General features: G+C 37.9%; 4 protein-coding genes across 4 annotated transcripts; 1 reads left to right on the plus strand and 3 right to left on the minus strand.

The window, feature by feature from the left end:
- Positions 1 to 20,077: 20,077 nt before the first annotated feature.
- On the minus strand, positions 20,078 to 21,391 carry LOC127129636 (uncharacterized). The gene has a single exon (XM_051058787.1). It carries the CDS (start codon positions 21,389 to 21,391, stop codon positions 20,078 to 20,080), a length of 1,314 nt encoding a protein of 437 aa, XP_050914744.1.
- A 2,784-nt stretch (positions 21,392 to 24,175) lies between these two features.
- LOC127129637 (endoplasmic reticulum chaperone BiP-like) lies at positions 24,176 to 47,293 on the minus strand. Its single transcript, XM_051058789.1, has 7 exons — positions 47,234 to 47,293; positions 47,067 to 47,156; positions 42,661 to 42,698; positions 42,310 to 42,529; positions 42,067 to 42,194; positions 24,703 to 24,844; positions 24,176 to 24,373 (listed from the first exon to the last, which is right to left on the minus strand). Exons 1-7 carry the CDS (start codon positions 47,291 to 47,293, stop codon positions 24,176 to 24,178), a joined length of 876 nt encoding a protein of 291 aa, XP_050914746.1.
- A 10,417-nt stretch (positions 47,294 to 57,710) lies between these two features.
- LOC127132501 (transcription factor PIF3) lies at positions 57,711 to 60,368 on the minus strand. Its single transcript, XM_051061456.1, has 8 exons — positions 60,120 to 60,368; positions 59,439 to 60,009; positions 59,239 to 59,343; positions 59,082 to 59,147; positions 58,936 to 59,001; positions 58,498 to 58,839; positions 58,308 to 58,402; positions 57,711 to 58,145 (listed from the first exon to the last, which is right to left on the minus strand). The coding sequence occupies exons 1-8, from the start codon at positions 60,197 to 60,199 to the stop codon at positions 58,136 to 58,138; spliced, it is 1,335 nt and encodes a 444-aa protein (XP_050917413.1). The 5' UTR covers positions 60,200 to 60,368; the 3' UTR covers positions 57,711 to 58,135.
- Positions 60,369 to 61,342: 974 nt separating this feature from the next.
- On the plus strand, positions 61,343 to 61,711 carry LOC127129638 (uncharacterized). The gene has a single exon (XM_051058790.1). It carries the CDS (start codon positions 61,343 to 61,345, stop codon positions 61,709 to 61,711), a length of 369 nt encoding a protein of 122 aa, XP_050914747.1.
- Positions 61,712 to 144,179: the final 82,468 nt, after the last annotated feature.

Raw genomic sequence — 144,179 nt, forward strand, 5'->3', positions numbered from 1 at the left:
CACGCTCACACAAGACTAAAACCCTTATTCTCTCTCACTATTTCGTTCGTTATTTCTTGTGTGTTAAAACCAGGTTTTCCATGCCCTTTATATAGAAGCTTTTGACTGGACTTGGACATCATAAAACCCTAAAACTATTTTCCATTCATATCTTCTTAACAGCTGATCATATCTTATTGGAAAATAAATCAATCTGGTTTTAATTACTGCTTGAATGGCGCGTTCAATCTCCACATCAATCACACATAAATTAGCATGAAAAGCGCAATCACAAAATGCATAACATTCAGATTGAATGTTCTGTATACACATGTCTTGACATCGGGCCTGACATCTCAGCTAAATCCTGCACAACCATATTTTAAACACTCTGTAGGAAACTGATATCTCATGTCAAGACAACACTTGTAGCAACTTGTGAAAACTCTAGGTTTTACCAAAATTGATGCCAACATATAGAACCAACAAATTTCTTCTATTGCTGTCATACCCCAAAATTCACCCTACTTTGATACAACTTTCACTTAATCCATGACCCTACTATACATGCATACATTCATTTTTTCAAAAAAAAAAAAATTTGGGGTAACCGGTTACCCTAATCATGGTAACCGGTTACACAGACCAAAAAATGAATTTTTGGCCATTTTGGGACTGTGTAACCGATTACCCTAATTAGGGTAATCGGTTACACCTGCGCAGAAAGCAGAAATGGCTCTGTTTTTTACACAGAGGACCCTTTGGTCCACCCACTTCAACCCCTTTGCTTCCCTATAAATAGAGGTATTATTTCCCCTCATTTTTCATGCTTCCTAGCCCCCAAAAGTTCTGTCCAAGTACCATTTACTCTCCTCTCCAAACCTAAGCCAAAACAAAAAATCTTTCTCACTTAGAAAAGTCACCCCACCAACTTTTCTTTATCCTCTTTCTTTTTTTTTTCAAAGATTCTCACTCTCTAACACTCATAACTCAGCTCATTTACTATACTTCCACCATAAACACTTTCATCCCAAACCCCTTGCTCTATATCCAAGCTCAACATCACTTCAACCTACCCTTTTTCAACATTTTTGGGTAATGATTTTAGCTTAAACTTTGTTAACTTTTTGGTTCTGTTTTTGTGTTGAAAATGGTTGTTTTTTCTTGTTTGATTTTTTGAGAGGTTTTAGACTCAAGCTTGTAAAAAATGATTAACTTTGGTTTACATCTTTTTTTTAGGGATTTCTTGCTCTTGCTACTCTTATCCACTATCTTTAATCAAACTTAGTATTTTGTTTCATTTGCTATTTATTGTAGACTTGTTTTCACATCTATTTGGTTGATGAGATCTATTATATCATGGATATGGTTGTTTAGAGTTGATAAAACCTTCAATGTTTCAAACCTATTAATGATTGATCAATAGATCCTTCATGATACTTCGAGGCATTGATAGGTTGCCTCTATTTCAACCATGTTTGGGTCATTTGATACATAGATGAAACCATTCTCTTTACATTAACTTGTTATTCTATTTGCTTATTGTTATTCTACTAACCACTAACTACTAACTCCTAACATTTACATTATTGCACTTTACTTCCTTGCAATTTATTTTATTGTTCATTTTATTTCAAGTACTTTATGTTTATATTCATTGTTATCTAACCATATCATTTATGTTATACTAATTTATTTACTCACTTACTATCTTGCTAAATAAAAGAGGAGTAAAAACAAACAAAGATAAAGAGAACAAATCATAATATTGATAGATGGACTTAGGGTTGCATAACTTTCTTTGTTACAAATCTATTGTTAGTTGATTTTTCAATCATCTTCAATACTTTGCATCAATGATAAGCTATCCCTTAATGTGTCATATTTTGAGTCTTTTTTACCTATGAAAAATAGTCCTCAAGATGTTCATTGTGTACATATTACTAACCACTAATTATACTTCACTAACTTTTTTTTTATCATTAACCTTTGTTATTGTGTTATTTTGTTACCATTAAGTTGTGATTTATTTTGTGTCATTTAAATTCACTAACCATTATTATTGTGATATTGTCTTTCTTTATCTTGTGATTTACTTTTATGTTGTTACCTTGTAATTTACATTCAAGTACTCATTATCATCATCATTGTACAAACTCATCATGCATGTTTATTTATTTGTTATTTATTTTATTATAATCATACACTAAAAACAACAAAAACATGATAAAATGATAAGACCAAAAATATTCACTCCACTCTTAATCAACTTGGACTTAGAGGATTTCATCTTAGGACCTTTGCTTGGAAGCCTTCCTTTACTCGGTGAGATACTTTGTAAACACTTGGATTTTCATCCGTAACTTACATGCATGTTGTAAGAATGGCATCATGGCACCACCTTAGGGGGACATGTTTGTAAGACCATTATCCTTTTTTTAGCTTAGGTCACTTTTGCACACAAAAGGCTTTCTCTTGGGCTACCTTACAATGAGACTCTTTAATTTATTGTTGGTTACTTTGCATTCATGTTGCATAAGTCAAATTTCATAATCAAAACAAAATAAACCCTTGATTCAACGTCAAGTGGCATTTTCATAATCAAATTCAAAACACTCAATAATTACGATTGTTATTGTGCGCCACGAGCCTTAAGTGGTGGAGAATGAGTGAGAATGGAGCATTCCTACCCTTACTCTGATTATTTTGGACGCAAGACGCTTGGCTTGTTGTCTAGAATAATCACCTCCGCCCATAGACTTTAGTACAATATAATCAGAAACATTCTTTCATAAAACCCTTATTCAAGGTAAAAGCAATACAACTCATCAAACTCATTTTTGTGCCTTAGGGCATCATCTTGAAAACCCTTTTCTCAACGATAAAATCAACTAACACACAAATATTTTCTACTCCGAACTACGGAGCTCTGATTCCTCATCCCCGAATGAGTGATACGTAGGCACAAGGGCCCCAATCCTTGGCGAACACTATAATAACAAAAACACCCCCTTCTTTTCACACATTCTTTTGAAAATAAAATAATAATAGATAAATCCCATGTATGTAAAACAACCTAAATGGTTCCCATGGAGTACCATGGATGTAAGGGGTGCTAATACCTTCCCCTTACGTAACCGACTTCCGAACCCAAATCTCGGTTGCGAGACTGATTCCTTATTCTCTTTTGGCGCTTCCCGTGCGCGTCTCTCTTTCGAGGGTTTTATCGACTATTTCCCCTCTCCTCTCTGATAGAGGTAAACTAAATAAAATTCGGTGGCGACTCTTCTGACTTTGCCTCTCTTTGGCATTCTCATTAGTCCCGGTTTCGTTATCGTGAAATCCCGGTAGCGACAATTGCTTAATGCTTTTTATGTGAGATACTATTTTAATTTGATCTTAGGCACATAAGGAATATTGTCCATTAGTCCATGTGTTAGAACTAGGGAAATTGTTGTACTTACGCTGATTGAATAGGGATAGGAGACCTCGAGTAGTGGCATTTGAATTAACATTCTATTGCATCACCTAATTTCACTTATGCTGGTTGAATAGGGATATGAGACCCCGAGTAGGAATTAGTGAGTTATACACCAAGGGATTGGGTATAGTGGTTGGGTTAATTCGCCGTGGAAATGTAATGATTTTCTCATTCTTGTAATGCATCAGGAATCAACAGGGGATAAATAAGAGATTATATACAAAACCTGTATGCTTTTGTATTAATCCAAAGCAACTTTTATTTTTCGCATCCAACGTCGCCCCCCCCCCCCCCCCCAATTTTATTACTTTCTACAACTTGTATAAATATTGTTTTGTTAAATAGAAATCTATGTGGATTTGATATTTTTTTTATTATTGCGATACTATCGATATACTTGCCGAGAAGTCATCATTGACATTACCAACCTTGGTGATAGGTATTTTAATTTTAATATGTATAACATATTGTAAGGACAACACTCATTGTAACAAAAAAGTAAAAAATTGTTGGAGATGGGATTCGAACCCTGTCACTCTATGGATGTATAATCATGGTTAATTGTTTTGACCGTAATGCAATGTCTTTTCGTAAATATAAAAAAACAAACGCATCAAAAAATGAGGTATAACCACGGTTAACTGCAAACCGTTGTAAGTTAGTGTTACCAAAGGTATATTTTATAGTAGTGAGGTAAATGTTCTAAGCAACATTCAAAGGCCAGGAATGTACCAAAACAACAAGTTTCAAAGGGGAGATAACTACAATCAAGGATGGAGACAAAAGGCAGGGCCATCCAACAAATTACAATTGTACTAGAATTATAATGATACTCCTCCTCAACAAGGCAAAACTTCAAAGTTGGAGGATACACTTAATTAGTTCATGCAAATATCCATGGCAAATCAAAAGAACATTGATGCTTCAATAAATAAAAATGTCAAGATGCATGTTGTTAAGATAACCATACAACTACCTAATCAACAGAGTGAAGCATTCAATTCTAACACTCAACCCAACCCGAAAGAGCATTCAAACACCTTTACAACAAGAAGCAGTAAGGTGAATGGTAATAAGGAACCGTAAATAATTTCTATTGAAACAAGAGAAAGCCAAGAGGAAAAATAAAGAGAAAAAAAGTAGAAGGCAAAATACAAGTGATGAAAAATAAAACGAGCTGGAGACAAATGTAAGTAAATATGCCAAGACAAAAGGTCAAAGAGCAATGGAGGAAAAACTGAATAATCCACATGTTCAAAAGTTTCAGCCTTATCCACAAGCTCCAACCTAGAACGATAAGAAAAAGCAATATTCAAGGTTTTTAGAAATTTCCAAAAGACTACAAATATGCATGATATTCTATGAAGCCAAATAAGAAAAGATACATTAATGAGAAAACTATTTAGTGAGAAGCAAACTATGGCACCATCATTCCTAAAGGCATAACTTCGCCCAAAAAAATCATTATAGTAGAAAATTTGATTAAATTCACATATTTTTAGCTCAATGAAAATGCCATTACTGCATTGGTAATTGGTAAAAATGTTCAAACTTAAAATTCACTCTTTAAAAGCACATTTCACACATTCTTTGCCTTCACCCACTTGCAAACTTTCTGCCATAAGGATTCGAAACACAAATCAACAACACTTTAAAAAAAATCCTAAAACTCTCTCCACTCATCTTACATTAACACAAGTACTTCCAAGTTTCTTCTATAATTTATAATATTGATCAGTATGCTTCAAAAATTCCATGTTTCTTTCTATTTTTGTCGTCATATGTATTGCTTGTTACTCAATTTTGAAATACCAGTCTTTTCAACCATCGATCTGACTGGTTGTTCTACAAAATTTTGAGGATTGTTCTGTGAATTAGGATAATCCATAGAAGGACGCGTTATTTTTCGTAAATAGTTTCCACTTGTTAAATGCATATAAAATATTCAGAACAACTCATGTACATCGAACACTTTTATAAAAGGAAACTATAATATCTATAAATGATAAAAAGTTTTAACTCATGTACATCGAACAATTTGTTTACTGAGAAATTTGGTAAACAAGCGTTAGTCTCTTATTGAAGGTTACTTATAGGATCAACCAGATAATCCTAGGACATAGTGCTAGAAATTTTCTTATAGTTTTATGTAGAAAGTTGAAGGATTTCTACTTATTCGAAATCTTTGAGAAAAAGTAATCTAAAAAGTCGATTGTTTGGAAGTGTAAGTGATTTCGGTAATGCTAAAAGGCAAATTTTGTAAAAGTGAATGTAAAATGACAATGAAATTAATAATGGAAAATGAAAGAAAAATTGGAAAGAAGATAAAATTAAGTAAAAGAAATGGTGTTTTAGAATTCATACATTTTTCATAGTGAAACTCGTTTCTCTCTACGATGGGTACTTTGAGTTTTTTGAGTTTTGTAGTGAAATCAAGAGAACACCTTGAACCCTGGCACTAGAACTCCTATTTATACAAGTGCAAAATAATTGTTTCGTAATGTTCTTCTCCTTAGTATTCACCACATAGATTTCTGCATGTTTTTCGCTTATAAAGTGTCCTCCACGTGTCCCTTTGGATAAAAATGAGAAGTCGTTACTGGGGCTTTGAATTAACACTTCTTCGCACCAAAATGTTGTTGGTCGACATGTCATGCTGACGTCGAAAACCTGAGCAATGTATCCATAAAAAATGTTGGACGAAGTATCTCTTATCAGAATAATACTAAGTCCTCAATCTTTATCTCTCATCTTGAGACCTCAACTTTTTCCAAGCCTTCTCAATATGCTGATATTTTTTATCTTGTCCAAAATCCCAACTAACAAATTTCCCCCAAAAAAGGTCTCTTTCGACTAAAAGGAGATAGGGGAGTTTTTAACCTTTTGACATTATTTCACCTAGTGGACTGACGTCATGGACATCATGAATTTTCCATCAATTGTCACCTTGAAAGCGTGCATTTTCCCATTATCCCATAACTCTCTATTATGGCTCCGTATTCATAGGACACCATGGCTAGGTTTACAAAATCGTTTTGATTTCATCTTTAACAATGTGGCACGTGTCATCAAAACTGGCCCATTTGCCAAGTAAAGTACTGAAGAGTTTTCTTTTCCCTCATTATAAATACCTCTTCTTTCTCTCTTCTTCTCTTTTTTGATATTTTCCATTCATAAACTTTTTCCCCAAAAATTCTTTTCTTCAAGCAATCAGTCCATCATCCTAAATAATGGCTTCCAAAAAAAAAGAATCCAAGGACGCTCTTCCTTTAGCTACCAAGCTTCAATATTATATTCTTGTTGGGAATCAAGAGTATGTCTAGAACCTTCAAACTAAGAGGAAAATCTCTGAATCTTCAAATCTCATGTACTCATTCCTTATTCCATTTCTAGAAAAACCCATGCACTTATAGGTATAATGCATGATCCCTCGGTAGATATTGATAAGCTTATGGACTTTTTCCCTTCTTACCACCAAATGAAACCCATAGTGAGCATTAAGAAACCCCTCAATTTAGAGTACATGACTGCTACTTTACGTTTTTTTGTTCAACCCCCCCCCCCCCTCCCTAAAAAAAAGAACTAGGATTACATCCTTTGGCTGAACAAAATCGAAGCGAAAATGAATGACACTTGGAAGTCCAGATGAATTTATGATATAATTCAGCCGTCGAGGATTGGTCCTCCTTATTGCCAAAATATATTGGTAGCCTCTTTGTCCTTCAGGGAAAGTACCACAAACATTTTTCGACTTCCCTATGGGATGGTGACACCCACCCTTTTTGACATATCAGCCATCACTGGCCTTCGCCCAACTGGTGAAAACTTCAATCCCAATGAGAGTGATAAGGATACTATAAACTTCAGCACAAACTGTGCCAGCTTTGGAAAATACACCAAAGACTATCATGTCACTGATACTAACAAAGTGTCTGATGAATAACACATTTCTTTCTTAGCTTTGTGGTTGTCGAGATGTATCTTTTGCTGCAAATACTCGAAGGTATAAAAATGAAACTTAACCTTAGCTAACCAACTACACGAAGGCCATGATATTTTACTTAGCCAATTGATATTAGGATCCCTCTACGAATCCTTAGGGTTAGCCAATGAAGCCCTAAAAAACCTCGAACCCAACGACAATCTATTCTTGGTTGGACCATATTGGTTGCTCCGCCTTTGGTTGAATAAGATGTTTGAACTTTCCCTAGATGTCGAAAAACCCAACGATACCGATGAACCCATTAATAATAAGCGTGTTGAAGGTACTCGACTTGCTCAAATAACCATGGATGACAAAAATAGATCAGATCAAGATGCTTTTTTGAATTATTTCCTTATGTTCATCAAACACCACAACGTCACTCCCACAAGGGCTCCTTTCATCAACAGAACTCATGGGCCTGAGTGGTTCTCCAAAAAATTTCATGCCACTGGAGAGAAGGAGGCTTAATCAAAGAAAGTACGGGAAGCTTTCCTCACACCAAATCTTCTTTCGACCAGACTTGGGACCTCCAAAGAAAAAGTGAAGATATTATGTTATCAACGTAATCTAGTGTCACACCAATTATGAGTTAGTCAATCTGTGCCCAAGCCCTTTTCCAATCAAAAAAGTGAACTCTGCCTTTACACTATCGACTACTCAGAGGACGAATACCTTCGACATCTTGCTCGACATGCTGCTGACTGTGATTTCCTCACACCATTTTCTTTTCAACCACCATTGTATTGCACCAAAGATTTCGACACTTGGTGGAGAGCCTACCATGGAAAACAATTTCTTGGGGTTGCAACATTGTCTCAATATTTAACAAATGTTTTCTCTTCTCTGCAGCAAAAATTCAAAAGAGGTAGAGACAAACACATCAAAGAGATCCAGGCTTTCCAAAAATATTTTGAAATTGTGTATGACCCTAATGAGCTTAGTCGGATGAATTGTGAAGTAGTTGTTACTCCTAGAGAGAAAATGATGGTGAAACTCCCTAACCTTAATGTCCATGATTATGTGAAGGATACGTGCACATTTGCACTGAACTACTATCCTCCCAAGTTTCCCCATTTGCCTACCAGTGATATGGCTCTGGCTTTTGCCCTTCCATTTTCGTGGTGGTTCATCTGTGGGGAAGAGTTGAAGGTACTAAAAAATGAGAGTTTAAAGCCTGATAAATGAGTGACTCCAATTAAGCATGACATATATAGTTTCAAAGGACACCTTCATGTCGATATAAAACATGTCATGGTTGAAACCTCTATACATGAAGGTGAGAAAAATGAAGGATATCCCAAATTAACTTAACCTTTTTTTTCTTTCCTTTTTTCCTTATTTACAACTGTATTTGTATAATTTCAGTGGTCGAACACAAGAAGAGAACAAGAGATGCTGACAGTGCCTCTGTAACCTTAAAGGAACCCAAGGTAGAAGCAACTCCAATCAAAACCACATAGGTCAGTTCTAAAATATGAAACTTGATTTTAAACTGTTCTCCATATTAATCTTACTTGACTTTTCACTATACATATTTTTCATTGTCCAGGATAATTGAGAGACTCAAGCCATACCTGTCGAGGATTTTTCTCCCGAACCTCGAGCTAAGAAGAAAAATCCAAATACTTTTGGGGTTGGATCTAGAAAGGTTGCGCTATCCCAAATGCCGTTCTTACTCCTAAAGCAAAGAAGGAGAAGAAATTAACCTCAGGGAATAGCGAAAAAGAAATCAGTACAACCATAAAATTTGTCTCCACTGATCTTGAAAGTCCCAAAACAAGGCCAGATGCAGATGCTCCCAAAGTAAGTTTACTTTTCCATATCCCTTTCCCCTGTTTAATATTTCTCCAAATACCAATACTTGAGTTTTGTAGGATAATCCTTCGACTAATCTTGTGTAGACTTTAAAACGTCCAACACCTCAAACCACTAGCTCTTCCTCAATCCAACCTACTCCACTCAAAGAAACCATTGGAGAGATCGACAAACCTATAGAAGAAGACTAGCATTCTAACACATCATCTTTTACAACTAATGAAGAAGACAGAAATGAAGTGGACATGGACCAAGCTTCTAAAGATGAAACTCTTGAAGAAGAAGGTCCAAAAAACACTTATCCTTTTGGAATCCCCAAACAAAACAAATATGCTCACAAGGATCTAGAAATCACTAACCCTCTTACAAATACTAAACAACCAACTACAAAGAGGGCACCAGAGGTCGAATAGGAAACTGCAAAGATTTTGACTGCTAAACTAGCTCCTTCACCCAATACATCTTTCTCTCTCTCTCTCTCTCTCTCTCTCTCTCTCTCTCAAGAAGTTAGCAGAAATGAAGAAAACCAATCAACAAGCCTATGTGAAATTAATGATGTGCGCATAGGGCAATTCGACTGATAAATGCTCAAGTTCTTCGATTGTTTCTGGAGGAAACGCTGCACCTAAGACTGTTGATGGGGTTCTTCAACAATTGAAAGAAAAACTTGCAGAAGTTGTCCTATTTGAAGCGCTTGAAAAGAACATCTTTCATAGTTATGGCATCAAATCAGTGCTGAAAAAACTCGACGCTCCCAATTCCCCCAGCGGTGTTGTCAACTTTATGGTAGTGTTTGGACCTCTCTTTGACCATATTTTTGCTGGCTTCCAAAGGAAACATGAAGCGTAAACAAAAATGACGCCTAAGATAGACGCCAAGTCAAAGGAATGGAACTTGGCTAATGAGCTCGACAATCAAACCGAACAACTAGAAGATGTTTTTCGCCAAGAAGATGAAGTTGTCATTGTCTTAGATGCACAAATTCTCAAATGGAAGAAAGAATTTGAGGCGTTGCAGTTAAAAGTGCAAGAGGCTGAAGATGAAAATAAGGGAATTCGGAAGGTTAGTCAACAATAAATAGACACAGAGTCCCTGGTTGGAATCTAACATCTGGAAAATGTCAATACTCTGGATGTTGAGATTGAAGGTTTTGCCCCCATAATTTCACAATTTGATCATCGTCTGTCTACAACGAAGATCCAATATGACAGGCTCAAAGCCTTTTTCCCTTTCTAGGACTTGCATTTTTATCATTTATGTTCAGATTTTTATGTCGTTTGAACGACATTTTGGTTTTTGTAAACTTTTAAATATGCCATTTGTGACATTTCGATATTTAAGCCAATATTTTTAGCTTTTTTAGTTTTGAAGTAATATTTCTATTCTGCATTAATATGGATTTCCTGCAATATAGGCATATACTACTCTAAATATTTTCCATTTATTTTCAATATTCGACCTTCAGGGGTCAATTCTTCGACCTCATATGCATTATTTGTGAATGCTTGTAGGATTCTAAATGGTCATTCCCAATTAGGGGACCACTTTCCCAAAGGTATATCCTTTTTATCCATGGGCAAGATGACTTTCCAAACTAAGTCTCCTAACATGAATTTTTTTTACTTAACCTTATTATACACCTTAGCTACTCTTTTTTTTGTCCCATTAAGACATCTAGAGCAACTAATCTTTCTTCATCGAAGTCACTTAATTCATCCAGCATCATACCCCAGTAATATTCAGTTGGAATTTCATATTACCTTTGAACTCTAACTGACTGCAAATGTATCTCTAGAGGGAGAACTGCATCATGGCCATATGTAAGTAAAAATGGTGTGGAATTATTCGTCTCCTTGGGAGAATTTTGACATGCCCAAAGTACTTGGTTTAAAGTTCTATGCCAATTTCTTGGCTTTTAGCCTACGTGTTTCTTAATTAACCTAATAACAGTTTTGTTGCCCACTTCGACTTGACCATTAGCTTGGGTATAATAGGTTATCGAAGTTAGTAACTTAAACCCTATCTCTGAGGCAAACTCTACCATCTTTCGACCTGTGAACATTGAGCCTTGGTCAATGGTAATAGTCTCAGGTATTCCAAATCTATATATAATATGATTTTTGATGAAACTAATGACTTCTTCCTGGTTGACATTAGACAAGGGGATGGCTTCTATCCACTTAGTGAAATAATTTATCCCCACCAAGATGTATGTATGCCCTTTCACCAACGAGGGCTTAATTTTGCCTATTATGTCTAAGGCTCATCCTCTAAAAGGCTATGCATTAATTATTGAGTGTAACTCACTTGCAGGTACATGCTGGATACCTGAATGCCTTTGGCATTCCTGACACCCTTTGGCAAAGTCTATGCAATCTTTCAGCATAGTTTGCCGATAAACCCCTAGTCGAAACAATAACCATTTCATCTTATGGCTTGCTTGATGAGAGGCACATGATCCTTTATGCACCTCATAGATTTCAAAATATGTTTCACTTTCGCCAAGACACTTAAGAAGAATTCCCTAAGGGGTTTCTTAAATAACTTATTCCCCATAATCACATAGTTCAGGGTCGTGTACTTGATCTTTCGGTCTGTTGTTCCTGTTGGATTTCCCAAGTATTTGATAATGGGTTTTCGCCAATCATTATTTGACATTAGGTCAATGGCCAAAACTTCAAAAACTTCAAAATTTTCAAAAAACTCAGAATTTCCTAAGTTTGATGGTATCTCAGTTTCGTCCCCTCCCCCCCCCCCCCCCCCCAGTTTTGACATTGACAATGTCTCTAAAGAGTTGTCTACTGAGATTAGCTTATCTTTAATTTTGACCAAATACTCTAATCTCTCCTTAGAGATTTTATAACCTGAAGCAATCTAGGCTAAATCATTTGCCTCTTGATTCTCCAGTCGAGGTATATGGTTTATAGAGACATGGTCGAAATGTTTCAGTAAATAATTGGCAATGACAAAGTACATCATCAAAATTTCTTTGATGCACTTATATTCTTTTCTCAATTGTCTAACCACCAACTATGAGTCATCTTTTATTTTGACATCTCTTGCCCCCAAGTCCAATAATATCTGAAGTCTTGTTATTAAGGCTTCATATTCAACCTCATTGTTTGAACAAATGCCTTCAATCCTAAACTTGAACTTGGTCGGTATGTCATCTAGAAAATATAAACACTCCAAACTCCAGTTCCATCTTTATGCTTAGAACCGTTGAAGTATAATTTCCAAGACCTAGTTTTGACATAACTTTCTATCACTTCGACCACTAAGTGGTCAACAATGAAGTATGCGATAATTTGGCCTTTTATTTCTTTCAAAGGAAAATAAGTTAGTGAGTGTAAAGTCCATTTTCCTATTCAACTATGAAGTATAGGTTTCAATGACATGTGTTTGATCACATCAAAATGAGAATACACATAAACGTCAACAGGCTTCATATAATGCTTAAGTTTTGTACATGAAAAGTATTGGCATAAACATAACTTTTCTATTACATTATACCTAGTTTTTGCATCAATTAGTATTCGAATAAGGTAATAAATGCCTCTTTCGTTGCCAATTTCATCCTCTTGGGCTAACATACTTCCTATTGTTGAATTCGTTGTAGCTATATACAATTTCATATTCTTATTTCTACTTGGAGGTAACAAGATATGGGGCTTCATTAGATAATCCTTGATTTTGTCGAAAGCCTCTTGTTGCTCGCTCCCCCATCTGAACTCACTTTCTTTCTTGAGTCGAAGTAATGGCGAGAAATCCTGAGTCTTGCCACTTAAATTGGAGATGAATCTTCTTAGGAAGTTTGTTTTTTGCAACAAAGATTGTAGTTGCTTCTTTGTCGAAGGAGGCTTGAGATCTAAGATCGCTTATTTATTTATTTATCTTTATACCTTTTTTGTGCACCACGAATCCCAAGAAATCTCCTGCATGGACACAAAGCACACTTTAATAAATTCATTTTAATCCATATTTCCTCATCCTCTCAAAGGACAGTCGAAGATGGCTTAAGTGGTCATTTTCTGAAGAGGACTTTATGACTATGTCATTGATGTAGACTTGCATGAATGTTTCAATGAAGTAATGGAACATTGAATTCATAGACCTCTGATAGGCTGCCCTAACATTTTTAAACCAAAGGGCATTACTACCCATTCTTAAGTTCATAAAACACCTGGGCATCGAAACACCATTTTAGGTACGTCTTTTTCAGGTATAAAATTATGTTTGTACCCAGAATGTCCATCTAACATACTTAGACATTCAAAACTTGCGACTGAATCTACTAACATTTTTGCACATGCATTGGGTACTCATATTTAAGTGTAGCATTATTCAAATATCTAAAATCTATACATACTCTAAGAGTTCCATTTTCTTTATAACAGGCACAATATTTGCTAACCATTCGACATACCTGGTTGTTCTAATGAACTTACTCCAGAGCATCCTTTCAATCTCTTCTTTGATCTTTGACATAATCTCTAGTGCAAACCTTCTTGGAATTTGTTTCATCGACTTCTTACCCGGTCGAATTCATATCTTCAACTCCACCATGTTTCGACTCAACCCTGGAATTTCATTTTAATCCCATGCAAAACAATGTTTGAATTCTTTAAGAAATTCAACCATATTTTTCGTCATGCTTGGTTCGACTTTATACTGATGTAGATTGGTATCTTGACTTCTCCATCACCCCATATCTATTTCTTCCAAGGGATCTTGGGTCTGCATCTTTTTTGTAGAATCAAGCGGGTCTCTTTTAAACCCCAAAGGCTCATTGTCATAAATATAATCAAGCCTCCGACTTTCTGAAGTTGTTGTTTGTCTGAATTGGTCATCTTGGATTTTATCAGATTTTTAGCAATGGCTTCAAGACCCATATTCAACAATGCTTCAACCTCAAGGGCCGAGTTTAGTCTACTATTGGCCATATAAGCTGAAATTCAAGCCAAAGGGTTTGACTCGGTAATCATTTTCATCGACCATGGTCCACCCAATAGGTGTGACACTTCCTTCTTCGATAACATGATCCCCTACATCTTTCTTATCCCATATGAAACCATGATTGGGATGGAGGTTCAAGAAACATGTAACATCTTTCTGAGGAGTATAAACCCCTTATTATACATGACATGGCAGGATCTTCGCCAAGTTTCTACCGAAGTGTTTCTTTCCAAAAATAATGTTGGCCTAGTTGTAGAGCCGACTGAGAGTTTGACCTGGATAACCCCCAAGATGTGACTGGTCTTGCCTTCATAATTTCACAGGACCATGTTGTGAGGTCTAAGATCAGCATTTTCCTTCCCCATTTTCTTAAATAATGAATACAACACCAAGTTGGCAGTCGCTCCTCTGTCAACAAAGACCTTGTTGACAACCATATTATCTACTTTCACCCTTATGAACAAAGGTTTGAGATGATACATTATCCCATAATCTGGCTTCCCAAAATGGCTTGTTGTTCCTCGACAACAACATTATTCATGAGGTAATAACATAAAGGCTTCTAATTTTCCGCCTCATATTGTATGTAATCTTCCTTCATCTCTAACACTTCCGAAACACAATATTATTCTGCAGAAGAACTGGGACTACTCCACAGTTTATCAAAAGATCATCTTCAAATTCTGTGTCAAAATTATCCTCTACCATCTCATCATTTGGATTAGGAGTATATTCAGGAGTTTTTTCCTCTAGGTAAGGGGTGTACACATAAGTTTTCTCCCTTTTAGCATCACCATTTCCCAAAGGTGCAATCCTCAAGGATAGTCAGTGGTTGTCTATTTTCTTGTCTTCATCACTCAATTTCCTTATAAAAGGTTTCTTCAGAGTGTTCGACCCAACCATATCACGTTTTACCACAGGGGTTTCACACTTTGTTGCAAAGGCTTCATGCTCAACCTTCTTCTTTCTTTGGTGATGCCTCCATTGCATCTGTGTCATATGGTCATTTCCCTTATAATTTTGAGGGATATGTGACTGACCCTTCGATACATTAGGATTATTATGGTTTGGCAGCCCTACTTTTTGGTCAACCACTTTCCATATCGGTTGATTTTCCCCCATCTGGTTCAGAGGTTTTACCCACTTTCTTTGGGTACATTTGCAGGAGGGTGATAGTTTCTTTGGTGAGGCTGTCGAAACTACCTCAAGTATTCTTCATTTCTACAAGGAATACCTCGTTTGTCAAAAGTGAACCTAATAGTCGAATTTCCTCCCTTGCTCTTTCTGATTGTTGTTCAATTAAACAAAAACTAATTGTTGTTAAATTAAACAAAAACTAATATTTGGAATTGTTTTGCTAAATTATAAAAATAATTGCAAAAGGAGTAAATGGTGCAGGGAACAGTTTTGATAGATATGAGTAATATGCTAGGGAAGGTGTATGATTTATTCCTATAACAACTCTGAATCAATATTGAAACAACAGATATCAATTAATTAATACCAGTTCTTAAGGTTGTTTTCTCATAATGTCTTAATGAGAAAACCTTTAATCATTCATCCCTAATCTCTATGTCCATAGAAATTTACCGATGAAAGTAAGCCTTATAATATCAAGAACAATCTGGTTTCTAGAGGGTATCCATAGCCCTAGTGATATCTACTATAGAATATTCTCATGAAATCATTACCAGCGACGGTCCAACCTAATTGATAATCATATATCGATCTCAATTATTCTGAAAGACAAAGCATTAAGAACATCAATAAAATAGATTAATTATAGAAAATAAAATTGTTATTGCAAATATAAAATCAGAGTTATTCCATATTTAAAATAAGGGACATCCCCTAGCATTTTGGGGTTTAGCTACTCATAATATTCAATGAAAACAAAATACAAAGTTTAGATATTACAGGTACTAAGATGAAATTGAATCTTCAATCGCTTTCGCTCATGAAAATACTCCTTTCACCAAAGCTTTTGTGTTCTTCAATATTTCTCTCTCCATTTTTATCGTCCAAGAAGAAGTGCCTTCAATTGTGATAGCAATCTCGCTTAAACAGAGAAATACCCCTTTTCCAGATTCCCCTAGTCAGTCATATTTTTTTGGACAATAAGATCAGGTCTGGAAATAGCCCAATCCACAATAACTTTCAATTATGGCCTAAAAAAAGGAAAGTTTCCGAAAATCACACGCCTGTCTGCTACGGCCGTAGTATGTGCTACAGGTGGTCGTAGCAGGCCACTGTACCTGGATTGCCAACCGAAGTTGTAGGGTTTTGTCTGCTACAACCATTAGCATGTGCTACGGTTGGCTGTAGCAGTCCACTAGTTATAGGGGTTATGTTTGCTACGGTCAGTAGCAGGTGCTACGGGTGGCCGCAGCAAACCACTATTTTTGTCCTTTTCCTTTGAAATAGGGGTTTCAACTACTCCTCTACTATGGCCCGTAACATGCACTACGAGTGGCCGTAGCAGTCCAATGTTCCTTGGGCCATACTTTCCGATTCTTCGTGATTCTTCACAGTTTTTATGCGAAATCCTTCTTGCATATTTATTTGATCCTGAAAACTGAAATTCTGGCGTAGTCAGTATTCAGATGTTCTACTTCTAGTCACGACATCTGATCTAACATTGTACCTATTACAGCAAGACAGTTATTACACTGTGCACCTTTTCACAGTGTCACGACCTCTCCTTCTATGTCATCCTAGAAAGGAGGAACCCTTAGTTATGTGCACCATAACCTTCACTTCTGTTGTTTTCCTACACAGATAACAGCACGATGTCTCAATCCTGTATTGAACATCATCTGTTATATTGTTCCAGTTTGTTGGTCATGTACTTGTATTTCCTAAATTAAAGGTTGTAACAAGTTAAACTAATCTTCACTTATTAAGGAGCTAGCAAATAGAATATTTGCCAGGTTCATTAATTGTAGCTTAGTTGTTAGTTTCCTAGATTTTAGATCAGCTGGTGGATTCCTGAAGAATAGCCTGAGAAAAATCCTGAAACAGAAAACTAACCATCCAACAATTTAGCATATGCAGTGAGGAGTGAATGTCACAACATTCCGTTTGACATCCAAGTCCAGAACCATATGCTAAGTCTGTTTGGTTCATGAAAACAGACTGAGCTAAATTTGCTGTACTGTAAAAGACCAACCAGTCTCTACATCAGTATTAGCTTTCTGGAATAACTGTCAAGACACCCAGTTTGACAGGTTCACAATGATCTTTTGGCCAGGTCTGTGATGATTTTGAAATCCAGACTTCACTACATACTGAACTGAGATCATCAGCTTATTATACAGTATGTGCTGTTGTTGATGAATGTCAAAACATTCTGCTTGACATTCCAACAGAAGGCTATGTATCAGGTCTGCTATTATCTTGCTGAACAGACTGAATTACATGCTCAGTTTGGCAGACATGATTATATCATACAGAAGGAAAACAAACACAGGAAATTGTTAACCCAGTTCAGTCCAACATGACCTACATCTGGGGGCTACCAAGCCAGGAAGAAGATCCACTATTAGTAGTATCAATTCAGAGTTAAACTCCCCCGTTTACAACTCATCACTTAATCCCTACCCAATGCAATCTATACCTAGGAACTCCTAGATAGAAACCTCCAGTTTCCATTCCTATCACTACAAATACAATGTAATGTGCAAACACCTTGAACTTGCTTCACAGCTTCATTCAAGAACATAATTACTCTTGCCTACAGGCTTTGAGTAACAAACACTCTCAGGTTTACCACTGAGAAACACATGGTACCCTTCCCACAGATTGGGAGGTTTACCTTACACACACCCCTAAAAATTCATTCTAAGAGGCTTACAAAGACTAGATTACAATCAGCTATTTATAACCTAATCACCCAACTGGATTTGGGCCTTCAGAAAATTGCAGCAGACTTGTTCTTTGCTGTTGCAACTTCAGCAGAAAAATTCTGCTACAAACAAGGTCTTCAAGTTCCTAAACTCTCTCCATATATATCTCCATATTTAGAGCCTATATATATTCTGATTTAGTCTTCAAGACCTCCACAAGGGAGTTAGGATATTCACCAGATATCCTTGCTGATCCCATGAAATATACTGAATTAATTAATTCAGTTTCCTACACATGTGCGATGTCACAGACCTGATGTCGTGACATCGTACATGACATGTTGGTCCAGATGTTGAATTTCTTCAACCCAACATATTAAAACAACAGAGATGATTACATTATTTGTTTTCTAAAATTACTGCCAATCCTAAGGAATCAACAAAAACAGTAAAAACGCACAACCCAAGCATAAAATGCGGAAAATGGAAACAAATTGATGAAAAACAGTGAAAAGATTAAATGACATTAACGGTAAAAGAAACTGTAAAAACCACTTACGATATATGAAAAATGCAAATAACTCGCTTACTTTCACTTGTTACAATGATAATAACTATAGCACAAATGGTGAGTAATCACAACTCGAAACTTAGCTTGCTTCTTGTCCTCAAGCAACTTTAAGTACAAAGACTCATGTCACTCCCAAATAAAAACTTTTCACGTACCATCATACCTCTAAGATATTCCATGACCCTCATTTGTTGATACCTTTGGTTTTTTTGGAGTACCGAGATCGATTGATTGACCACACCTTCACTTGAAAGTATTGTTTCACCTGTCAGCTCAATTCACACTCTTACCAAATCTCTCGGGTGTTAATGTATTTTACACTCAAAATTCATAATACGCAATACCATACCATAGACTTGAATAAATTCTCATTTGATGTCAAGGTGTATGACACAAACACTTTTTTTTAGGTCTTTATGGTTGTAATGGGGCTAGGGTTAAGGTGGGATAATTTTGGAAAAGTAGGCTAAGGTTCAGAGTCAATATGATCGTTATCTTCACTATGCTTATTCTGATGGATTAACTATTATTGAGGATTCAACTTTTGGATTTGTCTTTATTTTCAATATCTGCTGACTTCTCCTTCTTTCAAGTGCCATGATGATTATTTTTCTATTATTCATTTCAATTTGATTTTTCAAATTTTCATCTTTTCTTTTTATTCTCTTATATTTTTTTCAATCATCATGTGCCCTCATTTGTACTAACACTGCACAGCTACCCCAAACTTAAAGGTTGTTATCCCAACAACAACCCCAAACTTAGAATGAACATGGATCTGATAACTCACATAAATACTCTAAACATGGTGGAGGAATGTTTGGGCCATGGGTTAATATTATGTGGTTTTTAAAACAAATAAATGGGCAACAACTCAAATGGGGTTAACAATGGATAATGTAAAAGGGATGGCTAGAAAGGCTCAGGGGTAGAAAAAAACGTGCCTTAATGTGTGTAATCATGCAACCGAAATCAGAAAAGATCGTACACAAGTTCTGAATGATAAAGAGATACTTGAATGCTCTCTTATGATGTATATTGTGTTTGGCTTTTTCTTCCCTCACCATGTTGGGTAGAACTGACAACCTCCATAATACCTCTTGGTCGATGTGGGTTCTCAATTAGTTGTGGTAAACCTACTCAACTTTCAGCCCAACTCAATTAAACCAATCATATCATTTAGAAGTATAAAAAAAATTGTGAGTTGACATGCATAGAGGACACACATGCCTTCAGTTTGGGTAATTTTCACACAACCACTAAAGCTACAATTATCATATTACTAGATGAAAGTAGACAACCAGAAAATAAACCACTTAAAGCAAACAAAACTAAGAAATTAATATAAAATTGAAACTAAGAATAAAAATTACGAATTCTTTCCTTGGGTTGCCACCCAAGCAACGCTCATTTATTGTCATTAGCTTGACGCTTCATTCCCCCTGTTATGGGGGGTACTTCAGCTTCCACACCTTGTTGCACTTCTTTTTCAAAACTAAGAAACTTTCTTTTTCAGAGATTTGGACTCCTTTGTGCCATAAGTCCTTTCCAACTTCCATATCCTTACCTCGATGTCGCTTTCCCTTATTTCTCATGGCTTTTAGAATGGAAATAGAAGTTTTTCCACTCGGGGTTGCTAATGGAGGTGATACTAGTTGAGATGGCCTTCTTGAGACTTTTTCTGATGTTGGCATGTTACTTTGGCCTTTCACATTTGTCCTGATCATGCCTACTTGATAGTGATATTCTTTTTCTACCTCTAGCTTCATATTTTCAAGAACATTCAAGGTTATTTCATCATCATAAACTTTTAAAGTTAGTGTACCGTGCTCTATGTCGAAATTGCATCGACTTGTCTGCATGAATGGTCGACCAAGAATGATATGTGTCTCTTCATCCTCGGGTATGTCTATGATCATAAAATCAATAGGAAAACTAAATTCCTCTATTGTCACCAATACGTCTTCCACTATCCCATATGCATTCTTTATGGAGTGATCTGCAAATTTCAGATTTGTCCTTGTTTCACTGACAGTTCCAATACCAAGCCTTTGGTAGATTGACAATGGCATTAGACTCACACTGGCTCCAGAATCAATTAGTACCTTCTTGAAAGTTTTGTCTTTTATAGAGCATGGGACTGTGACAAATCCAGGATCCTTGTGCTTTATTGGGATTCTCCTACCTGGTGATATTGCACTACATTTTTCATTAAAGGTTACTGACCCATCTTCTATTGGTCTCTTCTTAGCGATTACCTCTTTCATAAATTTTTGGTACATGGGCATTTTCTCGAGTGCTTCAAAGAAAGGCATATTGGTCTCTAACTTTTTGAACATTGTGATGAATTTCTCAAAGTATTTTGGATCCTTCTTTGTCACTCTCTGAGGGTAAGGTAACTTAATCACTGGTTTAGCCTCTTTTTTATTTTTCTCTTCAACTAGCTTTACTGGTGGTATAGCTTCTTCTTCTTTCTTATTTTCCCTCACTTCCAGAACTACCTCTATGACATGGGCATCCTTTGTTGCCTTCTCTTCTTCATCTTTAGCAACTTTCTGACTTTTTGTCGTGACAACATTAACATTCTCATGATTTCTCGGATTTTGTACTGTTGCACTTGCTAGGGAAACTTGTGCTCGAGAACCTATTATTTGTTGTGTTATCTGACCCATATGAACTTCAAGATTTTTGATAGAAGAAATAATGTTCCTCTGATTATTTCTTGTTTCTTCTTGACACTGGGAATTTTGAGTTGCCATCTTTTCAATGGCAAGTTCCCAATCGGCCTTTTTGGGTGCTTGTTGTTGATATTGCAGTTGTTGTGGTGGATACTGCTGCTGCTGTTGGTATTGTTGTGGTTGGTTCTGATATTGAATGGAACCCTGCTTTTGAACATTCCCTTGCTGATCCTTCCAGAAGAAATTTGGATGATTCTTCCAGTCTGGATTATAAGTGTTAGAATATGGGTTGTTCTACTTCAGAAATTTTATCTCTTCAATTTGTTGTGCGGTTGCAACACCGTATACAATCAAATGAGGTCCACCATAAATTTCACAACTGACATTCTAGGCCGGCTGAATTTGAGCAACCTGTTGTGTACCAATATTCATTGCATTGAGTTTCTTTTCAACTTCTGCAGCAACTGTGTCTTATATCCTTATCTTATTTGTTTCAGGCTTCAGATTAATAACCCCTTCAGATTTTCTTGAACACTTATCACCCTCTTTTTGTTTGTAGTTCATAATGTCGTATCTTTTCCTGAGGAAAACTAAAGCTGGAAAATACTCATGTAGAAAAGTTGTTTCCATTTGTTCCCAAGTGGTGATACTCCCAACAGTTAATGAGTAAAACCATTCTTTTACATCTTCAGATAAGGTAAAAAGAAACATTCTCAACTTTTTTGCTTCTTCAGTGTGCCCATCTATATTTAGAGTGGTGCTCATAGTCAGAAACCTTTGTAGATGTTTATTTGCATCTTTGTTGATTTTCCCCAAAAAAAAATTCCTCTCAAGTTGACTAATGGTGCTAGGATGCAGCTGAAAGTTAGGCACATTTACAGGTTGGTTCACAATTGTTAGTTTTCCTCCCGGTGCATTTTCCATCCCATTGTCACCTAATAGTCTCTCAGGTTGCGGTGGATTATCACCCATTATTTCGAACTATCTCTCTGACTTTGAATCTGAGTGAATGGAGGGATGCTCTTCGTCTAACTCCCTTCTTGCTAATTTAGCTTGTCTGAGTCTAGCATGCTAAGTTGTTTCGATTTTTGCATCAAAAATAAAATTAGCTGAGGCCTTACCTCTCATAAAAATATCAGAAATATATTAATTGATAATGATCGAAATAAAAATAACAAAATTTCAACTGAACTAAATTGAAACTCTATATTTTGGCAGTCCCCGACAACGGTGCCAAAAACTTGATCGGAAAAAGAGCAAGTGTACTATTTTTCTTTTGTAGTAATAATGAGGAAAGTTCCTCGAATGTCGATCTCAAGGACTGCTTGTAAATATTGAGTTATAATTGTTGTTCAATTAAACAAAAACTAATGTTTGAAATTATTTTGCTAAATTATAAAAATAATTGTGAAAAGAGTAAATGGTGCAGGGAACGGTTTTGACAGATATGAATAATATGCTAGGAAAGGTGTGTGATTTATTCCTATAACAACTATGAATCAATATTGCAACAATAAATATCAATAATTAATACCAGTTCTTAAGGTTGTTTTCTCCTAATGTCTTAGTGAGAAAACCTTTAATTATTCATCCCTAATCTCTATGTTCATAGAAATTTACCGATGAAATTAAGCATTATAATATCAAGAACAATCTGGTATTTATAGGATATCCTTATCCCTAAGTGATATCTACTATAGAATATTCTCATGAAAGCATTACCAATGGCGGTCTAACCTAATTGATAATCATATATCAATCTCAATTATTCTGAAAGAGAAAACATTAAGAACATCAAGAGAATAGATTAATTATGAAAAATAACATTATTGCAAATATAAAATCACAGTTATTCCATATTGAAATCAGGGACACCCCCTAGCATTGGAGGATTTAGCTACTCATGACATTCAATGAAAACAAAATACAAAGTTTAGACATTACAAGTACTAAGATGAAATTGAATCTTCAATCACTTTTGTTCATGAAAATTCGCCTCTCACCAAAGCTTTTGTGTTCTTCAATATTTCTCTATGTATTTTTGTCGTCCAAGAAGAAGTGCCTTCAACTATGATAGTAATCTCTCTTAAATAGAGAAATACCCCTTTTCTATATTCCCCTAGTCAATCATATTTTTCAAGACAATAAGATCAAGTCTAAAAATAGCCCAATCCACAATAATTTCCAAATTTAGCCTAAAAAAGGAAAGTTTCCAAAAATCACACGCCTGCCTGCTACGGCTATAGCAGGCCACTGGACCTGGATTGTCAATCGAAGTTTGAGGGTTTTGTCTGCTACGGCTAGTAGCAGGTGCTACGGGTGGTCGTAGCAGGCCACTGGTTATGGGGGTTATGTCTGCTACGGCCAGTAGCAAGTGCTAGGGGTGGTCGTAGCAGACCACTATTTCTGTCCTTTTTCTTTAAAACAGGGGTTGCAACTACTCCTCTGCTACAACCCGTAGCATGCACTATGGGTGGCCGTAGTAGCCCACTGTTCCTTAGGCCATACTTTCCGATTCTTCAGGATTCTTCACAATTTTTATACGAAATCCTTCTTGAATGTTTATTTGATCCTGAAACCAGTAAAAACACACAACCTAAGCATAAAATGCGGAAATTAGAAACAAATTGATGAAAAATAGTGAAAAGATTAAATGACTTTAACGGTAAAAGAAGGTGTAAAAACCACTTAAATTATATGAAAAAAGCAAATAACTTACCTAGTTTCACATGTTACAATGATAATAAACTATAACATAAATGGTGACTGATCATTACACTTGGGGCATAACATCATTTTGGAGTCACTTAACTTACAGTTCTCCAAGAAGTCAATTAGTCCCTCTTCAACTAGAGGATACACCAGTTATATTTCTACATCAGCAATTGAAGGAATCTGCTCCACTTTCTCGACATCCATGTCGAAGCCATCAGTAGCTTCCATCATGAGGATCTCGACAGGTTCAGTATAGTGATTCTCTTTAGTTTGAAATGAATCAACATCCACTTGCATTGACGCTTTTGGCTTCTCGCCAAATTGCAATCTTCCTTCCTTCAATGTCTTCTACATCAAATACCTGAAAAGAACACATTGAAAAGTTTTATAATTCAAAAAATTATGGTACTTGCAAAAAACTCTCTTTTTTCTTTTTTCTAGTGGAGGATTTTTAAGGCCCTAAGGCACTATAATCCCCCCATCAGTAACAAATAAATCAAATATACATACATAGGCAGATCGTGGCTTAAGTTCAGAAACATTGACCTTACTCTCTTCAACATACTCATCGCCTAAATCTGAGAGATATTCATCTGTCTCTACATATGTGACCTTTTCTTTTTATGGTACTTATTCATTCTGACTTTTTTAGCTTTCAAGCATTCGACCTGGTGAACCCTATCTGCCAATTGTGCCATGTCCCTAAGGTATTGAATGTCTAGTTTCTTCCTAATGGAATAATCTAGGCCATCTGCAGCCATTTCAACTAACTCGTGTTCAGGGACTTGTGTAAAACACCATGCTTTAATAAGTCTGAACCTGTTCAAATAATCATCAATTAACTCAGGAACTTTTTTCCTAACACTAGCCAAATCCTTAAGGCTTATCTTCGAATGGGCCGTGTAAATTTTTCCATGGAACAATCTCTCCAATTAACTTCAAGTTTGTACAGAGTGTGAAGGAAGTGTGGTGAACCAAATAAAGGCATTTTTTGTTAGAGAATTTGGAAAATACTTCATTTTCAAATTCTCATTGTTTACTATATCGCCAGCCTCATTTTGATACCTAGCGACATGTTCGACCGTAGATTCACTAGTGTCACCAATGAACTTGATAAACTTAGAGACTTTCTAACCCCTGGGAAATTATGTCTGTCAACGTATTCAGACAAAAGGGATACAAAATTTGGTATATGGAGTCTCACATTAAGGCCATTCTGGGCCAAAATTTGTTCAACCACATTAGATATGTTGTTATTTCCCCCAAAGTTGTTTTGTTGGACATGTCAAAGAATTTGGTCAGCATCATGATTTCTCTAGACCATTACAGGCCTAGCATTATGCTGACCTATATACTCTTTGTCCTCCCTATATGGGGTAGGTTCTGGTGATCGAAAACCTTGATGTTGGCCTAACTTTACTTGGGTCATCCCATTTTCAGGCGTCTTGACTTGCCTAATGTTTGATACCCGAGGGTTGGTCAAGCTTGAACTTGAGGCGTGCCAAAAAAGTCGGCCATTCAACCAATTTGATTAACCAACAACTCATAGGTTTGGTTTGTATTCGTAATTAAAGGACTAAATATAGTTCCTATTTTCTAGGTCAAAGTTAACCATTTCTAAGTTGTTTTCATCCATATGTCGCCTCATAGCCATCATAGACGTTGTATTTAAAGATAGCTCTACTTGAGGGATATAACTTATCCCTTCTAGTCGAACCATATTGTTTATGGTCAAAACAGAGGCATTATGGGGATTATATGATGGCCTAGTGGCCACTGCATTATCGCTATATGTCGACATGTTAGTGTGAATGACAACCATCATCGACATTGGCATGCCATAAGGATAATCCCTATTATTCATTTGCATTGAAAAACCAAACAAAGGTCTTGCTACTACAGGGTTGAAAACGGAATTCCCTGGATGCGGTGGGGGTGTTATCCCCTGCGATGGTATTGGTGCAACCGATGCTGACGATACCACCAAAGAAGTTATTCTAACAGGCATTGAAATAACTTCCTCTTCAACTGTTGATCTGACTGGTTGTTCTACTATATTTTGAGGATTGTTCTGTCAATTAAGGTTATCCATAGAAGGACGCGTCATTTTTGGTAGATATTTTTCACTTCTTAAACGCATATAAAATATTCAGAATAATTCATGTACGTAAAACACTTTTATAAAAGTAAACTATAATATCTATAAAAGATAAAATAAAATAGCACATGTCCATTGGGCGTGCCAATTTGTTTACAGTGAAATTTGGTAATCAACTCTTTTAAGGTTACTTACAGGATCGACCAGATAATCATAGGACATAGTGTTAAAGGTTTTTTTTATAGTTTTGTGTAGAAAAGTGAAGGATTTCGACTTGGTCAAAATCTTTGAGAAAAAGTAATGTAAAAAGTAGATTTTTTGGAAATGTAAGTGATTTCAACAATGCTAAAGGAAAACTTTGTAAAAGTGAATATAAAATGACAATAAAATTAATAATAGAATGAAAGCAGATTTTCCAAGATAAAATGAAGTAGAAAAATTTGCATTTGAAAAGAAATGGTGTTTCAGAATTCATACATTTTGCTCAGTGAAATTCATTTTCTTTACACTGGGTACTTTGATTTTTTTTAGTTTTATAGTGAAATCAAGAGAGCACCCTGAATCCTAGTACTATAACTCCTATTTATACAAGTGTAAAATAACTGTTTCATAATGTTCTTCTCCTCAGCATTCTCCACGTAGATTCTTGCATACTTTTCGCTTATGAAGTGTCATCCACGTGTCCCTTTGGATAAAACTGAGAAGAAGTTACTCGCTTTAAACTGACGCTTCTTCGCGCCAAACCACTATTGGTCGATGTGTTATGTTGGCGTCGAAAACATGAGCAATGTTGTCGTCAAAAATGTTGGATGAAGTATCTCTTATCAGAAAAATACTAAGACCTCAATCTTTACCTCTCATCTTGAGACCTCAACTTTTTCCAAGTCTTCTCAATATGCTGAGATTTTTTACGCTGACGAAAATCCCAACTAACAATTTGTTAATCAGATTTTACCCTAAACCCAACTTATGTGTAGCCGATCCAAACTTGAACGTGTCACAATTTGGGATGAATTGCAAGACAAAAAAAAATTCAATGTTCTTCTATCTTGAACAAAACATTTTTTAATGCTCTTGAAATCCATCCCAACATAATGGTGTTCATGTTGTTGTTGTATTTTTGGAATTAGCTTCCTATGTTGTCAATCAAAGAAATCACTCCATAATGTATTACTTTCCTCGGTTGACAACATTGAGAACTTTATTTCTAAACATGATGTAAATTGCAAGCACATGTATCTTGTTCTCTTTCTTGTGAAAGCATTTGCCATGAAACATTTGTTAAGGATAATGAAATCTTTGAACAAATATTTGTTGATCTCCAGGAATAACTTGAAAAGATTTGTTGTTCTCCAAGAATCCATTATCAAAATTTAAATTTGTTTATACAATTAATTTTAATATTTTGTGTAAACAATGTAATTTAAAAGAAAAAACTTACTCCCCTCAATTTTTTACAAAAATTGAGAGGTATGTGGCGTTTGGGATGAAACATGTTTTATTGTATTTTCTATTTAAAAATAAACACATTTTACCTCGGTTTGAGTAATAACTGAGGGAAAATATAAGCGTGTTTATTGAGATTTTTCATTGTACTTAAACAAATTTTTGTCGTCCATTTAATGCGTATCAATGCTAAAGACACTGTCATTAGTGATCCGCGTGAAACCTAAAAGACATTATAAAAGCATTCTGAATATTAAAAATTGAAAATAAAATATTTGACATGAAAACTTTGAAACTCAAAGAAGCATTTATTTTTTTGGGAAAAGATATCTAGGATTGATTACAAGAGCGGAAAATTATCTGGGTTCAAGGTTTGTGTTCTTAAATAATCATATAACAAAATATTTATGTTATTTATCTAACCTTTTTTTGTTTTATATAAAAAACAAATTAATGCAAAAGCCATAGAGAATATATTTCATCCAACATTTGTTATTCCCTGAGATATTAAATATTTGTTCTTCACCGATAGCGATGACGAGGAACCATATTTAAAGTTTGTTATATATTTTTACTTTAATATTATGTGTAAACAATGTAATATTTTGTGTAAATAATGTAGTTTGTAAACAAATTAATTTATTAATATTCCGTGTAAACAATGTAATGAGTATTTAAAAAAAAGAATTTATATTTCCATTCGGTTTTGGCCATAAATCGAGAGGTATGTAGCACGAGTTTTTGAAAATATAAAAAAACTATTGACGAGGATCGAACCAATGATCATTTCAACTATCCACTCGGTTATTCTAAAATCGATGGGTATAATTGAGAGTTTTCATGACTCCCTTTGTTACCCTACCTCTGTAATCGATGTCAAATCAACTTCACGTCTAAGGTTAAATGTGTATTGTAGTAGTGGTGTGTGTGGTGTTTTGATTCTTTAAAACTAGTGGTTTTATCCATGCTAGATAACATCAACTAATTCCATTAAGGATTAAGAAAGGAACCACGTTCATATTAGGGTAGAAATTGATGATTGATGTTGAGTGGTTATGTTGTCCAAAGATGCTAAAAAAACTAAGTTTTGATATATTTTATCCAAATTCATGATCAAATACCTAGTGTTCAAGTATTACAAATGATTTCATGTGACAAAATCATAGGTGGTTAGAAACTGACTGACTGAAATTTCATCTGCATCACAAGCTTATCTAATAATTTTTCAATGTGTACTTTGTCGATGAATGTTGCAGATGACATCAAAAAGGCCTATGATCAACATAAAAAGGCATATTAGTGTGTACTTTAAACCTACTAATAGCACTCTGCAAACCATACTCTCTTAGGTAAGGGGCCAGATAATCTCGTTCAATCGGGATGCCATAAATGAGTATCTAGAAGACCCATACATGGAAAACCATGATGAATTGGATCCTTTTTATAAAGAGGTAGCAAGAGGAAACTGAGACTGTGAGAGTATTGTAGATGAGTTATGCATTGAGGGTAAAACTTATGAGTTAGGAAGAGATGGAAGACTTAACTGCTTCAAGCGGACCAAGTTCACCATTGGGGCTCAAATGTGGACGACCTTCATCCTGCATAATATTACACTTAAAAGCCACACTTCTTCGACAATATTACACATGGACCAACTTATCTGGTACATATTGTAGCACCTCAAATTTGCACCTATCATTGTACATACATTTTCATATTAGGTCATAGCATATCATGGTCCACTGCATAGCATTGCATTGTCCCTTTTGCCTCAAGTGCAAGCCAATCAAGAGAATTAGGTCAAACTGATCAGGAGATCAGTCAATCAAGCAAGCAAGTGTGTTTCTCAAGGAGCCAAGGCCCTAGGGTTGGTCCAACATGTTCACATGACTTGGGGGTCCATTTGAAGTGTTTAGGTCAAAGATTGGATGCTCAGAGGTCATCAGTTCATGCACAATCAGTCAGAAACCCTAGAAAAGTCAAACTTGGTCAACTGTGGTTGATTTTATGGTTTTGATGGATGGATTTGGTTTGAGAGAGCTTATTCATGTCCCAATAGGCCTCATATATCATGGCAAACAATATCATTGAAGAATTTGAAGCCAATCAGAAAATTTCCAAAAATAGAAACTGGACCTGTAATTTTAACTGCCAAAAATGGAAGCTTCTTGATCCCAAACTTACATCATGATACAAGCTTCAAATGAATTTTTGCCCAACATGAAAGTTGAAGATATTGTTCTCCCATTTCCAAAAAGTCCAAGAACTCTCAATTCCCATGCATGGTTGTCAAGATATGATCAAATCATTTTCGTAAAATCTTGAACTTCAAAAGGCCATATCTCTCAAACCATTTGGCCAATTTTGGTGGGGTTTTTTCCTACAAACCACATTTTACCCCCTCTTTCCAAAAATATAAATTTCATGTGCCAAAACATTGCCAATCAAAATGGCATTTTTGAACCTAGCATGGTTGAATTTCAAGTGAAGTGGAAATTTGAAGTTTTGAATTAAGCAATTTCTGTCATAGTGGCCATTTGGGATTGATTTAAGATGTCATTTGAAGCTTGCACAAGGCCCAATTCGGGCAGAATTACACACCCTCCTTACCACTTGTTGGAAATTAGCAAAGTGAGCAATTTGGTTGATTTGAGTTAAACATGGTTAACATTCAATTAGCAAAGCCTAAACAGACCATATAAATCACATTTGCTGCAGAATTGTGAACCCTAGCTGCCTCCAAACTCAGAAAAATACATTCATTCTCTAAAACCTCATTTTGACCATTTTCCAAAAATCTGCCAAATTCTCAAAAGACCACGACCTGGCTAGGGTTGTTCCATCATTCAAGCAACCTTGTGAACACGTTGCCACCATCTTTCTCCAACTGGAAGGAGCTTTTGCCCGACTGTTATTCCAACACGACTTCCATGGCAGATCTGGATTAAGGTATCTTCAAGCATCTTCGAGCTAAGCATCTTCACTATTCATCATTGGGAGCACAAGGCTGCATCTGTTTGAGCTCATAACATCCAAATAACACCTGAATCTTCATCCGCTCTTCAGAACTGGTAAGAACTCGACTTCATTATTTCACCAAATCGATACATGCTTAGTGTAGATCTCTCCATGCTGAGCTTCATGATGTGTTTTTTTTTTGAAATGGTTGACTATTGCTCAAGTTATGCTGAAATGAGGTTGGATGTTGTTTGTGATTCTTGCTCGATTCATGTTTATTGTTGTGTTTTAATGGAAATCATTGCTGGATTCATGCTTGCCATGCTTAGATGAACATTTGTGTGTATTCAATTTTAGTTTCTGGAAATTTTGAACCAAGCTCGATTTGGAGGTGATGAGTATTGTTGCTGTTTGCCCAGAAACCCTAATTTCTTCATAGCCATGCCCAGAAATCCACTATTCACGTGTGCATGTTTCCTGTTCATCCATGCTAGCCAATAGCGTTATTTCATTCCCGTGGCCAAAACGCTGCCGTTTGAATTAGTGAAGTCCAATATTACATCCGTGCCATTCTCATTTAATTATTCCAAATTAATTCATTTAATTTCAATAATTATTTCATTTTGGTTACACAACTTACAAAATTCATAATTCAATCATTTTTGATCCAAATTTCATGAAAATTTTGCATCATATTCACATGAATGTCTACTTTTTTATCATGATTTTTAATGATTTTTTGGGTGGCTGGATTTTAAATGGCATTAGGGTTTGTAGAATGTGACCAAATATTGTACCTTTTGCCAAAACCATTGTGAAATTGTGATGATACATCCATTTGATCTGAAATTTTTTGTGCTTAATCTACACTCATCCATGTTTATTTTGATGTAAATATCATGATTTTATCCTATGTGGTTTGAGAGTTGTGATTTTTTGAAGTAGGGTGTGACAACTTGTGTCACACCATGGATGTGCAATTCCCTGATTTTTGTATCCATGCCTATTGACTTCCAATTGACCTCAATTTTTGCATGAACCTTCTCTTATGTGTCTAGTTCACATGTGATTTTTCCTAGAATTAATTGTGCCATTTCCTATTTGTTTGAGATTGTTCTCCCCTGTCTAGTCAAATGTTGACTTTGTGTGATACATGTTGCCATTCCATTTGGTAAATTCTCATACTTTATTGGATGATCATGAATTTTTACATGTGCATACTAGACATCTTAAGCTTTGCCATGGTGTTGATCCCATTCATTTCTCATCTGTTGTCATTGAGTTATGATTTTTTGAAGTTGATACAGGTTTGTTTGACTTCTTTGAGCATGATTGAAATTGTTTTGACTTTCTGATTTTAATTGACCACCTTCCCATGATCCAATTGAGCTGAAATTTTATATGCATGTCATGTTATGGATTGTGATTGAGCATGAATTATTTGGTGATTTTTGGAATTGATTATGTTTGGTTTTGAGCTAAGTCTTGCTGTTGACTTCATTGAGCATGTTCAAATTTGCTTTGACTTTATGATTTTCATTGACTGCCTTCCACTTGTCCAAATGTGATGAAATTTTACATGTTTACCATGCTAGGTGTTAGGATTGATCATGATTTATTTGGTGATTTTTGAAAATGTTTGAGTTGACTTTTGATGCAAGTCATTCTGTTGACTTCTTTGAGCTCTCCCTTGCCATGCTTTGACTTCTTTTGCTTGTGAATGATGATGATGCATGATATGAACATGAACCCAATTGGGATTGTTTCTTGATTGATTAAACATGATTTTGAATGCTTGCCCTTTGCTGTTTTGACTTTTTCATTCTCTTTTGACCCTAGGCTTGTCCTAGTGGTTCTGTTACTCACTTTTGAGCTTGTGTTTTCAGGTTGACCAACAAATGCTCCAATGAGACCATTTCTTTTGATTGAGCTTACTTGAATATCATTGAGCTAACCTCTTGGTTTTGTAGGCGGCTTGACTCATATGATTTGAGTCTTGTGCTTTGCATATTTGATTGTCTGATTTGACTGTTGATTCCTATTTCCTTTGCTTTAACTTGTGAGTTGTGTACTGATCTGTTTGACTATTTCAGGTACCATTAGTTGCTTAGTTCTTTTAACTTGCTTTGCTTTGCTTTAATAGCAACTTGCTTTGAGGTATATCCCTTAATCTTCATGTAGTCTGGAAGACCTGGCCTGTTACTTGGCCAGGCAACTGTCTGAAGTCCTCCTTAAGAGGCAATGTTTGTGTATGTTTAATTTGTCCTGTACATAGTCAAAGACCTCCTAAGTGAAGAGGCAATTGGCAGAACCCAAGGGATATGCAACCTATCCCCTGCTATTCTGTGTGTCATCTGCTTTGCTCACACCACTGTGTTGATGCATTGCAGATACAAACCCAAGATCTTGTACAATTGTACAGTTGAGTCAGTATCAAATGTGTAGAAGGGTTCCCACCTTCTGAACCCACACATTCTTGTCTTAAGCTCTCCCAGGCCAGGGATAGAAGCTGTGAAGTCTCATCTTCACTCATCTTTCATCTGCTTCACCTTAGCCCCTCAATGGCAAGGTTAAGAGCAACATCTACCCAGTTCCAGAGGTTTGTTTGTTGAGGTTGACATGACCCCTCGACTAAAACCTAACCTTGATGTTTGAGCCCCTTGTTGGTGTGTTTATTTTATGCCGTATGTGCTTGTGTGTGCTTGTGTGGTGTGATTGTATCCCCTAGGTTTGTTAGACTCCGCGTAGTCTCGTTTGCATGTCAATTAAGGTAGCACGGTTCCTTCGTATAGGACTTCCTTTCTTGCTTGAGCTTTCCTAAAACACAAACAAACATCATCCCCTCTTAAGGATACGTTAACTCCTTCTACTACAGGTGAGTAAGTCTCCAAAGGTCGAGCATCAGGTAGATTGTGCAGTGACGTTGTCCACTTAAAAAACACAAACCAACAGTAATAGTTCAGCCGAACTACGGCAACTCTGATTCTCATGTTCAGATGAGATACGTAGGCACGAGATGCGATGTCTTGTCGAGTTTGACTAACAACTAATCCTTGTTTGTTTTCGCCCTCGTTGCGATCCTTTCTCTCGCCCTCGTTGCGATCGAGACTTTCCCTTTCTCTTGCCCTAGTTGCAATCGAGACCTTTGTCCCTCCGTAGCCGAACTACGGCAACTCTGATTCTCATGTTCAGATGAGATACGTAGGCACAAGACGCGATGTCTTGTCGAGTTTGACTAACAACTAACACTAATTCTTTTCTCTCGCCCTCGTTGCGATTGAGACCTCCCCTTTCTCTTGCCCTAGTTGCAATCGAGACCCTTGCTTCCTGTGCAAGTTAGGTTAGGTGTGGCTTGCTTCCTGTGCGAGTCATGTTTAGGATAGGCTTGCTTCCTGTGCAAGTTAGCTAGAAACCTTAACTTAGGGACGACTTTGCATGACAACATCTAGGCTCGAGTCGTAGTCTCCCTAGAGTTGTGTCTCCCTCTGTTATCTGGTTAGGCTAGTCCTTTTTTCCCTGCGTAGGGGAACTACGTCGCCCTGATCCTCATACCAGATGAGGTACGTAGGCAGGAGATGAGCTGATCTCTCCGGGCGCCTTTTTTTCTTTTTGTATGTGTTGTTTGACGGTTGCTAGGCTCGAGTGCCTGACTCCTTAGCAATTTGTTGTCTGTTTGTTTGAGTGTGTGCTTGACAGTTATAGGCTCGAGTCCCCGACTCCCTATTAAAATGTTGTGTTGTTGTGTGCTTGGAAGCTGATGTAAGTCCATCGAGTGGCATTCGGGTTCCGGTGTGGGTGTGTTTTGGTTCGGATGCTGATGTAAGTCCAGTAATTGGCATTCAGGCTCCACGTTTGCCTTGCCTGTGTTTGTTTGTGTGCGTGTCAGCCGAGCTACGAATGCTCTGATTCTCCTTCGTCCAAGGAGATACGTATGCATAGGATGCGACATCCTAGCGAGCATGTGTCTCTCCCCAGTCCGACTACTTCGACTCTGATGTCTATGCCTGATAGACTAAGTAGGCCCAGGATACGATGTCCTGTCGAGTCGGTCTTGTCTGTTTTCTTGTGTCTCTTTCAGCCAGTGTGTGTGAGTTTGAGCAGCGTTTTAGCAACCATTTTCCTTCCTTTTGTGCGTGGATCCCGTCGAGTACGACGGATGCGTAGGGGTGCTAATACCTTCCCTTCGCATAACCGACTCCCGAACCCATTCTCTTTGGTCGCGAGACCATGTTCTTTCCTAGGTTTACTCTGAGCGTTTCCTTTCCCTCTTTTGGGATAAATAACGCACGGTGGCGGCTCTGTTGTTTCTTCTTTTCCCGCCGGTTTTTCGCGTAATGCGACACATATTAACCTTTAAAGAAGTGGACATAACACAAATTATTTTAAATAAGATTTTGGATAAAGTTAATCCAAAGCCAAGCCTCCTCTATCTTTCCTAGGGTTAATTATGGAACTATGTAGAAAACATCAAGTAGACATTCCAACTCATTATCATCTTCGCATTAGCCAGGACCTAAATGAAGACTTCGTCCGCCGATATTGCAAATCAACATGAGGGAGCCATGGAGCACCTCGTCCACTTGATGCACCTACTGTTGCATATCTAGGACATCAACATGGAGTACCACACTTTGATGCTATGGATTATAATTAACACGTTTGTTTTACACATAGTTGGAATGTAAATGATGCATGCCATAGAGTCATGCTTTCTTGAATGATTTCATAAACAAGCTACAAATGCACATACATGATCCAACCTCCTAAGACCATAAAACGCCTACTCAAGAGGAAATCATTTCACAGATCTAGTGACATGAGAGTAGACCATTTTATCCAAAGGGGATGGTTTCCAAGTGAAAGTGCACCAAGCGAAACTGAAAATATAGAAGAGAAAAGGAAAGAGGAGAGTGGAGAAGAAAATGGTGAAGAAACGAAAGCAAAAGTGAAGATTGAAGTTAATGTAAAATTATTTATAATAAAAAAAATAGAGAAAGTAGTATTTGAAAAGTAAGTATCAATAAAAAATAAATTAATACAATATAACATACATAATAATAATAAAAATAAAAAAATATTGAAATATACATATATCATTTAGTTTGATTTCAATTGATTTTTAAAAATTAACTTAAAATTCAAACAATTTCATAAAATAGCATTTAATGTTTATGTTTTTTTTTTAATTTTTTACATTTGTTGAATTGATTTATGGTTTATTTAAATGAGTTTTGATTTGAAGTTTGCTATTTAACACCTCGTATAAAAACAATGAATCCATATTTACATGCGAGTGAAATTGGCTTGATAAGTCGGCAATGCAAATGTAGCGCTGGAAAATAAAAAATAAAATAGAAAAGGAGAAAAGGAAAGTTGAGTAGCTAGCAGCCTGGCACACGTGATGAAAGGAATGGACGGTTAGTTAGCTTAACCGCAAAGGATCTAGCTTAATTAATTAATATTCTCTCTTATATTTAATACTATCTCCTATTTTATTTATTAGAAAAATATTAATTTTTAAAATTTATTAAATAAATAATATATTTGGACAAAATATAAATTAGATATATTAATTATTGAATAAATTTTAAAAACATTTTTTTTATAGTTCAGATATATTAATTTTTTAATAAATTTAAAAAATATTTTTTTCTTAATAATATAATAAGAAAGTAGTGTACGTGAGACGAATTAATGTGATTATAAATTTTGTTAATCCAAATTTAGAGAAAAGATAGGATTAAAGGCAATGGCACATGACCATACAATAAAACCCGACTTTATCGCTGTCGTATGCTGCTTCAAGTTACTGTAGCATCCTCCAGTTATTAGATTATTTGGTGGCACCTGTCTGCCATTAACTGAATTGCGTATCAGAAAAAATATATAAATTATTTATGGGTAATTACTAACGCGTCCTATAGATACAAGTTATAAATTTATATTTGAAAAAATAATTAAAAAAATAATTTTATATTTTTATTAAAATTAATTCACAATTTTCAGATAATATTTTTTATTTAATTTTTTAATTTATGTTTCTATGACATAAATGAACAGTATCCATTATTCTGTAGACTTAGACAATAATTTATCTTAAATTTTAAAAATAGATTTTTATGTTGTATTTTTATAAATAGATTTTATAAAATTGTTTTTTAAAATATTATAACTTTTTTATATTTATTTATTTTAATTGAAAAATTAATTTTAACATCTCAGAATATAAACATATATATTGAATATCAAAATATAGTCGAGATTACAATTTTTTTTTTAAAAATATATCTTAAAACTAATTTTTATAAATAATTATTTAAAATAACTTCAAAATAAAATAATTTTTTAAATTTTGTTATATTCAAAATTTTAATAAAATAATAAAATATTTAAAATAAATTCTGTAAATAATTATTCAAATTAAATTTTTATCAACTATTACTTTCATTTCTAAATAAATAATTTTACCTTAGAAACATAAAAATTGGTATTAATATAGAATTTAGTGTACTTGATTACATTTTTATATAAATTTATGCTTAAAATAGATAGTATTTATCTTAAAATTTATTTTTATTATTGATTGTAAAAGAAATAGAGATTATGAATAGGAATGACAATGAACTCATCTCGAATTAGTACTAGTAAGAATTACCTATAACAACTAAATTAAAAATTTACTAAATGAATACAAGCATGTATTTGGATAATTATTCATAAAAATAAGTGGCACCTTAATACTCACCCCGTCAATATTCACATAATATATATTTTTATATTATTATTATTATTATTATTATTATTATTATTATTTACATTAATTTATCAATTTTATTAAATATATCATTATTAAATTTGTATGCGTTTTAATATAGGTAGATATAGAGTACAGGTACGTAGGTACAAATGATGATGTTCACGAGGGAATGAGCTTGGGTACGGAATTTTTTTTTTAACCACGAGTATGAGAACATGTACTAAAATACCCTACCCATATCATACCCATTGTCATCCCTTATTAAAAGTATATTAATACAATAATAATTAAAACAATCGTATATTTAAAATTACTCTAATTAATGTTAAGAAAAAACAAATGCATAAAGAAAACGATGAACACAATAACAACACAATAATTTAATGTGAAAACTCTAAAATCGAAGAAAAAGACACGGTCGTTGTCAAATGACAACTAGAGAATAACACTATGTGAAAATTGTTACAACACATAATATACTCTCAACTACCTTAGATCCCCCAGTACACTTATACCCTCCAAAATAAATATTTAACTACATGTCAGAATACTCTAATGCAAGAGTATAAGAGAACATAGAAAGTCAAATACAAGCTTAAAGTATTTTTGACTGATGTGATTTGTAATGAAGAACTTGAATCCTTTATATAATCTTGGACTCCCTCTTCCTTTACAAAACTAAGTGATGTGAGACTTCTTCAACATGTATATTTTCAACCAATCCCAATAATCTCCACCTTGATTAAAAACAAGACACCACTTTCATTGTCTTCACCAACAATTATACTCCATCATAAAGAGTATAGTCACTTGAAGTTGTGTCACTCCAAGAATTTTCACATCGTCTTCACTGACAGTTTAAAAAAATTATCTTACTCAACATAAAGAAGAGTATACTTCACTTAAAGGTAAACCAATTTAAGAATTTTCACATGTCGAAAATAGATTGAAAATTTAGTGTGCAACTTTCATGTTGGTAGGAAGTACTTCAACCATCAACGTAATCTCACAACACACTTTGCATTAATGCCCATGTGTTAATCCGCTAGTAATAACTCGTCCTTTTCCATGACATCGGAAATATCATGAGGACACACTTCACAATTTTCAGAGAAGATCACTCTCTTCCATAGCGAGGAAGACATTGTTAGTATTTGACTCAGAGCCCTTCTCTGACGCTTCCCCCTCAAGACACTTATACTTTGCATGCTTAATCTTTCCACATTTCCAACATCTCATAATCATTTCATTATTTTTCTTCACATAAGACCTTTCTCTAGCAACCAATATTTAGTTTGATAAAGTATTATCCCCACCCTTCGATCTTCTTTCTTTAGAACTAATTTTACTAGCAACTTATTAAAACTTAAAGTTTTCTTCTCATATATCAAAACAGGTCTAATATGCTCATATGAAGATGGAAGAGACCATTTGAGTCTTAAAGCTTTATTTTCATCATCAATCTTGACTCCAATAGTTTCTAATTCAGAAAAAATACCATTGAGAACACTTAGATGATCAGATACTTTTGTATGTTCATCCATACGCAAGCTATGAAACTGCTCCTTCAACAACAACTGATATGATAATACTCTTTCCTTGATATAAACCTTCAAGTTTTTCTCAAAACTCTTTTGTTGACGACATACTTAGAACATTCACAAGAATATTCTTAGCCAACGACACGTAGATTATACTCGAAGCTCTCAAATCTAATTCTTACCACTTCTCGTTGTCCATGTTAGAAATATTTCCTTTCAACTTCTTGTGTAATCCTAATTGTATCAAAACATCATTAACTTGAATATTTCACAAGCCAAAATTGATTCTTCCATCAAATTTCTCTAAGTAAATCTTCCATGCACTTTAAAAACTTGACATTGCAGCAAAAGTCTTTTCTGTAGCAAATTTCCCCCCAAAACAACAGAGAGTATAAAATTTATTTTTTTATGTGGAAGATCAGACAAAGTTGCAACCACAGAGCATACTAAAAACTCATATCTCCGAATCGAAACAAAGGCTCTGATAATAGTTGTTGGAAAAAATCAATATTGAGAAAATAAAAGAACACAGTCACAACATTACCCTTCTTTTCTGACGTGGAAGATCAGACAAAGTTGCAACCACAGAGCATACTAAGAACTTATATCCTCAGATCGAACCAAAAACTTTGATATCAATTGTTGAAAAAAAACAAATACATAGACAAAAAATGAACACAAAAACAACACATGGATTTAACGTAGAAACTCCAAAAATCGAAGAAAAAATCACGATCATTGTCAAATGACAACCAGAGAATAACACTATAGAAAAATTATTAAAACACATAATGTACCCTCAACTATCTTAAGCTCCCACCTCAGTACACTCATGCTCTCCAAAATAAATATTTAACTATATCTTACAACACTCTAATACAAGAGTACAAAAGAACAAAGAAAGTCAAATATAAACTTAAAGTGCTTTTGACTAGTGCGGTTTGTAATGAAGAACTTAATATTTTACATAATTTTGGACTCCCTCTTTCTTTATAAAACTAAGTGGTGTGTACTTCTTCAATATATATATTTTCAACCAACCTCAACAATTAAAATGAATACGATTTTTTTCTTCAAAAACATCATATACTAAAAGATGAATATTGGTGTATTTTTATTATCATAATATATAAAATCAAAATAAATAATTTAAAACTATTGCATAGTATAATAAGAATTTCAGTTATAATTTTTTTAAAATTAAACCTATATTGAAAATGACTCTCTCTTGTTGAGACAATTTTTCCTTAAATTTGATTGTGATGGTTAGGTAGAGAAAGTACTAATTTTTTAATTAAAAAAAGACAAAAAAAAAGGATGACATTATTATTTTTAAATAAACCAATTAATTGATAAACGGCCACTTGTTCTCAAGTGCTTTGTCTAATAATATTGTTATCATGTGCAACTATTTATTGGCCTATTCATGCTTAGAAAAAGATTCATGTGATAGCCTTTAGTCATTCATTTGGTTAGTTTGTGCTTGGATTTTTGGCTTCTCCATTAAAATTGTAATATTTATAAAAATTAGGCTAAATAATAGTTATGATCCTTTAATTTTATTTGATTTACGAAATTAATTTTTTTATTTTAATTTTTTTTTAGGAAATTAGTTCTCTTATTTAAAATTCAAATAGTTTTGATATCTCTTTCATATTTTTTTCATAAAAAATTGATGGTATATTCGTTTTTTAATTTATATTTTTATCTATAAAATTTCACAATAAACTTATATATGATAATTTGTTATATTTTACAAGAAACTTATCATTTAAAAATTGAAAACATCGTTAATTTTAGGTTTAATTAGTCTAGAAGCCCCTTAACTTAATTTCATATTTCACTTTAGTCCCTTATTTAATAAACGTTACATTTTAGTCTCTTAAAAATAATTCTGTTAGCCAAATTAATCATTTATATAAATGTTGAGCAAAAACGTTAAGTTGAGATGACGTGACATGACAAAATGACAAAAATTAAAATAATGAGTTAGCAATTTCGTTAAGGGACTAAATTGAAACCTTATAGTTAGGTAAGGATTAGACTTTGACAATAATAACATTATAATTAAAGTGATCAGAATAGAATTTTATAACATTTTATCAAATGTTATTTAACATACCATAATTTCATATCAACATAATCTTAAATTTAATGGCATTAAAGTAGAATTTTGTTACATTCTTTGATTCAAACCTAAGTCATTAAACTAAAATGACATGAAACATGTTCCAAAGTGACATAAGATATACACATACACAACTACAAAAGTGTACACAAGCACTACTACAAAAGATGTACACAAAAGATAAACATGATTATTGTTGGCTCAAAACAGATTTTGATCTTTCTTAAAGTCTTCTTTCCTTCTTTGAAATTGATTGAGTTAAACAGAGCAACGATGTAGACTGAATTGATATTTTCGACTTGGTGGTGTAAACTCAATCAGTTTTAATCTTCTTGACCTATTTCTTAAGTTGAAAATATTATATCAATGAATAAGCCATCAAAAAATATTATATCAACATGTTCAAACTCTTTAATATATCATTATCTTATTATCTATTATATATTCACTCAAATAATCAACAGTGTTACTCATTAAATAACAACTCTTATCAAGCACTAAACAAACTTAATTTATCTATATTCTATATCAGAACAGTCTCTGCGGCAAGGAACCAATACTGAGGGAAAACACTTTTGTCCTTCTAATATTTTACTACAAACATTTCCACATTCGTAAAAGGTAAATACTTATGGACTCATGCCAATCATCATATTTTCAAACAGGAAGTTGATCAACGAGCCCTTTATAATCAGGTTCTATATAAGAGTCTTCTACAAACTGTCACCAAAATACACATTTTTCATACAATTATCATAGTTTAGTGTTTTAATTCTATATCACTAACAATAAACTTTTATAAACTTATCACTGTATTTCAAGCTCAATCTTAAATCTCAAACACGAAACAAAAAAGAAAAAGAAACAAGTCCAAAATACCATAATTATAGCGAAGTATGCAATCAAGCTAAACAACAAAACAATTCTTCAAAATTATGCATAAAGAATCTGAACTTCATAAAGACATCGATGGAGACACCGGGTTGGTCATCTTCACATGTGTGTTATACTTGTTTCTTCTTTACAGGAATTGTAGAATTTTTTGGAATCAATACACTCATGATACCAAGTGACAATGGTATAACATCTCACAACACTAAGTTCATAATATACTTTATGTCGTCAGTCAACAATGCAGCCTGGACAACTTCACCATAAGCAACAACCTCATCAGGGTTTATGCTCAAACATATATCATTTCCATTAAAAAGTCTTGCAATAAATGCATGACTTTTAGAATCCTATAACTACCGCCAACAAGAACAACATCATCTATATTTTTCTTATCGATTTTAGCATCAATAAGAAACTTTCAACAATAATAGGTTCATTGATGATCCGAATGACATTGAGTACGACAATGGCACCAGCGTCTTTAGTGGCTTTTCTCTGAGAATCATTGAAATAAGCAGGCATAATGATTACTGCATCTTTAACCTTTGATTCCAAAAATTTATCTGCTATCTCCTTCATCTTCGTAAGAATCATTACTGAAATTTCCTCTACAGCAAAGCATTTTTCTTCATTTTTGAAATTAACAATAATCATAGCCAGAAATAACCTTAAATGGCCACAACTGTAGATCATTTTAAATAACAGAATCACTAAAAATTTAATATTCTTTTTTTCACTATACTTCTACAGATTTATATTTCAAACAGATAAAAAAATATGAACAATCTCCATTCAGAAAACAACAAATTGTACCTCAAGAAACCATATCTCGTAATTTTTTTTTCTAAATCCTAACCCATTAACAAAACAAAACAAAATCAGAAAATCATACAAAAAAAATCAATAACAACAATAACTTTTCTTCCTTGAGTCTCTTAACAAGAGAAAGAGCGAGATACATTTCCACCTACAGCGAGAAAGAGATACTTCCACCCAATTCAGTAAACAACAAAGCGAGATGAAGAGATGCTCTAAAAAACTTAGTAAATAAAATAAATATTTTTGTATGATTACAGAATCAAGAGGAAAGAAAACGGAATCAACAAAGTCAGCAAAAATAGTTTTTAAAAGAAAGGAATCAACAAAGAAACTTTAAGAATTGAGTTGTGTTGTTCTTAAAAAAAAACATAGAGAAGAAATTGTACAAATAGAAGAATCAGATTATATGTTTCACCCAGCTTTTAGGTCTCGTCTTCGGCGCTCAAGTTCTAGGATTTCTTTTGAGAAGAGAGAGTGAAAATGAAAACTAGCGAAGTGTAAATGAAATAATCAACGTTTCATGTTGCATTCTTTTTAAGTTTACAAACTTAAATCAATAAGTAATATAATAATTTTATGTCATCTAATAAACGTCCAACTGGAGTGCCACACATGCACAAACTAACGGAAGTTCATAAAATTTAACGGACAGAAACAAAGTGGCTAACGAAAGTACACTTAAAGGACTTAAAACAAAGTTTATTAAATAAAAGAATAAACTGAAATCTAAAATTAAGTTAACGGATCAAAAGATATATCAATTTTAAGTACAAAAGTATTAGAGGAGGACCAAAAATATTTAAAATTAAAATAAGAAAATCAATTTTATAAATAAATTAAAATAAAATGATCAGAATTGTAATTAAATTAAGAATGATACATTGAGCTAGATGAGTATAAGCATATGTTTAATTTCTGCCACCATCAGAAATTAAATATTTCTTTGTTATTTTTTATAATGTAAATAAGTTGGTTTTCTGAAATAAAAAAATATTTTTTGATTTGTTTTATTTTTCTCTAGTGTAAGGTGCAAATAAAAAATAAAAAGCATTGATATTTGTATAAAAAAGTAATTCCTTGTAAAGTTAGTGTTAATTTAATTAAAATGAAGAATAAATTAATTAAAATAAATAAATATGATAAAATATAGTATGTATATTGAGTCAACTTTCAACATAACATTTTTTATAATAAAAAATAGCAATGTAGGTAACCAACAGAAAAAACAAAAAAAAAAGAGGATGTGATTATGATATGTGTTTGTTACACACGTGGGGGGTGGGGGCCGCTGCCGACCTGAATGTCACATCAACTTTATATCATGTGGACTACAATAATAATTTTTTCATTTTTCAAATAAGTCAATAAAAAGTAATTTCTCTTTAATTATTATTAAAGAAAAGGGAAAAAAGGCAACTAAATTCTTTACACGGGGTTGACAAAAAATAGTAGCACTTCATTTATCCTAAAGTGAATATTTAATTGATTATTTCATCCATATTCTAAATATATATAAATAAAAGAGGGACAAATAGTTTTATTAAATTAGTGTATTTACTTTTATTGTAAATGCAATATAGAAAAACTGAATTGGAAATGATATAAATATTATAAATTAGAATGTATAATTGAAAAAGATCAGTATTGTTTAAAATTGGAAAAAATCAGTATTGTTTAAAATTGGAAAAAGTTATCATTTTTTTAGAATTTTTTATAAATATATAAGTATATTAGTTATTATATGATAGAAGAAACATATGTTTCTGAAATTTAAATTCTAAGATAAGTTAAATCAATTCAATTGATAATTATGTTGCAATATTATGTGTAAAATCGCAAATTCGAATCTATATTTAAATAGTGAATTCCAAGAACTAAACTATATAATCAAATATCTTATATTTTATATTTTATGATAAATATAAGACTTTTCTATTGTCTTAAATACCAGATTCGAGAGAATATATAATTATTTTTAATTTTTCACGTGTCAATATAAAAAATATATTCAAAATTAGATTTATATTTATGGATAAATTTTCTATTAAATGGAGTTTTATATTTAGAGACATAATATATTAAAAAAAATTCAAATATTTATAAATCAATCACGAATTATTTATCCAAATAACCCAATTTTTTTAAAAAAAATTCTCAAAATAACTCATTTTTCAGATTATTTTCCGAAATACCCCACTTTAAAGAGGTGGCATCAGACCAATTGACGCTGCTCTTAAACATATAGAGGTGGCGCCAATTGGATTGGCTAGTGCACCTAGTGCTGCCAATCCATTGACGCCTATGTGTTAATTTATAAATGAGGCGCCAATTGGTCTGACACCTGTGTGTGTTTCATATTTTGTTTTGAAAAATATTGTACAATTTAGATAAAAGTCGAAATCAGACCAATTGATATTAATATTAATACGCGTTTACACAAAAAGGCTAATGTCGTTGATCGGGATGATCTAACCGGCCTCCGATCTCACATCCCCTAGCTACCCGAACGCGTGACCTTAACCCATGTTGATGATTCACCCCAGGTGTTTGAGTATCTGAGGATCCAGAAACATCACCATCAACTACAGAAGATTGCCTAATATATTCAACCAAATCTGCGTAGTCTTGTGTATGCATTGAAGCGCTACCGCCATGGCTGAGTTCATGACCATGCCAGAGTAGTTGGGTTGTGTTTGAGTTATCGGAGGGCGACCAAGACGATTGAAGGGCGACATTGGTGTGAATGAAGCATCGAGGAAAGGTTGGAATTATTTTTGTGGTGTTTGGTAGCCATATGGTTGTTGCAGGTTTTGGTTTTTTGATGTTTGGGCTTCTTGGCTATAATGGGAGGAGGAATGGTTGGTGTTAAATGATCATTGGGTGTTTTGGCTAAGGAGGCTATGGTAGGGTGATGTGTTGGGTGCATAGCGATGTTGGGTATCTTGATGAGGATCTACTTGTTGGTGGTGGTACAGGGTATGCTCTTGGTATTATGGTTAGGTGTTTAGCATGTTATGGTCGTAGGTTTTTGTGTTTGTGGTTCGGAAATTTTGATGGATAGGGGGTTGTGAGTAACTGGTCTGACAATGTTATTGGGGGTTAGATGTTGAACCTTCTTGTGTGTAAGTTGCCTGACATGGGTCGTATATGTACATATCCTCGGCGATGAACTCAAATTCAACCGATCTGTACCAAGCCATATAATTACGACTTGTTTTTTCTTCGATTAGCATCATAATGTCAGTTAAGACATGATCTTGGCGGCACTTCCATTTTCGACACTCAGATCTAACGAAGCTTTACCAAGGGTTAAAGTTCCATTGATCGTTAACTTTTCGTAGATGCCATTCTCTGAGGTTTGTCGGGGGATCTGGGATGTGTTGAAGCATACAGAACTGCAATTTAACATGATCACTATTGTGCATCTCCACAGTGATGAATCTTATGATCGGTGTGCATGTAGTCCAAACGGCTGCATCTTGTTCGTTGATTTCATGGCCATTTTAGATATGGACACGAAATGAACTGAAATGTGAACACATATTAGATTATAAATTTGTTAGAAGAAATTAACAAATTATTACGAATTAATTAGGTTAATGGCAATACATCTGTTGGTCGAAGGTGATCCAAGAGATTGCGATACTAGGTAATACAATGTCTAGGACATCTGTTGTAACTCACACCACGTGCCGACCATCTGCACCATAAAAGTAAAAATATTATTTAGAGATAATAATTGGTAAAGTAAGTAAATATAGTCCATTTTTAAGAACTTACTTTTGTGCGTACGGGAATGTGAACGGGTTGTGGTTGACGGGCGCTAGGGACGGTAGTCTGGACCAACCCCGTGCTTGGAGCAAAACAGCACATCCAGAAAATGTAGATGTGTCTTTGTGTGCCTTTTTACACAAAGTGCTATAAAGATAAGCCAAACAATCGGACCCCCAACTGTAACTTCTTATTCTATCTACATGTCTTAGTAAAGGTAAATACATAACATGCATATTAGAACCACTACCTTTGGGAAATAAAAATAAACCAATTAAAAGCATAATATAACACCTAATTTTTATTATTCGAGCGTCTTCAGTAGAATTTTCATCTAACTGTAAGCTGTTGTAATATTCCTTAAGGCGTGAAAAGAGTATACCTTGACCTCTCGAGTTATCATCTAACAAGTCAGCATCCAAGAGGTCCATGCAAATTGAATTCACATAGTTGGTTTTACCATTTACCGTCTTACCTTCGATAGGCAGTCCCAATAACATGTAGACATCTTCTAATGTCACAGTACATTCACCGGTTGGAAACCAGAATGTGTGTGTCTTAGGATGCCATCTTTCACATAATGCAAGAATAAATTTTGTATCAACCGACCAAGACATTATTTTGCTTACATGTCCAAAACCGATGAGTTCAACATAAGATTTAATCATCGCGTCCATGTGAACAAATTCGTGGACACGATTTCGAAACCTAGAAACATCCTAAAACATAAACAACAAAATGAGTTACTTTATAAAAAAATTGTGTTAGAAAACTAATACAAGAAGTAAACGCTTACATAAGTTTCTATGTTTGCAACTGTGCCTCTATGCGATTCACCCACAGTGAGCAAAGACATCGTGTCATAGTATTGCAGATGAAAGAGTGGTTGTTGCAGATGGAAGAATGGTTATTATAGGTGTAGAAGTGATTGATGCTGATGAAGAAGTGATTATTGCATGGCTATTTATATTGAGAGACATGCAAAAGTTTGCATGCATGAAAAAATGGGCATGCAAGCTAGCGCCAATTGGTTTGGCGTGCACATGCAAATGTTCAAAGCTAGCGCCATATGGACTGACACCTCCTAGGTCATAACAAATTGCATGCATGGTCTTCTCCCTAGTCTGCATGGCTATTTGCATGCAATGCAGAATCTAGAGGGCTTCATATACAAGGTGCCATATGGACTGGCGCCCATGTTCAAAAAATGCATGCAGACGCCAAATAGAATGGTGCTAGCTCTTGCATGCATGTCATGTCACATTTTATTTTATTGTCTTCCCATGTCATCCTCAAACCAACACAAATTCATTTGCACCCAAATATTACTATGTCATCTGCACCTAGATATATTATCAATGCTCACTGCAACAGTGAGACATATGAGTGTGATGTATACATGTTTTGTTTTCGAAACACCGATACTATCCGATTTACGATCAAGAGAAATTCAAATTTCTTGCATTTAAAAAAACGACTAGAGTCATGTATATGATTTGGTCCTGTGTCACAAATCACGTACCAAAATCCAATTTATTTCGAGAACAGTCAATGTAAATTTTACCCACTAAAGGTACGGGACGATGAAGATGTTGAATATATGTTTGTTAGTCACGAACATTCTGGTTGTAACTCTATTGAGTTATATATCACTCTTTTATAAAGTATACCATCTTAACAATCTCAGATAACTAATCAAGCTGAATCTGATGAATTTGAATTGGAAGACTCAGATGAAGTCGACCTAGAAGCAGAAGCAGAAGTCAACGTCGTTGATGAAGAAGAAGAAGAAACTGAGACATATGTCGATCATATGTTGAATAACAACATTGAAGATGACGATCATCCAGTGCCATTACCTCTAAGTCATGTCTATAATCCACCTCTACATATGACAAACATGGATTTGCATGACGATGAAACATCCAACAATGTTTTTTATAACCCATATCCTCGATCAGAGGGTGAGTTAAAAGTGGGAGACACGTTCCGCACTAAAGAAGAATGTGTGTGATCTATCAAAAAATTTCACATGAATAATTCTGCTGATTTCACCGTGAAACGCACTAATTCGAGAAGATATGTTATCGAATATCGTAACATCCTTTGCAAGTTTCGGTTGGATGCGTCTCACAAGAAAGGAATCGATTCTTGGGAGGTAGCTTCTATAGACCCACCTCACAGTTGCATTGGCACTAATGTTGAACAAGATCACCGTAAATTAAACGCTGAATTGATATGTCAAGACATTTTTCCGCTTGTTAACAAAGACCCACTAATGAAGGTGGGTATAATAATATCTCATATCGTCACAAGATATAATTATACTCCATCTTATAAGAAATCATGGATTACAAGGACAAAGGTTGTTGAACTGGTATTCGGCAACTGAGAGGATTCATACAAAGAATTACCATAGTTTTTATGGGCACTTAAAAAATACGCACCAGAAACAGTTGCAATTATGGAGACATTGCCAACATTTACACTAGATGGAACTTGTGTTGCTGGAAATAGAATTTTTCACCGCCTCTTTTGGGCGTTTCAACCATGCATCAAAGATTTTGCATTTTGCAAACCTATTATTCAAATTGATGAAACATGATTACACGAAAAATACAAGGGCACTTTGCTTATGGATGTTGCACAAGACGACAACAATAATGTCTTTCCCATTGCCTTTTCTCTGGTTGAAGGTGAAACCTCTAGTGGTTGGGGTTTCTTCCTTCGTCATCTCAAAACACATGTCGCTCCACAAGCCAATCTCTGTTTGATTTCAGATAGACATGCGTCCATTGAGAGTGCTTACAATAACCATGATAACAGATGGCATGATCCTCCTTCTACACATGTCTATTGCATTAGACATATCGCACAAAACTTCATGCGTGCAATCAAAGACAAGAACCTTCGTAAAAAAGTGGTGAATACAAGGTATGCTCTAACTCAGCCGTAATTTCAACATTACCATGACGAAATTAGATTGTCTAATGCAGATGCAGGAATTTGGGTGGATAGTATACCATTAGAGCAGTGGAAAAGGGTATTTGACAGAGGCTGTCGATGGGGCCACATGAAAACAAAACTTGTGGAATGCATGAACGACGTATTCAAAGACATTAGAAATCTACCAATAACCGCATTGGTCAGAACAACCTATTTTAGGTTGGCATCTACCTTCGTAACCAGAGGTGAAAGATGGAGGGCAGTGTTAATGTCAGGTCAATTATTCATTGAATGTTGTATGAAAGTGATGAAAGAGAAAACTATAAAAGCTAGCACATACGCGGTTACAATCCTTGACCGTCATAGGCAAAATTTCAGTGTATAGGAAACAATGGACCATAATGAGGGGAGGCCAAATTTATCCTATGCTGTTAGACTAAACAGAAGTTGGTGCGATTGGGGAAAGTTCCATACCTTTCGTATTCCTTGCTCCCATGTCATTGCGGCATGCACACATACTCTCCAGGACGCTTACAACCATCTATCTGATGTTTACAAGGCCATTACCGTCATGAATGTGTATAACGAAAGCTTCTCAGTGCTAGCAATGGAGGAATACTGGCATCCATATGAAGGGGACATAGTTTGGCACAACGATGAGATGTGAAGAAAGAAAACAAGATGGCCAAACATCACATATATTAGAACAAAAATGGATATGACTGATAAAATGATAAGATTATGTAGTATATGTCGTCAACCCGGACACAATAAGAATAAATGCCCCAATCTAGGAGCAACCTCTACATCATAATTTAGTACCTCCTTTCAATTTTTGTAACCTTGGTTTTTTATATATTAATAACTTTTTGTTACAACAAGGTTAACAACAAACATCACTCTAACATAAGCACACTTAAAACCGAACAAGTCTAAATAAACAACACAAACAACAAATATCGAATACAGATGATAATACTTAACAACAATATTTAAAAACAATATTTCTAACTGATTACAACAATCAAACTGATTTCATCTGGTCAAAACATCATTTCCCTAGCATCCTTATCAGTTTTTACTCGCACTCAATCAAATATACTATCGAGTTTCTCAATACTTCTAATTTTTCCCCTTTTGGTATTTTTCCATCTAACCAACTCCTTCTTTAGTTGATCGAAACGACAAATGTTCCAGAAGAGCATCACCATCGGAGGTTTGTCTCTCGAATAAATCACTTTTCTATAGCGACGACGAACACCAAACATGTTTGCAATATGATGAAAAGAGATGTGGAAAAATGAATCACACAACACCTCTATTTATACAAAAGAAAATTGCACATTACAATGAGACGCCAGACCAATTGACGCCTCCTCTCATTTAGTGTACATGGGCGCCAATTGGATTGGCAACACCATGTGTTGTCGCCAATCCAATTGATGTCCCCTCTTAAAAATTAAGGACAGAGGCCTATTGATCTGGCGCCTATGCCTTACTATTTTTTTTTGAAAATGGATAGATTAGGAATTAGTTTGAAAACTGAATTATTTTAGATTTTTTTTTTAAAATCTAGAATATTTGAGTAAAAATTTTACCAATCACGAATCTTACCATTTTATTAAAAAATAAATAGAAAATTTTATTTAGAGAGAAATAAATACAAATACTGAATAATAGACTCTACCTTTCATTAAAAAAGTATATCCTACTATTGAGAAAACTCCACCGATATATATTTTTTCAAACATGTTTATATTTATCACTCTAATTAAAATCCTCTTTTCACTTTAATGAATTACAAGATTTGTTTTTTTTCTTAGAAATTGAAATTGGAATTGAGTAAGACAATATTTATTTTGTTTTGAATTTTATTTTTTATTTTGTGTGTGTTTTAACGACATTTTTATCTCCTAATTTATCACATTTACTAATATAATATTAATTTTTAAAAGAAAACGATTTGATTTTTAAAATATTACATTTGCTACATTTAGTAAAAAAAATGATGTGACATATTTCATAAATGTTATGGAAAACTCAATTATATATTCTAACCAGTCTTATAAGCTGGACAGTCACAATTATCTTTATACTATATTATTCCTTCTTGCTTTATGATCCAGAGTGTTTAAGCTGATTTCTTCCTCAGAGTGAATAGCATAACGAGTTTTCATCACCTAATTTCAATGTCACACCAGTTGAAACCTGCAAAACCATTACTAGACATTCTTACACTTTATTCCAATGCACATGCACATAATAAAAATTGCAATGGATATTCTTACACTTTACTAAACATTTTGACTTACAGAATGTGTGAAGCCATCAAAAGCTCTTGGTCATTGTCCAATAGCATCTTCACCAAATCTTACTGAAACGCATAATCACTACTAGAAAATATCATTTTAGCCTGAACGTAAATTGGATGTTAAACGTTGAAATCTGGACACTAACAACAATTTAGCGTCCAATTCATTGATGACAATAAAAACCTTGAAACTAAACATTAACATCCTCCTGAAACTAATTAGAATTATATAAATGGACTCTAAAACAGAAGTTAAGTAGTGATCTCATCGTAGATGTTAATTAGTGTTTATAATCTGCTGAAGCTAAATTTAACATCAACATATTTTAAACTCTAACTAGCATTAATTTTTAAGGAAGCTAAATTTAACATCAACATATTCTAAAGGCTAAATAGTATTAATTTATTGTTGATTCTAAATTTCGAGTCCAAAATAAAAAATACTAAGTCAAATTTATAAAATTATTAAATACTTTAATTTAGCATAAAAAAATTGGTGCTAATATTATTACCAGTTAAATAATAGTTATAAATTGTTTATTTTGTAAATCACAACTGATAGAAATTGTTTATTTATTTATTGTGTAAAACAATAGTTTAAAAAAAAGCATTTGCATTTGAATGTATGAATATTTGGATGCTAAATAGATGCTATTAGCATCAAAAATTGGTTGATGCTAAATTGTTTGAAGCTAAATCACATTTTTCTTTTAGGGAACAATAATCAGAATCAAAAATAGAAATTTGAAGAGTTTGAAGGGTATTAAGTGTGCACTCTATTCTTTTACAAAGTTTGAAGAGTAATACCGGACGACACACTGCTCAAACCTTAAACAAACTTTAAAACATGTATTTTTTGTTGCCACGAAAGGGAGCATGCTCCTTCATGTGTTCACCTTGCAAACAACCACATTCATGAAAATCATTTTTTAATAAATTGACAAATAAAAAAGATGTTAAATGTTGTTACCTATTAATCCATAACACATAATCTTATGTTGAAATATTCATAATACAATGCAATCAACAATGGATGTAACTTATAAAGAATGAAATATATGCATAACATTCTTATTCCTTATTCAAAACTAACTTGTGAAATTGTCAAATGGATCAATAATAATGGTTGTGTTATTCATGACTTCAAAATTACGAATTATTCATGACTCCAAAAAATTCAAATTGTGTATGTAAATACAATTGAAAAAAATGTTTAATACAAAGTTTAGTAAATGGTCAGTATATACATGTATAATTATGTATTTTCGTACCTAAAAATGAATTAAAGAGGTCCAACCTGCCCAAAAAAGCAACTGCTCCACCAGAACCAGCAAAATAAAATTCTACAAGCAAATCAGAAAATTATAATGAGACTTAATTTTAACAAGTTTTAAAAAGGCACAATTGATTTCCTATAGTCCATGAAACAATTAAATCAATTATCTCATATTATTCAAGTAGATCAAGGACTTTTGGGCCATTCTCGTTAGAAGGCTTTAATCAGATTTGAGAACAAATAAGCGTCTCGACCATTCCTAGACTCAAAGAGCTCCTATACATGTCTAAAATCCTTCCCCCATTGCTAAAAGCACTTTCTAATGCTACACTTGAAACATGTGTTGCCAAAACATCCCTAACCAATGTTGCTAATATAGGATAACATGTGGAATTCTCCTTCCACCATTTAAGAATGTTAAATCTTTCAGCATCTTTCTAACAAGGGTCACCTAAGTACTTCTCTAATTCATTTTGATTATCAATTGTGTCTTTCTCCTTCAAGTGTTGTTTAAAAGCATAAACACTAGTAAGAAGTGATAATTTTTTAGGTTGGGTAGACATTTCTCTAAGGGTAGTGCTCCTTGATGGTGCATCTAAGATACCAGCCCCACAATTCTTCTCATACTCATTTATATATCAATTGTATAGTTTAAATAAACTGATTTTGACACACTCAAATCTTTTTCTTCGCAAGTTCACTACCAATCCCATACATGTCATTGAAAGACCATCCAATTTAGCCAAACTTAAACCTATTGTCAAAGATCACTCAAAAATAAAGAAAATGATTCACTTTTACCATATTTCCCCAATATTTATCATATTTAGTCTTCATACTTGAAACCATTGGAGGCACATAAGTATTCATGTTTAAAGACGCTTCTTGAAGCTCACACAAAATTGAAAATAAGTTATGAAAGGCTGAATGTAAGGACATTTCTTGTGAAAATAAAAATATTTTGGTTGTTTCATAGAACATTTAAAAAAAAGCCCTAGTTTTTTCCCAATCAACAGAAAAAGGTGGGTCAGAAAGGTAAAAAAAACTCCAAGGATCCTCATCCTCTAACTTTTCAAATCTTGCTTGGAACTTTTCAGCAGTATCCAACATCAAGTAAGTGAAATTTCACCTTGTAGAAACATCAAGGCAAAGTTTTCTTTTACTTGTTATCCCTGCAATTTCTATACACTCCTTAAACTTTTAATTTTTTTTTTGGTGAATACCTCACAAACCTAACAACATTTCAAATACTTTCGATAAATAACTTATGATCTTTTTGTCCATCTCTCGTTACGAAGTTTAAGATATGGGCATCATACCTCATATGCAAAAAAAAACCCTTCATCCATTAAATCATTCTTGTTCTCAATTCTTTTTTTCCAATACGACACAACCACATCATTACATGATACATTGTCTAAGGGTAATTGTTGACTTTTTCCTAACTCCTCATTCCTTCAAAATATTCTCCGTTTTTTTACTTATGGTGTCACCTTTGTTATTTGGAACTAAACTAAAACTAATAATTTTTTTATGGTAGTTCCATGCACTATCAATGAAGTGCATAGTTGTTTCTATGTAACTAAGGTTTTGAATAGAAGTCCAACATCCAGTGGTTAGTGCAACCTTAGCATAATCCGATTTAAAAAGGGATTTAAGTTTTAACATTTCAGCTAGGTAAAGTTGAAAGCAATGCCTAGAAACAATCCTCTTTGAAGGGATTTTATGGTTGTAATTGTTTACATATTTGCTTAACCCCCCAAACCACTCAAAAGAAATACCCATCAAGAATAACAAAGGTAGTAATAGCCTTTCTACATGCTTGAGCATTGAACATTTGCCTTATTAAACCTAAAAAAAACACCCTCATACCTTACAAGGTTTGTTTGTATGGGATCTTTCAATAAAAGGTTAGGGTTTTGTGACACACTTTCGAGTGAGGTAGCATGTTATATGTTCCATGTGATTTAGGTTCACATATGTATCTTTTATGATGTTGTTTACCCGCGATTATTGGTCCAGGCTCCTCATATAAAATATTAAAGTTTGACAAAACATGAGAAGTTTTCCTAGTTCCACTAGCATTAGGTTTCCTTTTTTTTTCCTACGAGTGGAAAGGGGAGGAAGTGTATCTCCAACATCTGTTGGTTGTGTTGGTTGAGTAGGGGAAACATGATATTCTATAATACACTTTGACACATACACATATCTATATTTTATATAACGTATGCACATAATATACCTAAGTGACTAACAAACATCCATACATACAACCTTATATCATGTCATTTACTATTTTAAACACACAAACAACTAAATTGTATATAGTGTATGCACGTCATATACTTTGAGTCACTAACAAACAACCATACACACAATTTTATATATCATATCATTTACACTTTTAAACATATAAACACCTAAATTGTATATAATGTATGCACACAATCATATATCACTTTGAGAAAACACACAAGCATACCTTGACCCACTCCTTACAAGCTAACATTTCCAATTCCATATAAGCTATCATCTCCAACTCCATACAAACTATCATTTTTGACTCCATGCAAGCTATTTTCTCCATATTCCATCTTCCAATTAAAAAAAGATAATGGATAGCAAGAACAAGACAATAGAATATTATGAGCTTAAACATCATATTATAAGGTTAAGATAGACATAGACTCAAACATCATATTATAACATAGTATTACATATTATGAACTTAAACATCATATTATAACATATTTTAAACTTAAACTCAAGCAAATTTTCACTGAACATCATATTATAAGATTAAGATAAACTTAAACTCAAAGTCTCAAACATTATATTATAACATATTACAAACTTAAACATCATATTATAACATATTATGAACTTAAACTCAAATAAATTTTTACAGCATATATTTCCACTGATTTCACAAAGTTAAAAATATTATAAACGTATGCTCCTTTGATTCAAACATCAAACTCATGCTACTAAAAATCATTCCTTCAATTCAAACACACTACTAAAAATCCAACCCCATATTCCTTCGATTCAAATATCAAACATCAAATTCCTGCTACTAAAAATCATTCTTTTGATTCAAATATAGTACTAAAAATCGAAACCCATACTCTTTCACGAAAATTACTTTTCTAAATAACCAAAACAAAAAATAAAAATAAAAATCCATGCAAAATATTTTATTAACATTAAACAAACAAGCGTTAAAATATGAAATTTTCACTCCTTTATGTTTGATGACGCACGGTGGGCTAAAGCCAATGTGTCCTTCTTTACCCTCAGACTATCATGATAACATCTTTGGACAGTTGTCTGATCTCCTTGGATCACCCTAATGCATTCGTTTGATAGTGAATATTTCATGTTGAGATATATGGTACATAGGGTGGCGCCTAAAAGGTTGAAGATAAACCTACCTATGATCATATTTTATAAGGAATAAGCATTTATACCAAGGTACTTGACTTTGACCATCTTCGCATTTTCGTTCAGCCCAAAAACCATCTTAAGGGTGATGTATGTGGAGTTATGTGCTTACAAGCACCAAAAAGTGTCAACCACAAGTCTCTTCACAAGGCCTGAGTAAGGCGGGGCAAGTTCATGTACCACCTTAGTGTGACATCCTTAAAGGTTCTAGAGAGTAACTTGCACGTTAAAGATTCTTCGTAGTCGTTAAAAGTACAATAGTGAGAGAACTTTTACTTGTTTACGTAATGACTGAGGGGTCCTATATTTTCTCTCCTAAATCTTTTCTCTTTCTAAACCTTGGAGGTTGGGGTATTTATAGAGACCTGCGAGATTAGTTAAGTTTGTATGCCATAACCCCATCATGGAGAACATGGGGATAAATAAAAGTCTTTCTCTCTAGATTGTGGGGAGACAATTTTCTCTCCTCCTTGATATGCTTCTACTATCCATGAGACAAACGAGACAGATAGTGGGTGAAAAACTTCAATTTCGCCAGAGGACTAGCCATTCCCACTTAGGCGCCCACACCACTTTGGGGCATCCATATCCGCCTTGGACGACTAGCCCGCTTTCTGTCCCTAATTGAGGTTTAACCAAAAACATACTTTGGCACGAATCATTCCTTATTCAAACTTAAATAAGTGATCTCAGTCCAATCACTTTGTACTTTAATTAATATCTTGATAAAATTTATAACATTAAATATGAAAAAACTATTGAATATTTAACATATTTATATTCTATTTCTATTAAAATATGAAATTGATAAATTTTATTTTATTTTATATTTGTTTTATTTAATTTTTTTAATATATATTTTTTAATTTTACTTTGAAAAATTGTTATAAACTAAATATAGACGTTCTTACTAAAATGTGGTTGGTAAAAAAATGAAAATTATTAAAATAACATGCTAAAAAATACTAAAAAATACTAGTGACGAGAAACTTTTCATTTAAAATATATTGGACAAACTCATATAACAAAACTCAAGAGACATGTGCAATCGATAAATCTATATCTAATAAAGAATAATGAGAAAACTGAGTTACGAGAATAATATATTTAGAATAACAGAATTATATAAAAGAGAAATCTAAGAAATGAGAGATAAGATTTGTTAACAATTATAATAAAAAATAAATATAAAAATTTATAATATCTGAACTCCATTAAAAAAATTGATTGCAAAATTATAATAAAATATAATAAATTTTTAAAAATTATGTAAAAATTTGTTTAACATCATAAAAATGATCTAACTAATATTTTTTTTAATTTATTTATCAAATTTACAACAAAATTAATATAAATTTATATTCTAAATAGTTCATTATATTTAAGAACTAATAATTGACAACAAAAATAAGATAGAAGGAATCACTTTTTAGTTACCAAATTCCTTATTATTGCTGCAAATGACACTATAAGAAGGACAAGGCGCAGCTGATGATGCTAAAGGGTTAAAAAGAAGAAGATTGAGGAAATGACATCTACAATGAAGCAGAGGTGTGAAAGCTCAGAGTGTAAAAGATGATAAACCGATAACGGGAGACAAGGACACCCCCAGGACAAAGGTGTAATAGTCACTACTGAAAGCAAAGAAATCTATCGCTGGTAAATCTCCGTTAACATCGTTTGCATGCACTGGGATTATCCATTTTGTAATATACTGACTTTTAGTAAGTTCTGTAAAAACCAGATTACAAATATAATGAGTGTACAAATAAATGTCTATCCAAAACTCAATGAATTTTAAGTATCCTCTTATACTCTAGTCTAGAGACATGAGATCAAGAGAATTCAGACTTATTTCTCAATGTATTTGCATGCACTGATGCTTACTCTTACTCGTTACATTTTTCAATCGCGGGCTTGTCTTCATTATCGAGAGTAAAAGCTTCTTTGTCATTTGTCGATGAAACACGACCAATTGTTGCTTCACACTAGCATAATAAAAGTGAACACAAACATCAACAAGGTTAGAACATAACACAGAACATATCTACAAAAGCATACAATCTCAAAGTAGCAAACAGACCTGGATAGACATTGGGTTTGTGGAGTTACATTCATTATTGATGTTTTGCATAACTTGTTGTGAGTTCACATTTGGCATTGGAAAAGAAAACATTGGAGCGCACGGCATTGGCATGTGGAGTCCATGGCAAGGAAGTCCGAACATTTGAGGATTTGGCCTTGCCGCCGCCATCCCATGTAAAGCAGAAAGTCCAGATGCATGTGCAGCTGGTAGATGAGTTCCTTCAAATTGAGGCACCCCTAACCCCATTTGCATGGCTGAAAAGGGAGACATATGCATCTGCTGCATTCCCGCAGGTAACATCATCGGCATGTATAAACCACCTCCTCTCATTGACATTATCTGCATAAAAAGATAAGAAACAAGGATGTATATAATGTGAAAATATCAAAATTCAAAGGATTGAAAGGAAGATGTAAAAGAGAAGAGAAAGAATACTTCCAGTTGGAGTTGAAGGGTTTTAAGATACTCAATTGCCTCATCCAGCATGGAAGCTTTATCCACCTAAGACATATTAAGCACAAAAACAAAATATATTTAAGATATTTAGTTCTAAAAATTTATCAGAAAAAAAAAATGCCAACCTTATTGCAATTCGGTATGAGTTCTTGCAATGTCCGCATCTTCTCATTGATCGTGTCTCTTCGTTTCTGCACGAATGAATACCAGAAGTTTATAATCACATAAATCAGAAACACTATTGCTAACAATACTCTTGAGATGGAAAATTTGTGGTCTCACCCTTTCAGATAGATTGTGTACTTCAGCCGAACGGTTTCTCTTCGAGCCAAAACCTCCTCGTCCATGAGCTTTCTTTTTAATACCGACCGATTCATCCTCAACGTCCTACAGGTTAACAAAAAATTGCTTATAGTAAAACACACTTATATAAATCATAAGATAGTTTAAGAAATAGGACAGTGAAATTCTAAGATTTTTACTTCACTTTGGCTGTGCCAATCGAAATCCTCAGAGTATATATTTTTTCCCTTCAAATTTTGATTCGGGTCATCTGAGTCTCTATATGCTCTATTATCCGAGCAAACAGAAGAAGAGACTTCTGCTGGTTTCGTACATTTTTCGACATCTTTTTGACAATATCTACCACTTTTACCAAGAACTTGATTCGAAGTTCGACCAACCTTGAAGACATCTGCGTCCTGCTCTGGAGATTTCGGCTTCAAATATTTCAAATCAGGCCTATTGTTCTTTATTCCCACACTTTGTGATCTTGAAGAAGACAAACTAATTTTCAGAAGATTAGCCTTCACAATAGCAACAGGTTTTGCAAAATGGGTGAAATTCACTATGGTTGAGGAAGATGGAATGTCATTTTCAAGCGATGGTTGACATTGATGCAACAGCGATGGCATCATTATCAAATCATCATGATGACCCTTAAGAGTATGAGACGGTAAAGTCTTACAAGTTGGACTCTTTTCACCTCTAGATTGAACCTGCACTGAAATCTGGTCATTTTCCGAAACCAGCTCAAGCAAATCGTTTTTGTGTCTGCATTGAATCAGTCAAAAACAGTGTTATTAAAACTATTAAAAAGAATCAAATACATTTACACATAGACAAAGTTTCAAACATGTAATGGGTGTTATTGAACAACTTACACAGAAGATTGATCTTTGTTTATCTCTTTATGATCGACTTTTTGTTTAGACATACCGTAAAATTCATGCAGATGCATCATGAATAGTATGGAAAACAACCTTGTGAAACACAGAAACTTAAGAAAGTGTTATTGCTTCCAACATAAATACTATGTTGACAGTGAATGAATGCCTCAAACAAGTTTTGTAGACACGACACAAGCCCCACTAGTAGTACACTAGGAGACAAAGCAATCCCTATTTATGAACTAATAATTCACAACAAAAATAAGATTGAACGAATCTCTTTTTAGTTACCAAATTCCTTATTACAAAACTACTTTACTACAAAAATAAATAAATAAAGCTATATCTCAGGTCATGTTAGATTAATTTTGATAAAGCTTACTAGAATAATTAAAAAGTTCAGGTTCGGTCTTTTAGACCCGAAAAAACTATTATTCCATCCGTTCTTTTTTAAATGTTATTTTTTTGATTTTTTATATATATTAAAAAAGTTAATTATTATTGTTATTTTTTAAATAATAATTTTTCTTTTATCTATAATATTCTTAATTATTTATTACATTTATTTTACTTTTTCTCTCTATGTAATAATTACCTATGGATAATTTTGATAAAAATGCAATTAATACTATCTTGAATTTTGCAAGTGACAATTAAAAAAAATAATTTTTTTTAAAGAAAATGACACTTATAAATAAAGAAGGGAGTATTATTTTTTATAAAAGATAAAATTGAGAGAAAAATAATCCACAAATATGATTGATACAAACCATGACACAAATTGAAATTGAGTCCTATTAAGGGTCCATTTGTTTATCTCATTCACACAATATTATGAGAATTTTTTTCCTGCCACCCCCTAAATTATACATGTCACCTCCCTATATTTTCATAGTGTCCAAATTGTATTTGGTTAAAAATTGAATGAAAATTCCGAATGAAATTTACAGTAGTCTTAATAAAATTTTCGGTAAAGTTCAAAATTTCTGATAGTACATTTTAAATTTTTGGTTTGTTTCATTAATTTCTGAAAAATTGAAATTTACATGTGGCTACGGAATTTCAACCGGATATTTTTTTATTTATTTTTTGAACGTTCAGGATTTTACCGACAATTTTGGATGGTTGTGATTGCACTGACAAATTTTGTGTAGTTCAGAGTAAATGAAAAGTTGTATAAATAGGGGGTCACGTGTTTGATAAAAACATCTCTAAAAATGTCGCTTCCTCAATTTTTGATTAAGGCAGAAGTGTACTTTAATGGAGCTTCACCTCCCGTAGAGTTCCGGCTTCCGAATGACACCACATCTCTCGCCAGCCTGATATCCAAGTTGAATGAATTATTGCTTGATACTGAAACTATGAAGGTGAGAAAGATCGAGTTTCATAAAGATTGGATTGATACTGACGTGAGGGTGAAATACAACCTTATTGAGTTCATGACCGACGAAGATGTGAAGGAAATGTGGAGATCATTTTTCCGTATGATAACAAAGTGGTCGATCGAGTTATATGTTAGGCTTTCAAGATCTGTTGACGACATAATGGAGATGTTGAAACGTCAAGAATCATCTGGCAGTGTTTAGGTTTTTCTTATTTATTATTGTTTTCTTAAGTTATGTTTAAGTTAATGTTGATGTTGCATCTGTATTTCGGTTAACGTTGATGTTTAAGTTATGTCATCAAAAATATTATGCAATAAAAAGTTATGATGAAAAAGTCTGAATAGTATACAAATAATACATAATATACGAAATCCATGATATATAAAAGATGTCTAAATAGGCCCCTCACTAGCTATGTCTATAGTCCGAGATAATCCAGTATAAAGCTCGCCATATGGGTTTACCAAACCCATGAGGTTATCCATAATAAATGCAATCATCTGGAGGCATTGTTAGGCATTGGCATCAGCTGCAAGAGGCGACGACGAAACTTCATCAATAGGTACCACAACACCAGAAGGCCCCGCATCAGTAGTAGGTGGGATGATGTCAAGGTGTGATACAGTGAAGTACCACTCTAAGTAGCCATCCTCACACTGCGATAGATCTTGAACCCTAACTGTCTGATCTCTAATGGCATGACCAGAGCTGATGAAGTTAATTTGAAACCACCAATCAATGCCCGCAGATGTTATATCTAGAACCGGTCTTGGGATACTCTGAACATAACCATACTATCACAAACACCTCTCATGCAAGTGTCTAGAAACCATGGTCTCCCACCGCATATAACCTGAATATAATGACGACTCCTTGAACTCACGGTGGACTCTATGACCAGTGTATGGTGTATATATGACATCATCTATATTCAGCGCATCAGGCCTCCTCCTGTACTCAGCAACACCACTGGGATGTGTCTGTTTGGCCTTCCATCTCTTCGCTCGTGGGGACCCCACTGGGCAATGTCTCACCCTCGTGTCACAGATGATGGGGAAATGCTCGTATATCCAACACTGATATCAAAATAGAGACACAACGCATGGTAAATAAGAAATTCTATTCCTAAGAATTAAATAAGAAATCAACAATAACTAATAATGTCAAGTATACTTGTAGCATACTCAAATAGCCAACAAGTTGTTTGGTCTCAAAGACCGTCATTGTTAGACAATAGGCCTAGATCTAGAGGGGGTGAATAGATCCCAAGTTAAAAATTTATCTGAAAATTTTACTTAGAAAAATTTATGGCGCGGAAGCAAGTTTCAAATACTTCCCGGATCAAAAATCGTCTAACCGAACCTAATGCATATGCATACATTCATCACCTCATCATCTTATTTGCATTTGCATTCATAAAAAGGCATGATACGTGGACTCAAGATATGGTGTTCATATCTAAGATCACTTGATCATGTTGGGATGTTTCTAATCAACCCTAAAACCCTAAACCCCAACTTCAAGCACTCATTGATCTTGTGAGATTGCACAAGGCTCCCCATTCATCTCTTAAACCTTAATTTAATGGTGGGCCTTGATTGGGAGCATTGTTTGTTCATCTGGTCATTCATGTGCCATAACCCTAATTCCTTGATCCTCTGTGACTTGTCCAAGTCATCATTTGACTTTGAGCTTTGTGCTTTTACCTTGGCTTTGAAGGAAACCCTAACCCCTAGCCTTGGGTATGCTTTAATCTTATGGATCTACATCATGATACCTCATGTACACCTAAACCCTAGTTTGTCTAGCCTTGGTTATTGATTGACCCTTTTGACCCAAGAAACCCTAAGTATGGGTGCTCACTCTTGGTGGTTCATCTGATCTTTGCTTGAGGCATGAAACCCTAGTTTATAAGGTCTTGCCTTGGGATTTGCTTGTTGCTTATTGCTTATTGCTTGTACACCAGGACCTAGTTGTGCCCATACATTTCCTTGCTTTGACTTATTTTTTGAATCCCTACTTCATGGAGATTGCACTTGATCTTTTCGTCATGCATTTGCCATCAATCATCTGCCTAAGTTCCCTTGCTTGATTTGTTTGATCTTTGTCCATACAAGTGTGTCTATGATCCACAACTTGTGATGCATTTCATTTGCCATTTCTTATTGCTTTGATTCACGATACATTGGTCCATTTATATCCATTCAAGTTAATTCCATTCATAACCATATCATTCATACATGAAAATGCAAAAGACTAATTTTGAACAAAAAGTTGACTTTGGTCAGCAATTGACTTTTTTGTCAACTTTGATCAAAGTCAACATATCATTCTAAAAAACCTATTTTTCAATTTAATCTTCATTCATACATTTGCATTCGCTTTAAGTTCATTTTATTCGTAATCATATAATTCAAAATACAAAAATCACAACTTTGGCCAAAGGTTGACTTTGGTTAACAATTGACTTTTTTGTCAATTTGACCAAAGTAAACCCACCATTTTCCAAGACCTTAAGCATGACATCCATTTCATATTGCATTCATATAGCATTCATACATTGGATGTAGCAAAGCAAGTAAGGACTAACTTGAACTTTGACTCACTTTGAATTAAAATCATAAATGAGTTTTTCCATTACAAGCATATCACATAAATCCATAAGCATTCATTTACACAAGCATTGGTTACATAAGCATCTTACACCATGAGCTAAGCCTAATGCATTTTATAACTACTACAACGCATCAATACATGTTCTCAATCAAGAGTGGACAAAAGGAGTATTATGTTTGGAATTGGGCTGTAACACCCCAATTAAACTAAGCTAATTATTTGATTTAAATTAATATTTTATTTATTAATTTAATTGGATAATTGGATGTTTGGATTATTTTATTTTATTATTATTTTGGAATAATAATTATTGGGATAATTATTTATTGGAATAATATATAAGTTGGAATTTAGAAAAATCCCATTTTTGGTAAAAAGGTGAATTTCACGTGAAAAGGGAAAAAAGAGGCAGAAAGGGCAAAAAAAAGCCAGAGAACGAAGGTTGAAGGAAGGAAAAGCTTAGAGCTCGGAAGCTGCCGGATTAACTCAGGTAAGGGGGTTTATCATCAATTAACGGGTATTATGGGATGATATGTACTGGGTAGTAATAGACCATTTGTTTTACCTCTGATTGGATGATATATGCTGAATTGTGAAACTTTTGAGATGAACGAAAATTTGATTATAATTGACGAAATTCGTAGGAATTTGAGATGGAAAGGTTAGCAAATTGTGAAAATCGAAAGTGTATGATTAGTGATAGATGATAGGAATGCATTGTGTGTAAAATTTGGACTGTAGAAGGTTGAATTGGGTAGATCTCGTAGCAGAGAAAGCCATTGCAGATTTGTGAGCTCTGGTTTCTGGTCATACGCGTATGGCACTAGGCAATACGTGTATGAGATGTTGGTACGCGTATGGGGGGAAGCCTTACGCGTAGGGGAGAAAGATGACGTTTTGAACGTAAATTGGTCTCTGGTGGTACGCGTAATGGGGTATTGTTACGCGTAGCATACGCGTATGAGACAGGTGATACGCGTATGAGTTGGGCGAGGAAATGCGCAATACGCGTATGAGAGTGGGCATTACGCGTATGGGATTGGCCAGTTTTGGGCAATACGCGTATGGAAGAGGTAATACGCGTATGGGCAGAATTGTGTTTTGCTGTGCTACTGTTGTGCAGTTTGTGGTTGTTTAGGCTGAGTGATGCGACTTAGCTGAGATATGATGTGATAGGGATCATTTCCCGTTGTTTTGAGTGGCATAGGTATTAGTAGAGTGTGCTAATGCTGTGTTTGCTTTTGTGGCATGACATGATATGCTTTTGTGATTAATTATGTTGATGATGTGTGATGGTATACGTGATGATGTGAATGTATGCATTTGTGAATAGACTGTATTATGGCTTAGAGTGTGAGCATGTGTCTATTCTTGATTATTGTTGATGTTGCATTGCTAGGTGATTAGCATGCATATTGTGGCCTTCGGGTGGTAGCTAATTCCCATGGTGAGGAATTAGTGAGTTTAGTCATTTTTGGACTGTTGTTGATTGTTTGCATGCTAGGTGAGTAGCGTGCATTTCATGGCCCATTTGGGGTGGTAGCTAATTCCCATGGTGAGGAATTAGTGAGTGAGTCACTATGTCTCAAATGAGTGGGACTAGTGAGCTTGGTAGCCGTGCCTGGATTTGGACGGTGAGGTTGAACTATATGTTCACAAATAGTCGGTACCGCATGCATAGAGTCTCATTGCATAATGAATGTGTGGCATATGATATGATTGGATGTATTCCAGTATCATATGTGTGTTGTGTGTTGTGTTGTTAATGATTGAATATGATGGAGAATTGTACCGTTGAGTATGATGTTTGAATGGATATTACTGTTGCTGAATGCGTAGTCTAATTAGGGTGAATTAATGTGTTAATTACTTGGCATTACATGTTGTTCTATAATGCTTATTATATTGATTGAGGAACTCACCCTTACGCCTATTTTTCAGGTAACGAGAAATGAGTTGAGTAGAAGCTTATGCTTGGAGTCTAGAGTAGTTTCTTATGGGTCATGCTCTGATAGATGTAACATCGGGAAGGGGATGTTTTAATTAAATTGATATTGGTTGTTGAATGATTTACATGTATTGTGTTACATGTTTTACATTGAGTTGAATTATTCCGCTGCGAATTATGCAAAAGAATCTTATTTTGATTTAAATAAATGAGCATGACAGGATATTTTGATAAATGAAGTGAAATGATTGTGTGACACCCTTCGGGGCATAATTACTCTGATGAATATATGTGTATTTTAATTATAATAATTTGGGGTATTTAGAAGGGTGTTACATTAGTGGTATCAGAGCATAGTCGGTCGTGTCGAGTCGTAATTATTCTGTTTCCCCTGTACGGGATAGGTGTTGTGTAACCCTATCAGTACTTATTTGTTTAGCTTGTTTGGGTTTTCAGAATAGAGATGGCTGGAAGAGGTAGAGATGATGCTGCGATTGCTGAAGCTCTGGGTATGCTGGCTGGAGTACTTGGAGGGAATCCGAATGTTATGGGAATGGGAGCTGCTCGTCAGTTGAGTGAGTTCCAGAAGAACAATCCTCCAATGTTCAAGGGAGCATACGATCCAGATGGTGCTCAGAAGTGGTTGAAGGAGATTGAGAGAATCTTCCGAGTGACTGAGTGTGCTGATAACCAGAAGGTCAGGTTCGGTACACATATGCTGTCAGAGGAGGCTGATGATTGGTGGGTTGCTACCCGCACTGAGTTGGAAACTGCTGGAAATGCTGATATTTCTTGGGCTGTGTTCAGAGAGAGATTTCTGAGGAAGTATTTTCCCGAGGATGTCAGAGGAAAGAAAGAGATAGAATTCTTGGAACTGAAGCAGGGTAACCGGACTGTTACGGAGTATGCTGCCAAGTTCACAGAACTGTCGAAGTATTATACTCCCTATGCTGAGGCTGCTGGGGAATTTTCTAAGTGTGTGAAGTTTGAGAACGGGTTGCGTCCCGAGATCAAGCAGGCTATTGGATATCAAAGGATTAGAGTGTTTTCTGATTTGGTTGACTGTTGCAGGATTTTTGAACAGGATTCCAAAGCCAGAGCAGAGAGCTATCAGCAGAGGGTTGATAGGAAGGGTAAGAATCAGGTTGATCGTGGGAAACCGTACGCAGCTGGCAAAGGTTTCCAGAGGCAGAGTGGGATGAAGAGGCCTAGTGGAGGAGATTCTAGTGCTCCTGTTAAGTGTTACAGATGTGGTCAGGCTGGACATCGTATCCATGAGTGTACCAGTAATGAGAAAAAGTGTTTTAAGTGTGGCAAGGGTGGTCATTTGGCTGCAGATTGCCGGTTGAAGACTGTGACTTGTTTCAACTGTGGAGAGTTGGGTCATATCAGTCCACAGTGTCCTAAGCCGAAGAAAGAGAATCAGTCAGGAGGCAAGGTTTTTGCTTTATCAGGTTCTGAGACTTTTGCAGATGATCGGTTGATCCGAGGTACGTGTTATATTAATGGCTTTCCTCTTGTAGCTATTATTGACACAGGTGCGACTCATTCTTTTATATCTTTGGATTGTGCTGTGAAACTTAAGTTAGAGATATCTAAGATGCTTGGAAGTATGGTGATTGATACTCCTGCGAAGGGTTCAGTAACCACTACTTCAGTTTGTCTAAGTTGTCCTTTGAGTATTTTTGGTAGAGCCTTTGGGATAGATCTTGTGTGTCTTCCATTAGTGCAGATTGACGTTATTCTGGGTATGAACTGGTTGGTGTTTAACCGAGTTTCTATTAATTGCTTTGATAAGACAGTGATTTTTCCTGAGATTGAAGAAGGAAAGAGTTTGTTTCTATCAGCCAGGCAGGTGAATGAGGAAGTGGCAGATGGGGCAGAGTTGTTTATGCTGTTAGCGACTTTGGAAGCTAAAGATAAACTGGTGATTGGTGATCTAGCAGTGGTGGGTGATTTTCCTGATGTGTTTCCAGAAGAAGTGAATGAATTGCCGCCAGAGCGTGAAGTTGAGTTCTCAATTGAATTGGTACCTGGTACTAGACCGATATCGATGGCTCCTTATCGTATGTCTGCTGTTGAGCTAGCTGAATTGAAGAGTCAGTGGAAGATTTGTTGGAAGAGAGTTGGAATGAATTATTTTCGTCCGAGTGTGTCACCGTGGGGTGCACCAGTGTTGTTGGTTAAGAAGGAGAGATGGTACTATGAGGTTGTGTGTGGACTACAGGCAACTGAATAAAGTAACGATCAAGAATCGGTATCCTTTGCCGAGGATTGATGATTTGATGGATCAATTGGTTGGTGCTAGTGTGTTCAGTAAAATAGACTTGAGATCTGGGTATCATCAGATACGTGTGAAAACTGAGGATATTCAGAAGACTGCTTTCAGAACAAGGTATGGACATTATGAGTATTCTGTAATGCCTTTTGGTGTGACTAATGCGCCTGGAGTATTTATGGAGTACATGAATAGGATTTTCCATCCGTACTTGGATCAGTTTGTGGTGGTGTTTATTGATGACATTTTGGTGTATTCGAAATCTGAAGAAGAGCATGCTGAGCATTTGAGAGTGGTTTTAGGAGTTTTACGAGAAAAGAAGTTATTTGCTAAACTGTCAAAGTGTGAATTTTGGTTAGAAGAGGTTAGTTTTCTTGGTCATGTGATTTCAAGAGGTGGTGTTGCTGTTGATCCTTCTAAGATAGAAGCGGTATCTAAGTGGGAAGCCCCGAAGTCAGTTTCTGAGATAAGAAGTTTTCTTGGACTTGCAGGTTACTATAGGAAGTTTATTGAGGGATTCTCTAAGTTGGCGTTACCGTTGACAATGTTGACCAGAAAGGGGCAAGCGTTTGTTTGGGACTCAAAATGTGAAGAAGGTTTCCAAGAGTTAAAGAGAAGGTTGACTACTGCTCCTATTCTGATATTACCGAGTTCGTCGGAACCATTTGAGGTTTACTGTGATGCTTCATTGTTGGGTTTAGGTGGTGTGTTGATGCAGAATAAGCAGGTTATAGCTTATGCTTCGAGACAGTTGAGGGTTCATGAAAGGAACTATCCGACGCATGATTTAGAGTTGGCAGCCGTGGTATTTGTTCTGAAGTTGTGGAGGCATTATTTGTATGGATCAAGATTTGAGGTTTTCAGTGACCATAAGAGTTTAAAGTATTTGTTTGATCAGAAAGAGCTGAATATGAGACAGAGAAGATGGTTAGAATTTCTGAAGGATTATGATTTTGGTTTGAATTACCATCCGGGTAAAGCAAATGTAGTAGCTGATGCATTGAGCCGGAAATCATTACATATGTCTATGTTAATGGTTAAAGAGTTGGATTTAATTGAACAGTTTAGAGATTTGAGTTTGGTGTGTGAGAGTACCCACAATAGTGTTAAATTGGGAATGCTGAAGTTAACGAGTAATATTCTGGATGAGATCAGAGAGGGTCAGAAATCCGATATGCTTTTGGTTGATAAGTTGACTTTAGTGAATCAAGGTCAAGGTGGTGAATTCAGAGTTGATGAGAATGGTGTTTTGAGATTTGGTAGTCGGGTGTGTATTCCGGAAGTTACAGAACTTAAGAAGAGTATTCTGGAGGAAGGACATCGTAGTGGTTTGAGTATCCATCCTGGAGCTACGAAGATGTATCATGATTTGAAAAAGTTATTTTGGTGGCCGGGAATGAAAAGAGAAATTGCAAGTTTTGTTTATTCCTGTTTGACTTGTCAGAAGTCAAAGATTGAGCATCAGAAGCCGTCTGGGCTGATGCAACCGTTGGCTATTCCAGAGTGGAAGTGGGATAGTATCAGTATGGATTTTGTTTCTGGTCTGCCGAGGACAAATAAGAATTTTGAAGCCATTTGGGTGATTCTTGATAGATTGACGAAGTCGGCTCATTTCATTCCGATCAGAATGGATTATCCGTTAGAGAGATTAGCCGAGTTGTATATTAAGAAGATTGTAAGTTTGCATGGTATTCCGTTGAGTATTGTTTCGGACAGAGATCCTAGATTTACGTCGAAGTTTTGGGAAGGTTTGCAGAAGGCTTTGGGAACTAAGCTGAGATTGAGTTCTGCATATCATCCGCAGACTGATGGTCAGACTGAGAGGACGATTCAGTCATTGGAGGATCTTTTGAGAGCTTGTGTTTTGGAGAAGAGAGGTGCTTGGGATTGTTATTTGCCTTTGATTGAGTTTACCTACAACAATAGTTTTCATTCGAGTATTGGTATGGCACCGTTTGAAGCTTTGTATGGTAGGAGATGTCGGACACCTTTATGTTGGCATGAGTCCGGTGAGAGTGTTGTGGTTGGACCGGAGATTGTTCAACAAACTACGGAAAAGATTAAGATGATTCAGGAGAAGATGAGGATTGCTCAGAGTCGTCAGAAAAGTTATCATGACAAGAGAAGGAAGTCACTTGAGTTTCAAGAGGGAGACCATGTGTTTCTTCGTGTTACTCCGATAACTGGTGTTGGTCGGGCTTTGAAGTCGAAGAAGTTGACACCTCAATTTATTGGTCCTTATCAGATTTTGGAGAGGATAGGAGAGGTAGCCTATCGTATCGCTTTACCGTCGTCGCTTGCGAATCTGCATGAAGTCTTTCATGTGTCTCAGTTGAGGAGGTACATTCATGACCCGTCGCATGTTGTCCAAATAGATGATGTACAGGTGAGAGATAACCTGACTGTTGAAACATCACCTATGAGGATCGAGGATCGAGAGTCGAAGCAGTTGCGGGGTAAAGAGATTGCCTTGGTGAAGGTAGCTTGGGGAGGACCAGCAGGTGGCAATGTGACTTGGGAACTTGAGAGTCAGATGAAGGAGTCTTATCCGGAGTTGTTCGCTTGAGGTATGTTTTCGAGGACGAAAACTCTTTTAGTGGGGGAGAGTTGTAACACCCCAATTAAACTAAGCTAATTATTTGATTTAAATTAATATTTTATTTATTAATTTAATTGGATAATTGGATGTTTGGATTATTTTATTTTATTATTATTTTGGAATAATAATTATTGGGATAATTATTTATTGGAATAATATATAAGTTGGAATTTAGAAAAATCCCATTTTTGGTAAAAAGGTGAATTTCACGTGAAAAGGGAAAAAAGAGGCAGAAAGGGCAAAAAAAAGCCAGAGAACGAAGGTTGAAGGAAGGAAAAGCTTAGAGCTCGGAAGCTGCCGGATTAACTCAGGTAAGGGGGGTTTATCATCAATTAACGGGTATTATGGGATGATATGTACTGGGTAGTAATAGACCATTTGTTTTACCTCTGATTGGATGATATATGCTGAATTGTGAAACTTTTGAGATGAACGAAAATTTGATTATAATTGACGAAATTCGTAGGAATTTGAGATGGAAAGGTTAGCAAATTGTGAAAATCGAAAGTGTATGATTAGTGATAGATGATAGGAATGCATTGTGTGTAAAATTTGGACTGTAGAAGGTTGAATTGGGTAGATCTCGTAGCAGAGAAAGCCATTGCAGATTTGTGAGCTCTGGTTTCTGGTCATACGCGTATGGCACTAGGCAATACGCGTATGAGATGTTGGTACGCGTATGGGGGGAAGCCTTACGCGTATGGGAGAGAAAGATGACGTTTTGAACGTAAATTGGTCTCTGGTGGTACGCGTAATGGGGTATTGTTACGCGTAGCATACGCGTATGAGACAGGTGATACGCGTATGAGTTGGGCGAGGAAATGCGCAATACGCGTATGAGAGTGGGCATTACGCGTATGGGATTGGCCAGTTTTGGGCAATACGCGTATGGAAGAGGTAATACGCGTATGGGCAGAATTGTGTTTTGCTGTGCTACTGTTGTGCAGTTTGTGGTTGTTTAGGCTGAGTGATGCGACTTAGCTGAGATATGATGTGATAGGGATCATTTCCCGTTGTTTTGAGTGGCATAGGTATTAGTAGAGTGTGCTAATGCTGTGTTTGCTTTTGTGGCATGACATGATATGCTTTTGTGATTAATTATGTTGATGATGTGTGATGGTATACGTGATGATGTGAATGTATACATTTGTGAATAGACTGTATTATGGCTTAGAGTGTGAGCATGTGTCTATTCTTGATTATTGTTGATGTTGCATTGCTAGGTGATTAGCATGCATATTGTGGCCTTCGGGTGGTAGCTAATTCCCATGGTGAGGAATTAGTGAGTTTAGTCATTTTTGGACTGTTGTTGATTGTTTGCATGCTAGGTGAGTAGCGTGCATTTCATGGCCCATTTGGGGTGGTAGCTAATTCCCATGGTGAGGAATTAGTGAGTGAGTCACTATGTCTCAAATGAGTGGGACTAGTGAGCTTGGTAGCCGTGCCTGGATTTGGACGGTGAGGTTGAACTATATGTTCACAAATAGTCGGTACCGCATGCATAGAGTCTCATTGCATAATGAATGTGTGGCATATGATATGATTGGATGTATTCCAGTATCATATGTGTGTTGTGTGTTGTGTTGTTAATGATTGAATATGATGGAGAATTGTACCGTTGAGTATGATGTTTGAATGGATATTACTGTTGCTGAATGCGTAGTCTAATTAGGGTGAATTAATGTGTTAATTACTTGGCATTACATGTTGTTCTATAATGCTTATTATATTGATTGAGGAACTCACCCTTACGCCTATTTTTCAGGTAACGAGAAATGAGTTGAGTAGAAGCTTATGCTTGGAGTCTAGAGTAGTTTCTTATGGGTCATGCTCTGATAGATGTAACATCGGGAAGGGGATGTTTTAATTAAATTGATATTGGTTGTTGAATGATTTACATGTATTGTGTTACATGTTTTACATTGAGTTGAATTATTCCGCTGCGAATTATGCAAAAGAATCTTATTTTGATTTAAATAAATGAGCATGACAGGATATTTTGATAAATGAAGTGAAATGATTGTGTGACACCCTTCGGGGCATAATTACTCTGATGAATATATGTGTATTTTAATTATAATAATTTGGGGTATTTAGAAGGGTGTTACAACGCATTTTATAACTACTACAACGCATCAATACATGTTCTCAATCAAGAGTGGACAAAAGGAGTATTATGTTTGGAATTGGGCAGCCTTTTGCCATGGTCATCCAATAGCAGCATTTCAAGCCAACATCAATTCAACTTGCAACAACCCTGCACATCATGAGCAACATCAGCAACAATGCATCAATCCACTTTAAGCAGTCCAAGGCAATTCAGTCCACAATCAAACATCATGTCATCAATCCTATAAATAGCATCAATCTAAGAACAACAACCAAACAGTTGCCTACCTTCTCACCTTGCACATTCCAAAAACTTGTAATAGCAGCTTACACAAACCATATCAACTTGCAATAACAAACCTGCATAAACAGGAAGTCATGCAACATCATAAGCATGGCATTCCAAATGCAGCAAGCAACAACTCAAACCTGCAGCAACTTGCAGTCAACTTGATGCATACTACATCCCAACATGCCTTCATATCCTTGCAATAAACCATAAGTTACATCCTTGTAAAGTCCAACTGCAGCCTATTTCAAAGTAACATGCATGATACACCAAGACTGCACCATGATTTGCATCAAGAGCAGCTAACCATCCTCATTCATGACATACCAATCTAAAGCATTCAAACATAACTCAAAACAAGGCATTAACAGTCCAACAACAAAGATAGAAAATGGTTCAACTCATATTCAAGTACAACCTGCAGTTCAAGCATAACCAGGGCAATGTTCAAAACCATCAGCAAACTTGCAACAATCACATAAGTAAAAGGGAAAACTCATGAGCATCACACCAATTCCAATGGCATGCAGTTCACATCACAACAACAACTGCACCAGGGAAATGCAACCATTCGGCAGCTTCCATAACAAGCATCCTCATCAACAAAACTCAAGCTGCAACAATGGGCCTAACCATGTCAACCAAACAGTTGAATAAACATCAACATAAGACCTACAGCAGTCATGAAAAAATGTTAACATGGCAAGGCAATGCAAATTCAGAGCATACCATTCACTTTTCACTACAGTAAAAAATAACAATGCAATGTAGTAAAACATATCATTTCCAAACAAAATCAAAACATTTCACACAAAAAGTACATGGTACAAACAACTTTTCAGAAGCCAAACACATAGTTGGACAAACATATTATGCAGCACAACAAGTCCATACTACCTCTTTTCTCTTATTCAATTGATTCAAGAAAAACCCTATTAGCTTCACTATATAAAAAGAATAATACCATACCATTAAAAAAAGGAGCCTCATTTTAGCATAAACCCTAAACCTCTGATCACTCTACCTCTCTCGAATCCTCTTAAGAGACCACATTGAATATTACTTAAGCTCTCTACCTCTCTCACTCTCACTCACTTACTCAGAATAGAAGAAGAAGCAAACACACGTAAGACTTTCGAAACTAGAAGAAGAAGAAGAGCAAAATACACTAAAACAAGTTTAAAGAGAGCTAACCTTAAAACCATTCTTGCCATCCCTTATTCTGGTCATCTTCTCCAGCGAGGTAGACATATAAACTTTGCGTTTAGCCACGTTTCACATACCACTGTGTAGAGTTAATCACGGGGAATCAAATCCCTCTGGTTAGAGGCTTTGATTCTCCCACACCGCCATATAATTTTTATTGAGAGACCTGATAACACCGAAAAATATAGTTTATTTTGACTCGGTATGCACATGTTTTATTATTATTTTGTTGCATTTTGTAGTATTATGTTGATAGTTTATGCATATTTCAGGTACTTTACGAGTAAGAGTCGGTTTATGAAGAAACTGGACAAAAACGGCGAAAAATAGAGAAAAGTGGCAAAAATACACACGTGGCCACCTACATGGTGCCAGCCTTTGCGCCCTCCATGACTAGGAAGACAGGGAACCTACTAGAGAAGAAAAAGGAGGCTGAAGATGCAGTTCAAGGCTCGTAGCAACCGTCATAAGCCTCATGGCCACCACTACAAGCCTCATGGCGTTCATTATGCACACCAAAAAAGTCCAAAAACACATTTTGCACTTGTGGCGACCACCACAAGCTTCATGGCGACCGCCATGAAGTTCGACCCCTGAAAAAATGCAATAGAAGGAATCAGTCCTTCCCCATTCCCCCTTATTTTTCTTCCACAAAGTTTACATGACCAGGACTCGGTTCAACACTTATTTTCACTATAAAATGTTAGTTTTTGAGAAGTTTTTGGCATCCGAGTTTGTACGCATACATTTTAGTTCTTAGTTTTAAGTAGAAAATACAATCAAAAGTGATAAAGCTCTCGCATTGGGGGACTATCACACCATAGCTTTTAGGATCTTTTATTGTAATCTTGGATTAAAGTTGCCGACATTTGAAGTTATTTTCCGTTCAGTTTAGTGTACTCAAAGTTATATTCGCGTTTAATTCCAGTTCTACAACTTCTTTATAATTACTTTAATTTAAACCTATTTATTTTTCATTTATTTACTTACAATGTTGTTGTCAATTTCTATTACTACGGATTGCATGTATATGTTTAATACCATGTCCGACTAAATTTCTTGAGTCCGGTAGGTGAGGACCGTCATTTCGACGGGACTATATAAAAAGTTGGCGTAAACCTTTTTATAAATTATTTTTTCTAGTTTTGGTTTTTAACTTTAATTCTGAAAAGTTTTGTACGAGAGTGAAAACATTAAGGTTTCAAGTCAAGATTCCACGAGAGTGTGAGGCTTGAAATGGATAGTAAAAATTGGGCATTAATCCTAAATACAGCGAGAGAGCCTTAGGATTAATTAGGACTTATTAACTTTCAAAAATTACTTCCTGATTCAAATGGGCTAGTGAGAGCAGACATTTGGTCTAGAAGTATAGCTTGAGTCAACAACATGAGAGTGTGAGATAAAGGTTTTTAAACTAATATTTTTCTACTAAAAAGTGATTTAATACATCAACACATGCCAATAAATTATTAAGTCCCCGAGGTACACCGGGATCCATATTCCGGTCTCTCGTTTCTGTTATATTTTCCAAACTTTATTATAATTTTAGTATTAATTTCCCCTAAATCAATTTTTCATAAGTCTTAGATTTATATAGCACCAATAGATAGTGATAAGTTTGATTATTGGTCCATGTGGATTCGATATCTTTTAAAACTACGTGATACAACTGTGCACTTGCAGTTAGATATTTTGATAGACTCATTAAATCGCGATCAAGACCTATGGTTTTCGAACTTTCTCCCTTTAATTTGAGTTGTAGATGTTGTTTCTGTTGTTTCAGTTTGTGGATTCACACTCCTGAGATGAAGGAGATTCATTTGTTGTTTTGGTTTGATGGTTTGAGCTCCACCACTGCTGGTGATGAGTTCCGGCGTGGCAGAGCGAGAAAAGTTTGTTTTTATTTAAACTTTTAAACATGGAGGGAGAATCACAGAGCTTCAATTCCCCCTTTGGTTTTTGGTTGGGCCTGCTTTCACTTGGGCCTTACTTTCTTTTTCTTTTCTCACCACCAGGATGCTTCCTGCACTCCCCTGGACAAGCTGAAAGTCAATGGGCCCAAGCACTTGGGCCTTTGTATGTTTTTGATCTTTTTTTCTTTTGGTGTTGATTTTGTTTGGATCTCCCTCCCCCTTTTTTGTTTCATCTTTATTTTATTTATTTTTCTTTGTTTATTTTTTTTAATATTTTCATTTCTAATCAATTTTTTAATCAACTCTTGATTTTATTTTTTTCATTAATTTTTTTACTTATTATAAATTTTTGTATTATTATTTATTATTTTTGACCATTTTACCCTTTGTTTTTGATTATGTGGTTGATGACAATCTTTTGAATCATTGATTATTGTTTCTAAGGTTGACTGGACCTTCAACACTTCAAACTTGTTAATGAATGACCTTTCGATCATTCTTGGCACTTTGAGGTGTTTATAGGTTGCCCTTGGTTGATCATTTTTGAATCTCTTGATGATAGATGAGACCCCTTTTGTTGCTTGAGATTGTATTTCCATTTTATTTGTGTTGCATTGTTTCAAGAGGCTAACTTTCTGCTAGGCCTCTAACATGTTAGGCACATACATTGCTATTGATCGGTCTCAGATAGGTGTGGCTTCTACATAAGTCCACTTACGATTGCTTAACATAGCGCTAAAGTGTCCCGATCAAATTAAATTTTTCCTTTGATCATTAACCACTAACATTTGGATCTTGATGTTTAACTTTTTTTTTTCTTTTGATTTGATTTGTTATTACTTGGGTGATGAAGTCTTCCACACTTTAAATCATTGATGGATTAACGTTTTGGTCGATTCAATCTTATTTGATTCAAACATGTTGATAAATGATCAATGTATTGTTTTTGACACTTTGAATCAAAGATATGTTATCCTTTAATGTGCCATATATTGAATCATTTGACTTGTGGATAAATGATCCTTAGGTGATTATCTTTTGAAACTTAATCTCTAACCACTAACTTATATCATTAACCATTGGCTTGTTGACCTAATTTTATGTTGTCATTTATTTGTTGTCAATTTATTTTCTTGTCATTTATTTCCAAGCACTCTATTCTCATTCCCATCTGTAAGACCCCAATTTTGTCCCTAAGATCCCTCGTGGCATCATATCATAACATTGCATTGCCTCAAGGATATTGTGCACCTTGCTTTCTTCCCTGTGGGTGGGATCCCTTTGAGAGTGGTTCTTGATCACCAAGCATGCTTGCATTTGTATATCATTGCTTTTCCTTTTATCACTAACCAAAATGTACAAAAGTATGTCATTAACCTTGTTACTTGCAGCTGAAGCATTTGCAGGTCAAGCAATGAAAGGCATTCATTGAGCAATAGATGGGGGTTATTCTTGATATTTAGACCACATGATCATTATCAAGAGTTCATATGAGCTATGATGTCATTTTGAAGCAAAATCCCAAGTGGTAGAGGCTTAAATTTCATCAGGACATTTCCAGGTCATCTGAAGACCCAGAAAGTCAAATGCAAAGTCAACTGTGGATTTGGAGGTGGGAAGTGATTATAAATACTTCATTCATGTTCAAACAAGTCTCATTTGACATTTCAAACACTCACATTGAAGAATTTGAAGTCAAGTCAAAAATTTCCCAAAATGGAAAGTGACCCATAATTTGAAGTTTCCAAAAATGGAAGGGTTTTGGACCAACTTCAACTCAATCTTACATCATCAAAAAAGCTTCAAATGAAATTTTGTTGAATGTGAAAGTTGTAGATCTTTCTCTCCCATTTCCAAAAAGTCCAAGATCATGAGCATCTGATGAATGGTTAAGGAGATGTGATCCAATCATTGCCAAGTATGCATGGAACTTCAAATAAGCATAACTTTTGATCCAAAGCTCCAAATTGAGTGGTTCTTTTTGCAATATTCTTCTCTTGACCTCTAATTTCCAAATCATGCATCACATTACATAAAATCTCATCACATAATCACTTGTATATCCATGACTTTTTTGGAGGGAAATTGCAAAATTCAAGAATGGTGCATTGTATGGACTTTCTACCATTGCCATTGAGTTTAAAAGATAATTTTAAGTGAAAATGCATGGCCATTTGCTACTGTTCACGTATGCTTGCATGCATGGGGTGAAAAAACCAAATTTTTGCATAACACCTCTTTTCTCATTAAAAAATAATTAGCCAAGCCTAAGCATGATTAGAAAATGGATTAGTCTGTCATATAAATACCTAAATCTAACAGAATTGAAGGAGGTTAATCACAATTCACATTTCTAGATCCAAAAACTTTTTCCCTCCAAAATTTTCTCTCAATCAAAACTTGAAAATTCTCCACATAGCATAGGATTTTTCTTCCATATTCTGGTTTATTGAGTGTAATGGATGAAGAATCAAGCATTGGATCATTGAATTCGAGCAGAAATCAAGCATACTCCAAGCAAACTCATGAAGATGGAAGTGGAAAATTTATCAAGATCTAAGCCACTACAAGCTCCAATTTCTTCATAAAGCTTCAAGTCATCAATATAGGAGTGGATCTGGACATTTTAGGAGCTTGAATCGCTGGTTTTATTGTTCAGCTCTTCAAGAGGTAAAAACTCGAATCTCTTAATTCTTCAATCCATTGCCATGTTTAGGTAGAGCTTTTCATGCTGATTAATCTGATATAAAATTCATGCGAAATGGATGAGAAATGAATGAGTTATGCTTGATTAAAGTTTGACATGTCAAAATGTTTTTGCTCGTATCTCTTAATCCATGGCTTGTTAGGCTTAGATGTTGATTGATCTGTAACCTACGTTGAAAGAGCTTTCGTTTGGTATAACTTTTGCTGGATTCTGGAATAATATTCTGAGCACATGCACTGTGATGCCACCGTCTTCGCGAAGAAGACGGTGGAAACCTCCGCGCGCCATACGCGTACCATACGCGTATGGCCTGCTATAATTTTGCCTTTACGCGTATCATACGCGTACCAGCACCAGGGTTGGCGCGCGTACACGCTTCGATTCCAGCGTGCTACAATTTTTTTCAAATTAATTCCTCATGAGCCTTTTCCCTCCAATTTCCATATGCTTTGCTCATTTTCGTTTCAATTTTTTGTGCTAACTTGTAAAATCCATATCAAATTGAAAAACGCATCAAATCACTCCCAATTTTTTGCCACTTGTTCCTTAGAATGTCTAGTTTTTTTATGATCATGAATTTGCAAGTTGTGCCTGGCTGGAAATTTATTTTCTCTAGGTTTATTGAACACATGTGCATTTGTGACCTTGCCTTACTCTTTCCTTTGTGAAATGCTTGATTTTAATCCAATGAACTTGAAATTTTACATGCTGATTCTAGACACATTGATGGATGTTTTGGTTTTGGTTTGGTATTTTTCTCATTCACCATTTTTGTTTTATGCTTGTGTTAACATGGTGTGACAATTTGTGTCACACATTTGATTGTCCAACTTGTGCAATTTAATTTCCATGCCAAATTAACTTGGATGCTTCTGATTTTTTTGTATGATGATCATGTTAGATGTGTTGAATACTCATGCATTTTTCCAGAATTATTTGAATCATTTCTGTTTTGTTTTGGAATTTTCATTCATGATGTCCATATATGAGCTTTGAAATTGCCTTTGACTTCTTTTGATCATGAAATGCCTTTGATGATTGATTTTAATGTGAGCCTTTTTAGGACATGTTAACATGTGTTTGAAGTTGCAATGTGTTGAATTTCAGCTCCTGTTTTAAATTTATTCTTCATCTTTGACCCTAGGCTTTGACCTAGTGGTTTGTTGCTTACATGTGAGCTTTGAATTTCAGGTTTAAGCATCCAAGTTCCATGGTTGATGATGCTTCATCACTTGAACATTAATATTTGCTTTTGATTGCTAACATTTGCTGTTTTGTAGGTTGATGATAACTCATTTGAGTTTGCCTTATGGCTTTTGTGTTTGTACATTAGGATTGTCTGTTGGTTATTAACTGTTGTCTGTTTGTCTGAAAGTTGTACTGATTGGTTTAGCTGTTTCCACATGTACCTAAGTTGCTTTAAGTTCATTTGAACTTTGCTTTGCTTTTGCTTGTGGTTGGCATACCACTAAGGTATAATTCCTTGATCTTCATGTAGTCTGGAAGACCTACTGTTATTGGTAGGCACCTGTCTGAAGCCCTCCTTAAGAGGTCATGTCTTTGATTGTTTATATTTGTGCCAAGCAGGTAAAGTCCTCTTAAGAGGCAATTGGCAGATAAAAGGGATGTGTAATCCATCCCCTGCTATTCAGTTGTATCATTCACTTTGCTCACACCATGTGTTGATGCATTGTGAATAAGAACCCAAGATCTTATAGAGTCAATCATTTGTGGAGAAGAGTTCCTACATTCTGAACTCCCACACTTTCTATTGTATAAAGCTCTCCCAGGCCAGGGATAAGAGTTATGAGGCATAATGTAACACCTCGATAAAATATGATAATTATTTAATTTAAGTTAATAGTATATTATTAATTTAATTAAATAATTGGATTATTATTATTGGATTATTATTATTATTGGAATAATAGAGTTGGAAATAAAAAGGTCCCATTTGGTAAAAGGGGGGTTTTCACGTGAAAACAGAGAAACGACTCTAAAGTGGAAAAGGGCAAAGAGCAAGAGAACGAGGGTTGAAGAAAGGAAAAAGCTGGAAGCAAAGGTTGCCGGATTAACTCAGGTAAGGGGGGTTTATCGTCGTTTAATGGGTATTATGGGTTAACATGTAATGGGTAGTGATAAGCCATTGATTTGTTCCTAATTGGAATGATGAATGCTGTAAATTGGGAACTGATGGATGAACGAGATATGGGTTATAATGGGAGAAGATTCGTAAGAATTAGATGGAATAATGTTAGAATTTGTGAAATTGAATAGGGTATGATTCGTGTTAGATGATATGAATGAATTCTGTGTAAAAATTGGACTGTGGGAGGTTGGATTTGGGAAACCTCGTAGCAGAGAAAACCCATAGCAGATCTGGAAATTCTGGTTCTGGTCATACGCGTATGGCACTAGGCAATACGCGTATGAGATGGCCTGGGGGGGGGGGGGGGGGGGGGGGGAACTGGCGCTGATACGCGCCATACGCGTGTATTACGCGTATCCTGTGTTGGTACGCGTATGGGGTGAGGCCATACGCGTATGGATGAGGAAGATAATGATTTTAACGTAGTTTTGTCTCTGTTGGTACGCGTATGAGGATGTGGTACGCGTAGCATACGCGTATGAGGCAGGCAATACGCGTATGAGATTGGCTGAGAAATGAGCCATACGCGTATGGGACTAGGCAATACGCGTATGGGCAGAATTGTGATTTTTTGTGCTGTTGTTGTGCAGTTTTTGGTTGTTCAGCTGAGTAATGTAATTTAGCTGATGTATGATATAGTAGGGATCGTTTCCCGTTGTTTTGAGCAGTGTAGGTATTAGTAGAGTGTGCTAATACTGTGATTATTAATTGGCATGACATGATATGATTTTTGTGATAATATGCTGATGATGTATTATGTATGCAATTGTGGAATGGACTGTTTTATGGCTTAGAGTGTGAGCATATGTCCATTGTGGATTGTTGATGTTTGCATGTTAGTTGATTTAGCGTGCATATTATGGCCTTTATGGTGGTAGCTAATTCCCATGGTGAGGAATTAGTGAGTGAATTATTGATGGAATTGTTGTTGATGTTTGCATGCTAGGTGATTAGCGTGCATATCATAGCCCTTGGGGTGGTAGCTAATTCCCATGGTGAGGAATTAGTGAGTGAGTCACTAGGTCTCAAATGAGTGGGACTAGTGAGCTTGGTAGCCGTATCTGGATTTGATCGGTGAGGTTGAACTATATGTTCACGAATAGTCGGTACCGCATGCATGGAGTCTCATTGCATAATGTATGTATGGCGTATAATATGAATGGATGTATTCCATATTATACGTGTTGTTTTGTTGGTGTTGAGTATGATTATGATTATGAGTTGATGTTGCCGTTGCTGAATGTGTGATCTGATTAGGGTGATGATATGTGTTAAATTACTTAGCATTACATGATATTTTATAATGCTTATTATATCGATTGAGGAACTCACCCTTACAACTATGTTTCAGGTAACGAGCAGTGATTGAGTAGAAGCTAGTGCTTGGAGTCTAGTGTAGTTCCTTAGTGGGTCATGCTCTGGTAGATGTAACATCGGGACGGGATTGTTTACTTGTTTCAATTGTTGGTTGTTGAACAGTTTTACATGTAATGTGTTACATGGTTTGCATACTGTTAGATCTTCTATCCGCTGCGAATTGTGCAATGCCTTAATTTGATTTATAAATGAGCATGACAAGCTATTTTGATGAATGGTGTGAAGTGTCAAGTGTGACACCCTTAATTTCATATTTACTCTGATTTATATTTTGTGTTTAATTTAATTATGGGGGTATTTTAGAAGGGTGTTACATTAGTGGTATCAGAGCATAGTCGGTCGAGTCGAGTCGTAATTATTCTGTTTCCCTGTATGTGATAGGTGTTGTGTAACCCTATCCGTACTTATTGTTTTAGCTTGTTGGGTTTTCAGAATAGAGATGGTTGGAAGAGGTAGAGACGATGCTGCGATTGCTGAGGCTCTGGGTATGCTAGCTGGAGTACTTGGAGGGAATCCGAATGTTGTGGGATTAGGAGCTGCTCGTCAACTGAGTGAGTTCCAGAAGAACAATCCTCCAATGTTCAAGGGAGCATACGATCCAGATGGTGCTCAGAAGTGGTTGAAGGAGATTGAGAGGATCTTCCGAGTGACTGAGTGTGCCGATAACCAGAAGGTCAGGTTCGGTACGCATATGCTGTAAGAAGAAGCAGACGATTGGTGGGTTGCTACCCGCACTGAGTTGGAAGCTGCTGGGAATGCTGAGATCACTTGGACGGTGTTCAGAGAGAGATTCCTGAGGAAGTACTTTCCAGAGGATGTCAGAGGAAAGAAAGAGATAGAGTTCTTAGAATTGAAGCAGGGCAACCGGTCTGTTACTGAGTATGCTGCTAAGTTCACAGAGCTGTCGAAGTATTACACTCCCTATAATGAGGCTACTGGGGAATTTTCAAAATGTGTGAAGTTTGAGAACGGGTTACGTCCCGAGATCAAGCAGGCTATTGGGTATTAGCGGATTAGAGTGTTTTCTGACTTGGTTGACTGTTGCAGGATTTTTGAACAGGATACCAAGGCCAGAGCGGGGAGCTATCAGCAGAGGGTTGATAGGAAAGGCAAGAATCAGAATGATCGTGGAAAACCGTATGCAGCTGGCAAGGGTTTCCAGAAACAGAGTGGGATGAAGAGACCTAGTGGGGGAGACTCCAGTGCCCCTGCTAAGTGTTTCAGATGTGGTCAGGCTGGACATCGTATCCATGAGTGTACCAGTACTGAGAAGAAGTGTTTCAAGTGTGGAAAAAGTGGTCACTTGGCTGCAGAGTGCCGGTTGAAGACTGTGACTTGTTTCAACTGTGGAGAGGTGGGTCATATCAGTCCACAGTGTCCTAAGCCGAAGAGAGAGAACCAGTCGGGGGGCAAGGTCTTTGCTTTATCGGGTTCTGAGACTTCTGCAGATGATCGTTTGATCCGAGGTACGTGTTATATTAATGGCTTTCCTCTTGTAGCTATTATTGACACAGGTGCGACTCATTCCTTTATATCTTTGGATTGTGCTGTGAAACTTAAATTAGAGATATCTGAGATGCATGGTAGTATGGTGATTGATACTCCTGCGAAGGGTTTAGTGACTACTACTTCAGTTTGTTTAAATTGTCCTTTGAGTATTTTTGGTAGAGACTTTGGGATGGACCTCGTGTGTCTTCCACTAGTGCAGATTGATGTTATCCTGGGTATGAACTGGTTGGTGTTTAACCGAGTTTATATCAACTGTTTTGATAAGACTGTGATCTTTCCTGAGATTGAGGAAGGAAAGAGTTTGTTTCTATCAGCAAGGCAGGTGAATGAGGCAGTAGCAGATGGGGCAGAGTTGTTTATGCTGTTAGCGACTTTGGAGGCTAAAGATAAACTGGTGATGTGCGATCTAGCCGTGGTGTGTGATTTTCCTGATGTGTTTCCTGAAGAAGTGAATGAATTACCGCCAGAGCGTGAAGTTGAGTTCTCGATTGATTTGGTACCTGGTACTAGGCCGATATCGATGGCTCCGTACCGTATGTCTGCTGTTGAGTTAACTGAATTGAAGAGTCAGCTGGAAGATCTGTTGGATAAGAAATTTATTCGTCCGAGTGTGTCACCGTGGGGCGCACCAGTGTTATTGGTTAAGAAGAAAGAAGGTACTATGAGGTTGTGTGTGGACTACAGGCAACTGAATAAAGTGACGATCAAGAATCGGTATCCTTTGCCGAGGATTGATGATTTGATGGATCAGTTGGTTGGTGCGAGTGTGTTCAGCAAAATAGATTTGAGATCGGGTATCATCAGATACGTGTGAAAACTGAGGATATTCAGAAGACTGCTTTCAGAACAAGGTATGGACATTATGAGTATTCTGTAATGCCTTTTGGTGTGACTAATGCGCCTGGAGTATTTATGGAGTATATGAATAGGATTTTCCATCCTACCTAGACAAGTTTGTTGTGGTGTTTATTGACGATATTTTGGTGTATTCGAAATCGGAAGAAGAGCATGCTGAGCATTTGAGAGTGGTTTTAGGAGTTCTACGAGAAAAGAAGTTATTTGCTAAACTGTCTAAGTGTGAATTTTGGTTAGAAGAGGTTAGTTTTCTTGGTCATGTGATTTCAAGAGGTGGTGTTGCTGTTGATCCTTCTAAGATAGAAGCGGTATCTAAGTGGGAAGCTCCGAAGTCAGTTTCTGAGATAAGGAGTTTTCTTGGACTTGCAGGTTATTATAGGAAGTTCATTGAGGGATTTTCTAAGTTGGCGTTACCGTTGACGATGTTGACTAGAAAGGGGCAAGCGTTTGTTTGGGACTCAAAATGTGAAGAAGGTTTCCAAGAGTTAAAGAGAAGGTTAACTACTGCTCCTATTCTGATATTACCAAGTCCGTCAGAACCATTTGAGGTTTACTGTGATGCTTCATTGTTGGGTTGGGTGGTGTTTTGATGCAGAATAAGCAGGTTGTAGCTTATGCTTCGAGACAACTGAAGGTTCATGAGAGGAACTATCCGACACACGATTTAGAGTTGGCAGCTGTGGTATTTGTTCTGAAGTTATGGAGGCATTACTTGTACGGGTCAAGATTTGAGGTTTTCAGTGACCATAAAAGTTTAAAGTATTTGTTTGATCAGAAAGAGCTGAATATGAGACAGAGGAGATGGTTAGAGTTTCTGAAGGATTATGACTTTGGTTTGAATTACCATCCGGGTAAAGCAAACGTAGTGGCTGATGCATTGAGTCGGAAATCATTGCATATGTCTATGTTAATGGTTAAGGAATTGGATTTAATTGAGCAGTTTAGAGACTTGAGTTTGGTGTGTGAGAGTACTCACAATAGTGTTAAATTGGGAATGTTGAAGTTAACGAGTGGTATTCTGGATGAGATTAGAGAGGGTCAGAAATCCGATGTGCTTTTGGTTGATAAGTTGACTCTAGTGAATCAAGGTCAAGGTGGTGAATTCAGAGTTGATGAGAATGGTGTTTTGAAATTTGGTAATCGGGTGTGTATTCCGGATGTTACCGAACTTAAGAAGAGTATTCTTGAGGAAGGACATCGTAGTGGTTGAGTATTCATCCTGGGGCTACGAAGATGTATCATGATTTGAAAAAGTTATTTTGGTGGCCGGGAATGAAAAGAGAAATTGCGAGTTTTGTTTATTCTTGTTTGACTTGTCAGAAGTCAAAGATTGAGCATCAGAAGCCGTCTGGGCTAATGCAACCGTTGGCTATTCCAGAGTGGAAGTGGGATAGTATCAGTATGGATTTTGTTTCTGGTTTACCGAGGACAATTAAGAATTTTGAAGCTATTTGGGTGATTGTTGACAGGTTGACAAAATCGGCTCATTTCATTTCGATCAGAATGGATTATCCGTTAGAGAGATTAGTCGAGTTGTATATTGAGAAAATTGTAAGTTTGCATGGTATTCCGTCGAGTATTGTTTCGGACAGAGATCCTAGATTTACATCGAAGTTCTGGGAAGGTTTGCAGAGGGCTTTGGGAACTAAGCTGAGATTGAGTTCTGCATATCATCCGCAGACTGATGGTCAGACTGAGAGGACGATTCAGTCACTGGAGGATCTTTTGAGGGCTTGTGTTTTGGAAAAGGGAGGTGCTTGGGATTGTTATTTACCTTTGATTGAGTTTACCTACAACAATAGTTTTCATTCGAGCATTGGTATGGCACCGTTTGAAGCTTTGTATGGTAGGAGATGTCGGACACCTTTATGTTGGTATGAGTCCGGTGAGAGTGTTGTGGTTGGACCGGAGATTGTTCAACAAACTACGGAAAAGATTAAGATGATTCAGGAGAAGATGAGGATTGCTCAGAGTCGTCAGAAGAGTTATCACGACAAGAGGAGGAAGTCACTTGAGTTTCAAGAGGGACATCATGTGTTTCTTCGTGTTACTCCGATAACTGGGGTTGGTCGAGCTTTGAAGTCGAAGAAGTTGACACCTCGATTTATTGGTCCTTATCAGATTTTGGAGAGGATAGGGGAGGTAGCCTATCGTATCGCTTTACCGCCGTCACTTGCGAATTTGCATGAGGTTTTTCATGTGTCTCAGTTGAGGAGGTACATTCCTGATCCGTCGCATGTGGTCCAAGTAGATGATGTACAGGTGAGAGATAACCTGACTGTTGAAACATCACCTATGAGGATCGAGGATCGAGAGTTGAAGCAGTTGCGGGGTAAAGAGATTGCTTTGGTAAAGGTAGCTTGGGGAGGACCAGCAGGTGGCAATGTGACTTGGGAACTTGAGAGTCAGATGAAGGAGTCTTATCCAGAGTTATTCGCTTGAGGTATGTTTTCGAGGACGAAAACTCTTTTAGTGGGGGAGAGTTGTAACACCCCGATAAAATATGATAATTATTTAATTTAATTTTAATATTATATTATTAATTTAATTAAATAATTGGATTATTATTATTGGATTATTATTATTATTGGAATAATAGAGTTGGAAATAAAAAGGTCCCATTTGGTAAAAGGGGGGTTTTCACGTGAAAACAGAGAAACGACTCTAAAGTGGAAAAGGGCAAAGAGCAAGAGAACGAGGGTTGAAGAAAGGAAAAAGCTGGAAGCAAAGGTTGCCGGATTAACTCAGGTAAGGGGGGTTTATCGTCGTTTAATGGGTATTATGGGTTAACATGTAATGGGTAGTGATAAGCCATTGATTTGTTCCTAATTGGAATGATGAATGCTGTAAATTGGGAACTGATGGATGAACGAGATATGGGTTATAATGGGAGAAGATTCGTAAGAATTAGATGGAATAATGTTAGAATTTGTGAATTGAATAGGGTATGATTCGTGTTAGATGATATGAATGAATTCTGTGTAAAAATTGGACTGTGGGAGGTTGGATTTGGGAAACCTCGTAGCAGAGAAAACCCATAGCAGATCTGGAAATTCTGGTTCTGGTCATACGCGTATGGCACTAGGCAATACGCGTATGAGATGGCCTGGGGGGGGGGGGGGGAACTGGCGCTGATACGCGCATACGCGTGTATTACGCGTATCCTGTGTTGGTACGCGTATGGGGTGAGGCCATACGCGTATGGATGAGGAAGATAATGATTTAACGTAGTTTTGTCTCTGTTGGTACACGTATGAGGAGTGTGGTACGCGTAGCATACGCGTATGAGGCAGGCAATACGCGTATGAGATTGGTGAGAAATGAGCCATACGCGTATGGGAACAGGCAATACGCGTATGGGCAGAATTGTGATTTTCTGTGCTGTTGTTGTGCAGTTTTGGTTGTTCAGCTGAGTAATGTAATTAGCTGATGTATGATATAGTAGGGATCGTTTCCGTTGTTTTGAGCAGTGTAGGTATTAGTAGAGTGTGCTAATACTGTGATGATTAATTTGGCATGACATGATATGATTTTTGTGATAATATGCTGATGATGTATTATGTATGCAATGGGAATGGACTGTTTATGGCTTAGAGTGTGAGCATATGTCCATTGTGGATTGTTGATGTTTGCATGCTAGTTGATTTAGCGTGCATATTATGGCCTTTATGGTGGTAGCTAATTCCCATGGTGAGGAATTAGTGAGTGAATTATTGTGGAATTGTTGTTGATGTTTGCATGCTAGGTGATTAGCGTGCATATCATAGCCCTTGGGGTGGTAGCTAATTCCCATGGTGAGGAATTAGTGAGTGAGTCACTAGGTCTCAAATGAGTGGGACTAGTGAGCTTGGTAGCCGTATCTGGATTTGATCGGTGAGGTTGAACTATATGTTCACGAATAGTCGGTACCGCATGCATGGAGTCTCATTGCATAATGTATGTATGGCGTATAATATGAATGGATGTATTCCAATATTATACGTGTTGTTTTGTGTGGTGTTGAGTATGATTATGATTATGAGTTGATGTTGCCGTTGCTGAATGTGTGATCTGATTAGGGTGATGATATGTGTTAAATTACTTAGCATTACATGATATTTTATAATGCTTATTATATCGATTGAGGAACTCACCCTTACAACTATGTTTCAGGTAACGAGCAGTGATTGAGTAGAAGCTAGTGCTTGGAGTCTAGTGTAGTTCCTTAGTGGGTCATGCTCTGGTAGATGTAACATCGGGACGGGATGTTTTACCTTGTTTCAATTGTTGGTTGTTGAACAGTTTTACATGTAATGTGTTACATGGTTTGCATACTGTTAGATCTTCTATCCGCTGCGAATTGTGCAATGCCTTAATTTGATTTATAAATGAGCATGACAAGCTATTTTGATGAATGGTGTGAAGTGTCAAGTGTGACACCCTTAATTTCATATTTACTCTGATTTATATTTTGTTGTTTTAATTTAATTATGGGGGTATTTTAGAAGGGTGTTACATTAGTGGTATCAGAGCATAGTCGGTCGAGTCGAGTCGTAATTATTCTGTTTCCCTGTATGTGATAGGTGTTGTGTAACCCTATCCGTACTTATTGTTTTAGCTTGTTGGGTTTTCAGAATAGAGATGGTTGGAAGAGGTAGAGACGATGCTGCGATTGCTGAGGCTCTGGGTATGCTAGCTGGAGTACTTGGAGGGAATCCGAATGTTGTGGGATTAGGAGCTGCTCGTCAACTGAGTGAGTTCCAGAAGAACAATCCTCCAATGTTCAAGGGAGCATACGATCCAGATGGTGCTCAGAAGTGGTTGAAGGAGATCGAGAGGATCTTCCGAGTGACTGAGTGTGCCGATAACCAGAAGGTCAGGTTCGGTACGCATATGCTGTAAGAAGAAGCAGACGATTGGTGGGTTGCTACCCGCACTGAGTTGGAAGCTGCTGGGAATGCTGAGATCACTTGGACGGTGTTCAGAGAGAGATTCCTGAGGAAGTACTTTCCAGAGGATGTCAGAGGAAAGAAAGAGATAGAGTTCTTAGAATTGAAGCAGGGCAACCGGTCTGTTACTGAGTATGCTGCTAAGTTCACAGAGCTGTCGAAGTATTACACTCCCTATAATGAGGCTACTGGGGAATTTTCAAAATGTGTGAAGTTTGAGAACGGGTTACGTCCCGAGATCAAGCAGGCTATTGGGTATCAGCGGATTAGAGTGTTTTCTGACTTGGTTGACTGTTGCAGGATTTTTGAACAGGATACCAAGGCCAGAGCGGGGAGCTATCAGCAGAGGGTTGATAGGAAAGGCAAGAATCAGAATGATCGTGGAAAACCGTATGCAGCTGGCAAGGGTTTCCAGAAACAGAGTGGGATGAAGAGACCTAGTGGGGGAGACTCCAGTGCCCCTGCTAAGTGTTTCAGATGTGGTCAGGCTGGACATCGTATCCATGAGTGTACCAGTACTGAGAAGAAGTGTTTCAAGTGTGGAAAAAGTGGTCACTTGGCTGCAGAGTGCCGGTTGAAGACTGTGACTTGTTTCAACTGTGGAGAGGTGGGTCATATCAGTCCACAGTGTCCTAAGCCGAAGAGAGAGAACCAGTCGGGGGGCAAGGTCTTTGCTTTATCGGGTTCTGAGACTTCTGCAGATGATCGTTTGATCCGAGGTACGTGTTATATTAATGGCTTTCCTCTTGTAGCTATTATTGACACAGGTGCGACTCATTCCTTTATATCTTTGGATTGTGCTGTGAAACTTAAATTAGAGATATCTGAGATGCATGGTAGTATGGTGATTGATACTCCTGCGAAGGGTTCAGTGACTACTACTTCAGTTTGTTTAAATTGTCCTTTGAGTATTTTTGGTAGAGACTTTGGGATGGACCTCGTGTGTCTTCCACTAGTGCAGATTGATGTTATCCTGGGTATGAACTGGTTGGTGTTTAACCGAGTTTATATCAACTGTTTTGATAAGACTGTGATCTTTCCTGAGATTGAGGAAGGAAAGAGTTTGTTTCTATCAGCAAGGCAGGTGAATGAGGCAGTAGCAGATGGGGCAGAGTTGTTTATGCTGTTAGCGACTTTGGAGGCTAAAGATAAACTGGTGATTTGCGATCTAGCCGTGGTGTGTGATTTTCCTGATGTGTTTCCTGAAGAAGTGAATGAATTACCGCCAGAGCGTGAAGTTGAGTTCTCGATTGATTTGGTACCTGGTACTAGGCCGATATCGATGGCTCCGTACCGTATGTCTGCTGTTGAGTTAACTGAATTGAAGAGTCAGCTGGAAGATCTGTTGGATAAGAAATTTATTCGTCCGAGTGTGTCACCGTGGGGTGCACCAGTGTTATTGGTTAAGAAGAAAGAAGGTACTATGAGGTTGTGTGTGGACTACAGGCAACTGAATAAAGTGACGATCAAGAATCGGTATCCTTTGCCGAGGATTGATGATTTGATGGATCAGTTGGTTGGTGCGAGTGTGTTCAGCAAAATAGATTTGAGATCGGGTATCATCAGATACGTGTGAAAACTGAGGATATTCAGAAGACTGCTTTCAGAACAAGGTATGGACATTATGAGTATTCTGTAATGCCTTTTGGTGTGACTAATGCGCCTGGAGTATTTATGGAGTATATGAATAGGATTTTCCATCCGTACCTAGACAAGTTTGTTGTGGTGTTTATTGACGATATTTTGGTGTATTCGAAATCTGAAGAAGAGCATGCTGAGCATTTGAGAGTGGTTTTAGGAGTTCTACGAGAAAAGAAGTTATTTGCTAAACTGTCTAAGTGTGAATTTTGGTTAGAAGAGGTTAGTTTTCTTGGTCATGTGATTTCAAGAGGTGGTGTTGCTGTTGATCCTTCTAAGATAGAAGCGGTATCTAAGTGGGAAGCTCCGAAGTCAGTTTCTGAGATAAGGAGTTTTCTTGGACTTGCAGGTTATTATAGGAAGTTCATTGAGGGATTTTCTAAGTTGGCGTTACCGTTGACGATGTTGACTAGAAAGGGGCAAGCGTTTGTTTGGGACTCAAAATGTGAAGAAGGTTTCCAAGAGTTAAAGAGAAGGTTAACTACTGCTCCTATTCTGATATTACCAAGTCCGTCAGAACCATTTGAGGTTTACTGTGATGCTTCATTGTTGGGTTTGGGTGGTGTTTTGATGCAGAATAAGCAGGTTGTAGCTTATGCTTCGAGACAACTGAAGGTTCATGAGAGGAACTATCCGACACACGATTTAGAGTTGGCAGCTGTGGTATTTGTTCTGAAGTTATGGAGGCATTACTTGTACGGGTCAAGATTTGAGGTTTTCAGTGACCATAAAAGTTTAAAGTATTTGTTTGATCAGAAAGAGCTGAATATGAGACAGAGGAGATGGTTAGAGTTTCTGAAGGATTATGACTTTGGTTTGAATTACCATCCGGGTAAAGCAAACGTAGTGGCTGATGCATTGAGTCGGAAATCATTGCATATGTCTATGTTAATGGTTAAGGAATTGGATTTAATTGAGCAGTTTAGAGACTTGAGTTTGGTGTGTGAGAGTACTCACAATAGTGTTAAATTGGGAATGTTGAAGTTAACGAGTGGTATTCTGGATGAGATTAGAGAGGGTCAGAAATCCGATGTGCTTTTGGTTGATAAGTTGACTCTAGTGAATCAAGGTCAAGGTGGTGAATTCAGAGTTGATGAGAATGGTGTTTTGAAATTTGGTAATCGGGTGTGTATTCCGGATGTTACCGAACTTAAGAAGAGTATTCTTGAGGAAGGACATCGTAGTGGCCTGAGTATTCATCCTGGGCTACGAAGATGTATCATGATTTGAAAAAGTTATTTTGGTGGCCGGGAATGAAAAGAGAAATTGCGAGTTTTGTTTATTCTTGTTTGACTTGTCAGAAGTCAAAGATTGAGCATCAGAAGCCGTCTGGGCTAATGCAACCGTTGGCTATTCCAGAGTGGAAGTGGGATAGTATCAGTATGGATTTTGTTTCTGGTTTACCGAGGACAATTAAGAATTTTGAAGCTATTTGGGTGATTGTTGACAGATTGACAAAATCGGCTCATTTCATTTCGATCAGAATGGATTATCCGTTAGAGAGATTAGTCGAGTTGTATATTGAGAAAATTGTAAGTTTGCATGGTATTCCGTCGAGTATTGTTTCGGACAGAGATCCTAGATTTACATCGAAGTTCTGGGAAGGTTTGCAGAGGGCTTTGGGAACTAAGCTGAGATTGAGTTCTGCATATCATCCGCAGACTGATGGTCAGACTGAGAGGACGATTCAGTCACTGGAGGATCTTTTGAGGGCTTGTGTTTTGGAAAAGGGAGGTGCTTGGGATTGTTATTTACCTTTGATTGAGTTTACCTACAACAATAGTTTTCATTCGAGCATTGGTATGGCACCGTTTGAAGCTTTGTATGGTAGGAGATGTCGGACACCTTTATGTTGGTATGAGTCCGGTGAGAGTGCTGTGGTTGGACCGGAGATTGTTCAACAAACTACGGAAAAGATTAAGATGATTCAGGAGAAGATGAGGATTGCTCAGAGTCGTCAGAAGAGTTATCACGACAAGAGGAGGAAGTCACTTGAGTTTCAAGAGGGACATCATGTGTTTCTTCGTGTTACTCCGATAACTGGGGTTGGTCGAGCTTTGAAGTCGAAGAAGTTGACACCTCGATTTATTGGTCCTTATCAGATTTTGGAGAGGATAGGGGAGGTAGCCTATCGTATCGCTTTACCGCCGTCACTTGCGAATTTGCATGAGGTTTTTCATGTGTCTCAGTTGAGGAGGTACATTCCTGATCCGTCGCATGTGGTCCAAGTAGATGATGTACAGGTGAGAGATAACCTGACTGTTGAAACATCACCTATGAGGATCGAGGATCGAGAGTTGAAGCAGTTGCGGGGCAAAGAGATTGCTTTGGTAAAGGTAGCTTGGGGAGGACCAGCAGGTGGCAATGTGACTTGGGAACTTGAGAGTCAGATGAAGGAGTCTTATCCAGAGTTATTCGCTTGAGGTATGTTTTCGAGGACGAAAACTCTTTTAGTGGGGGAGAGTTGTAACACCCCGATAAAATATGATAATTATTTAATTTAAGTTAATAGTATATTATTAATTTAATTAAATAATTGGATTATTATTATTGGATTATTATTATTATTGGAATAATAGATTTGGAAATAAAAAGGTCCATTTGGTAAAAGGGGGGTTTTCACGTGAAAACAGAGAAACGACTCTAAAGTCGAAAAGGGCAAAGAGCAAGAGAACGAGGGTTGAAGAAAGGAAAAAGTTGGAAGCAAAGGTTGCCGGATTAACTCAGGTAAGGGGGGTTTATCGTCGTTTAATGGGTATTATGGGTTAACATGTAATGGGTAGTGATAAGCCATTGATTTGTTCCTAATTGGAATGATGAATGCTGTAAATTGGGAACTGATGGATGAACGAGATATGGGTTATAATGGGAGAAGATTCGTAAGAATTAGATGGAATAATGTTAGAATTTGTGAAATTGAATAGGGTATGATTCGTGTTAGATGATATGAATGAATTCTGTGTAAAAATTGGACTGTGGGAGGTTGGATTTGGGAAACCTCGTAGCAGAGAAAACCCATAGCAGATCTGGAAATTCTGGTTCTGGTCATACGCGTATGGCACTAGGCAATACGCATATGAGATGGTCTGGGGGGGAAAACTGGCGCTGATACGCGCCATACGCGTGTATTACGCGTATCCTGTGTTGGTACGCGTATGGGGTGAGGCCATACGCGTATGGATGAGGAAGATAACGATTTTAACGTAGTTTTGTCTCTGTTGGTACGCGTATGAGGATGTGGTACGCGTAGCATACGCGTATGAGGCAGGCAATACGCGTATGGGATTGGCTGAGAAATGAGCCATACGCGTATGGGACTAGGCAATACGCGTATGGGCAAAATTGTGATTTTCTGTGCTGTTGTTGTGCAGTTTTTGGTTGTTCAGCTGAGTAATGTAATTTAGCTGATGTATGATATAGTAGGGATCATTTCCCGTTGTTTTGAGCAGTGTAGGTATTAGTAGACTGTGCTAATACTGTGATTATTAATTGGCATGACATGATATGATTTTTGTGATAATATGCTGATGATGTATTATGTATGCAATTGTGGAATGGACTGTTTTATGGCTTAGAGTGTGAGCATATGTCCATTGTGGATTGTTGATGTTTGCATGTTAGTTGATTTAGCGTGCATATTATGGCCTTTATGGTGGTAGCTAATTCCCATGGTGAGGAATTAGTGAGTGAATTATTGTGGAATTGTTGTTGATGTTTGCATGCTAGGTGATTAGCGTGCATATCATAGCCCTTGGGGTGGTAGCTAATTCCCATGGTGAGGAATTAGTGAGTGAGTCACTAGGTCTCAAATGAGTGGGACTAGTGAGCTTGGTAGCCGTATCTGGATTTGATCGGTGAGGTTGAATTATATGTTCACGAATAGTCGGTACCGCATGCATGGAGTCTCATTGCATAATGTATGTATGGCGTATAATATGAATGGATGTATTCCAATATTATACGTGTTGTTTTGTGTTGGTGTTGAGTATGATTATGATTATGAGTTGATGTTGCCGTTGCTGAATGTGTGATCTGATTAGGGTGATGATATGTGTTAAATTACTTAGCATTACATGATATTTTATAATGCTTATTATATCGATTGAGGAACTCACCCTTACAACTATGTTTCAGGTAACGAGCAGTGATTGAGTAGAAGCTAGTGCTTGGAGTCTAGTGTAGTTCCTTAGTGGGTCATGCTCTGGTAGATGTAACATCGGGACGGGATGTTTTACCTTGTTTCAATTGTTGGTTGTTGAACAGTTTTACATGTAATGTGTTACATGGTTTGTATACTGTTAGATCTTCTATCCGCTGCGAATTGTGCAATGCCTTAATTTGATTTATAAATGAGCATGACAAGCTATTTTGATGAATGGTGTGAAGTGTCAAGTGTGACACCCTTAATTGCATATTTACTCTGATTTATATTTTGTTGTTTTAATTTAATTATGGGGGTATTTTAGAAGGGTGTTACACATAACCCTCATCTCCATTTCCTCTGCTTCACCCTAACTCTCAATGTTAGGGTTAAGAGCTCAAAACACCCCATTCCAGTTGGCTTGTTTCTAAAGCCTAACCTTGCTTGAGCCTCTTGATTGTGTATAGTGTGTGCTAACTGATTGCTTGATTGCTTGACTGTGCATCCTTCATGTTTACTTTTGCATCATTCCATGTGCTTGCTTTTGCTTTTCATAGCATGTTTGTTTATGTGAGGAGTCAGATGTAAGACCATTGATTGGCTATCTGTTTCCTATGATCATTTGTTGTGGAGTCAAGTGTAAGTCCATAGATTGGTTACTTGTTTCCTTGTTTTGTCTTATCCATTGAGGAGTCAATTGTAAGTCCATTTATTGGCAGTTGTTTCCTATGATCTGGGAGGAGTTGGGACTAAGACCATTGATTGGCATCCCATTTCCTTGGAGTCGAGTGTAAGACCATTTATTGGCAACTTGTTTCCTTTTGCTTATTGCATTTATCCATCTTTGTTTTATGAGACTAGTATAAGTCCATTGATTGGCATCCGGTATCCATTTTGTTTTGTGAGATTGGAATAAGTCCATTGATTGGCATCCGGTATCCATTTACCTTGTTCATCTGTTATTTGCTTGTTGCCTTTTCCAAAGGAATCACTTGGATCATCTATATATGATCTCAAGAGGTGAACACCTGAGAAGTTTTGCATCCCTTAACCCTCACCCTTTTTGTTCTAAACCTCCATTTGCATGTTAACTCAAAACAGAAAAATATTGTGCAAACATTTTCATTTCTTTTCAAACTAGAAACCTAGGCCTTAGGCCTTTGATTTTTCAAACTTCATTTTCATAATACTTCTTTTGAATTGAATTCTAATCATACTTTGACCATTTTTGTGAATACTTTAATTGGTTAATTTCACTCATTCAATTGTTTTATGGCTTTGTCCATTCTTGATAAGTTTTCATACATTAGCCATAGATCTCAATTATCTTAGTGGTTGATGTAAATCTCACCTTTTGTCCTTAGTGATTGAATTGTAAGACTTCCTTGCTTATTATAGGGCATGATCCCTCACTAGCAAGTTGAAGCTTTTCTCACATGGTGGACTTGTGGTTGTATAGGTTGAGTTTTCTCCCGTGGATAACGAAAGACCTTAGCGCTTTTGTTTAAAATGAACCCACCCATATTTTGGAAATCTTTTAGCCGAACTACGAGGTTTTGATCCTGTAAAGGTACGTAGGCAATGGTTATCCATCCAAACACAAAAATAATAAATTTGTATATTCTTCTCTCATCCTCCCAATCAATGTTTGCACAATAAATATGTTCATAAACAATATCTTTTGCAACAATTTATGAAAAGGGTTCCCTAGGAGTACCTAGGATGCTTTGGGTGCCTAACACCTTCCCTTTGCATAATTACCCCCTTTCCCAGATCTCTGACCTTTCATTAGTTTTCTATGTGTAAAACTTCTTAGGCTTTTGTTCGTTTTTTAGCCATTCCTTTGGATAAATAAAAGTGCGGTGGCGACTCTATCTTTGTATGCTTTGCTTTTGATTTAATCAATAAATCATAAAGTGACGAATACACCGCTACACCATCATCATTGTATTTATTCCATGCATCCTTATCCTATTGTCATTTATTTATTGTCATTTTCCTTCTTGCATTGCATAATAAAAAAGAACCAAAACCTGATAAAATTAAAATACCAAAAAGATACATTCATCTATGCCCCTCTATTGGACTTAGAGGACATAATATGACCCTTGCACTTGAACCTTGGATCATGATTCCTGATATATTGCTCTAAATTGGAATTTCATCTATGACTTGTAATATTTTATTGCAAGAATTGCATTTATGGCACTACCTTAGGAAGACATGTTTTTAAGCCCATTATCCACTTGTTAGCTTAGGTCACTTTGCACACACAAGGCTTTCTCTTGTGCTATTTTACAACGAGACCATTTATTTCTCGCATTGTTTCCTTGTAAACATCCATGTATTTCACCATTTCAAAATCAATAAGCAATAAACCCTTGATCCAATGCCAATCGACATTTTCTTAATCAAATTCAAAATACAATAAAAATACGATTAAAATTGTGCACCACGATCTTTAAGTGGTGGAGAATGAGTGACAATGGAGCTTTCCTACCCTCACTCTGAGTATTTTAGACATAAGACGCTTGGCTTGTTTGTCTAAAATATTCACCTCGGCCCATAATCTTCAGTGCAATTCTAATCAAGAACAATCTCCTTTCAAAAACCATTAAACAAACATCAACTCATCAAACCATATTTTTTTCGCCTTAGGGCATCATTCCGAAAACCCTTTTTCAATGTAAAAACAACCAACACACAAACATTTTGTACTTTCGAACTACGGAGCTCTGATTCTTCATCCCCCGATGATAATATGTAGGCACATGGGCCACAATCCTTGGCGAGTACAATAATAATAAAAAATAACAATTTCCCCTTCTTTTCGATAACTGATAAGCATTAAGATAGATAAACACCCACGCATACAGACAACTTAGATGATTCCTATAAAGTATGATGGATGTGAGGGGTGTTAATACATTCCCCTTGCATAACCGACTTTCGAACCCTTATTTGGTTGTGAGACCAATCTTTTCTTTTTCTTTAGAGGGTTTTATTGATTATTTTCCATTTCCTCTTTTTTATGGAATAAATAAAATCCGGTGGCGACTATGTGTCATTGAGTTAGTGTTTCGCGTAGTGACACTCACCAGAAGGGTTGTTATATTTTTTTTACATATTAGTAATCAGTTGCGGAGGTTTTTAACCATTAAAAATAAAATTCTTCCAGTTTAAATAGTCTATCAATTTTTTAATACAAATATTGAGTCATATTTGTACCTTAAGTCTTGTTGTCAAGTCACGTCAGCAGAACTTAACGATTTTTCACAAAAATTAATGGAAATGACCAATTAGACTAACTGAAGTATTTTTACGAAATTAAAGTGTAACATTTTTTAATTTAGAGATTGAAGTGAAACATTAAATTAAATTAAATTAAAACACTAGATGATTAATCATGCATTTAATTTAATACTAATATCTATACCAAGCTGAAATAGCAAATTGTCATACCCCAAAATTTGCCCGTTGATATTACAAGGCATCTTTCAAGGCATTCTGACTTGTTTTGCAAGGCACTGACTCTAAAGGAACGAAAGCCCAGCTCACAACAGGCCCAATCCAAAAATGGCCCAAAATAGCTTGCTCGCTAGGCGAGCAATTCCTTCGCCTAGCGAACACTTCATCACGACACTCGCCCAGCGAAGCATCAGATCCAGAAAAAAGCCCAGAATGGCTTGCTCGCTAGGCGAGCAATTCCTTCGCCTAGCGAAGCTTGCGAAAATCAGAAGTTTTGGACCTCAGTCTGAGCCCATTAGGTCACCACTACTACTATAAATACCAACTCCTCTGCCACGAAAAGAAACAGACACGAACGGGAGGAAACACAGACGAAGACGGACGGGAACCCTGGCATAGAAACCCTGAAAGCCGCTCATCCGCGCCGAAGCTACCGCCGCCCAACTCCGCCCGATACCAAAAGCCATCTGCCAGTCCAGTGTTACCGTTCAGCTGCCACAGGTTTGCGCATCACTATTGCTTTATGCTTCTAAATTGTAATATCTATATACATAAAGCATCATGATTGAAGTTTCGAATATGCAATTTGGTTTCACATGCAAATTTAAATATACTTGAATAATACTGGTCCATGTTGTTCATATAATTAAATGAAGTCCAGGGTTACAGAAGCCATGCTATTGTCAAACTCAAAATCTGTCGCCCCTCGCTAGCACCTCGCTAAGCGAGCCTGTAGCGAGTCCTCGCTAAGCCTTCGCTAGGCGAGGCCGGGGCGAACATACCAGTAGCTGTTTTTTGTGTTTGTCTTATGTTTGTCTTATCATAATCATGCATTACTTGGCTTTATGACTGTTGTGTCCATTTTGTAGTGCAATTTTCTATTGCACTGTATCTTGGTATTCTCACCTGTGTGTTTGAATTGTGTAAAGCTCGCATACTTCCGAAGAAACGGCCGGCTAGGTACTCCACTTTACGTGTGGGAGACCTTCATGGAGATGGATTCTAAATTACTTTACTTTAATGTGAAGATTCATATTGATTGCCTAATTAATTTTACTGTATTAATTTTTAATGTATTGATTTTAATATATTGATTTTAATGCGGAGATTCATCCTAATCACCTAATTAACTTTAAAATATGGACTTTAAATAAATGATATCGGACCTCTCTTTTGTGACCCCACGATTACGGTATTACGGTCATGTCCCGCGAATGTAGGGATACACTTAGCAAAGACCCTTCGGTTAAATCATCATAAAATAAATCATGGTCCCTCGGACGTTGCCTTCGAAATTCCAATTTTGTCCCTCGATGACCCTTCGGTGTAGCCTGCGGTTAAATGATGATAGTCCCTTCGAATGCTAAGGTATCCTCACAACTGTTGCCTTCAATGACCAATCGATGACCCTTCGATGACCCTTTAACATCCAAAGGATAAAACTACTTACTTCTCAATAGTAAGGACAATTTTACCCTCATAAGGATAGGAAATGCCCGGAAAGACCTCGGATAGGTATAACTCTCAATTGCTCATTCATAATTTAAAATACTTTTCACACCTCACCCTTTTCAACACACCTTTTAGAAAATCACCACTTGGCATACATCCGTACTAGGATCATTGCCGAGTTATATTTTTCTAAACTATTTTCAAAATTAAACGAGATAACCACTTTGTATACATTCATGCAAGAATCATTACAAAGTTAAATTCTCCTTTTCAAAACGTCTTTCACACATTTCACAAACACTCTTCAAACTAGGAAAACATAAATGATTGAGCAATTAAGAGCCCATGGATAACCATGGATACAAAGGGTGCTAACACCTTCCCTTTGTATAACGTACCTCCCGAACCTAAGAATCTAAATTAAGGTCTTTCCTGTTCTTTTCCACCTTTCCTCATGGGATAAAAGAAAAGTCGGTGGCGACTCTTGCTAACCGCGACATTACGATAAAAAAACAAAAAAAAGTCAGTTCACCGTATGACAGAACTGGCGACTCTGCTGGGGACACTTTAAAAAGAGAGGTTACCTTAAAAACAAGATCACTTATTCCAAATTGTCTGATTTACTTTTAAGGGATTGCTTGGGTATTGTTGAGTGAAAGGTCCTACACCCGGATCTAGTGTATCTTAGGTAAGTAGCAATAGATCATCGCGACTATCCGGCGTATACTGGAATGGTTAAAATGATGGCTACGGTTAATGTGACACTTTGGATGTCCTAATGTTCCTCATGTTTACTTGAGGAAAAATTTGGCATTCGCGTGTGTCGCATCGCGCGAAAAACCGGCGGAAAAACAAGAACAACAGAGCCGCCACCGTGCGTTATTTATCCCCAAAGAGGGAAAGGAAACGCTCAGAGTAAACCTAGGAAAGAACATGGTCTCGCGACCAAAGAGAATGGGTTCGGGAGTCGGTTATGCGAAGGGAAGGTATTAGCACCCCTACGCACCCGTAGTACTCTACGGGATCCACGCACACTAGAAAGGAAAACTGGTTGCTAAACACTGCTCAAACACACATACACTGGCTGAAAGAGACAAAAGAGACTGACTGAAACTGACTCGGCAGGATGTCGCATCCTGGGCCTACTTAGTCTATCAGGCATAGACATCAGAGTCCAAGTAGTTCGGACTGGGGAAACAACACATGCTCGCTAGGATGTCGCATCCTATGCATACGTATCTTCTCGGACGAGAGAAGAATCAGAGCATTCGTAGCTCGGCTGACACGCACGCAAACACAAACAAAACACAGGCAAACGTGGAGCCCGACTGCCAATCACTGGACTTATGTCAGCATCCGAACCTAAACACACGCACACTGGAACCTAACTGCCACTCGATGGACTTACATCAGCTTCCAAGCACACAACAACACAACAGGTTGATGGGGAGTCGGGGACTCAGCCTATAACTGTCAAACAAACACAAAAAAAGAGAAAAAGGGGCGCCCGGAGAGATCAGCTCAATCTCCTGCCTACATACTTCATCTGGTATGAAGATCAGGGCGATGTAGTTCCCCTACGCAGGGATAAAGGACTAGCCTAACCAGATAACAGAGGGAGACACAACTAGGGAGACTACGACTCGAGCCTAGATGTTATCATGCAAATCATCCCTAAGTTAAGGTTTCTAGCTAAATGGCACAAGGGCCAACCTATCCTAAGCATGGCTCACACAGGAAGCAAGCCACACATACTTAACTTGCACAGGAAGCAAGCCAAGCAAAATCTAACTTGCACAGGAAGCAAGTCTAAACTAATCCTAACTTGCACAGGAAGCAAGTCAAACTATCCTAACTTGCACAGGAAGCAAGTCAAACTATCCTAACTTGCACAGGAAGCAAGTCAAACTATCCTAACTTGCACAGGAAGCAAGTCAAACTATCCTAACTTGCACAGGAAGCAAGTCAAACTATCCTAACTTGCACAGGAAGCACACGCTATACACAAACAAGTGGCTCAAGCAAGGGTTAGGTTTTAGTCAAGGGGTCATATCAACCTCAACAAACAAACCTCTGGAACTGGGTGAATGTGCTCTTAACCTTGCCATTGAGGGGCTAAGGTGAAGCATATGAAAGGTGAAGTGAGGATGAGACCTCACAGCTCTTATCCCTGGCCTGGGAGAGCTCAAGACAAGAATGTGTGGGTTCAGAAAGTGGGAACCCTTCTACACATTAAAACTGACTCAACTGTACAGTTGTACAAAATCTTGGGTTTGTATCTGCAATGCATCAACACAGTGGTGTGAGCAAAGCAGATGACACACTGAATAGTGGGGGATAGATTGCATATCCCTACCTTCCACCAATTGCCTCTTCACTTAGGAGGACTTTGACTCTATGCAAGGACAAAATTAAACAATCACAAACATTGCCTCTTAAGGAGGACTTCAGACAGTTGCCTGGCCAAGTAACAGGCCAGGTCTTCCAGACTACATGAAGTAAAAGAGACATACCTCAATGCAAATTGCTTATACAAGCAAAGCAAAGCAAAAAGTTCACAAGGAACTAAGCAACTAAAGCACCTGAAACAATCAAGCAGATGTTAGTATGCAACCTCAAACAAAACAAACAGAAACAGACAACAACTGTCCATTAGAGGCACATGGATATGCAAGGCACAAGGCTTAGGGCATGTGAGCCAAGCCACCTACAAAATAAGGAGGTTAGACAACAATATTCAAGCAAGCTTAGTCAAAAGAATTGGTCTTAATGGCCATTTGATGGTCAACCTGAAATCACAAGCTCAAAGGTGAGTAACAGGACCACTAGGGCAAGCCTAGGGTCAAAAGTGAATGAGAAAGTCAAAACAGCAAAGGATATCCAATCAAAGTCAAGTTTAACATTCAAGAAACACAACCAATTGGGTTCACATCCATATCAATCACTATCATCATTTCATGAGCCATTTAGGTCAAAGCATGGCAAACAGAAGCTCACAGAAGTCAACAGAAAGACTTGCATCAAAAGCAATCTAAACATTTCCAAAAATCACCAAATAAATCATGATCAATCCTCACACATAGCATAGTAAGCATGTCAAATTTCATCCCATTTGGATGAGAGGAAGGCAGTCAATGAAAATCAGAAAGTCAAAGCCAATTTGAACATGCTCAAAGAAGTCAACCAAACATGCATCAACTTAGAAAAATCATAAGTCAAGAATGGTGTATGATAAATGAATGGGATCAAAACCATGGTGAAGATGAGGATGTCTAGTTATCTCATGTAAAATTTCATGTCCATCTAATAAAGTATGAGAATTTCACAAATGAAATGGGAACATGTGTCACATAAAGTCAACATTTGACTAGGCAGGGAAGAAAAATCTCAAACAAATGGAAAATAGTTCAATTAAATCCAAGAAAATTCACATGTAAACTAGACATACAAGAGTAAGTTCATGCAAAAAATCAAGTCATTTGGAGGTCAAGAAGCATGGCAATGAAAATCATGAAGTTGAACATCAATGGTGTGACACAAATTGTCACACCCTAATTCAAAAAATCATATCTCACAAACCACAAATGATAAACTCACAAACTTTATACCAAAATCACCATAAATGTGTCTAGTTTAGGCACAAAAAATTTGGGAGCCATTGGATATATTCTCATCATTTCACAATTGATTTGGCAAAGTGTACAAAATTTGGTCACCTGTCACAAACCCTAATACAATTTAAATTCTACACGTGGAAAAAATCTAGAAAAAATACCATAAAAAACTAGAGGTCAATATGAACATGATGCAGAAAGTCCCTTGAAATTTGGAATTAAAATGGATGAGTTATGCATTTTATAAATTAGGCATGGCAAATGAAATACACATTACAAAATAAAATGATTAATGGAACAAATATTTAATTAAAATGGCAAATGACCAGCGTGCCCCTCGCTGAGTATGAAACTCAGCGTTTCATTAAAGGGGTCAGCGCCCTGGTCAACGGAAGTCAAGGGCCAATAGCGCGTGAGCATGGCCAGGCGTTACAGCCAATCACGTTTCATCCTCATCATACACACACAAGCCCTAATTGCTACAGTAACAATGGGAGCAGAAATCTGGGCAGCGTTCAATTCCAAATACGATAAAATCAGGTCAAGAGCAAAACTTTTGTATTTTCAATTTTAAGCATACCAACTTGTAGCTCCTACTTCATACATCATGAATATGCATATTAATCACAACAAAACGTCACAGCCACCGTGAATTGAAGTAAACGAGCTTGGTATCTCAAACATAAATCAGAGCTATCTCACTCAATTCTCAATGATAATCAAAAATAAAAGGTTCAGGATATTCATGGCAGTGAGATGTACATAAATCAACATATCATTTCATGAATTTTGAAGATAGGTTTCTAACCTTTGATCTATGGCAGAACTGGGAGGGTGGTTGTTGGGCTACCAAACGCGAAAACAGAACATCCAAAGGGTCCCAATTGAAGGATGGACGAAAGAAAATGGCTCAATGGTATTCCAACTTCTTCTAATCATGAACTGTCATGTATGAGTTTTGATGAGGACAAATTCGAAAAGCTTCACAGTAGTCAAAACAAGCTTGCAGTGAACTCTATAATGATGGCATATGGTGTTGCAAACAAAGGCAGGTCATGTTCTATGGAGTTTTGGGAAGAACTTTGGAAAATGGCCAGAAAATGAATTTGAGAGAGAGTGAGGTTTTGTTCAGGCCAAGTGGTTTGTGTGGCTGCTAGTGTTATTCAATGGCCGGAAATCATGTTTTTTGATATGCTGTTTTTTATGCTGCTTTTGGTTTAGAAATGAAACTGCAATTTTTCCCAAAATGTCAAATGAGAGAGACTATACTCTTGCTGTTGGATCACTGCTAGCAGTGTTCTCCATGACAGAAAATGTGTTGGATCGCATCTACTGTTTTTTTTCTCTATTGCAAATGGCAAAAAAATGGTTTTTTGAGTATGAGTCCATTTGGTTTTTGTGTGATGGCTGTTTTACATGACAGAAAACAGGATGGTAGACTGCTGCTAGGTTGTTGGTGTTTTTTAATCAGAATGCCTTTTTCTATTTGCTTTGGCCAGATGGTTTTGCCCTGCTGCCTTGCTGCTACTGTCCTCAAAAGGACAGAAAATACCTCACTAAAAAGACTGTTGTTGAATCCTGCTTTTGGTGGCAAGGCAATGTCCTTCAGTTATGGTTTTCATGCTGCTATTGCTGTTCTCCATGACAGAAAAATCCTGAATTCTGCTGCATTAAATAAGGCATGGTATGGTTATTCTTAATTGCACAGCAGGGTGAGGTTTTTAGAGAGTGAGTGGTATGCAATTGGTTATGTGGCTGTGTTATGTGTGTGTCCAAAACAGAGAATGATGGCCCAAAAAATTCTGCTATGTGAGAGTAGTACAAGGCAAGGTTGCAAGAGGTATGGTTCATGAATTGGACATGTCCTTTTGCCAAAATTCAAGTATATGAGGCATGGCTTCTTTTCTGAAGTTTTAGGCTGCTAAATGTGTTTAAAATTGACAGCAAAATGGCCTTCTAATCTTCTGTTTTGAGAGTACAAATCATGGTATGGTGGATGCATAAACAAGTATGGTGCAAGCATGGTTAAATGGTACTCTTCTTGTAATTCAAGCAACCAAACAAGATTCACATGTTCTGCATAATTTGGCTTTGCAAACACACTTAAAATGATATTTATGAGCTGTTCCAATTGGCCAAATGTTGAAAAAATGCTTGAGTCAAAAAGTCAACTCTTGGTCAAACTTTGAATTTAAATGAAAAAGGTCCAAAAATGCCATTTTGATTGGTAAGGTTTCAGGTCATGAAATTTATATTTTTGGAAAGAGGATGAAAAATGTGGTTTGTAGGAAAAAACCCCACCAAATTTGGCCAAACGGTTTGGGAGATATGGCCCTTTGAAGTTCAAGATTTTCTGAAATCGATTCGATCATAACTTGCCAACCACACATGGGAATTGAGAGTTCTAGGACTTTTTGGAAATGGGAGAACAAGATCTTCAACTTTCATGTTGGGCAAAAATTCATTTGAGGCTTGTATCATGATGTAAGTTTGAGGATCAAAACTTTCCATTTATGGCAAGTTTCAGTTACAGGCCCAGTTTCTATTTTGGGAAATTCATGATCTGGCTTCAAATTCTTCCATGATGGTGTTTGGCATGATGTATGATGACTATTTGGACATGAATAAACTCTCACAAACCAAATCCAATCATCCAATCACTGATTAAATGGACAGTTGACCAACAGTTGACTTTTAGGGTTTCTGATTGATTGTGCATTGACTGATGACTTCCAAACCCTAATTCCTTGAGGACTTGACTTCAAATGATGTCCCAAGTTGTATGAACTCTTGATTATTGACCATGGTGCCCAAATTCCACAAGAATGACCACCATCCACTGCTTTGGCTGACAGTTGACTTTCTAGGGTTTTTAACTGTCTGCGTATGAACTGCTGACCTCTGAGCCCTCAACCCTTGACCAAAACACTTCAAATAGACCTCCAAGCCATGTGAACTTGTTGGATAAACCCCAAGGCCTTGATTCAATGAGAAATTCCTTGGCTTGCTTGGTGGACTGATCAGGAGATTGGTTTGACCTAATTCTTGATTGCTTGCTCTTGAGGCAACTGAAAGACAATGCAAATGCTATGTAATGGATCATGATATGTTATGACCTAGTATGAAAATGCTTGCATAATGATAGGTGCAAATTTGAGGTGCTACAGCTGCCCCTATTCAATCAGCTGGGAACCCGAATGGATGAGAGCAACGGCTGTCAGACTTTCAGGGTAAACAGGGATTGAATACCAAAGAACCGTAGAATTTGCACTAACTGGATATGATACAAGAAGAACCACGTCATTTACCGATGACGACTGCAAATGACAGCTTCAAAAAGCAAAACCATTTACCGATGGTTAGAAACTGGGAACTTGATATTTACCGATATCAACTTCAGCACGACCATTTACCGACGGCGCCTGGGGAAAATAAACTTCTGAAAAACAACAACCATTTACCGATGGTTAGAACTTGATATTTACCGATATCAACTTCAGCACGACCATTTACCGATGGCTGCTGGGAAAAACGAATTGATGTAATAAGGAAGCAAGACCATTTACCGATGGTGGCTTCAAAGAAACTTGACATTTACCGATGTCAACTTCAAACTGGCCATTTACCGATGGCTACTGTAACTGGGGATCCGATATTTACCGATATCGAAGAAAACGGGGCCATTTACCGATGGCATCTCCACTTGGGGGAGGAACAAAATCCTTGTGGTATAACCAGACAAGACGTTTACCGACGACTTCTGGGGATCTTGACTTTATCAACAAGGGGACAAAGCATGACCAGACATTTACCGATGACTGGGATGAGACTCGACGTTTACCGACATCGAAAGATGATGTTTACCGACATCAAAACAAAACTACCAGACATTTACTAATGACTGGGGAGTAAGTATTCGCAACTGGAAACCAAATAGGACATTTACAGATGACTCTACTGGGGATTTCTAGCTGGGGATTATCAGACATTTATCGATGACTGCAGAAAAAGACTCGATGTTTACCGACATCGAAAGATGATGTTTACCGACATCAAAAAATGACCAGACATTTACCGATGACTGGGAAGAATACTCGACGTTTACAGACATCGAAAGATGATGTTTACGGACACCAAAAATGATGACCAGACATTTACTGATGACTGGAGAAAATACTCGATGTTTACGGACATCGAAAGATGATGTTTACAGACACCGAAACAATGGTGTTTACCGACACCAAAATGATGACCAGACATTTACTGATGACTGGAGAAAACACTCGATGTTTACCGACACCGAAACAATGGTGTTTACCGACACCAAACAAAGAAAACACACGTGGGTGCTAGCATGACACTGACTAGTATCACAAAGTATAACATCTTAGATATGTCAAGGCAAGGTTGACCACTTGCTGGGGGTCTCACTGAAGAGAAACAAACTTTCTGTCACCATCGGGTGAGGAAATAAACCTCTGTCACCATCGGGTGAGGAAATAAACCTCTGTCACCATCGGGTGAGGAAATAAACCTCTGTGGGGAATAAACAATTCTGAATGCTGTCAAGAGCAACTGTAGCAGTCTTGCTGTGTTGATGTTGAATGAAATGGTCCGGCTCTGCCGGGGATACAGTCTGGTGAGGTTAACATATGAATGCATATGTTTGAATTTTTCTATGGCGTAATGCTCCATATGGAATGGAAATGCTACGCAATTTGAGGATGCAATGATTATTACATGCAAAATGCAAATGAACCCTGGCTAGGGAGCCGAAATGATCAGATACTCTGACTCTGTGGGGAGTCTCCTCTTGGGGGAAATACTCCGCGGGGAACTCTGCTTGAGGAATGGTAAAGCGACTTCACGCTCATGTTGAAGAATAGCACTTGCTGCTGGGGAAAGGTAAACTCCGCTGGGGATATCCTTCAGTCCACAGGTAGGATAAATGCTGGAGATAAATTTCAATGAACCTGCCTCACTCGGGGAGGAAATGGCAAATACAGGCCTGCTGGGGGTAGGCAATCCTTAGATCTGTTGGAGAATAGAAGGCACTATCCACAGACGTCTCTGCAGGGGAACATAGCTCTGATAGCTTTCAAACTTGCTTGGGGAAAAAATCTGCTGAGGAAACGTCCTCACATATGCCCATCCGAAAAAACAACACAACAAAATGCCCCCAGGGGATACATGGACAAGATACGCTCAAGTGTCCTCAACATTCAAAATGATTTTCAAATGTTTCATCTTTCTGCACGTTATTGTGTAGCCTTCATGTTTTTTATATGCAATGCTTATCAAAAATTCGGACATTTCGCAAACAAAACAGTAAAAATAAAAACAAGAGCTATTTATCTGAATAACGATTTTTATTGATTGAAAATGTGCCTGAAGAGGCAAATACATTGGGAGGCAATTCCTAGGAAGAGGTAATTGCGCACAAAAGGAACAAATCTACCCTAATGGCAATGTGAACACGGCATCCACTATTTCCCAATTCTGTTATAACTCACAGATCATCAGTTTTCCTCCCAGTTCCTTGCTTTCTGAGGAGAATGACTGGACAGATCACATCTTTCGAGATGGTAGACGACAAAGCTGGATGCAGTACAGACAACTCAGACTGTAGTCTTCGCTTTAATCCCTAATTTTTGCCTGGATCGCCCTTTCGGGTTTTCAATCCACCGGGATACCCATTTTTGCCTAAGCCGCCCTTGCGGGTTTTCGACTTACCGGGTGTACAAATTCTTTTCATTTTTATCCCTAACTTTTGCCCGAACCTTTTCTTTCTGTTTTTTTTTTTGGTTCGACGGGATGCCCATTTTTTGCCTGGACTCTTTTATTCTTTTTGTCCAGCGGGTCAATTTATGCGAAGTATTTTTTGACTACATCTGAGTTGACAGGAGATGGAAAATCTTCACCATCCATAGTTGTAAGCATCAAGGCTCCACCAGAGAAGACCTTCTTCACAACATACGGGCCTTCATAATTAGGAGTCCACTTGCCCCTGTTATCTGCACCGGGAGGGAGGATCCTCTTCAAAACTAGATCACCGATCTGATAGCTTCGAGGACGCACTTTCTGATCAAAGGCTCGCTTCATCCTTCTCTGATACAACTGTCCATGACATACAGCTGCTAACCGTCTCTCTTCGATAAGGCTCAACTCGTTAAAACCTCGTCCGAATCCACTCAGCTTCGTCCAGCTTGACATCCAATAAAACTCTCAGAGAAGGAATCTCCACTTCAACAGGCAGGACAGCTTCCATACCATACACAAGGGAGTAAGGGGTTGCCCCGGTCGACGTACGTACTGAGGTACGGTACCCATGCAAAGCGAAAGGCAGCATCTCATGCCAATCCTTGTACGTAACGACCATCTTCTGCACAATCTTCTTGATATTCTTGTTTGCCGCTTCTACAGCACCATTCATCTTTGGTCTGTAAGGAGAAGAATTGTGATGTTCAATCTTGAAATCTTTACAAAGCTCTTTCATCATCTTGTTATTGAGATTCGAACCATTGTCAGTGATGATTCTCTCAGGAACTCCATAACGACAGATGATTTCTTTCTTGATGAACCGGGTAACCACTTGTTTGGTAACGTTAGCATAGGAAGCTGCTTCCACCCATTTGGTGAAGTAATCAATCGCAACCAAGATGAAACGATGCCCATTAGAAGCAGTAGGCTCAATCTTCCCAATCATATCAATGCCCCACATGGCAAACGGCCAAGGCGAATTCATGATATTCAGAGGGCTGGGAGGTACATGCACCTTATCAGCATAGATTTGGCACTTATGGCACTTCCGAGCATATTTGAAACAATCGGATTCCATAGTCATCCAGTAATAACCAGCTCTCAGCAATTTCTTCGACATTGCATGACCACCAGCATGGGTACCAAACGAACCCTCGTGCACTTCTTGCAATAACATGTCTGCTTCGTGTCTATCCACGCATCTGAGCAAGACCATGTCAAAGTTTCTCTTATACAGCACATCATCCTGATTCAAATAGAAGCTTCCAGCTAGCCTCCTCAGGGTTTTCTTGTCATTCTTCGACGCACCTTCAGGATACTCCTGAGTCTTGAGGAAATTCTTGATGTCATAATACCATGGCTTCTCATCATTCACAACAGACTCGGCTGCAAACACATATGCAGGCCTCTCGAGTCGATTCACCGCAACATGTGGCACATGATTCCACCAATGAACTTTGATCATGGAAGACAAAGTCGCCAAGGCATCAGCCATTTGATTCTCATCTCGGGGGACATGATACAACTTCACTTTCTTGAAGAACGTCAGTATTCTTCTAGTGTAATCTCTATACGGAATCAAATGCGGCTGATTCGTATTCCAATCTCCGTTGACTTGATTGACCACTAGAGCGGAATCTCCAAATATATCAAGAGTTTTGATCCTCAGATCAATGGCTTCTTCTATCCCCATGATACAAGCCTCATACTCAGCTTCGTTGTTGGTGACGTCAAACGTCAATCTGGCAGAAAAAGGTATATGAGCACCTTTAGGATTGATCAACACTGCCCCAACACCGTTACCGTTCATATTCACAGCCCCATCAAACATCAGTGTCCACTTGTCATCCGGATCCGGTCCTTCCTCGACAAGAGGCTCTTCGCAATCTTTCATCTTAAGATACATGATGTCTTCGTCAGGGAATTCAAACATCATAGGCTGATAATCTTCAATCGGTTGCTCGGCGAGGTAATCTGACAGAATACTACCTTTGATGGCCTTCTGTGACGTGTACTGAATGTCATACTCTGTTAAGATCATTTGCCAACGGGCAACACGTCCGGTGAGAGCTGGTTTCTCAAAGATGTACTTTACTGGATCCATCTTAGAAATCAACAAAGTGGTATGGTTCAACATATACTGTCTTAGTCGGCGAGCAGCCCAGGCCAAAGCACAGCAAGTTTTCTCGAGCAGTGAATATCTTGTTTCACAGTCGGTAAACTTTTTGCTAAGGTAGTATATGGCATGCTCTTTTCGACCAGACTCGTCATGCTGTCCCAATACACACCCCATCGAGTTCTCAGTCACTGACAGGTACATTATCAGAGGTCTCCCTGGAACTGGAGGTATAAGGATTGGAGGTTTCTGCAAATACTCCTTAATCTTGTCAAAAGCTTTCTGACAATCATCATTCCACTTGATCGCTTGATTCTTTCTGAGCAGTTTGAAAATTGGTTCACATGTAGCAGTTAGATGAGATATGAACCTTGCAATGTAGTTCAATCTCCCTAAAAACCCACGGACTTGCTTCTCCGTCTTCGGTTCAGGCATCTCTTGAATAGCTTTGACTTTTGCTGGATCAACCTCAATCCCTTTCTCACTGACAATGAAGCCTAAGAGCTTCCCGGATCTCACTCCAAACGTGCACTTGTTCGGATTCAACCTCAGCTTGAACTTCCTCAACCGGTCAAACAGCTTCTGCAAATTAACCAGGTGCTCCTCTTCTGTTTGCGACTTCGCAATCATGTCGTCCACGTACACTTCGATTTCTTTGTGCATCATGTCATGAAAAAGAGTTGTCATTGCCCTCTGATAGGTAGCACCAGCATTCTTTAGCCCAAATGGCATCACTTTGTAGCAGAACGTGCCCCAAGGTGTAATGAATGTCGTCTTCTCCATGTCTTCTGGCGCCATCTTTATCTGATTATATCCGGAGAAACCATCCATGAAAGAGAATACCGAAGATTGAGCCGTATTATCAACCAATACATCAATGTGAGGTAATGGGAAATCATCTTTCGGACTCGCTCTGTTCAAATCCCGGTAATCGACACACATTCTGACTTTACCATCCTTCTTCGGCACGGGAACAATGTTGGCCACCCACGGTGGATAACTGGTGACAGCCAGAAAACCCGCATCCCACTGCTTCTGAACCTCTTCCTTGATCTTAGTCGCCATGTCAGGACTCGTTCTACGAAGCTTCTGCTTAACCGAAGGACATCCTTCCTTAAGAGGTAATCGATGCATCACAATATCTGTATCTAAACCAGGCATATCTTGATACGACCAGGCGAATACCTCCACATATTCTCTCAGCATCTCAATCAGCCTCCTCTTGACAGAGTCCTCTAAAACAGCCCCAATCTTGATTTCTCTTTTGTCGTCCTCAGTACCCAAATTAATAGTTTCCAATTCCTCCTGATGAGGTTGGATGACCCTTTCCTCCTGCTTCAGCAATCTGGCTAATTCTGCAGGGAGCTCACAGTCTTCCTCACTCTCCTCTTCAGCTTGGTAAATGGGATTATCGAAATCATACTGAGCCATAACAGAACTGTTCATAGTGAATGCCATAAGATCGCTTCTGCATGTTTAATGCTTTGCTTTAGAAAAAGAGTTCAAAAAAGTCACAAAAACAAAAACATTGCCATTTTTATTGTTTTTGAAAAAGAAAAAAGAAAACAAAAAATAGAAAGACAAGGATCACAAAGTTTGTTCAAAAAATGTCCTTCATTAATGATAATCATTAAAACATGATGAGGCCCTACAAAATGAATCACTACGCCTTGGGCAGAACGTAGGATTTTCATGCAAAATGACAAAAACAACAGAAAATTACTCTGTCAGAAGAGTAACTTGAACCACTTCTTCAGCCGTCCAGTTGTTGATAGACCCCCCTGGTGCACACGGGCGAACCCAGTTGTCCAAAACACAATCGCTGTCACAGTCTTCAATACCGGTTGCGGAGACGTCACCATGATTCATCAGCCCAGCGCTGGTAAAGGTACTCGGACCCGCTTGACCATTCTGCTCTGCTTGGAGAGGCTCATAACCAACGCCAAATTTGTCTTCTTTAACCGGCAAATCCACCATCTTGCCCCAGCCTTCAGCTTTGCCAGAATCAACAACCTCCTTAGCCTGCTTGTAAGAGGTAATTGAAGCACCTGGCTTCCTCTGCTCAGCGTACGCCACTTTCTCAAGAGCCACAGTCTCAAATGCCTGGCATAATGTTTCGTGGATCTCGCCGTCCACCTCAACATATTTGAACGAGGACAGATGACTCACCAGAATCTCTTCTTCACCGCACACAGTCACAATCTGACCGTTCCAGACATACTTGAGCTTTTGATGGAGAGTCGACGAGACTGCCCCTGCTGCATGAATCCATGGACGCCCCAACAAACAACTATAGGCAGGCTGGATGTCCATAACATAGAAGATGATATCGAAAACCTCAGGACCTATCTTCACAGGCAAGGTAACTTCTCCACACACAGAACGTTTGGATCCGTCGAAAGCACGAACGATCAGGTCACTGGGATTAAGCACGAACCCTTCCGCATCAATCTTCCTCAGAATCTGCTTAGGCAACACATTCAACGACGACCCGGTGTCTACCAATACATGAGACAACACTGCCCCCTTGCACTCCATGGTAATGTGCAAGGCTTTGTTATGGTTTCGCCCTTCAGGTGGTAAATCCAAGTTGGTGAAACCTACACCATGTCTGGTGCTCACATTGGCCATCACACCCTCCAGTTGATTGACAGAAATCTCTTGAGGCACGTAAGCCAGATTCAACATCTTCAGCAAGGCATTACGGTGTGCTTCAGAGCACATCAACAGTGAAAGTATAGAAATCTTGGACGGAGTCTGATTCAACTGATCCACAATCTTGTAGTCACTCTTCTTGATTATCTTCATAAACTCCTCCACGTCCTTCTCAAATGACCCCTCGGGCGCTTCTTTCTGAACAGGTTCTTCCTCAACCACAGCTTGCTTCCCCTTTGCTTTGGCGAGAGCTTCAGCATTATTGTCCCTCAAAGGCTGCGGTGCGAACAGACGACCGCTTCTGGTAAAACCTCCTGGACCCCCTACATTATCCACGGCCGGACCAACAGTTGCAGGAACTCTATTCGGTAAACCAATTGTCACTGGAGTTTGATTCACTGGTCTCGGCGGATTTTCAGCCCTTCTGTAATTGCGATGAGCATTATCATACTTCCACGGCACGGCTCTACTATTTTCAACAGCCCTTCTTTCAGACGCCACGGTAGTAGTTGGAACATTGATGGTTACAGGCACAGGAATGGTAACTGGGGTACCGTTCGTTGCGGGTGCACTGACGATCCTTTGTCCACGTTCCTCAGACGGTTTAAAGTAGATGGTGATAGTTGACGCTGTTCCACGATCTTTTACAGCCCTACTGAATTGCAAACAACCCTCATCCATCATACCCTGGATACCGGCCCTTAACTGGTCGCAACCATTCTCAGATTCTGCACAGCCCAAACAATCTTCATCACAGCCCGGGTAGACACCCCCCTTCAGCAGACGGCACTTCACAACTAGCAGAGAAGTCTGAACATCATCAACATTAACAACTAGATCTTCAGCTTCTTTCCCTTCAATATTGTTCACTCTATGCCCACCATGCTGAGGCATAGGGTTGTTTACGACGTTAGGCACTGGAGCGAAGTTGATTGCCTTGGCATCGATCAAATCTTGTACTTTGTGCTGGAGAGCTCGACACTTCTCAGTATGGTGGCCTGGTGCCCCAGAATGAAAGTCACATCTAACATTAGCATCATAGCCAGGAGGCAGCACTGTAGGCGGAGCCATTGTACGCAACTCAATCATCCCCAACTTGAGTAGTTCGGGTATAAACTCTGTGTAAGACATGGGCAGAGGATCAAATCTTCTATCAGCCTGCAATTTCTGTCTGGGCTGATAAGGACGTTGCTGTTGTTGTTGCGGTTGTTGCGGTTGTTGAACTCTTTGTTGTTGTTGTTGACGAGGTTGAGGCGCTGGAATAGTCACTGCGGCCACTGGACGATATTGATCTCTGTTTGCACTTGCTCTGTACACACCCCCTCTGTGCTGTACAGCATTGGTCTCTCCTTCTCTACGGCGAGGTGCCCCAGAGAAGGGTTTCTTTAGTGAAGACGAGGAACCAGCATCATGGATCCTACCAGCTTTGATTAGACTCTCAGTCCTTTCTCCACAAATGACAACATCAGAAAAACTACCGAATGGGCAGCTCCCCATCCGGTCCATAAACACACCTTGAAGAGTACTGATAAACATATCTGTCAACTCCCTCTCCAGCATAGGGGGTTGAACTCTAGCAGCCAGTTCACGCCACCTCTGGGCATACTCCTTGAAGCTCTCTCCAGATTTCTGACATAGACTCTGCAGCTGAGTCCGGCTAGGCGCCATATCCATGTTGTGCTTGTACTGCCTCAAGAAGGCCTCACCCAGATCTCTCCAGCATCGGATCGAATCTCTCTTCAATTCCATGTACCAGTCCAAAGAAGCCCCAGATAGACTGTCTTGGAAAAAGTACATCCACATCTTCTCATCATCGGTATACGCAGAGATCTTTCGATAATAAGCCTGCACATGGGTGCGAGGGCAAGAAGTACCGTTGTATTTGTCGAAGGACGGTGCTTTGAACTTGTGAGGGATTCTCAAACCTTCAACCAACCCCATATTAGTAACATCAAAACCGAGAGAATTCTGACTTTCCATAGCACGGATCTTCTCAGCAAGAGCTTCAACTTTGCGGTCTCTCTCATTAACCCTTCCCAAAACGTCTTCGTCTTCACTGAGCAGAGAGAACATATCCTCTTGTCTGTCAACGACCGGAACAGGATTACGGGCCGGAGCACGGACTACTCTGGCATTAGCGGCATCTGGAACAATAGGTTGACCGTTGATTCGAATACCCCCCAACTCATCACCTACAGCATAGTTGTTGACGGGTACAGCAGCAGCAATATTGTTATCATCGACTGGGCCTCCCTCTGGCGGAGCATGGTTGATCGGTGGATTTGCAGCCTCTTGTCTCTGAACCATAGCTCGAAGCTCTTCTTGACCTTGCGCAACCCCTTGCATCATATTCATAAACTGGGCCATGCTAGCCTTCATCTCAGCCAACTCTGCTTGAAATTGATCCATACTTCTCTGTTGATTCAGTCTTGTTGAGTAGCGGTGCGGACGTTGATCAGCTATCCTGCCTGAACAGGAACCAAGAGTGAGAAGTCACGATCAAGAACACCTGTTATGCAAAATGATATGAGTATGATGCAAATGATGCGTATGATGCACATGATATGCTCATTTCTCAGGCATTCAAAGAGCCTGACCCATTCTGAAAAGATGGCAACCTGCAGCAACAAGAGAACAAAACAGATACAAGGAAATGCTGACATCCTTATACATACATAAGGGTAAAAAAGCATACAACCAATGTCAACAGACCATCTGAATAAACGACGTACAAAGAAAAAGAATCCCATCCAACAAGCCTGGAGGTGATTCTCAACAAAAAGATCCAAGAGATGGCTTACACGCAAATGAATCCCATCCAACAAACCTGGAGGTGATTCTCAACAAAATACAATCAGAGATACAAACTAAGACAGACGGTCTTCCGGAATGAGGGTCTTCAGGTAATGGCACTGGTCGATCAACAGCGAACATTCTGAGCAATCTGGTAAAGGAGTGATCTTCTCTTTCAACTGTCTTCTCAGCTCCGAGACTTCTCCTCCAAGGTGGTCCTCTGACGCTTGTCTCAAGTCTACTTCCTTCTTCAACTGGATGTCTTTATCTCTGAGTTGCTTCTCCAAGTCTCTGATCTTCTTCTGATAACCGGCTTCTGCTCTCTGCAGCCTCAAGCGCTCCCGATGTTCTGCATCTAACATAGACTCTATCTCCCCGTAGGATCTCTTCTTGCTTCTCAGTCTGCTAGCATCCTCTCCTTGCACCTCCCTGAGTTGATGGGCCAAGTGCAGCTTATCAGCATGAGCTTTGTACAACTCCATCTGAGTGTCTTGCTCCTTCTCCCTCAACCGACGACTCTCCATCAAAGCTTGCTTATAGTGCTCAGCAGGCACACTATCAGCAAGGATCAAAGGTGGTTGCTCCTGCAACGGCTCCATCCTATCATAGGGTAACAACAAAGTTTCCACTCTCTTCTTGACCCAATCAGTGTAATCAGGCATAGCAACGGCAAACTTCTTCCCTAAGACAGATCCATCCTTCACACCAATAGACTTCCAAGCTCTCCCTATCTGCTCCAATCTAGCCGGGTCACTCTGCTTCTCAAAATACACACTTTCAGCTACCTCAGCCTCAAGTGGTCTTCCCTTTATCACAAACCCAACTGGCGAAGAGAAAGAACCGGGTTGTAATTGATGCAACCCCTAGTCCCTACGAGTGGCACATTACGGAATCCTCCACAGCTCATAATGACGTTACGCACATCCATCCGGTAAGATTGCCACCTGATATCATAGGAGGTAAGAGACATAACCCTCTGAGTCCACTTCAGAGTGCTCTGGGTATCCACAAATGGCCCACTGGCTGGCAGGAGAGACATGAACCATTTGAACAGAAGAGGTAGACAACATCTGATGGCTCCACCCTTACCATGCTTGCTGTGAATGGCATAGTAAGTATCTGCTAGAAGAGTAGGGATTGGATTCCCTCTGATGAAAATGCTGACTGCAGCATAGTCAACAAAATTCGGCATACTCGGAAACAAGACGATCCCATAGATCATGACGGCCAACTGAGCATGAAAGGCTTCCCAACTTCCCTCTCTGCTTCTTCTCTAGCTACCCTCAACAGAAATTTCAAAGGCAATCCCAAAATCCCCACAGGGTTTCCAATTCTTACCAACATCCTCAACACTCAAACGGAGAGCTCTGGCAATCAATCTGAAGTCGACCTCCTTTGGAACGTCCAAGAAGGGAGTCTGATGCTGAATAGGGATACTCAACAGGATAGAATACTCCTCGAGAGTCGGTGCTAACTGGTAATCCTGGAAAGTGAAGCATCTGAGCTCTGGATCATAAAACTGTAGTAGCGTCTGCAGAGGCACTGGATCTACTACCGTCTTCAATACTGTCAAGATATCTCCATACCGCCCGACAAAACTCTTCAGTCGATCGTCTGTCACGAGGCTACCCAACTCAGCTAGCGGAGTCAACGGCTCACGGTGGAAACTGTAGGAACAGGTCTTCCGCTTCGGCTCGGGGACCGTTGCCATCTCTATCAGTAGACAAGCTCGGGAATGTACCTGAGAAATGATATGCATGCAGGGATTAGTTTTTTTCTTTTTTTTCTTTTTTTTTTCTTTTTTTTTTTGCGTTTCTTTTGAAAAATAAATATGCTATGATGCACATGATGCAGACTGGACTGGCTGGTTGTGCAATCTCTGATCACTAAGTCGAAGCTTCAGTCAAGATCGGAACATAAATCCCACTTAAGGTTAACTGAACACTGTCTGAACACAAAGTCACCATCAGAATCAAGTCACCAACAGAACCGAGTCACCAACGGTACCTGTAATAATGAGTAACCCTTCCCCACTCACGGGTGTAGTCTAGGCCAGGGTAAAGCTTGAGAGAAACGCAGCATAAATAACCTTTCGCAGAATACTGTCATATACACACCCGAAGTATGTAACGACAGCATCCCACCAGGGTCTGAACTGCTCGTGATATCAATGTTCCGCTAAGTGGCGCCATACCACCCGCTTCTCATGAATCACTCTATTCCTAGGTATCCTAGATTTTCACTCATGGTCTGGGTATTGGACCTTTTACCTCAACTGACTCTCCCCCCCACACAGAGAGAAACAAACAACCAGCCAGGTGAACAGATGAATAAATGCAAACATTAATGCAAACATAAATGCGAACAATAGACAATGAATGCAAACAGTAAATAATGAATGCAATTAAATAAACACAGCACAAAGCAACCAAAACCCTAACCTAGAGAGCGCTAGGAGAGACTCGCTCAGGGAAGATGGACCAGCATAGGTCAACTTCTCTATATCCCCAGCAGAGTCGCCAGCTGTCGCATCGCGCGAAAAACCGGCGGAAAAACAAGAACAACAGAGCCGCCACCGTGCGTTATTTATCCCCAAAGAGGGAAAGGAAACGCTCAGAGTAAACCTAGGAAAGAACATGGTCTCGCGACCAAAGAGAATGGGTTCGGGAGTCGGTTATGCGAAGGGAAGGTATTAGCACCCCTACGCACCCGTAGTACTCTACGGGATCCACGCACACTAGAAAGGAAAACTGGTTGCTAAACACTGCTCAAACACACATACACTGGCTGAAAGAGACAAAAGAGACTGACTGAAACTGACTCGGCAGGATGTCGCATCCTGGGCCTACTTAGTCTATCAGGCATAGACATCAGAGTCCAAGTAGTTCGGACTGGGGAAACAACACATGCTCGCTAGGATGTCGCATCCTATGCATACGTATCTTCTCGGACGAGAGAAGAATCAGAGCATTCGTAGCTCGGCTGACACGCACGCAAACACAAACAAAACACAGGCAAACGTGGAGCCCGACTGCCAATCACTGGACTTATGTCAGCATCCGAACCTAAACACACGCACACTGGAACCTAACTGCCACTCGATGGACTTACATCAGCTTCCAAGCACACAACAACACAACAGGTTGATGGGGAGTCGGGGACTCAGCCTATAACTGTCAAACAAACACAAAAAAAGAGAAAAAGGGGCGCCCGGAGAGATCAGCTCAATCTCCTGCCTACATACTTCATCTGGTATGAAGATCAGGGCGATGTAGTTCCCCTACGCAGGGATAAAGGACTAGCCTAACCAGATAACAGAGGGAGACACAACTAGGGAGACTACGACTCGAGCCTAGATGTTATCATGCAAATCATCCCTAAGTTAAGGTTTCTAGCTAAATGGCACAAGGGCCAACCTATCCTAAGCATGGCTCACACAGGAAGCAAGCCACACATACTTAACTTGCACAGGAAGCAAGCCAAGCAAAATCTAACTTGCACAGGAAGCAAGTCTAAACTAATCCTAACTTGCACAGGAAGCAAGTCAAACTATCCTAACTTGCACAGGAAGCAAGTCAAACTATCCTAACTTGCACAGGAAGCAAGTCAAACTATCCTAACTTGCACAGGAAGCAAGTCAAACTATCCTAACTTGCACAGGAAGCAAGTCAAACTATCCTAACTTGCACAGGAAGCACACGCTATACACAAACAAGTGGCTCAAGCAAGGGTTAGGTTTTAGTCAAGGGGTCATATCAACCTCAACAAACAAACCTCTGGAACTGGGTGAATGTGCTCTTAACCTTGCCATTGAGGGGCTAAGGTGAAGCATATGAAAGGTGAAGTGAGGATGAGACCTCACAGCTCTTATCCCTGGCCTGGGAGAGCTCAAGACAAGAATGTGTGGGTTCAGAAAGTGGGAACCCTTCTACACATTAAAACTGACTCAACTGTACAGTTGTACAAAATCTTGGGTTTGTATCTGCAATGCATCAACACAGTGGTGTGAGCAAAGCAGATGACACACTGAATAGTGGGGGATAGATTGCATATCCCTACCTTCCACCAATTGCCTCTTCACTTAGGAGGACTTTGACTCTATGCAAGGACAAAATTAAACAATCACAAACATTGCCTCTTAAGGAGGACTTCAGACAGTTGCCTGGCCAAGTAACAGGCCAGGTCTTCCAGACTACATGAAGTAAAAGAGACATACCTCAATGCAAATTGCTTATACAAGCAAAGCAAAGCAAAAAGTTCACAAGGAACTAAGCAACTAAAGCACCTGAAACAATCAAGCAGATGTTAGTATGCAACCTCAAACAAAACAAACAGAAACAGACAACAACTGTCCATTAGAGGCACATGGATATGCAAGGCACAAGGCTTAGGGCATGTGAGCCAAGCCACCTACAAAATAAGGAGGTTAGACAACAATATTCAAGCAAGCTTAGTCAAAAGAATTGGTCTTAATGGCCATTTGATGGTCAACCTGAAATCACAAGCTCAAAGGTGAGTAACAGGACCACTAGGGCAAGCCTAGGGTCAAAAGTGAATGAGAAAGTCAAAACAGCAAAGGATATCCAATCAAAGTCAAGTTTAACATTCAAGAAACACAACCAATTGGGTTCACATCCATATCAATCACTATCATCATTTCATGAGCCATTTAGGTCAAAGCATGGCAAACAGAAGCTCACAGAAGTCAACAGAAAGACTTGCATCAAAAGCAATCTAAACATTTTCCAAAAATCACCAAATAAATCATGATCAATCCTCACACATAGCATAGTAAGCATGTCAAATTTCATCCCATTTGGATGAGAGGAAGGCAGTCAATGAAAATCAGAAAGTCAAAGCCAATTTGAACATGCTCAAAGAAGTCAACCAAACATGCATCAACTTAGAAAAATCATAAGTCAAGAATGGTGTATGATAAATGAATGGGATCAAAACCATGGTGAAGATGAGGATGTCTAGTTATCTCATGTAAAATTTCATGTCCATCTAATAAAGTATGAGAATTTCACAAATGAAATGGGAACATGTGTCACATAAAGTCAACATTTGACTAGGCAGGGAAGAAAAATCTCAAACAAATGGAAAATAGTTCAATTAAATCCAAGAAAATTCACATGTAAACTAGACATACAAGAGTAAGTTCATGCAAAAAATCAAGTCATTTGGAGGTCAAGAAGCATGGCAATGAAAATCATGAAGTTGAACATCAATGGTGTGACACAAATTGTCACACCCTAATTCAAAAAATCATATCTCACAAACCACAAATGATAAACTCACAAACTTTATACCAAAATCACCATAAATGTGTCTAGTTTAGGCACAAAAAATTTGGGAGCCATTGGATATATTCTCATCATTTCACAATTGATTTGGTAAAGTGTACAAAATTTGGTCACCTGTCACAAACCCTAATACAATTTAAATTCTACACGTGGAAAAAATCTAGAAAAAATACCATAAAAAACTAGAGGTCAATATGAACATGATGCAGAAAGTCCCTTGAAATTTGGAATTAAAATGGATGAGTTATGCATTTTATAAATTAGGCATGGCAAATGAAATACACATTACAAAATAAAATGATTAATGGAACAAATATTTAATTAAAATGGCAAATGACCAGCGTGCCCCTCGCTGAGTATGAAACTCAGCGTTTCATTAAAGGGGTCAGCGCCCTGGTCAACGGAAGTCAAGGGCCAATAGCGCGTGAGCATGGCCAGGCGTTACAGCCAATCACGTTTCATCCTCATCATACACACACAAGCCCTAATTGCTACAGTAACAATGGGAGCAGAAATCTGGGCAGCGTTCAATTCCAAATACGATAAAATCAGGTCAAGAGCAAAACTTTTGTATTTTCAATTTTAAGCATACCAACTTGTAGCTCCTACTTCATACATCATGAATATGCATATTAATCACAACAAAACGTCACAGCCACCGTGAATTGAAGTAAACGAGCTTGGTATCTCAAACATAAATCAGAGCTATCTCACTCAATTCTCAATGATAATCAAAAATAAAAGGTTCAGGATATTCATGGCAGTGAGATGTACATAAATCAACATATCATTTCATGAATTTTGAAGATAGGTTTCTAACCTTTGATCTATGGCAGAACTGGGAGGGTGGTTGTTGGGCTACCAAACGCGAAAACAGAACATCCAAAGGGTCCCAATTGAAGGATGGACGAAAGAAAATGGCTCAATGGTATTCCAACTTCTTCTAATCATGAACTGTCATGTATGAGTTTTGATGAGGACAAATTCGAAAAGCTTCACAGTAGTCAAAACAAGCTTGCAGTGAACTCTATAATGATGGCATATGGTGTTGCAAACAAAGGCAGGTCATGTTCTATGGAGTTTTGGGAAGAACTTTGGAAAATGGCCAGAAAATGAATTTGAGAGAGAGTGAGGTTTTGTTCAGGCCAAGTGGTTTGTGTGGCTGCTAGTGTTATTCAATGGCCGGAAATCATGTTTTTTGATATGCTGTTTTTTATGCTGCTTTTGGTTTAGAAATGAAACTGCAATTTTTCCCAAAATGTCAAATGAGAGAGACTATACTCTTGCTGTTGGATCACTGCTAGCAGTGTTCTCCATGACAGAAAATGTGTTGGATCGCATCTACTGTTTTTTTTCTCTATTGCAAATGGCAAAAAAATGGTTTTTTGAGTATGAGTCCATTTGGTTTTTGTGTGATGGCTGTTTTACATGACAGAAAACAGGATGGTAGACTGCTGCTAGGTTGTTGGTGTTTTTTAATCAGAATGCCTTTTTCTATTTGCTTTGGCCAGATGGTTTTGCCCTGCTGCCTTGCTGCTACTGTCCTCAAAAGGACAGAAAATACCTCACTAAAAAGACTGTTGTTGAATCCTGCTTTTGGTGGCAAGGCAATGTCCTTCAGTTATGGTTTTTCATGCTGCTATTGCTGTTCTCCATGACAGAAAAATCCTGAATTCTGCTGCATTAAATAAGGCATGGTATGGTTATTCTTAATTGCACAGCAGGGTGAGGTTTTTAGAGAGTGAGTGGTATGCAATTGGTTATGTGGCTGTGTTATGTGTGTGTCCAAAACAGAGAATGATGGCCCAAAAAATTCTGCTATGTGAGAGTAGTACAAGGCAAGGTTGCAAGAGGTATGGTTCATGAATTGGACATGTCCTTTTGCCAAAATTCAAGTATATGAGGCATGGCTTCTTTTCTGAAGTTTTAGGCTGCTAAATGTGTTTAAAATTGACAGCAAAATGGCCTTCTAATCTTCTGTTTTGAGAGTACAAATCATGGTATGGTGGATGCATAAACAAGTATGGTGCAAGCATGGTTAAATGGTACTCTTCTTGTAATTCAAGCAACCAAACAAGATTCACATGTTCTGCATAATTTGGCTTTGCAAACACACTTAAAATGATATTTATGAGCTGTTCCAATTGGCCAAATGTTGAAAAAATGCTTGAGTCAAAAAGTCAACTCTTGGTCAAACTTTGAATTTAAATGAAAAAGGTCCAAAAATGCCATTTTGATTGGTAAGGTTTCAGGTCATGAAATTTATATTTTTGGAAAGAGGATGAAAAATGTGGTTTGTAGGAAAAAACCCACCAAATTTGGCCAAACGGTTTGGGAGATATGGCCCTTTGAAGTTCAAGATTTTCTGAAATCGATTCGATCATAACTTGCCAACCACACATGGGAATTGAGAGTTCTAGGACTTTTTGGAAATGGGAGAACAAGATCTTCAACTTTCATGTTGGGCAAAAATTCATTTGAGGCTTGTATCATGATGTAAGTTTGAGGATCAAAACTTTCCATTTATGGCAAGTTTCAGTTACAGGCCCAGTTTCTATTTTGGGAAATTCATGATCTGGCTTCAAATTCTTCCATGATGGTGTTTGGCATGATGTATGATGACTATTTGGACATGAATAAACTCTCACAAACCAAATCCAATCATCCAATCACTGATTAAATGGACAGTTGACCAACAGTTGACTTTTAGGGTTTCTGATTGATTGTGCATTGACTGATGACTTCCAAACCCTAATTCCTTGAGGACTTGACTTCAAATGATGTCCCAAGTTGTATGAACTCTTGATTATTGACCATGGTGCCCAAATTCCACAAGAATGACCACCATCCACTGCTTTGGCTGACAGTTGACTTTCTAGGGTTTTTAACTGTCTGCGTATGAACTGCTGACCTCTGAGCCCTCAACCCTTGACCAAAACACTTCAAATAGACCTCCAAGCCATGTGAACTTGTTGGATAAACCCCAAGGCCTTGATTCAATGAGAAATTCCTTGGCTTGCTTGGTGGACTGATCAGGAGATTGGTTTGACCTAATTCTTGATTGCTTGCTCTTGAGGCAACTGAAAGACAATGCAAATGCTATGTAATGGATCATGATATGTTATGACCTAGTATGAAAATGCTTGCATAATGATAGGTGCAAATTTGAGGTGCTACAGCGTGGTGTCATCAAAGCGTTAACCAGACCTTTAGAACCCTAATTGACTCATCCTAGCCATTAGAAAGTAGTGAGATAACTGACTTCGGTTCCGACTGAGGTTGGTTGATACTCGATACTACACTCTTTGAGATTGGACTTTAGGGAAGCTTTGGTCAACCACTTGGCGTTGCACTGAAGTGGACTTAAAGAAAGGTCGATGATCTGAGATCCTTCTAGAATCCGGTTACTATTCTAGGACAGGTTGAACCAACCAAACTTCAGTGGGGAGGGTACTTACCTATGGAACTCATGCAAGCCTTAAAACCTAGGAATGATTGTTGTGTGACGTGCTTGTGTTTGTTACTTACATAATGGCATAACATCATAACATCATAACATCATGGCATTACACTAACCATTTCAAGGACTTAGGGATTTAGCTTTGCTCTGTTAAACAGGTTATGGCTTCCAGGAAGACTATCCGGATTAATCTTGTAGCAATATCTCCTCAACTCAAGGATTTGGTGTCAGAACTCCCCGATCATGCTCAGTTCAACAAGAGACATGGCTCTCTTCTCAATTTAGTTACCACTGGTTTCAAAGAGGATATGATGAGAGTTCTATTCCAGTTCTTCGATCCTAAACATCATTGCTTCACCTTCCCAGATTATCAGTTGGTACCTACACTGGAAGAATTCTCCAGACTGCTTGGGATACCTATCCTTGACCAAATACCTTTCAGTGGTTTAGAAAGGATGCCAAAGTCTGAAGAAGTTGCCGCAGCTTTACACATGACAAAGTCCGACATTGAAACCAACTGGGTAACAAGGAGTGGAACGAAAGGTTTACTTGCCAAATTTCTGATAAGTAAGGCCCGAGAATTCCTAAAAGTTATGAATGTCCATGCTTTTGAAGATGTTCTAGCATTGCTAATCTATGGTTTGGTGTTATTCCCTAATCCAGACCAATTCATAGACGTGAATGCTATTAAGATATTTCTCACTCATAACCCTGTGCCTACCTTGCTTGGAGATGTCTTGCATTCCCTTCACACCCGTACTATGAAGAGACAAGGGACTCTCATGTGCTGCGTACCTTTATTGTCTAGGTGGTTTATTTCGCACCTCCCTCAATCAGTCTTGAAGAATGATCAAAACCTGAAATGGTCTCAAAGGATAATGGCACTCTCCCATTCAGACATCCGTTGGTGTTCTCATCTCAGAGAAAATGTTATTCTCATCGACCGTTGTGGAGAATTCCCTAATGTACCACTCATGGGGATAAAAGGAGGTATTACTTATAATCCCGCCTTAGCCCTACGTCAGTTTGGGTATGCTCGAAGAGATGGTCCACATGAAATGATTATTCAAGGTATAGTGTTTGACTATGACAATGACTCTCAAGGTCTCCGTCAAAGGTTTGTACGAGCTTGGGGCATGGTGAAAAGAAGCACTTTAGGACAGAAAAATTCTATTCCTATGGAGCCTTATCTCAGATGGGTACGCGCCAGAGCTCGCGAACTTGTCATGCCATATCTTGCAGTCGGACCATTGATTGTTGAATCAGGGGTCGAAGAAGGTACTTCCCAGATCGTTTCTTATCCAGATATGCCTACCGATGTCGAGGAATTGAAGAGATCCTGGACCCAGTTGAGAGAGGAGAGGGATACTTTCGAAGCTCGGTTCAAGGCAGAAAGGAAGAAAGCACTAGAGCTCACCAGCCAGCTTAATGAGGAACGAAGACTCAATGCGTATCTTCGCCCAAAAAGTAGTCGCCCCTGGGAGACTTGAGCTTTCATTGTATTTTATTATTATTCCTTTTGTAATGAACATTGATCAAAAAAATTAGCAATAAACATTTCTCTCTTTGGTGATTTATGCAAAGTTAAATTCCACAAGTCCTTGAAAACATTTCATGCATTGCATAGCATAACATAACATTGCATAACAGGTACTCTAAAGGATCATATTCTCACGGTCTGCCTCTTACACAGAAATAGAAAAATGGACCTCGAACAAACTGTCAAAGATCTCCAGACTCAGAATGCTCAATTCAAGGAGATGATGCTAAGCTTATCCAAGGGGCAGGAGGAACTGAAGGCTCTTTTGCTCGAAAAGAAGAAAGACAAGAAAGCTGTGAGTTTCATTAACCCGGGAAGAAGGCGTAAAGGACAGGCTGTGGGAATCAAATTTGGAATCCCGAATGGTCCAGAAGAGGGGGCGGAGAATGATTCAGAGGAAGAGAATGCTGATTTCTCCAACCCTGAGGATGACGATGAAGATTATGAAAATGAACAGTACTCTCCAAGAGAAGACAAGTACAAGTCGCTGGAAGAACGCATGCTAGCCATGGAGGGTCAGAAGGCGCCTGGTCTGGATTTCGAAAGTTTGGGGCTGGTCTGCGATGTGACTATTCCTCGCAAATTCAAAATCCCCACTTTCACTAAGTACGATGGTGCGTCCTGTCCTCAGATGCATCTAAGGGCTTATGTGAGAAAGATTCAGCCGCATACCACCGATAGGAAGCTGTGGATCCATTTCTTCCAAGAAAGTCTGTCTGACACTCAGTTGGAATGGTATTATCAACTCGAGAGTTCTGACATCCGCACCTGGACTGATTTAGCAACAGCTTTTTATAAACAGTACCAGTATAATTCGGAGCTAGCACCCACTCGGCTACAGTTGCAGAATATGGCTATGGGATCTAAAGAAAGCTTCAAAGAGTACGCTCAGAAATGGAGAGATTTGGCCGGCAGGGTCAAACCCCCTATGACTGACCGAGAATTAGTAGACCTGTTCATGGGTACCCTGACTGGCCTATTCTACAGCCACCTACTGGGGAGTTCTTCATCAGGTTTCACTGAACTTATACTGACAGGTGAACGGGTGGAGAGCGGCCTTCGAAGTGGAAAGATACATGCAGCTACCTCTACAAGCAGCAAAAAGTCCTATCATGGGAAAAATGAGTCAAATGCTGTGTACGGTCAAAAGAATCATAATAATAAAAATGGTGACCATGCCGTTGGAGCAGTGACAATCGCAGCCCCGCCAGCTCAAAACTTCCAGCACAGACAAGACAGACCAAGAAGGCAGTTTACCAAGCTCAATATGACTTTAGCACAAGCACTGCAAAGTATGCTAAAGGCAAACTTAATCGCTCTCAGGGGTCCTCCTGCAAATGTCAACACTGCTTCGCCTCGTTATAATCCCAATGCCAGGTGTGCATATCACTCCGATAGCCCCGGGCATGATACAAACGATTGTTAGTTGTTGAAGAACAAAATTCAGGATACGATCGACGCTGGGGAAATTGAATTCGAGCCTTCGGAGACTCCTAATGTCATCACTGCTCCTATGCCTAACCATGACAAGACTGTTAATGCTATGGATGACGATTCTCACATTTCCAATGTGGCGGACTTAACATCTCCTCTCCCGATCATAAAGAGGAATCTATTGCAAGCTGGTTTATTTCCAGGTTGTACTGAAGATTGCAATCTCTGCATACTCCGGCCCGAGGACTGTTTGAAATTGAAGAATGGTATTCAACGGCTGATGGATGGTCGTACAGTTCTCTTCGAAAGGATCCCTAAGGCGGAAAACCCTATCGAAGAAATATCTGTGATTGCAAGGTCCAAGGTTCCAGTGAAGATTACTGCTCCCAGAATACCTGTGAAGATTATTGCTGAGCCCAAGGTAGCTCCCCTGATCCTTACTGCACCTGGCCCAGTACCATATTCCTCAAGCAAAGCCATTCCGTGGAATTATGGAGGTGATGTTTACATCCATGGTGTAAAGCAAGCTAGCAATTCTGCTAATCCTAATGACATTGTTGGGACTAGCAAAGTTACTCGAAGCGGAAGGATCTTCTCTCCAGAGATCTCACCTCCAGTTCCCGAAAACCGAGGAAAGGAACCAGTCAACCTCTCTCCGTCAGAAACACCGGTCGAAGCTACTACTGAAGACGTTGCCAAACGAGAAATGGAAGAAGTACTGAAAATCATCCGCAAGAGTGATTTCGATGTGGTAGAACAGTTAGGGCATACTCCTTCCAAAATCTCGATGTTATCCTTGTTGTTATCTTCTGAATCTCATGCCCATGCCTTGATAAAATTCTTGAAGACTGCTCATGTACCTCGGGAAACCTCCGTCGATCAATTCGAAAACTATGTTGCTAATTTGACTGTTGACGATGGCCTAGGTTTTTCCAATGCCGACCTGACACCAGCAGGGAAGAATCACAATAAAGCCCTGCATATCTCCATTGAGTGTAAAGGGATCACCCTGTCTCATGTGTTGATCGATAATGGCTCTTCTTTGAATGTGCTACCGAAGGCCGTGCTCGATAAACTTGACTGTAAAGGCATTGAATTGAAGCCTAGTGACATTGTGGTGCGGGCTTACGATGGTGCAAAGAGTGTGGTCCACGGTGAAGTTGTTCTCCCTATCAAGGTAGGACCTCAAGTCTTCAACACTACCTTTCATGTAATGAACATTCGCCCCGCCTATTCCTGCTTGCTGGGACGCCCTTGGATTCATGGGGCAGGCGCGGTAGCTTCGTCTCTCCATCAAAAGCTGAGATATCCAATAGAGGGTAAGATTGTCACTGTGTGTGGGGAAGAGGAGTATATCATCAGTACTGTGCATACCTTCAGATATGTTGAGATGGATGGTGAATTCTTTGAGACTCCGTCTCAGTCATTTGAAGTGGTTCCTCCGCCCAGTCCTGTCCTTAAGCCAACTCCCCATGTTCCCGAGGTTATCCGAGCTCCTCCTGCTATGGTTTCCCTGAAGGACGCTCAAGCTGTGGTTGAAGATGGTAGATGTACTGGCTGGGGTCAACTGATCAACATACCCTACAAGTCTGATAAATCTGGTCTGGGATTTAGCTCTGAAAAGATGGTCAAAGATCAAATCAATGTTGTAGAAGATGCTGACAGTGATTGCGACCTGGATAGCTGGATTTACCCAACAATTGGTGACGGACTCAATAATTGGAAGGCTGAAGACGCTCTCCCGATCTCCTTTAGTCAGGAGTAATTGTTATTGTCCATTTAGTATTGCAAAGTTTTGATTTTTCAATTGAACTTCTTAAAGCATTGTGTCTACGCCCGGGGCACAATAGCTAATTTGTTAAGGGTTTTGTCATTTCATAAGCATATTCATATTCAATAAATCAATGGACTTTGTTGCATTCAAATATTGCGCTCCTTATCTTTCCTGTCGTCTTTCAAACAAGCTATGCTTTCTTACACACACTCACGTAACGAATTGCAGATCCGTATCCACTCTGGATCCTATGGATAATAATTCCGCTACTGTTCATTATGACTTTGAAAATCCGATCTACCAAGCCGAAGATGGAAGTGAGGAAGATTGTGAAGTACCTGGAGAGCTTGCCAGACTATTACTGCAAGAAGAAAGGACTATACAGCCGCATGAAGAGTCACTCGAAACTGTAAATCTGGGTACTGAAGTAGACAGAAAAGAAGTCAAAATAGGAGCAGGCTTGGAAAACAGTGTCAAAGAAAGATTGATTCGGATGTTACATGACTATGTAGAGATCTTTGCTTGGTCTTATGAGGACATGCCAGGATTGGATATTGACATAGTGGTACATCGTCTGCCAATGAAGGAGGACTGTCGTCCTGTCAAACAAAAGATTCGCCGCATGCGTCCTGAAATGTCTGAGAAAATCAAAGTTGAGGTTATGAAACAATTCAATGCTGGATTTCTAGCCGTTACTTCTTATCCTCAATGGGTTGCTAATGTGGTACCGGTACCGAAGAAAGATGGTAAGGTGCGAATGTGCGTAGATTACAGAGATTTAATAAAGCGAGTCCCAAAGACGACTTCCCACTCCCGCACATCGATGTTCTGGTAGATAACACCGCTCAACACAAAGTATTCTCCTTCATGGATGGATTCTCGGGTTATAATCAGATGAAGATGGCACCTGAGGACATGGAGAAAACTACGTTTGTGACGCAATGGGGCACTTTCTGCTACAAAGTAATGCCATTCGGTTTGAAGAATGCAGGAGCAACATACCAGCGTGCTATGGTGGTTTTGTTTCATGATATGATCCATCATGAAATAGAGGTATATGTGGATGACATGATAGCCAGATCTCATACTGAAGAAGAACATCTCGATCATTTATACAAACTGTTCGAGAGGTTGAAGAAGTACAAGTTGAGATTGAACCCGAACAAATGCACTTTTGGAGTAAGATCCGGTAAACTCCTGGGCTTTATCGTCAGTGGTAAAGGAATTGAGGTTGACCCAGCTAAAGTGAGAGCTATTCAAGAAATGTCAGTCCCCCGTACGGAGAAAGAGGTCAGAGGTTTCTTGGGACGCTTGAACTACATTGCCCGATTTATTTCCCATTTGACCGCTACCTGCAAACCCATCTTCAAATTACTGAGGAAAAATCAAGAGATGATATGGAATGACGAATGCCAAGAAGCTTTTGACAAAATCAAGAAATATCTCCAGGAACCTCCAATTCTGATACCACCAGTTGAAGGAAGACCTCTAATCATGTATTTGACCGTGTTAGAAAATTCAATGGGGTGCGTATTGGGGCAACATGACGAGTCTGGTCGAAAAGAGCATGCCATATACTACCTGAGCAAAAAGTTTACCGACTGTGAAACAAGATACTCACTGCTCGAGAGAACTTGCTGTGCTTTGGCCTGGGCTGCTCGCCGACTAAGACAGTATATGTTGAATCATACCACTTTGTTGATTTCTAGGATGGATCCCATCAAATACATGTTCGAGAAGCCTGCCCTCTCCGGAAGAATAGCGAGATGGCAGATGATCTTAACGGAGTACGACATCCAGTATACTACCCAGAAAGCCATCAAAGGAAGCGTGCTAGCTGATCATTTGGCTCATCAAGCGGTGGACGACTACCACCCTATGAATTTTGAATTCCCAGATGAGGATGTCATGTTTGTTACTGATTACGAAAAACCTAGACCGGATGAAGGACCCAAACTGGGATCCCGATGGACTATGGTTTTTGATGGATCTTCTAATGCATTGGGCCATGGTGTTGGGGTTGTGATTATTTCTCCCGGAGGTTACCATACACCTTTCACTGCTAGACTATGTTTTCATTGTACCAATAATATGGCTGAGTATGAAGCATGTATTTTGGGACTCAAGGCTGCTATAGAACGGCGAATCAAGTTTTTGAGTGTGTACGGAGACTCAGCATTAGTAATCAGTCAGATCAAAGGAGAATGGGACACTAAGCATCCGAATCTCATCCCTTACCGAGAACGGGTGATGACATTAATCCCATACTTTGAAGAGATTACATTCGAACATATCCCACGAGAAGAGAATCAGTTGGCAGACGCATTAGCTACCATGTCATCTATGTTCAGAGTCAGATGGGACAATGAAGCTCCTAGGATCACTATTGAACGATTAGATGAACCAGCGCACTGTTATGAACTTAACGCTGAGAGGGTACAGGAGGAACCTTGGTTCCACGACGTAAAAAGATATTTAGGAGCTCAGGAATACCCTGAAGGGGAATCCATCAATGACGGGAAATTCCTAAGGAAGTTCTCCGCTAAATTCTTTCTGAGTAATGGAGTGTTATACAAACGTAATCATGATTCGACTCTGCTTCGCTGTGTGGATGGAAAGGAAGCAGAAAGGATTATGGAAGACATGCATGACGGTATTTTTGGGACTCATTCTAGTGGACATACAATGGCCAAGAAGATTCTGAGATCAGGGTATTATTGGTCTACCATGGAAGCTGATTGCCACCATCACTCCAGAACCCGCCACAAGTGTCAGATCTATGCGGACAAAGTACATGTGCCTCCTGCTCCATTGAACGTGTTGACAGCCCCTTGGCCCTTTGCAATGTGGGGCATTGATATGATTGGAGAGATTAAACCTACGGCTTCTAATGGACATCGCTTCATTCTCGTCGCTATTGATTACTTTACGAAGTGGGTAGAGGCATCCTCATTCGCTTCTGTCACCAAGAACGTGGTGGCACGGTTCATCAAGAATAGCCTTATTTGTCGATACGGCATCCCTGAAAGAATTATCACTGACAATGGTACTAACTTGAACAACAAGATGGTTACTGAACTCTGCACGCAGTTCAGAATTAAACACCATAACTCTTCTCCGTACCGACCAAAGATGAACGGCACCGTGGAAGCTGCTAATAAGAATATCAAGAAGATCATACAAAAGATGACAGTGACGTACAAAGACTGGCATGAGATGCTACCGTTTGCTCTTCACGGTTATCGCACTTCAGTACGCACTTCGACAGGAGCAACTCCTTTCTCTTTAGTCTACGGAATGGAAGCCGTTTTACCAGTGGAAGTTCAGATTCCCTCTCTAAGAATCATGAAAGAGGCGGGCTTAGATGAAGAGGAATGGATTCAGACTCGACTCGATCAGATAAATTTGATTGATGAGAAAAGGCTTGCGGCTGTTTGTCATGGGCAGATATATCAGAAGCGCATGACTCAGGCATTTAACAAAAGAATCAAGAGACAGGTGTATCAAATCGGCGAATTGGTGATAAAGCGTATCATTCTACCACAAGGTGATCCCAGAGGCAAATGGACTCCCACATACGAAGGGCCATTTGTAGTTAAGAAAGTATTCTCTGGTGGAGCCATGATCCTTGCTACAATGGACGGCGAAGATTTCCCGCATCCCGTGAACGCGGACATAGTTAAAAAATACTACGCATAAAAGAGACCCGCTAGGTCGACATACCTAGGCAAAAGTAAGGGCATCCCGGCGAACCAAAAGGGTTCGGGCAAAAATTAGGGATAAATATATAAAGACAGACACCCGGCAAGTCGAAAACCTGAAAAGGCGGCTTGGGCAAAAAAGGGTATCCCGGTGGACTGAAAACCTGAAAAGGCGGTCCAGGCAAAAATTAGGGATTAAAGTGTATGACTATGTCCTGTTCTCTGTCAGCTTCAACCAAGTTCAAGGGACTGAACAAGCCAATCACCTCTATCCGATAGCAAGGGATGGGATACTTGAAGACATAATGACAGTTAGTGGGATTAGAATTGATAGGACTTTTTCTGCATAGCTTTCTCTTTGTTTTCCTGACAATTTCCTCTTACTAGGATTTCTGTCTCCCTGTACACGAATTGCCTGTTTACAGGCCCTCTTTCAAAATCAATACAATTTCATTCCCAAAAAGATGATTTCGTTTTACTCTTCTGTTTTGTCTGCGTAAACGTCCATTGGTTTAATTTGAATTGATTTATGCCTTTGAATATGATCAATGTTTGCCAAAAATGCATACCTAGAATGGTGACAGCAATTACTACGCGGCTTCAGGATCGAGGAGAAGGTCTAATCACGCTTCCCAATGAATCCGTTGCTAATTTGGTTCCCCGGCGACGCCAGTTATTCCCCAGAAGAAATTGGCATCACTAATTGGTCATCTCCTCTATCCCCAGCCAGGCGCTGTTGGATTTTTCCACCATCAGACGGAAATGGAGTGTTCCCCAGCTGAGACAGAGTCATCAGTACAAATGTCTCCAACCAGAAGACTGAGATTTATTTCCCCAGTAGAGTCCCCTGGAAGAACGTTTCAGACGCATAGTGCACTCATTACATCATTTCACATCACCTACATACAATGCATTACATACATTACATCATTTCATAACATATACATGCATACCCATGCATACCAGGTTCGCAAGCATAAAACATCTCATGCATCATGACATTGCATGAAACTAACTTCATTTTTCAGGTTAATTATCCTCCTGATACAGTCAAAATAAAGATCCATTCAGACGGACATCCTTATCAATTGCAAATACAGCTTTCAGATATGCTCCATATGAACATTCATTCGGACAAACGTTCTGACATCCTCCTAATGGTGGCATCCCTAAGCCCACCCCAAATATTCATTGCAAACGCAACAACAAATATTATCAGATACAGCCTAACGTACGGTTCATTCTGATTCAGCCCAACACACGACTCCTTCAGCTCAGATACGATCTAACGTACGATCCATTCTGACTTTCAGCAACTCCAATACGGTCTAATGTACGACCCATTTGGACCCTTAAAGCCTCAGATACTGCCTAGCGTACGGTACATTCCGGGGTGTAGTCTAGCGTACGACTACTTTCTTCTTCAGATACAGCCTAACGTACGGCTCATTCTGCAACTCCAACACGGTCTAACGTACGACCCATTTGGATACTCAAATCCTCAGATACTGCCTAGCGTACGGTACATTCCGGGGTGTAGTCTAGCGTACGACTACTTTCTTCTTCAGATACAGCCTAACGTACGGCTCATTCTGCAATTCCAATACGGTCTAACGTACGACCCATTTGGACCTTCAGCTCAGATACGATCTAACGTACGATCCATTCTGACTTTCAACAACTCTAACACGGTCTAGCGTACGACCCATTTGGATACTCAAATCCTCAGATACTGCCTAGCGTACGGTACATTCCGGGGTGTAGTCTAGCGTACGACTACTTTCTTCTTCAGATACAGCCTAACGTATGGCTCATTCTGCAACTCCAATACGGTCTAACGTACGACCCATTTGGACCTCCATCTCAGATACGGTCTAACGTACGATCCATTCTGACTTTCAACAACTCCAATACGGTCTAGCGTACGACCCATTTGGATACTCAAATCCTCAGATGCTGCCTAGCGTACGGTACATTCCGGGGTGTAGTCTAGCGTACGACTACTTTCTTCTTCAGATACAGCCTAACGTACGGCTCATTCTGCAACTCCAATACGGTCTAACGTACGACCCATTTGGACCTTCAACTCAGATGCGATCTAGCGTACGATCCATCCTGATTCCACCTTTGTCAGATACAGCCTAGTGTACGGTTCATTCTGCAACTCAGATACGATCTAGCATACGATCCATTCTGATCTTTCATCCCCAGCAAAGTCATCCGCCTAATGAACAACTCACCCGGGTATTCAGACACGGTCTAACGTACGACCCATTCTGATCCCTTATCCCCAGCAGTATATAACGCACTCTGACTCCCCAGCGAAGTCGACAGCATAATGGATGACTCACTATACGGTCTGACGTACGACCCGGTGTGACACCCATGTCTCCAGATATCGTCTAACGTACGACACAATCTGGAAATCTCCTCATCAGACTACCTGGATGGCATCTTTAAGCCCATCTCCATCAAGACTAATTGACAAGCGCAAATTTTTGGGGCATTCTAGTGTTCAATAATCTTTCACCTCCAGACCACGAACGGCACATACCATTCTACCCTCTCGGCTCGAGAATATTGAATAGGGGCAGCTGTCATACCCCAAAATTTGCCCGTTGATATTACAAGGCATCTTTCAAGGCATTCTGACTTGTTTTGCAAGGCACTGACTCTAAAGGAACAAAAGCCCAGCTCACAACAGGCCCAATCCAAAAATGGCCCAAAATAGCTTGCTCGCTAGGCGAGCAATTCCTTCGCCTAGCGAACACTTCATCACGACACTCGCCCAGCGAAGCATCAGATCCAGAAAAAAGCCCAGAATGGCTTGCTCGCTAGGCGAGCAATTCCTTCGCCTAGCGAAGCTTGCGAAAATCAGAAGTTTTGGACCTCAGTCTGAGCCCATTAGGTCACCACTACTACTATAAATACCAACTCCTCTGCCACGAAAAGAAACAGACACGAACGGGAGGAAACACAGACGAAGACGGACGGGAACCCTGGCATAGAAACCCTGAAAGCCGCTCATCCGCGCCGAAGCTACCGCCGCCCAACTCCGCCCGATACCAAAAGCCATCTGCCAGTCCAGTGTTACCGTTCAGCTGCCACAGGTTTGCGCATCACTATTGCTTTATGCTTCTAAATTGTAATATCTATATACATAAAGCATCATGATTGAAGTTTCGAATATGCAATTTGGTTTCACATGCAAATTTAAATATACTTGAATAATACTGGTCCATGCTGTTCATATAATTAAATGAAGTCTAGGGTTACAGAAGCCATGCTATTGTCAAACTCAAAATCTGTCGCCGCTCGCTAGCACCTCGCTAAGCGAGCCTGTAGCGAGTCCTCGCTAAGCCTTCGCTAGGCGAGGCCGGGGCGAACGTACCAGTAGCTGTTTTTTGTGTTTGTCTTATGTTTGTCTTATCATAATCATGCATTACTTGGCTTTATGACTGCTGTGTCCATTTTGTAGTACAATTTTCTATTGCACTGTATCTTGGTATTCTCACCTGTGTGTTTGAATTGTGTAAAGCTCGCATACTTCCGAAGAAACGGCCGGCTAGGTACTCCACTTTACGTGTGGGAGACCTTCATGGAGATGGATTCTAAATTACTTTACTTTAATGTGAAGATTCATATTGATTGCCTAATTAATTTTACTGTATTAATTTTTAATGTATTGATTTTAATGTATTGATTTTAATGCGGAGATTCATCCTAATCACCTAATTAACTTTAAAATATGGACTTTAAATAAATGATATCGGACCTCTCTTTTGTGACCCCACGATTACGGTATTACGGTCATGTCCCGCGAATGTAGGGATACACTTAGCAAAGACCCTTCGGTTAAATCATCATAAAATAAATCATGGTCCCTCGGACGTTGCCTTCGAAATTCCAATTTTGTCCCTCGATGACCCTTCGGTGTAGCCTGCGGTTAAATGATGATAGTCCCTTCGAATGCTAAGGTATCCTCACAACTGTTGCCTTCAATGACCAATCGATGACCCTTCGATGACCCTTTAACATCCAAAGGATAAAACTACTTACTTCTCAATAGTAAGGACAGTTTTACCCTCACAAGGATAGGAAATGCCCGGAAAGACCTCGGATAGGTATAACTCTCAATTGGTCATTCATAATTTAAAATACTTTTCACACCTCACCCTTTTCAACACACCTTTTAGAAAATCACCACTTGGCATACATCCGTACTAGGATCATTGCCGAGTTATATTTTTCTAAACTATTTTCAAAATTAAACGAGATAACCACTTTGTATACATTCATGCAAGAATCATTACAAAGTTAAATTCTCCTTTTCAAAACGTCTTTCACACATTTCACAAACACTCTTCAAACTAGGAAAACATAAATGATTGAGCAATTAAGAGCCCATGGATAACCATGGATACAAAGGGTGCTAACACCTTCCCTTTGTATAACGTACCTCCCGAACCTAAGAATCTAAATTAAGGTCTTTCCTGTTCTTTTCCACCTTTCCTCATGGGATAAAAGAAAAGTCGGTGGCGACTCTTGCTAACCGCGACATTGCGATAAAAAAAAAAAAAGTCAGTTCACCGTATGACACAAATATTTTAGTTTTGTTAACTCTAATCTTTGATTACTCTTGAAGAAATCTCAAAAGCATAAGAAAACAAACAAAACAGTACTTAACTGTTGGTGTAAGCCCTAGAGGCCAATACTTTTGGTACTTGTATCGAATTATTTATTAATAATAAAAGGCTTTTTCTTTATTACGTTTGTTTAGTAAAGTCCCTGGAATAGATAGTCCGTTTAATGTATTAAGTGTGACTTAATCATGAGAACACATTAAACATAAGGACATTATTCTTAAAGTATCCGTAGTCGAGCTTTAGTGTGAAGTGGGATAACATTAAAGCATTAAGACTATTATGTTTGTAGACTGATGATCACATCTCATGGATCATGGATAAAGAGTTATCAAGTCTTAAACATAGGTATGAGTATTAGGAGTAATATTTATACCGGATTGACCCGCTATGAGAATACTATATAGAAAGTTATGCAAGGTGTCATAAGTTATTCTCATGGTGATAATAGTGTATTCCACTCTTCGACCTGAAACCACTATGGATCCTAGATGTAGAGTCGAGTGCTTTATTGCTGATCAAACGTTGTCCGTAACTGGATAACCATAAAGACAGTTGATGGGTACTCCACAAAGCATGCTGAGGGACATGAGTGTCCTAGATGGAATTTGCCCATCCTGCGTAACAGGATAAATGTCTATGGGCCCAATATTGAACTGGACAAGGATGACACGGTCTATACCTTGTGTTCAATATAGACATAAGGGCAAAAGGGTAATTATACACATAATTATTATCACAGAAGGAATTGTCAGATCACATGACATTTTCGTGTCTTGGGTAGCAGTGATGTGTTGCTAGATACCGCTCACTGTTTATTATGTTAAATGCGTGATTTAATATAATTGCCAACGTCACGAAAACCTACAGGGTCACACACAAAGGACGGATTGATGAGAGATAGAGTAACTAAGGAATACCGTAAGGTACGGTGCCCTTAAGTGAATTATAGAACATCGTAAGGTACGGTGTACTTGAGTAGAATACGAAATATGGTAAGGTACCATGGGCTTAAGTGATTTTGGGCATATTATAAGATATGGGCCAAAATACACTTAAGTGGGCTTTTAGCTTGAAGCCCACACAAGTGGTTCTATAAATAGAACCCTTGTGCAGAAGCAAAAATTGGCGGTTGCATTATTTTCGTTTTCTATCACTCTCTCTCTCTCTCTCACTCAAAGCCTTCACTCGTACCAGCTAGCACTGAGATTGAAGGAACCCGTTCGTGTGGACTGAGTAGAGACGTTGTCATCGTTCAACGTTCGTGATCGCTTCGTGGATTTGCATTAAAGGTTTTGATCGTCACAAGAGATCTGCACCAAAGGTTTCAACCGTCACAAGAGGTAAATATTCTATCACTAATCATGACCATTCGTAAGGATCTCTAAAGGAGAAATTTTTTAATTTCCGCTGCGCTTTGGATCGCAATTCTCCTTCAGTGGTATCAGAGCCACTTACGAAACCATGACTCGGATAGGTGTTTAATTTCTGTATTAATATGATTAAAAGACAGAATGAATCAATTAATTAAACGGGTAATTAAATTTGGCATCATGAGTGTACGAGTTGGATGATTGATGTTGACTATGCTTCGGAATCCGACATTAGTATGGTGAAGCAGCGATACATCGATCGTCCATAGGTTACGCAATTGAGACCGATCAACTTATATATGATATAAGTAATCCTAATGCAAAGTACAGTATATGTGATATACTGTTTCTATTTCATTCATTCGAACACTAAATGATTGTTTTCTTTGAGCGATCAATGGTCATTTGCTTCGGAATCCGACATTAGTATGGTGAAGCAATGACATGTTGATCAATCATACTGAATCAACAATCGAGGTGTGTTTGACGGTCTGAAATTGGCGCATTAGGGTTGGTGACGGCGCAAGGGTTGTGCCGTCAAGGAGTTGTCAATTTAGGGTTTTGGAACACGTGTGTTGACTGTTTCAAAGTTTGTTAATTGGCCGCGTGAAGCTCGTGTGACGAGCATAACAAGCGTAACAAACTGGATGCGTAACGGTCGTAACAAGACGCGTGACGTTCGTAACAGACCCATAGGTTGACCTTTGACGGTCGTAACAGACTCACAGAATTTTAGGCATTTCTGTTTTGACCTGTGACGGTCGTAACAACCCTGTGACGCTCGTCACACTAACATTGCCTGTGACGATCGTCACACGCCTGTGACGGTCGTCACACTCCCAGAGTCAAAATTTTGGGGTTTTTGTTTTGTGCCTGCGCAAGAGTTGTGTGGATGCAAAAACAATGTCCATTTCAAATGAATTGTTCATTAAAATTTTGGACAGGGGCGCTGCCCCCGGCTAACTCTGCGTAGTGTGATCGGTCGCCGAAATTTAATTTGGTTTTAATTAATTAAAGGAATTAAAATTTAATAATAACAATGTGTTTATTATTATTGCCTTGTGGTGATCAGTTATGGCCTTAGTCTTTCTTTACTTTGTTTTGGGTTTTTTTTTTAAATACGACCTGCGTGTCGTGCCTCTCCTTTTGATCTCTTAATGTAACTTCTTTTCTCATCTCAAACCCTCGTATGTAAAATGAGTTTCTTCTGGAATGTAATACTGTGAAGAAAGAGAAGAAGACAATGTTATGAAGAAAGAGAAGAATTCAAGATCAAAGGAGGACAACCTTGAAGATCTTGCTTGGAGAAGCTTAGAGAAGAATTCAATACTAAAGGAGGACAACCTTGAAGATCTTGCTTGGAGAAGCTTAGATCGTTATTAGGTTAGCTTAGGTTCTCTCATTGGCTTGGGAGAACAATTGCGCTAGGGGCCATAACAGTTTCATTGTGTATGTATGTTGATGCATGTGAGAGACGATTTATATGATAAATAAGCCGGTGAGATCATAACAATTGCAATTCCCTCAAACTAAAATATTAAGTTTATGCTTTCCAAGTTTTAACACTCATCAAGACTAGTAATGGATAATGTAGGTTTCGCCTACGCGAGGTGCATGATCTATATATTAGTAAGGTGCGATGGGATAATTGTAATATCCAACTGTTAAAACAATGGGTCAAACTTAACTAAACAAATTATAATAAGATTATATATATGTTTAGAAGTAAGAGTTGGGAATAATCCATATGATGGATTGGAATAAGGAGTTATTCACCCAACTGAAATTTTCGAGAGTTGTATGAGATACAACTGGAAGGAGTTCCTACCTAAATAACCTAGTTTTGTGTAATCCGCCTACGCGGACTTAGAACGAAGTGAAATATGGATCTCGACCCACTAGAAAATCTTCCAACGGGATTTTCCGAATCAAATGATGAGGGTCATTTGTTTTGAGTAAAATAGTGGGAGCATATTTGATTAAAGGCCTAATTAAATATGTCAATGATACTTATATTTTCTTAATCCTTATGTAGATAACCATGACAACAAACACCTCTAACAACATATTGCGATCAATCCTTGAGAAAGAAAATTGTCTGGGACAAATTTTCTAGATTGGTACCGAAACATGAGGATTGTCCTCAAACATGATAAAGGGAAGGCAAGGAAGTTGCCAAACCCAAACCCACTATTGCTACTTTGAAGCCTAGTGGAAGCATAGAAAAAGAAGGCACCTGCTTCCATTGCGGTAAGACCGCACACTGGAAGAGGAACTGCCCAAAGTACCTGGAAGATAGGAAGAATGGAGTAGAGACTCCAACTTCAGGTATTTTTGTTATTGAAATTAATTTATCTACTTCTGCATCATGGGTATTAGATACTGGATGCGGTTCTCACATTTGTACAAATGTGCAAGAACTAAAAGGGAGTAGAAAATTGGCAAAAGGTGAAGTCGACCTACGAGTTGGTAATGGAGCAAAGGTTGCTGCCTTAGCCGTAGGAACTTATGAATTAACTTTACCTAGTGGTTTAATAATTCAGTTAGAGAACTGTTATTATGTACCAGCAATTAGCAGGAATATTATTTCCGTTTCTTGTTTGGACAAGTTCGGTTTTTCATTCGTAATAAAGAACAATTGTTGTTCAATTTATTTGAATGATATATTCTATGCTACTGCACAAATGAACAATAGACTATATGTCATTGATCTCGAAATGCCTATATATAACATTAATACTAAAAGGATGAAACCTAACGAGTTAAATCCAACTTACCTTTGGCATTGTCGATTAGGCCACATAAATGAGAAACGCATTTCCAAACTCCATAAAGATGGACTCTTGGACTCTTTTGATTATGAATCATATGAGACATGCAGATCTTGTTTAATTGGAAAGATGACAAAGTCTCCATTCACAGGAAAAGTGAAAGAGCTAATGATCTTTTGGCCCTCATACATACTGATGTATGTGGACCACTGAACATACCAGCCAGAGGAGGTTTTCAGTACTTCATCACATTCACTGATGATTTCAGTAGATATGGTTATGTGTATTTAATGAAACACAAATCAGAGTCCTTTGAAAAGTTCAAGGAATTCAAGAATGAAGTACAAAACCAACTAGGTAAGAATATTAAAACTCTTCGATCAGATCGAGGTGGTGAGTATTTAAGCCTAGAGTTTGATGACCATCTGAAAGAGTGTGGGATCCTATCCCAACTCACTCCTCCTGGAACACCCCAAAGGAATGGTGTATCTGAGAGAAGAAATCGAACCCTGTTAGACATGGTCCGATCCATGATGAGTCACGCCGA

Source organism: Lathyrus oleraceus, chromosome 3, assembly GCF_024323335.1.
Source record: "Lathyrus oleraceus cultivar Zhongwan6 chromosome 3, CAAS_Psat_ZW6_1.0, whole genome shotgun sequence".
Lineage (NCBI taxonomy): Eukaryota > Viridiplantae > Streptophyta > Magnoliopsida > Fabales > Fabaceae > Lathyrus > Lathyrus oleraceus.

Bases quoted from the DNA above. Each gene is read 5' to 3' on its own strand.
- LOC127129638 (XM_051058790.1), top strand. From the start codon at position 61,343: ATGTCGCTTCCTCAATTTTTGATTAAGGCAGAAGTGTACTTTAATGGA.
- LOC127129636 (XM_051058787.1), bottom strand. From the start codon at position 21,391: ATGGCAACTCAAAATTCCCAGTGTCAAGAAGAAACAAGAAATAATCAG.
- LOC127132501 (XM_051061456.1), bottom strand. From the start codon at position 60,199: ATGATGCATCTGCATGAATTTTACGGTATGTCTAAACAAAAAGTCGAT. The intron at 59,002-59,081 runs GTTGGCATTTTT...AATATGTCTTAG, and splicing joins TCATACCGAATTGCAATAAG to GTGGATAAAGCTTCCATGCT. The intron at 58,403-58,497 runs GTCTGTTTGCTA...TTATTATGCTAG, and splicing joins CAAACCCAATGTCTATCCAG to TGTGAAGCAACAATTGGTCG.
- LOC127129637 (XM_051058789.1), bottom strand. From the start codon at position 47,293: ATGTCTTTGCTCACTGTGGGTGAATCGCATAGAGGCACAGTTGCAAAC. The intron at 42,530-42,660 runs GTACAATTTGTT...AATGATCTACAG, and splicing joins ACGAGATATGGTTTCTTGAG to TTGTGGCCATTTAAGGTTAT. The intron at 24,374-24,702 runs GTTCACCAGGTC...TATTTGATGTAG, and splicing joins TGGCACAATTGGCAGATAGG to AAGACATTGAAGGAAGGAAG.